Below are 118209 nucleotides of genomic sequence, written 5' to 3' on the forward strand. Positions count from 1 at the left end.
AGTATACCTACCCACGCCTCCATCTTGGCCAGAAGTCCATATACAGAGGTTTAAAAAGACAGTGTGCAGTTTAGACAAGGTGATTAATGTCAGTTTCCTATCTCTCCCTTTCTCCCCCTTCCACTGAGTCCAGTGGCTTTCATTAACACTGTCCAGCTGAGAGGCCTGGAAATTTAAGCAAATCTGACCTTGGTCTCTCCAAGATCCCATGTGAATATCTTTGCTTTCCTTGCACCATAAAGTGAATCCTCAGACAAAGGGGAATTGCCAGGTAGAATAATTTCCCCATGCAGGAGGACTGACCTGGAGAGCATTTCTGCAAAGTCAAGAGGAAAGGTGAGTCCCTTAGGCAGACTCCTCTTATATCCCCCCAACCCCCGCTTTTGATGGGCCCGAACCAGATGTTGCTACTCAAACTCTGTCACTGGCAGCTGTCTCATTGGCTTACACAATGATCACGCATCTAAAGGGTCTCAGGTCTTTTTTGCTGCACAAGCAATTCCACTAAGGACCTGCTGAGAGAGGAGGGGGAGGCCATGGCAGTCACCCAGGCTCTTGCTCTCAAAGGTGGAGAAGGGTCCTGATTCTTGTGGGCACAGGGGTGTGTGTGTGTGTTTCAAGAGGCGACTTGTGACTTCCCCTGGTGAACTGCTGCCCCAGGGACTGTCAGTTTGCAGACACTTTTTGGCCCAGGGAATAAAAGCTAAGAACACCGATTCCCTGACTTCCTCCCACAACTGCTTCCCCGATTCTCCCAGCACGTCTCCACTCATGTTACTGCGCTCCCTACTCCTGAATGAGTAATTTCAAAGCAAAACTTAAATTCAAACTTTATTACAAAATGCCTTACATTACATTCTAATACTAAACAGTTGAAATATAAATGTTAAAATCAGATACTAAGATTGATTTCCCAAACAAGATTTTACCAAAAAATTTTAGGGTTGGAATAAAAAAAAACGAATAGAATTCCAAATTATAACAATGTTCCTATGGGTAGTGAGATTGTGGGTGATTTATACTTTCTCATTTTCTGTATTATCAGCATTTACAATTAATTGACAATAAAAAACTATTAAGTGATATTAAAACCATGAAATCATATAATTGTCATTTATAAGAAAAGGCAACCCTCTATCCATTTGAAGCCTTCAGACTTCTGACTGACCTCACTCAATAATAATCCCACAACCTCTGGACACAAGACTCTCCCTGTAAGTTCACCACTCCTCTTACCCACAGAAGTTCGATCACCAAGTCTTCAGAGATGACGGTGTCCGGAAGGGAAATCAGGACATCTCAGAAGAGGAATCAAACGTTCTCTTAGGTATTAATTGTACCCTCTTGCAGATTTGTTCTCTCCTTGGTGCTCTGCCTCAGCCCTTGAAACCCCCTATATGTGCTACTCCTGTATTCTCTAGAGTTTTTTTTTATCCCTTAGTAATTAATCCCTTGCAATAGTTAATAATTCTTAATAGCACACTTTGCCTCTTCAAGTTGTGGTTTCTGTTACTGACACATTATTCATCCCCATGCCAGTGGGGCCATAATAGTAAAATAATAGAATATTGGTCTTTAAATATTATGGGTATTATTAGAGAATTTTATTAGAGACCTTAATTCTTAACCCAAAGTTAGAAATTATATTGGAATTTCGGATTCTAGGCAGAGCCAATGGAAGAATATTTTTAGTCAGGAGGGCCTTTCCACAATACTTAAAGATCACGGCAAGTGACTGTCATTAAGAAAATGAACCATGTCACAGAGGAGAGCGCTCATCTCCATCCTCATCTCCACATGGACAGCCTGGGGCTCCTGAGGCTCACCCTTGCACTGACACTGATTCTCCAAGGGCTAGAGCTGGACACTCAGAGACTTCAGTGTTCCCGTGGATGTCATTTCCTTTTAGGTCATTCCTTGGCTATGAGCTGTGTCCTAGGAATAATCAAGTACTAGCACTATGATTCAAAGGATATACAAGAGGGAAACCCCTAGAATAACAGGGCAGGGCAGCTGGAGTCAGAAACTCATTCAGATGATTAGACAGAAAACAAGAGGACTAAGAGCCCTAGAGATTTGATCCCAGGGGACAAATAATAATCCAAAAGACAAAAATTGTATAATTCTCTAATAACCAAGTCAAGGCCATTCACAGTGGCTTCCCCATTAACTTGCAACAGGTAAAACAAGCAAACAGAAACATTTTTTTACTTGTTGCCTGGGCAGCAAGTAAAATTCAGAAAGAATCTCTCAGAGGATGGATGTGGTTTCTTTAATTCTGTAGTTGTCAGGCTTCTATTCAACTCTGTTTCTGTTGGTTCTGAGCGATGGTTGTTCTATATTTTAGTTGTAATTTTGTTGCGGTTGTGCAATGAGACAAGCCATGTCTGCCAGTGCTTCCATCTTTACGGAACTCCTCATTATCAGCATTTTATTTAGCACTTACTGGATGTCAGACACTAGATGGATACTTAACATAAATCTTACATAATTTCCCTAACAATTCAGTAACGACAATTACAATTGTGACCATTTTCCAAATGAAGCTACTGAGAATCATGAGCTTACCAAAGATACACAACCAGTAAACAAAAGAACTGGGCTCTGCAACAAGAATATTTATCTCTTTCTGTTACGCCATGGTCTCTCTCCAAAGGGAATTTGCATTTAATAAACACCTATTATGTTCCAGGCATTTTACAAATGCTGTTTTATTGGGGCTATAAACAATAATACTGTACAATAGATATTACCACTCCCATTTTACAGATGAGAAAACTGAGGTTTGGTAACTTAGTAAGAAATTTGCCAAAGGCCCCAAAATGGTAAACAGCAAAGTCAAGCCATGGACCTGTAGTTGCCCAACTCTAAAGCACTTACTCTCATTATTACAGAATAGGTTAATGCAGTCATGGAGAATAGTCTGGCAGGGTGTACAAACATGGAAGAAATATTATTGACTTTAAGTCAAGGTTCTGAGCACAAAGAAAAGAGGAATGGATTCCTTCATCCATTATTTCAACAAACACTTGAGCTATGTGCTAGACAGTGTACTGACACGACTCACAGGATTAAAAGGTCTTTCCTTGCTCTGGAAGGGTGGTTCAGTTGATTGGAGCGTCATCCCATGCACCTTAAGGTTTAATCCCTGGTCAGGGCACATACCTAGGTTTCAAGTTCAATCCTCAGTCACGGCGTGTACAAGAGGCAACTGATCGTTGTTTCTCTCTCACACTGATGTCTGTCCATCTGTCTCTGTCTGTTTCTCTTTCCCCTATCGCTCTAAAAATCAATAAGCATATCCTTGGCTGAGGATAAATAAATAAAAGGTCTGTCTTAAGGGCTCCTAGATTATTTAGTATGGGAAAGCAACAGTAACGAGACAGGCAGGGAACAAAAAAAGGTAGCACAAAGATGAATGACTAAGACCTGGGAGAGGTCACTACCTGGGGAAGACACCTCAGCCGATATGAGTGAGCCAGGTGAAAATGTAGATCATTCAGGCAGAGGCGTGGGTATGAGAGGATGTAACCCATTGAGGAAACTGCACATGGTTTTGGGAGGCCAGACTACTGGTTGTCACCCCTGGCTATGGCTCAGAATCAGGCACAGAGCATGAACCCCACAACAGTTTAGTGAGTCAGATTCTCCGTGGATGGGACTTCAGTGAGTGCTACAAATGCTTCTGTTTGAACAGCCAGGCTTAAAGGAAAAAACAAACAAACAAAAACCCTGGGCCACAGCAGGGGACAGACTTAAGGAATAGTGAGAGGATGAACCTATAGAGGAAGAGCCAGGCCACCAATGGTCTGAGACACTGTAGTACAGTTTGCATTTGATCCCCAAAGCCACAGGATAGCTGGAAGGTCTGTCTACCTACACAGAGAGAGTGGTGTGGAGTACGGAGATCGGAAGCGTTCTGTAGCGACCATTTGGGCAATGAGGGCAGGAGCTATGTGAGTCAAAAGATATAAAAATGGGAGATTTGACAAGACAGGGATGCACGGGATGAAGATTTGGAAGAGAGGGGAATCAAGGACACAGGTTTCTGGCTGGCTCTGGTGGCTGAAAGGATGGTGGTATTTACTGAGCTAATGTAAAAGGAGGTATGAGACGCCTACAGAACAGCATTTCCTATACTGTGCTTTGCCCAATTTAAGAGATGCTCCATACTCACCTAAACATAGAGAAAATTGGGGCAATTTTCTTCTTACATTTTTTAGTGTAAGAAAAATACTAAATACATTTCCTTAGTTACTGTGTCACAACTGGCATTTGAGAAATCCCATGACAAGGCATCATCAGATTTGTGTATCTATGTGTATGTGGCATTTACCAAGGTTTGCGATGTGCAGAAGATAAACATTGATGAGTATCTTTTACTTAGTCATCACTGGTCTCCGTTGTGTGTCTTGCCTTTTAATTTCAATAGGTTTGTGCTACTATTAAATTTTAATTATAAATATTATGCCTCATCAACTTGTCCTTCATGGTGTGTGTGGCTGAAGGGAAGTTTTTCGTTATAAAGAATTGTCTGTTCCTTCTTCACTGGTCCACCCTCCTCCACATCAGAGTTCCACAGGTTAGTCCTAAATCCAACAGGCTTATCAAGGGGCATAAGTGGACGGCTTTGGACCAGAAGTCTGCATTTCAGTGTCTGTTCTTCTTACTGTCTAGGAACCCAGCTGCCGAACACTTTGAGGGGCTGGAAGGCACTGAGCTTGCATACAGCCTTCCTGATCAGAGCTAGCAACACAGAGAGTACCTCCAGGGCACTTTTGAACCACAACACAGCTGTCATTAAAACTGCATCAGCATTGTTTCCTTGCTTACTTGTAACAAAAAACACTAATTGAGCTTTTATTATAGAGTCAAGCACTGTCTACCTGTCTTAAGTGTCTTCATTTCATCCTCACAGTACTCTATTGTCTATCTCCAGTGTTTTACCGAAGAGAAACAGGAGTTACAGAGAAACAGGAGTTACGCAATTTGCACCAAGTCATGTGGCTTGTAGGTGATGTAGTCTGGGCTATTTTGAAACCAAAAGGTCTGATTCCAGAGTCCATACTTTTAGGTGTGCATTCTGAACTGCCTTTTCACGCCTGTCTTCCAAGGGTCACACCAAACCAAGGGTCGTTTCGAAAAGGGCCTGTTTTTCACACATTTAACAGTATTTACTGAGTGCCTGCTTTGTGCTAGACGCTGAGCAGAGCTGTAAATGAGACAGTGTCCTTGCCATTAAAGACCTTAAAAACAGTAAGGAAAGGGGGTCGTTAAAGATAAAGTACAGGTAATTACCTAATTTAATAATGATAAGAACTATGAAGCGAAAACTACGAAGTGCTCTGGGAATGATAAACCGTCCAAGCTAGACTGGGAAGTCAAGATCGAGGGCTGAGACTTGACTCAAGAGCGAGCTTCAGCCACGTGAGATGATTCCTTCGCACACAGAAAACGCTAGACGAATGCTTATATTGTCAGTGGACGCAGGAGCGGGTGGATGAGCGCACAAAGGGACAAACGCCAAGACAGAATGGACCGATGGACGGATGGGCTGGCGGGTAGCAGCGTCGAAGAGAGGCGGCCACCTGGTGCCACTGCAGGCTCTACCCGCAACAGAGGCAGCTGAGGCCAGGCGGCGGGGGACGGTGACACTACACAATGTCGGTATGGAAAGCACCTAAGACCGCACTACTAGGCAGCTTCACTCACCCTCCACTCGGCTGGATGTGGGGACCAAACACAGGGAGGGAGGAAGACGGGCCTGGTCCGCAGGCGCCGCCGGAAGTGGGTGGGCGAGCCCCTCTAGGAAGGCCGGAGGACTGCAGCTCTGTAGCTGGGCGCGTGGCGAGCTGGGAAAGAGGCACGCGGGGCTCGGGATAACCAGAGGTCTCTGGGTGGGACCGGGTGGGGGCATCTCTAAGTAAAACAGTTAATAGTCGATTGAGGAAATTTTTTAAAAGAGAGAAACAGAGCGCACTTGAGCTTGGCATAGCATCAAGGATATAAAAATAGAACCTAGGGTCTCAAATTTTAGGGAAGAGGAGGATTGATTTGATCAAAAGGAATGTTAATTTTTTATGTGGCTTCACAATTTGGATGTATGCCCCTTTTTTACCTGGAACTGGAAATTGATATTTACATTGAAATTCATTCTTTGTGAAGACTGCTTATATAATTTAAGTATCAAATGAAATTTATATCCAATACAAAATAATACATGATAAACAAAAGTTCGCACGTGGATCTTTATGTTCAACTTTCTGAGGAAAAGGCACATGGTTCTCATTATCTCAAAAAAAAATTAGGAACCACTTCCCTAGAATCCATGCCTAAATCAGACATATGTTAATTTGGCCTAGTTTTCCCCAAGAGGAAATGGAGTAGGAAAGAGAAATTAGGTAGAATATTGGTAGGTGGCCTATCTGTTTCATTCTTGAGAATCTCATATCATTTCCTGATTTCTCTGGGAACCTCGGAATTCCTTGCCTTACTGAGAGGAACCTCTTAAGTGTCAGCTGGTATGGACCACAGCTGGCTCTAGGTTTGTTTTGGCCAATCCAACCAGCTGTTCCAAACTGATGCCTAAACTCACACACAGAATGTTAGTATCTGTGGTAAAACTCTCAACAGCAACAAATCCAGCATAATCTGAAAGAATAGTTTGGTTTCCTTGGTTAAACACCCAGAAAATCTATGTTCACTTCTAGATAAAAGTCAACAAAACCCTTTACCTTTGCACATGAGAATTAGCTTTTGATTAACTTTCTCTTCCTATTTTACTGGAAACCTGTTAAAAGTGGTATGCCAGCTACGGCATTCTCATACACTGCTGGTGTGAATGCAAATGGTGCAGCCACTCTGAAAACAGTGCAGCAGTTTCTGAAAATGTTCAACCTACGCCAACCATGTAATAAAAAAAAAATGTCCATATAAAGACTTACACACGAATGTTCAAAGCAGCTTTATTTGTAATGGTAAAGAACTGAAATACATTCAATGTTCATCGGCTGGTAAATAGATGAATTGTGGTATATACACCCAATGGAAAGATGTTTGACCAAAAAAGAGTGCATTCCATATGATTCGATTTAGTTAAACCTCTAGAAAATGAAAACTAATCTATAGTAACAGAAAGCAGAACACTGGTAGGGGGCTGTGGGAGACAGGGAGGGATTACCAAGGGAAGAAGAAAACTTTCGGGGTTGCTGAATGTGTTCACTATTTTGATTATGTTAATGATTTCATGGTTGTGTGCATATGACAAAACTTACCAAATTGTATATTTTAACTATTTGCTTACATTGTATGCCTTTTATATCTCAGTGAAGCTGTTAAAAAAAAAAAAAAGTATCTGCACTCCCTACTTGTGAGGGTTGGACCCAAACAAGTTCCTTACAGATAATGTCAGGGTCTCATTCACGCATCCCAAAGATTTCATGTATTGCAAGAGGGTCTTGAGCTGGGACAGGAAACCCTCTTCCTCCGCCTTAACCATCACATCAGCCAGCTACCACTTTGTCATACTTGTACCTTTTCTTCCAAGCATCTTATCCAAAGTGGTATGTCTCACCTGTCACAATTCTTCTCCCACTTTCTGCCTTTATTTCCCAAGACATTTCCGAGAACACAGTTAATAGCCTTTCCTACGCTGGTGCTCTCCTGTCCACCCCATCTATCCCCATTTCAGGTCTCTTTTCCTATCCTGATCCTTCCGTCTAATAAGGATCGCACTGGCACGTAACCTTTTTGGAAAGAGACCCCATGTCTTTTCTAGATGGCAAAATAGATGAAAAACAACTTCCCAGCAATTCAGGGATTCATTGCTGAGAACTACTTAGTTTTACGGCAGTGGTATTCAAGCGTGTTCCCAGAATCAGCAGCAGCGGGATCACCTGAGAACCTGGGCTCCTACCCCAGACCTTCTGCTGAGTCGGTGGGACCCGGCAATGAGTATTTTGACAAGGCCTCCAGGGGATTCAAAGGCGCCCCAGTGTTCTAGGGGAAACACGGAGAGGACAGGATGTTGGAATGGAAGCACACCAGAGAATCTAATTTAGAGGTGGGGGTGGGGTCGGTTGAGGTGGAGGTAGATAAAAGAGGTAATGTAACTAAGGAAGAACGCATTCTGTAGTCAGAGGATCTACTCTGCCCCAAAGAGCTTTCCAGAAAGATGTTTTGCGACATTCACGTCAAGAATGAACAGATGGGGCAAGGGATCTGGCGCTGGCTCACGGGGTCCCTCGCTACGACTCGACTGGGGACAGGTCCGTGAATGTTCAGGCGCCGAACCTCCGCCGCTCTCCGCTCACCGCGGACCTCCCCTGAATCACCCCCCGCCGCCCCGCCCCGCCCCGCCCCCCTGTCAGCCCCGCGCTGCTGGGCGCGTGCGCGCGTGCAAGGCCCGGCTCCTTCGAGCAGAGCCATCCTCCCAGATTCCTAGAGCGGACTGGGGGTGGCGGGTTCGCCGTTTGTGAAGCTTGACAGCGGTCTGGAGAACAAGTTGAGGTATGGTTGATGCCGGCTCTGGAGAGAGGGAGGAACTCGGGTGATCTCGCCTCTCGAGCGTCCTCGCGGCGCTGCCGGGGAATCGTCTTCGGTTTCCTGAGGCCATGGAGAGGCAAGGCCATCGGGTCGTTCCTGGGCGCGGTCCCTAGGCTCGGCGAGCCGGTTCCGTTCTTGGCCCAGAGTCCTGTTAGTATCCGCTCAGCCCTGGCTGGCCCTTGGCTTCTATTGAATGAGCACCGGAAACGGGGTGGGTAGGATCAGAAGTGTAGATGCATCCACGTGAATCAGCCGACGGTGCCGGGAAAGAGCAACCTAAATGTGTGAGTGTTGGGACAAGGGAAGGAAGGAAAAACAGATCGTGATGATGGATTAGAAGTGTCATTTGGGTATAGGACGGCAAGCGAGTAATATAGTGTTAACCACTGGGGCAAAATTCTAAGATTACCTCTCCTGCCTCTTTCTAGTTATACCCTTATTTTGCTAGTATTAACCCCATTAATGATGTTTGAAGATGCTAGTATTAACCCCATTAATGATGTTTGAAGATCTCCAGACTTGGAATTGAGAATATATATCCAGGAGGGGTAATGCCTGAGGAAGATTAATAAAGTCTGAGAAAAAACCACTTGGAAATTAAATGAGATTTTGTTTTCTCTTCTTTTATACCTAGAGGATGTTTCTGGTGGTCCAGTGTCAGAAATTACATCTCCAGTCTCTGCAATGATTCCTTTCCAAGCCCAGGGGTACCCAGTTGCCTCCAGGTCTCAGATCCCTACCTGAACAAGAAAAGCTTACTGAGGAAATGGTAATTCTCCAGTTGCTCCCTGAGGTGTCAGGTGTCCAGTTGCAGCCCATGGAGATACAGTTCACTTATGAATCTCAAGACCAGCGCCTTCTATCAGGTGAGAAGCAGTGTATTATCTTTCTTGGTGGTTTTGGGGAGGGTGTTACCATTGCTCTGTTAGTGTCTTTAGGTGCTGTTGGAATTCTTCATTGCCTTCCCCTCATCCTATTGGGCAGTAACATCTCTTTAGTGCTGGAAGCACAGTCTCAAGACTTTGCTGTGAATTCTGGCAATCATTCTCAAAGAATTTCTTGTTCTTCCTTAAGTCTCCCAAATCATCCATTTTTCCTGTTATAATCACCTTATCACCAATCAGTGTTTGGTAATTCCCCGTTTAAAATCTTTTCAAATCATTCTCACTTACTGCAAGGCAGTAGTTAAAAATTTTAGGGTCTGACAACCTGGATTCAAATACTAGCTTTGTCATTTATTAGCTTCAGTAAATTACTTTTTCTTACAATTCTGTTTCCTCATTTTATAAGTGTATACTAATTCATATCTTGGGGGTTATTTTGAGGTTTGTGTCTATTGATTACTCCATAAAAAAGGACCCTAAAACTTAGCGACCTAAAACATCAGGCATTTTTAAACATGTTATTTTCTTACGGTTCTGTAGATCATCAGGTTGGACTGGGCTCCTCTGGAGAGATCTTTCCTTCTGGTCTTGCCTGGGATAATTCATGTAGTCATCTAGTGGCTCAGCTAGGGTAGGCTCTAAGCCGGTATCAATTATGTATGTCTGGCTGTGGGTGCTTTCTATGGCTTCAGGCACTTAAGTCTAGCAGACTAGCCCAGACATTTTCCACAGGGCAGCTAGTTTCTAAAATCAGACAGAGAGCAACCCCTGGGATGAAAGCACCTTTCTTTTTCTTTAATTTTTTAATTATATTTTATTGATTATGCTATTACAGTTTTCCCAATTTTTCCCCTTTGCCCCACTCCACCCAGCACCCCCTACTCCCTCAGACAATCCTCATACCATTGTTCATGTCCATGGGTAATGAATATAAGTTCTTTGACTTCTCCATTTCCTATATTGTACTTTATATGCCCATAGCTATTCTGTAACTACCAATCTGTGCTTTTTAATTCCTTCACCTTTTCACTATCCCCCCAACCCTCCCTCCCATCTGGCTGCCATCAAATTGTTCTCCATATCTATGATTTGTTTCTGTTCTGCTTGTTTGCTTTAGTTTGGTTTTTAGATTCAGTGGGTGATAGATATATATTTATTGCCATTTTATTGTTCATAATTTTGATATTCTTTTTCTTAAATAAGTCCCTTTAACATTTCATATAATCAGGCTTGATGATGATAACTCTTTTAGCTTTTTCTTGTCTGGGAAGCTCTTTATCTGCCCTTTGATCCTAAATGATAGCTTTGCTGGATAGAGTAATCTTGGTTGTAGGTCCTTGCTTTTTATCACTTTGAATATCCCTTTCCAATCCTTTCTAGCCTGCAAAGTTTCTTTTGAGAAATCATCTGACAGTTTTACGGGAACTCCCTTGTTAGGCAACTACTTGCTTTTCTCTTGCTGCTTTTAAGAATCTCTTTATCTTTAACCTCTGGCATTTTGATTATGATGTGTCTTGGTGTGGGCCTTTTTGCTTCCATCTTATTTGGGACTCTCTGTGCTTCATGAACTTACATGTCTATTTCCTTCACGAAATTAGGGAAGTTTCCTTTCATTATTTTTTCAAATAGATTTCCAATTTTTCTCTTTCTCTTCTATTTCTGGCACCCTTGTGATGCAAATGTTGGTATGCTTGAAGTTGTCCCAGAGGCTCTTTATACTATCCTCATTTTTTTAGATTCTTTTTTCTTCTTGCTGTTCTGATTGGGTTTTTTTGCTTCCTTTTGTTCCAAGTCATTGATTTGATTCTTGGCTTTATCCACTCTACTGTTGATTCCCTATAAATTGTCCTTTATTTCAATTAATGTATCCTTCATTTCTGAGTGGACCTTTTTTATGCTATTGAGGTACTTACTAAGTTCCTTGAGCATCCTTATAACCAGTGTTTTGAACTCTGCATCTGATAGATTGCTTATCTCCATTTCATTTAGTTCTTTTTCTGAAGTTTTGTTTTCTTCTTTGTTTTCTCATTTTGGCAGCCTCTCTGGGTTTGTTTCTATGTATTAGGTAGAGCTGCTTTGACTCTGGGTCTTGGTAGTATGGATCTTTTACAACCAGAAGCCATGGTGACTTATCTTCTTGGCACTGGAACCCTGGGCTGGGGGGCCTGGTGTGGGGCTGGGACCCCTCAGTCCCTAGATATCCCTCCCACTTTTTATCTGCTACACGTGGGTGTGGGACCAGCCTGTTCTCTGTTTCTGCATCTTTACCCCTCCTACCAGTCTGGATAGATGTGATTTCTTCTTTAATTCTATGGTTGCAGGACCTCCATTCAACTCGATTTCTGCCACCTCTGCATGAGGGTTCTGTAGTTTAGTCGAAATTCTGATGTGGTTGTGCAAGACCAGCTATGTTTACCTAGGCTGCCATCTTGGAGATCTCTCCCTGCAAAGCACTTTTCTAACCTGTTTATGTTACATTTGTTAATATGTCATTGACCAAAGCAAGTCACATAACCAGTTCCAGAGCCATGTGGGTGAGAATTGCACAAGGATATATAGATGTTGGGAGGTAGGATTCAATGGGGTCCATTGCTACTATAACAAACACATTAGCACTAAAAGAGATCCTGTATATAAAAAACTCTGAGAACACACCTGGCTGGTAGTAATTCTTTATAAATAGTATCCACTGTTATTTTGACCCCAGCTTTGTTGATGTTTTACAGGGTCGCACTTCTACATCATATTTTTCTGCTTTTCTATTTTGGTCCTTCCATTACTGCTATTTGTCCTGTGAAATTCAACTTCTGATATCCTTTTCTTTTACTCTAGATCTTCTGCCTCTTTTTAGTTTTGGAGCACTTTTATTTTATTTATTCTATATTTTATTTTACTATTTTTTTATTTCTCCTGTACATATTTAACATTCGCCTTTCTTTGAGAATCTGTTTGAAGGCATCTAGCTCTCATCTTTCCTGAGAACCACTGCAGAATTGGGCCTCCTTCTTTCGGTTTTGCATAACTTAACACACATATTGCACCTGTTTGTTTCTCTTAGAGTGTATATAAATAACATTTTTAATTATAGAGTAATATAATTATATTAAAGTGCATTTATAAAATGCAGAAAGGCACAAAACAGAGAGTTTAAGTAACCTGCAAATCCACCACTGGAAGATAACCATTACTAACATTTATGTATCCTTCAAATCATCTAATTAACTATTCAACAAATTCTTACTGTTTATAAATGGTTATTAGTTAATAAGATCATAGCTTAATTATTATTGACCATATAATATTTTTATTAGTTATTGAGGGTTTACTCTGTGCCAGACACTGCTCTAAGTATAGAGGATATAGCAGTGAACAGAACAGGTAAGACTTTGCCCTAAAGGAGCTTACATTCTAGCAGGGAAAAGAGAAAATAAATAAATATACAGGATAGTATCAGGTGGTAATAGTGGTTTTGGAAAAAAATATACCAGAATATATCAGTACTCTAGTAGGAGACAGTTGGCTCATTCATTTAAGGGAATTCAAAGTTTCATGAAAAAGATGGGCAGGATTACAGAAATCAACTAGGGATAGAGAACAGACTAGGGACAAACAATGATGAGGGGCAGTTACTGCCTTTAGTCCTTCAGTTACAAGGGAAGAGCTTGATTACCAGACCTTGGAGCAGGTAGCTAGCTATAGGATAGAGTCTCCCAATAGGAGATGTGGCCTTTGCTAAAAGAACTACAATTACTTCCAACTCTTGGCCCAGGAAGAGGGAAGCCAGAGTGTAGGGTAACCAACCCATCCCAGTTTGCCTGGGATTTAGCACAGAATGTCCCACACATCCCAAGAAGCCCCTCTGTTTTGGGCAAACCAGGACAGTTGGTCGCCTACAATTTTGGCCAAATCTAGTTGCAAGCTGGAGGGCATAGAACCCCAAGTGATACAGTCCAAAAACTAATATGAGCTTCCTGAGGCACCGAGCAGGGTGAACAATAGATCTATGGGAGATGAGAGGAGAATGTCCATTACAGTCCACCCTTTTTAACCTATAATATCCACTTTTGTCTTATGTTTGGATTGTTGTGTTCCCGACACAGCAGAAAAACAAAGTCTTTTAAGCTGCCATTTCATTGCAGGTTGACATATAATTAAATTATACTTCCACCTGAAACCTAAAACTTCCCTACCACCAGTGCTTTTCATCTAAGGTAATGAGGAAAGGGGAGAAAAGACATAATTAATAAAATATAGCCACTTCAGTTTTTCTATTCACAAAGCCTAAGATGATCATCGTAACTATCTTCTTCTATCACCCATTCCTTATTATTTTTACTCTCTGCCAGATTCTCAATGACACAGTTTTTTTACCTAGTTAAGTGCCATAAACCTTCTTTTCTGGAAGATCTGAGCCTTTGGGTTACTCTAGTGTACCACTGACTAGGCATATCAGACATGAGAGAACTAAGAGGCAACCCAGCGGATCCTCTGAGTTTCAGACATACTCTTCCTCACTTCTATTGTAAAGCAGCAACCAGTTCTCCATTGGTAATGCTTATCGGTCATCCTGGCCAGTAAAGTGACCCCTTCTCTGCTTGTTGGTTCAGCAGCATGAAGAGCCCAGAATGGCCAGAGGACAGTCCCAGCTTCAGATTTAACAAAATCATGACCTTATTCCATGGTAGAAGTATTTATCCTTTGAGAACCAGAACCTCAAACCCACCAAGCCCAAGATTATGGGGATAGGAAACAAAATAATGTAAGTGGATTGTTAGATATATAGTAAGAGGAGACATCCTTACTATTCCTTCACCCTTGGCTCCTAGTCCCATGTATTCTGGCTGTGGGGAAGAAAATACCATGTGTTTCCTCTGGTTTAAGGCGTATTGCATCCAGTACAATAGCACCCCAAACTTGGTTGGTGGTGTTGCCTAGCTTATACCAAAACTGAGCCTTCAGCAAATCACTTCACCATTATAGCAATCCATGTCTGGATGATGGGGCATGTTGTAAGACCCATGAATTACAGAGGTGTGAGCTCACCACTGTACTTCCTTCCCTATAAAATGACTCCTTTGGAGGCAATATTGACTAGAATACCAGGGTAATAAATATAGCCATGGAATTCTTAAATCAATGCAAACTTGTGTCTGGACTATGTATTTAGTCCTTTGAAAACAAATTTCTACCCTGGCTGGTGTGGCCCAGTTTGTTGGGCATCATCTTGCAAAGCGAAATGTTGCCAGTTCAAGTCCTGGTCAGGGCACATGCCTGGGATGCAGCTTTGGTCCTGGGTCAGGGCACATGTGGAGGCAACCCATCAATGTTTCTCTCCCTTTCTTTCTCCCTCCCTTCCCCTCTCTCTAAGAAAATAAATTAAAAGCAATTTTTTTAAAGAACATAAATTGCTGCCCTCTTAATGACAGCAGGGGTCGAGTATAATGAATCTGCCCCCAAGTGGCTGGCTACTTCCTCTCCAGGGAATGGTACCTGGTGAGAAACTTAGTGTTGGCTTTTGTAGCTGGATGCTTGGGCACATAGCAGTGGCTAGAGACTTAGTAGCCTTGATAAGCAGAGGCCCATAGTGTCGAGCCCATGCATAGCCTTCATCCCTCCTGCCATGACCACTCTGTGAGTTCACTGGGCAAGCACTGGTAAAAAGGCTGATCGACGCTCATAATGTGAATCATCATGTCCATCTTATAGGGAGGCTTTTTCATGGGGGATGCCCTTTGATGAGCATTCGCATGGAACAGAAATATATTTATTCTTTGCTTACTCTAGGTCCATCCTCATACTTTTCCTCCCGAATCCTTGTTTCTAGTCTTCCAGTCTTATTCTTTCCAGGTACCTAATTAATACGGTAACCCATTAGTCACTACTCCTGAGTCAATATAGACTAGTATTTTAGGCTATGTTGCCTTCCCTGAAAAGGGGACAACTAGGTGTGTACCTGAAGTTCTGCCGACTAGGAACATTTGCCATCACTGGTGTGTTTGAGACCACAGTAGGCATAAGTGAAAGCTATTCGCTTTCAGCTTGTGCCCACACATGGGCAGACTCATCTGTAAACCAGTTCTGGACTTTTTCAATCTTTGTTAACTGGTGTTAGCGAATTCCCATGAGGCCATGAATATAGGGTGAGGGACAGGGATAGTGGAAACAGGAACAGGCACTGTGAGAATCTGAGTCACTGACACACAGAAAAATTCACTTGTGTTCCAGACTTGCTTTCACCATGGAATGCAGGTTTGAATGTCCACTTTTATGATTTGGCGGATTAAATACCAACTGCCACACAATGGTCAGTTTGTAATAGTCATTTGGCATTCTGTGGTCAAGTATTAAGTCTCTGTTAGTGTCCAAGTGCAAACTGGAATCTGCTTTGGTATCTGTTACCTCAAAATCCAGGACTCACCAAGCATTGTGCCTCTCTGAGTTGGTAAAAAATGGTTGGAGATAATAAATGAAGTTAGAGAACAAGCCATTGACTATTTGAGAGAAGAGTGTTCCAGGCAGAGGGAATAGCAAATGCAAGAAGTTCCTAGATGTATCAGGAACAGAGTGAGCCTGGGCTAGACAGGTAATAGAGATGGTGGGATGAAATGAAGACAGATAGGGACCGGATCATAGAAGATTTCAAGCCATAGGAAGTATTTGGGAATTTATTCCCAGTTTAATGGGAAGCCATTGGAAGTCCTTACATAGGATAATAGCATGGAAACATCACTCTGACTGTTGTATGGAGAATAAGTTAAGGGTAAGTTAGCAAGAAAAAAGCATAAGTTTTAAGAGAGTAATCAACTGTGTCAAATAAATCAAGAATAAGATCAAGAGAAAATGGGGAACATCTGTAATAGTGGCAACAATACAAATTAATTAATTAATTTTTGAAAGAATAAGCCCTGACCAGTGCGGTTCAGTTGGTTGGGTGTCACTCCCTGAGGCAAAGGGTTGCTGATTCAATTCCCAGTCAGGGCACATGCCTGGGTTTCCAGTTGGGTCCTGGATCTGGGTGCGTATGAGAGGCAACTGATCCATGTCTCTCTTTCACGTCAATGTTTCTCTCCCTCTCTCCCTTCCTTCTCCTCTCTCTAAAAATTAAAAAAAAATTAAAAAGAGTAAGATCGATAATTGACCATTGGATTTGTCAAGATAGAACTTGTTAGGGACTTTAATAACTGTAGTTTCAATGTAGTTATAGAGATAGGAGCCTGATACAATACACTTTAAAAAAGAGCCTTAGTGTTAGTTAGAAAACAGAGCAATGTTAACTCTTCTCCATTCCTGATGGAAGTGTGAATTGGTTTGACTACTTTGGAAATACCTAGTTGAAGACCCACCAATTCTGATCTGAAGTTTTTATAACCTACAGAAACACCTGGATATGTGCACTGAGTTAGATGTACCAGCATAATCATATTGGCATTGTTTGTAGTAGCCAAATGTTATTGTCCATTGAAGGAAAATGGGTAAATAAATTGTGGTGTATGTCACACTGTAGTAGTGAACATGAATGTACTACAGCTAGAGACATGAATATGGATGAATCTTCCAAACATAATGTCAAGCAAAAAAAACCAAGTCACAAAATACAGGTGATATAATTCCATAAATGTATAAAATTTTAAAACATTCCGTATTTGCCTGCTAGTGCTGCCATAACAAAATGTCACAGACTGCATGGTTTAAACAACACAAATTTATTTTCTTAAGTTCTATGCATTAGTTTTAGTCATCTATGCTTTATTCTAGGAGTTTTATAGTTTTAGCTTTTATGTTTAGGTTTAGGTTATATTTCTAGTTAATTTTTGTGCATAGCACGAGGAAAGAGCTGGAGTTGATTTTGGTCATTGTAATATCCAGTTCTATGATATTTCATTGAAAAGAGACTATCCTTTCATCGACTTATCTCGCAACTGTGAAGATCAGTTGTACATATATGTTTGGATCTATTTATTTACTCTTTGTTCTATTCTGTTAATGGGCATGTCTATCCTTATGCCATTAACACACTGCCTTAATCACTGTAGATTTATATTAAAGCCTGAAATCAAATAGTGTAACTTCTCCAATTTTGTTCTTCTTCAAAATTGTTTAGGCTCTCTGTGCCTTTGTACATAAAATTTAGAGTCAGTTTGTCAATTTCTACAAAAAAAGACTGCTGAGATTTTGATTGGGGTTGCATTGAATCTATAGATCATTTTGGGGAGAGTTCTACCATCTTAACAATATTAAGTCTTTCTATTCATAAATGATGGCATTTATTTCTAGTTATTAGGTCTTTAATTTCAGCAATGTTTTATTGTTTTCATTATACAACTATCGTGTATATTTTGTAGAGTTTGTTTCTAAGTATTTTTGATACAATAAAAAATGTTTTATATTTTCATTCTAATTGTTCATTGCTAGTATACAGAAATATAATTGGTTTTTGTATATTGCTGTGATAAACTCATTTACAAGTTTTAATAGCTTTTGTGAGATACTTCAGGATTTTTTATATATGTAGTTCTTTTTTATGTAGTCTATAAGTAAAGACAGTTTGACTTTTTTCTTATTTATATGTTTCAGTTATTTTTAATGTCTCATTGTATTGCTAGGAATATTGAATGGAAGCTGTACAATGTTGAATATAAGTGGTAAGAGAGGGCATCCCTGTTTTGCTCCCTTGTTTCCAGAAGAAAAGCATTCATTATTTAACCATTAAGTATTACGTTAGCTGCTGGGTTTTCTTTGTTTTTTATTGGAGTAGTAAATTTACATAAAGCATAGCTGATGTTTGGATTTAAAAGTACCATCTCCTTATTTATTTTTATTTATCTCATGTTTTATTTCTTTTGTCTTTTTTTTAGCCTAACTTTGCATTACCAGGGGTTTTTTTCTATTAATTTATTGTTTATATATTCTTTTATTGTTATTTAATGGTTACCTTATAGCAGTCTTTCTCAGATACGATTCTGTGAGATGAGTAAGCCAAAGTCTAAGGCATCCATTGTAAATAATGTATTACTTTCTCTCCTATATATCTATTATGGTACTAGCTATGTATCATTTTTTGGGAGAATTAAGAAAATAGTCACTCAAATCATCTTCTGTTTTATTTTCTCACGGAACCTGGCTGGAAAAGGTTGCCTTAGAAATTACAACATACACATTGAATTTATTATGGCTTATCTTAATTTACTACTTCTAGGAAAATCCAAAGACCTTGTAATATTTTAGTTCTGCTTATCTCCCTTCCATTGTACTATTTTTTGCCATGTATTTTAATTCTACATATATTGTAAACTCCCTAAGACATTCATATTGCATAAATCAGTCAGCACACAATTAGATTTACCGAGACACTTGAAGGCTTGGGATTGGGACTTTTGCCTTTAAAACTTGTCTGTGTCATGGTTTCAGCTCTCTAAACCATTCGGAGTCTGACAAGTGTGTGCCTTCTATAGTAAACACCACTTAACAATGGGCCAACAATAAAAAAATTCAATGGAGCACCCTGACCTGTGTGGCATAGCTGGTTGGGCATCATACCCAAAGAGAAAGGTCGCTAGTTTGATTCCTGGTCAGGGCACATGCCTGAGTTTCAGGTTGGGTTCCTCATTGGGGTGCGTGGAAGAGGCAACCAATCAATGTTTCTCTCTCACATCGATGTTTCTCTCCCTCCCGTTCCCTCTCTCTAAAAATAAATAAAGTCAAGAAATGAAGGGAGGGAGAGAGGGAAAGGAAAAGGGAAACAGAGAAGGAAAGGGAAACGGAGAAAAGAAACTCAGTGGAGCTCTCATGCTTCCTACCACCACAGGCATCTGATATTGCTGAGCATAGGAATGGCCTTCTCAAATTCAACTCAAAGGAGATTTCTGACCCCACCTCTGTATGCTTTTCCTGATTTACACACCTCAGTAAGGAAGTTTGCTCAAAGAATTTGACTTTTTCAAAAGAACGATCATGCATTCTTGGCTACTTCCTTGGTAACAGGACAAAAAAGATGGAGGATTATCTATAGACCTAATTTTTGTTAATAATTTAGGATTCTGTCTTGACCATTCCTGGGCATACTGCTTCTTTCTTTACCTTACCCGCAGCCTCTGCCCAGCCTGGTGGTACACCCTCCCAGTGACAACCTGGGCACTGCTGCCCCCTCCCACGTCCCCTCCACCCACCCCCGACTCTCACACTGCTTACCTTACAAATGTTCATAAATTGCTTATGTATCAGCTTTGCTTTAGTCAAACTTCCCTAATCACTGTGATTAGGTTTCAGTATTCCCAGATCTCCTGTGACAAACATATACAGATTAAATCTGGTAAGACACTTCTCTAAACAGTTATTGTGAGCCATTATTTATTGATGCTTCCTAGTTTCCCTCTCAGAGGATAATTTTGTGTTTTGCAGCACTCCTATATTGAGATGATGTTTTTAAAAACATTTATTTTTAGAGAGAGGGGAAGGGAGGGGAAAGGAGAAAGAGAGGGAGTGAAGTATCAGTGTGTGAGAGAAACATCGATTGGTCACCTCTCACATGCCCCCAACCAGGGCCCTGGTCCACAACCCAGGCATGTGCCCTGACCAGTAACTAAACCAGAAACCCTTCAGTTCACAGGTTAGCTATCAGTCCACTGAGCCACACTAACCGGGGCTGTGATGACATTTTAAAGGTAAATACCAATCTGTTTTACCTGAAACTTTCTTACAGTGTGGAGAACACATTCCATTTGGATTTTGTTTATTGTTCCAGATGGTGAGATTAAGACCAAGCTTGGAGAATTGACTTCAGAGGAGGATATTACAGCAAAAACTGAACTACTAACTGAGGAGTCTGACAACCCCAAAGACAATGTTCTCCAGGAATCTGAATGCAGAGAATTTTGTGAATTTGGGGATAAATTAAATGAAAAGGATCAGAACCTCTTTAAAAGAAGACAACATAACTGTGATGAATATGGACAAAGCTTTGCTTGGAGGACAGGCCTTATTAGGCATCAGAGAACTCACTGGGAGAAACCCTATGAATGCGATAAGTGTGGAAAGGCTTTTAGTGTGAGCTCAGCCCTGGTTCTGCATCAGAGGATTCATACTGGGGAGAAACCTTATCCTTGTAATTGGTGTATTAAAAATTTCAGTCGGAGCTCAGACCTTATTAAACATCAAAGAGTCCACACTGGTGAAAAACCTTACAAATGTGATGAATGTGGGAAAGCCTTCAGCCAGAGCTCAGATCTTATTATACATCAGAGAATCCATACAGGAGAAAAACCCTATCAGTGCAATCATTGTAGTAAAAGTTTTAGCCAACGCTCAGACCTGGTTAAACATCAGAGAATCCATACTGGAGAGAAGCCTTATACATGTAACCAGTGTAACAAGCATTTTAGCCAGAGTTCTGATGTTATAAAACATCAAAGAATCCACACTGGTGAAAAACCATATAAATGTGATGTGTGTGGAAAAGCCTTCAGTCAGAGCTCAGATCTTATTCTGCATCAGAGAATCCACACTGGGGAGAAACCATATCCATGTAATCAGTGTAGCAAAAGTTTCAGTCAGAACTCAGACCTTATTAAACATCGAAGAATCCACACCGGGGAGAAACCATATAAATGTAATGAATGTGGGAAGGCTTTCAACCAGAGCTCAGTCCTTATTCTGCACCAGAGAATTCACACTGGAGAGAAACCCTATCCATGTAACCAGTGTAGCAAAACCTTCAGTAGACTTTCAGATCTTATTAATCATCAGCGAATTCACACTGGAGAGAAGCCTTACCCATGTAACCAGTGCAGTAAAATGTTTAGTCGAAGATCAGATCTTGTTAAACATCAGAGGATTCATACAGGTGAGAAACCCTATGAATGTGATGAATGTGGGAAAACCTTTAGTCAGAGCTCCAACCTTATTCTACATCAGAGAATCCACACTGGGGAGAAACCCTATCCATGTAGTGATTGTACTAAAAGTTTTAGTCGTCGTTCAGACCTTATCAAACATCAAAGAATACATACTGGAGAGAAACCATATGCATGTAATCAGTGCAATAAAAGTTTTAGTCAAAGCTCAGACCTCACTAAACATCAGAGAGTACACTCGGGAGAAAAGCCCTATCATTGCAATAGTTGTGAGAAAGCCTTCAGTCAGAGCTCGGACCTTATTCTTCATCAGAGAATTCACACTGGAGAAAAGCCATACCCATGCACACAGTGTAGCAAAAGTTTCAGCCAGAACTCAGACCTTACCAAACACCAGAGAATCCACACCAGGGAAAAGCCATATAAATGTAATGAGTGTGGGAAGGCTTTCAGTCAGTGCTCAGCTCTTATCCTACATCAGAGGATCCACCCTGGGGAGAAACCATATCCACGTGATCAATGTGGCAAAAGCTTTAGTGGGCACTCTGATCTCATTAATCTTCAAAGAATGCACACTGGGGAAAAGCCATACAAATGTGATACATGTGGGAAAGCCTTCAACACATGCACAGATCTTATGGAACATCAGAGAATCCACACTGGGGAGAAACCCCACGGGGGTATTCAGTGCAGTAGAAGTTTTACCCAAATTTCTGAACTTGCTGATCATGACATAGCCCATTCTGGCCAAGACAGTGTACATGTGATGAATGTGGGAAAACCTTTAGTGTATACACCAACTTTATTCAGTACCAGAGACACTACACCAGAAAAAAAATCTAGTGAATGCTATTGATGATTATGAAAAAGGTTTTAATCAATGCTCAACTCTTGTGCTACATTAAAAAAACAAAAACCAAAAAACACCCCACAGTGGATAGGAAACGATTCAATTTTTATAATGAAAGTTTAACTTAGACCTCAGACAGTACTGAACTTAAAAAATTCTGAGGAGGAATCTTGTTATGGGAAAATGTTCAATATGAATAAAAATTTTAGTGTATGTCAGCAACAATGGAAAGAAATTCATATTTGCTATAATGTAAGAGAAGCTCTAGTCTTATTCAACTACAATCCAGAAGAGGAGAGTTTTATCATTCTAAGAAATGTGTTAACAGTATTAAGAACCTTATCAGATATTGTAAAAATCAGTGTTGTGGGATGTGCAACCAGAACTTAGAAATATAATCATATTATGATCTCAGACATTTAGTGAGCCCAAATTACCTATTACATATCAGAGAAATTGTTAAATAATGTAGGGGAAACTTAAATACCTTCCATAATTTAATTGGCATTCACTCCGACATCACACCTATTTGCTGACAGCTGGAGAGTTCTAGCTGGTGCCAATGCTAGTTATCATTAAATCCCCCGTGTGTGAACATACTATGCTGTTCTGGTATTAAATATATTAACTACATAACTCCAGTGCCCCATTTTCTCAAAAAAAATTTTTGACCTAGTTTTGGTTCTCCTGAGTTTTTAACTTCCTGTGATGTTTACAGCAAATATGGATTTATTTTGCTCTCAATAATGAAGCCTATAAACTATAGTGGCCTGAAGTCATTTCTTCAATACTACCATTTAATCACAGCTTCTAAATATGTGGAACAATTTTTTAAAAAATTCGTATGTCTAAGTGTAAAGATTACTACCCTATTTGTCATCTAGAGATTAAACAAAATAATAGCTAAAGTAATACTCCCATGACTAATTTGTGTAGCATAATCTGCTTAAAAATAACAAGGTCTGCCCTGGCTGGTGGCTCAGTGGATAGAGTGCCTGCTTTTGGACGAAAGGGTTGCTGGTTTGATTCTGGGTCAGGGCACATGACTGAGTTGTAGGACAGGTCCCTGGTTGTGGGGTTAGGGATGTGCAAGAGGCAACCAATCAATGTTTCTCTCTTTCCTTCTCTTCCCCTCTCTCTAGAAGTAAATAAATAAAATCTTTAAAATTTGTGTTTAAAAAAATAAAAAGACCTATCTACTGATTTTTTTTAAGTGGCAACATTCATCAGACTGTTGATCTCTGATATACATATTGATTATAGGCTACATATATGCAAAGTTTTCTACTGGAAAATACAGTTTTTAAAAAATAAAAATTTCAAATTCTCTTTCTGGGACTAACCATTTGTTAAAATTCTGTTATGTACTACCATGTACTTTGAATATCTCCCGTAATTATCCAATTACTTCAATCCAACAGACCTTGTTAAATTACTATGTTCAAAGCCTTTTTTAAGGTTTTATAGTGTACACAAAGTTTACATACAAAACAGTTTGTACACTGTCCCAGCAAAGCATGAAAGCATGTATTATACAGTGATAAAGACTGATGTATACAGAAAACACATGGCTCAATTTAATCATAAAGGTAGACAAGATACTTGTAAGAGCTCAGAGGAGGTAGGGTTTAATTCTAACTAGAAGTAAAATGGTAAGCTTTGTGGAGCTGCTGAGATTTGAGTTTTGAAGGATGAGATAGGAGCATAAAGACAGGGAGGGAATAGTCAACAAAGGCACAAAAGCAAGGACGTATTAGAAATGATGCAGAGTGGGGGGCTTGGTCATTAATTCATTCAATAAATATTCAGTGTCAGAGACTGTACTAAATGCTGCTAAAGAAAAAAAAAAGTTCCTGCCCTCCAGCTTAAATGTCATGAAAATAATGACTGGAACATGTACTTAGAATTAGGTAAAAATAAAAATGAAGTAAAACACAGCTAAGGAGTATGACAGTAAAAAAAAAAAAAAAAAAAAAAGGCACCTAAACTTCCTGGGGCTTAGTGTCACCTATAAAACAGAAAAATACTAGATATGGTGCAAGCAGATATATTGCATTTTGCTGTTAAGATAATGGAAAGCCATTGGGTCTTTGAACCAGGGAAGGGCATGTTCATCTCCCTGCTTTATGAAGAGTCTAAGATTAAAAGGAGGAAAGAGACAGCAGAAAGAAAAACTATTTGGAAGTCTGGAAATAAAATTACGAGGTCCAGAAGTAGAGGAGTTTGGAGGCATTGATATGATGATATGTTGATAAGTGAGTAGGGAGAAAAGTGTACAATCAACTATTGTCTGTTCTTTGGAGAATTTAAAAAGTGAAAAAAATGAATAAAAAGGATTATCAAATTTATATCTGAAGTTTAGCCATCTCTCCAGAGAATAAATTTTCAGAGCCAACTGCTTACAATGCATTTTTTTTCCCTGAGTCCGAAAGGTAAACTCAAATTCATGAACTTAACACATATACCCATGCTATCTTCCTCAATTCTCTATCCTGGTGAATTGCTGTACTAAACATCTTGCTATCCAGATAAAATAACGTCATGATCTTACACTCCTCACTCTCTCCAGTTTTCTAAATCCAATTGCTTGCTAGGACTTGAAAATGAGTTATGAAAGTAATGCTACTTCCTCTAAAAATTAAAACAATAATGAAGTATACTGAGTGAAAAGGGAATGGGCTTGACATTTAATGCCAGTTGATCTTTCCCAAGCATTCTTCATCTGGTGAGGCCAAAGACCAAGAAATCTAGCCCAACGACACTGAAAGGGTAAGTGGAACACTCTGCCAACTCATTGTGACAGTAAAAACTGGAGCACAGAACATGCCAAGTAGGAAGTGCTCTTGTAATCACCCCACAATTCAATGTGAACATTGAAAGGCTATATTCTAGGAATAAGAAGGAAACCAGTGTGGTCCAAGTCTAAAAAAATTCTGAAACAATCTCAAGTCAGACTTTTAGTAAATTACCTGTTCCTAATTGAACTGCCTGTTAGAAGACAAGGTGAATCCTCTCTGGAGGATGACTATCCAGAGACTATAACTTTTCATGTATAATATTCTGTGTTCAATAAAAAATTATCAGAATAGTCACAGATATCAATATGAACTCTCACACACAGATGGATAGACACAGAAGCAATTATAAAATGCATATACGTGGATTAGTATGTATTTGCCTGTGTTCTGACAGGACCTAGAAGTAATGACACTCCAGTATCAATGAGTATATCCAGATCATGGTTTGTAAAATAGCATTCTGCAAATAAAAGCAATCAGGGTTCCTTTGGCTAGGGCAGGAAAAAATATAAGATGATCCTGGAGCATCTTATAGTAAGAGCTCAAAAAACAATACAATGGGGGCATGTCAAAGGAACAAAGGAGTCAACCTGAAAGAGCTTCCAACACCAAATAAATATACAAGAGTCCATACTGATGTAAATAAATATGGAAGAAGAGACCAATTCTTATGGAAGAATTACAAATAATATATACAAATTCTCCACCCTCCAAGATCTGAAGTTTAATCCCAACTTGGCAAAAATTACTTCAATCTGTGCTGGCTGGGTAGCTCTGTTGTATAGAGCATTGTCCCAATATGCCAAGGTTGTGGGTTCAGTCCCGTCAGGGCACATACAAAAAGCAACTGATGAATGCATAGATAAATTGAACTACAAATCAGTGTTTCCCTCTCATCCTCCCTCTAAAATCAATTTAAGAAAATTTTTAATAACTATAATTCTTTAAGATTTCTCAACCTCAGCACAACTGACATTTTAGGCCAGATATCTGGTTATCTTCCCAGATGTGTATATATCTATGTATCTGTAATAACACATACCACTTTTTCCTGATTTATTGAAGTTGCAGGCACAATGCCCCTTTGACATTTAAATAGAGCCAAGAAGAGGATTTTGAGCAAGAATGTTAAATAAGGTGACTTACGTGTTCTTGCTGTGTTGAGAACTGAGTGAAGCAGGGCGAACAGGAAAGCAGGGAGGCTATTGGCTTGAGCAACTCAGATGAGGACGATTCTAACAAGTTTGGGGACAAATTAAGTTCATTTTGGGGCATGGGACATGTTGGACTTGAAATGCCCGAGTCATTGTGGAGAGCTCTGTTTATAAGCCTCCTCCTATTTGCAGGGCTAGGGTTTCTGGTTTATGATACTGATGAGCCCCTAAGATTGTCTGCACCATTCGCCTTTGAGGTTGCAGGCCCACGAGGCTGTGGGTAGAGGGAGCAACTGACTCCCACCTTCCTGATCTCTGGCCTGCCACTCCTCCTGTGCTATTGGCATTTTCTTGGAGCCTGACTTCCTAGTGGTTGTTGCCGGAGAGGTGAAACGGTGCCACCTAAAAGAGTGGATGAGTGGATGCTCTGTGGTGGAAGCTGACCACAGGGAGAGGGGAGTCTGATGCCTTTTCCTTCCTCCTACCCCACAGTGAGATGAAGATGAAATAGTTCATACCATTCGCTCTCTGAAGACAGTGAGACTAAGCAAACTACTGTGCTTCTTTAGAAGCTGTAGACAGCACAGTAACAACTACTTGCATTTGTTCTCTCCTTCCTTGCTTTACCTCCTGTTTACCCTCAGTGGACCTTTCTTGGGATTACATCACCCCAATTAAATTTTAGCAGTAAGCTCTTATCTTAGGCTTTGTTTTCTTAAGAATCCAGAGTAAAGCAGGTATCAAAATGGAGATACTGGTAAGCAAAGGGATAATACAAAGCTGTACTAGAGACAAAAGGACTAGGCTGAGATGCAGATTTTGGAGTTGGAAATAGTATTCAAAGACATGGGGCCTTCTGCACAACTAAAGAAAACATCAGTAAAACAAAAAGGGAACCAACTGCTTATGGGAGACCATATTTGCCAATGATACCTCAGACAGGGGTTTGATCTCCAAAATATATATAGAACTCATATGACTCCACATCAGGAAGACAAACGATCCAATTAAAAAATGGGCAAATGATCTGAACAGACACTTCTCCAAGGAGGACATACAGAGGGCCCAGGGCATATGAAAGGATGCTCAGCATCACTAGCCATCAGAGAGATGCAAATGAAAACCACAATGACCACTTCACATGGGTCAGAATGGCCATCATTAACATATCAACAAACAAGTACTGGAGAGCTTGTGGAGAAAAGGGAACCCTGTACACTGTTGGCTAGAATGCAGACTGGTGCAGCCGCTGTGGAAAAAGTTTGGAATTTCCTCAAAAAATTAAAAATGGAACTGCCTTTTGATCCAGCGATTCCACCATTGGAATTACACCCTAAGAATCCTGAAACACCAATTCAAAAGAACCTACATACTCCAATGTTCATAGCAGCATTATTTACAATAGCCAAGTGCTAGAAATAGCTTAAGTGCCCAACAGTAAATAAGTGGATCAAAAAACTGTGGTACATTTACACAATGGAACAGTACGCAGCAGAGAGAAAGAACTCCTACCCTTTACGGCAGCATGGAAGGGACTGGAGAGCATTGTTCTCAGTGAAACAAGCCAGGTGGTGAAAGACAAATACCATATGGTCTCACCTATAATTGGAACCTAATCAACAACACAAACAAATGAACAAAAAAGAACCAGAGACATGGAAATAAAGAACAAACTGACAGTGACTGGAGGGGAGGAGGGAGAAGGGTAACGGGGGACAAAAGGGGATGATGTACAAAGGGCCCACAGACAGGACAATAGGGTGGGGATTGTCTTTGGGAGCAGGGGTTGGACAGGGCAGGGAGGAACAACAGGAGATGGGGACAACTGTAACTGAACAAAAAAATAAGTATTTTTTATTCCTACTTTTAAAATTATTTTTTAACTATTTATTCTATTACAGTTGTCTCAATTTTTCCCCCTTTGCCCTTCTCCACCCATCCCACCCCACTTCGCCCCATTCCCACAGTCAATTCCCACTCTGGTGTCCATGTCCATGGGTCATTCATACATGTTCATTGTCTAGTCCCTTCCCCTTCTTTCCACCATTGCCCTCCTTCCCCATCCCCTCTGGTCACCTTCAGTCTGCTCCATGCCTGTGGTTTGTTTTATTCATTAGTTATTTTGTTGAATAGTTTCCACTTATAGATGAGAGCATATGCTATTTGTCTTTCACCAACTGGCTTATTTCACTTAGCATAATATTCTCCAGTTCTATCTATGTTGTTGCATTTTCTTCTTTTTTAAATGCAGATTGATTTTTTTAGATGTCAAAGTCCATTATAAAATATTAAAAATTTTAAATCCATTATAGTCTCAGCAATTAAACCAACATGACACCAGCACAGAAATAATCAGGTAGATCAATGAAATAAGCATTCTAGAAACAAATGTATGTATCTAACAATATATGATCAAATTGGTATTTCAAATCCATGGGGAAAATAAGGCTTAACAAATAAATTGCATGGACCACTATTACTTGAAATAAATATATATTGAGCCCTATTTCACACATTATATAAAAAGTATTCAGGTGAGTTAAAAATCAATATGTAAAATCTAAGGAGTTTTAGAAGATACAAAATATTTTTCTTACCCTGAAGGAAAATATTCAAACCCAGAAGCTATAAAGTATAAAACAAATAAGCTAAAAAAAAATTTTTTTTTAATTAAAAAGAAAAGACATAGGGCCAGATGAGATCACCTAGGAAGTGAAACAGGCAGAAAAGAGATTTGAACACTGAGCCCTCAGGCTTTCCAATATATAGAAGTCAATAAAAATAAAGTAATACCAGCATTGAAACTGAGAAGCACCCAAGAGGTAGAAAAAACCTGTGTGTCGTTCTTGAAGCCAAATGAGAATGTCTATTATGCAAAATATTGCTGATGGCTCAAGTAATGTCAAATAAACAAGGATTGGAATCAGCAGGATGAAGATTAACAAACTTGACTAGAACTTTAAAATTTATTTATTTTTAGAAATGGGAAGGAGGGAGAGAAACATTGATGCAAGAGAGAAACATCAATCAGTTGCCTGTCACACATGCCCCAGCCAGGGACCAAACCCACAACCTAGGCATGTGCCCTTACCAGGAATTGAGCTAGTGACCTTTCACTTTGCGAGACAACACTCAACTGAGCCACACCAGTCAGGGCTTGACTAGAAATTTTACATGAGTTTCTATGATGTAATGTCGCACCTCTCATTCCTGATATAATTTTTATCTTCTATTTATTTTCCTGATCAGTCTGGCTAGAAGTTTATCAATTTGATTAATCCTTTTATTTATATGTAAACTTTCCCTATTATTACCTTCATAAATAAAGTCTGTAAAGAAATATTTGAGGCTTTAAGAAAACACGGTAGCTGGACACTATGTTCTATTCTCAGCAACTAGTCACGTTTCTTATTGAAAGTAAAAGCCATAGTCCCACCAATGGCTCACCAGGTCTTCCGTGATCTGCCCTGCCCACAACTCTCACCCCACTTTTCCCTCTGGTATTATCTACTATATTCCCCCACAATCACGCTGCTTGAGGCACACTAGCCTCCTTGTTGTTTCTTGAACAAATGAGGCATTGTTCCCACATCCAGTCCTTCCTACTTGTGTTCACATGCCTGCAACATCTTTCCTCCAGTTTCAGCTTGCTTTCTTACACGCATTCATCTTTCCCCAAACCTTTCTCAGTGAAACCTTCCCTGAACAAATTGCAGTGTCTTTCCTCCTTGATTTTTGTATCCCTTCCTTCCTGATTTTCTCCTTACTATTCACCATTACATGCATACATAATGTTTTTCCCCACCAGACCACACCAAGAAGCAATAGATGTAAACCCCAGATCTTGGGCTGGGGCCATTTCAAACCCACAGGACTGAGAAGAAAATGAGCGCCCCCGAGAACCATGGAAGGGAAGGAAGGGGGATGGCGGTCATGGGGAGGGACTCCCAAGTATCACACACAGGAGATACTTGAGGGGAAGGCACGAGCGATGGTTGGAGGTGGTGCAGCACAGACTCACAGTGTAACCGCCAGTCTCAGAGCCCTAGTAATAAAGGATAGGAAGTGCCTGAAGACATGATTACGTGAAAAGCTCTTCATCCACAGACATTCCCAACATCAATGTTCAGTTATTGTTGGTATGTACAGTATACACGCGTGGTGTGTGGTATACAGCAGCAGTCCCCGACCTTTTCGGCACCAGGCCTGGTTTCATGGAAGACAATTTTTCCACAGGGCAGGGGGCCGGGGGGAGGACAACGGAGCTCAGGTGGTCATGCCAGGGGGTGGGGAGGGGGATGAAGTTTCGCTCCAACACCCACCATCCACCCACCGCTCACCGCCTGCTGCGCAGCCCAGTTCCTAATGAGCCAGAGACCAGTGGTGGCCCCTGGTATAGAGAGCGGTGTAACAAATGGCAGAGGTTGACGGAGGCCGAATCAGGGAAGGCCATGCTAATTTTATTAACCTATATAGTGCATAAAGTGTAAGTCTAGAATTTAAAATTACAAAGGTTTCTACAAATCAATATGAAAATACAAATAACCTATATTAATCAGGACAGAAAACCAATTCAATTATCTTAAACAAGAAAGGGACTTTATTGGCTCACAAAATGTTAAAGTCCGGAGGTAGGGCAGGCTTTAGGCACAGCTGGACTAGGGCCTCCAGAAAAATGATATCAGAACTCAGTTCTCTTTGAGTTTCTCCTCAAACTCCACATGGTACAAATTCAGGCTTACACAAGTCCTTAGTTCGTGGGATCTCCGTAGAGCCTTCTTTCCGATAGTTGCTGCAGAAGTTCTGTTGAGGGCTCTCTTTAGCCTGGCGTGAGTAACATGCCTATTCTTTAATCACTGTGGCTAGGGAGCTGCAAAACTCAGGAAGGCCAGACCTGGTCAGGTACTCACCCAAGCCACAGAGAATGGGTTCCCCACAATAAATAAGGGTTGTTACCAGAAGATGGGGAAGAGATGCTGAACAACAAAAACAACATATATCCACACATAACCCAATAGGAAAGCAGGTAAAGGATATGAACAACCCATGATAAAACTATAAATGGCCAATACATATGAAAATAACCTCAACCTCACCATTAATCAGGGAATGCAATTAGGGTTCTTTTTTTTTTCCTCACCAGATAACACTAGCACGTGTAAGTAAGGCTAAATGGGGAAATGAGCTTCTCCACACAGCTGGTAAATATAATAATGAAGGCTTTTGGGAAGGCTAAGGTGGGTCTATCAGAGAGCACACCCTTTGATGCAACAATCCACTCTATACAACTCCATCCTAAAGAAATATTCACACACATGCACAAATATATATGAAAGAAAGATTTACTTTGGCAATGTAATAGCAAGAGAAAAATAAGAAAATAGTTCAATAATGGTATTTTCATAATATTAAATGCTATCCAACCATTAAAGAAATTTAAAAAACTCAGGATAGGTTTTTGAGACACACATACACACACACAAAAAGCAAGCTGCAGAACAATACATATATGATCCTATTCACATAAAAATAGCTTTTATATGTTTATGTATAGTCATGGTTATGTATGGAAAGGGGACTAGATGGATGTATACTCAACTGTGGGCAGTGGAATGTGACTGGAAATGCTACAGAAAAGGTCCTCTCTTTGTTCTTATACCTGTGTGTATCATTTACATTTTGTACAATGAGCTGGTCATCATTTATACTTTCATAATTAAAAAAATTAAAATGGGCAAGCAAAATTCACAATAGGAAATGCAAATGGCCAATAAACAAATGAGGAAATGTTCCTCCTTATTAATAATAATAAAAAAAGGAAATACTTTTTGCCTATTAGGCAAAAATATTTAGGGATACAAGATTGGTGGGAGTGTGGGCCAACAGGCATTCTTACTATTGATGGAGTTGTAAATTGCTATGATCCTTTGGGTGGCATCTCTTAAAATGCTGAATGTACACACTAAGACCCAAAAAAATCCACTTCTATTTATCCTACAGAAGTACCCACACAGGCAGCAAAATATATGTACAAGGATGTTAACTATACCTGTATCTAATAATAAAAAATTGGAAGGGACCAAATTATTCTGGGGTTGTTTAAATAAATTAGAGTATATTCATGCAATGGAATAGTATATGTAGCCATGAAAAATAATGTCTACATGAAATTGGGAAGGAAAGGAGGCAAATTTCAGTGCAGTATATGTGAAATGGGCATTGTGTACCTACCTCATATGGGTGCTGTGAGGATTAAGAGTTAATCCATGGTAAAGCACTTCAAACAGTGCCTTTATAGAAACCACAAGTGTCAGCTATTAACACATTTTTGCTTAAATTTGTGTATGTCTAGTCCTGGAAGAATAACAAACCAAGTAATTATTATTTCTTAGTAAGATTATGAGAAGGAATGTAATTTTTTCACTTTACATTCTGTACTATAGAAAATTTAAACGAGCATATTTAATAGTTTTCACATTTGTTAACTATAAAAGATAAAAGCATCTGAACCATAAAAGGTAAAACCTAAAATCAAGGTTTAACAGCCACCACTCATGGCAGTGTGGAAAAATATATGTCCGTGGAGTTCACAGAACTAGATTTGAATTTTAGCTCTACTTGGCCACATGCAAGCCTCACAATCTCTGAATCCTGCTTTTCTAGTCTACAAATCTACGTGAGATAGGTATAGTCTCTAATCCAATGCCTGGCATGCAGATTATTTCAATACATATAACCCTCCCTTCAACTTAAATTGCTAGACATACTGCTAAATGATCAAGGGCCAACTGGGTGTAAGCATAGGAAGCTTGAATGCCAAGAAAACCAGAAAAAAATTTAGTAGTAATGAGCAAATGCTCAGTGGCTACAGGGTAGGTATCAGCAGTCTGCATGCCATTACCATTGACTGCCTGTTTGCTAACCAAACAGATGCCACTGCTTGACAGCTGCCAGATCACCACTTCATCAGAGGATGGGCAGCCCCCAGAACTGCTGGTTATCTGTGTGGGCACAAATAAAGGTATAGATGAAATCATAAATCACCGAATAGTTATTTTAAATCAATTTGTCTACGGGGAACATCCCCTAATCAGAGCCAGAGAGTACACAGACCACCTCCTTTTCCTGTGTACCATCCGCCAGTTTTATGGATCCAGCCATTTTCCCCACAAAGCCTTGCATTAGCCTCAGAATCTTTTCTGAACAACCGACAGGTATCAGAGCTGGCAAGGCAAACACTTATTTGCCAACTCTAATACTACTTTTTCTAAGCTCTCACATTATACCAAACATCTTTGGCATTTAAGACAAATCTACCACATGGAAGCTTCTTTGTATACAGAAAGACATTTTTAAAAAGCATGACATTTCAGTCACTGAGAGCTTGATCCCTTCTTACCTACTCTGATATAAGAATCCTGTCATCCCAGCAGAATTCCAAATATGCCACCTCAAAGCCTACTTGGAAAGAAGTCAGTTACAAATCAATCAATAAATCAATCAAGCAAGCAATCAAGATCATTTTATCTTAGAGGAGTCTATACCTTTATTGGACATTGACTCGTTTCCTCTCAGCCACAGAGAAAAAGACCCAAACGAAAAGTCCCTACATGTTCTTGTATAACTTAAAATACATTATATCATTACTACATATTTATACTTCAATAAATCTTAATCTATAAAGCACATTTCTTATAATTAATTGTTATCAGAAAACCTATAAACAAGCTCCATCTGCCTAATTCTCCACCAGCGGGCCTTGCATTTATTACTATGTTTTTGCACAGGCTCATGCAAATTTTACTTTCCATTTTTAAAATTTGATCCAAGCACCAGTTGTAACCCAATCTCTGGAAATATGAAATATTTGTATTCACATGGATCATTTTCCACACAATGATGCCCACGATAAAAAAGCCTTTTCTCAGATTCTGTATTTTAACTTCCAGAGTTTTCTACTGAACAGTAGAACCACAGTACTTGGGATTCTCAGCCAAGGAGTATATAATCCTACTACTACTATGTATTCCTTTTATACATTTTTTAAAATGTGTTAAGACTTAAAATTTTTAAAAAATTGTTCAATCAATTCTGGTAGTTAATGAACTAGTTGTCAATAACCTATTTTTTTTTTAAACAGAACAATCCTTTCAACTTAACATGTTAAGTACAACCTCAATGCTACTAATGATTGATTAGTTTTTTTAAAAACCCACACACCTCCAAACTTGATAAATTTTGGACTCACCTCTGAAGAATGCTGGAGATGGCTAGCTTTTTGAGCTGAGTCTTCCTTTCCCCCCAAATACAACACCCTGGTAAGAGAAGTATGGCTCTGGGAATTTCAGAGGTGACCTCCCCGCAGGACTGCTCAGACGAGGGTAAGAGGCTAACTCGTAAGAAACAGCTTTGTACCAACCCCCGATAATTTACAGTGGAATAATTACCTACCTACTTATGGCAGGGTTACAGTACCTAGCACAGTGCCTTGTCGGTAGAAAATGTTTAATAATAAATGAATACATGGCTGCTTTGTTAGCCTGGAATTCAACCCCCTATTTTTTAACCAACAAAATAAAACAGCAAACCTGATACTTGTTACCCACCTGGTCAGGGATTTTTCTGTCCTTAACAAAAATGAAGGCAAAATAACAATGAATTGGATCTTCAAGTCTTTTTGTTTTCTAAAATCCAAGATAGACCATTACCCTTTTACATTTGCCTTTCAACACAGTCATTCACTGCAAATTCTCCCCTAGTGTTACTTCTACTTTCAAAGTTTACAATTATTGTTTAGATTGTCCACTTTCTAGTAATACATGGGAGAACATTACTTTCATTAGTGGGATGCCTCCAAATTACAGATAGGATGCGCCCTTTTTGAGTTTTCCTACAGGCATATAATTGCATTTTAGATAAATTCTTCAATTCTTGGATCAAAGTATTTTTGTCTTTCCCAGTTTAGGCGTCCCATCCATTTTTTTGATGTTTTATCACCATCACTTCTAATTTTACTTTGAAGCTTTTAGTCATCCTTTATCTTCTATTTTCTGAAATGCATATCCAAATTGGGTAAAAAAGAAACAGAAAAGTAAATTTTGAAAAGATGGTTTCAGTTTTCAAACTTCATAATTCCTAAGTTGTCTTTTAATGTAGAAGGGAATGTATCCTTGCAAAGAACATTTCAATAATCAACACAGATCTAATGCATCTGCCTACAAAGGAAAATTTTAAAAAGGGGACAAAAAATCAAGTAGATCATTATTTGGAAAGCAGTAAGAATATAAACATCACATGGAAGATTTAAGCATTGACACCTGAATTAAGTTTAAAATTTCACTTTCTAGGCAGGTATGACACCATTTCAAGATAAAATAATAATGGTGGGTCACCATTTCCTACATTTCCCAGTGGATTTTCTAACATTCTTTATAGGGAAAACAAACTATTATGTATCATTCCATGTTTTCGATTTTCTCTTCATTTCTGAAGAAAGACCTGAGTGCGGACTTTTTTTTTTTTTTTAATTTCTTAAACTTTCACAACATTCAGAAGTTTTTCTGCATTGTGTCTTCGCTGATGTCTAAAAAGATTTGAGCTTTGACTATAGGATTTCCCACACTGAACGCATTCATAAGGTTTCTCCCCAGTATGGATTCTCTGATGATTAATAAGCCCAGAATTCTGGCTAAAAGCTTTTCCACATTCAAGACATTTGTAAGGTTTTTCTCCAGTATGGACTCTCTGGTGTTGCACAAGGATAGAACTTCTGCTGAATGCCTTCCCACATTCAACACATCCGTAGGGTTTCTCTCCACTGTGGATTCTTTGATGAAGAATAAGTGCAGAGCCCTGACTGAAGTGTTTTCCACATTCATCACATATATGTTGTTTCTTTCTAGAAGGATTTCTCTTTCTTTCAAACCGGCCCTTAGGGAAACAAGCTTCTCCATATTTGAAAATCTGAGGAACACCTATATTGAGAGTGCCAGGAACTTCATGAGATTCTACTGCTGAAGGAATCTCCTGTTTTGGAGCTAATGCTCCATTTTCAGTCCTAGCATCATCATCTGAAATAAACAGAAAATGTAAATTATCACTCATTTTTTTATTCTGGGAGAAAGGAACCTGCAAGGAAAAAAAAAATGAATGGACTTATGAGTAAATAAATAGCTTGCATATATCTATAAACAGTACTCTGAAAGTGGTGTTAAGGTTGCCTACTCTCAAAAGAGAAAAAAGATGAAATGACTGATCATGAGGCTAATGAGGTAAATAACATAATGAGGGGTTAAACAGTTAAATCTGAATAAAAGTAGTACCATATGCTAGTGGGTTATAGATTGAAACAAGAAAACAAAGAACAGAAAGATGTGCGATTTTACGGCTGCTGGGAAGACAGTGACAGTAATGCAGCCAGGTCTGCATGGATCTTTGAAAGAAGACAAATAAAATAAGGCTGACCATTAGAAAATCATAATAGTCTTTTGCTTTGAAAAAGGGAGAAATTACATCAAAATACAATGGCGTGAAATATAAGCAGTCAGAAAGTGACTATTTCTGAAATGAGCAAGACAAAGCAGGTCAGAGCCAAGATGAGAACACAGGAGGAGGTCTGACAAGAAGGGGCTGAAGATAACCTGGGAGCATCATGTCTTAGCTCAGGCCGTGACACTTACAAATTCAACATGCCCTTAATAAATGAAAAGTTTTCCTGTAAAAGAAACTTGCCCTATTAGGTATCTCTCATGGCAACTAGATGACTCCTTACTTCTTAGTCTTAGTTAGATGTGTCTAGTGAAAGAAAAGCCTTAATTACCAGCATGAGGTACCATGACATCAGCCGACAGCCACATGAGCAAGTCTCATTTAAGACCTCCCTGAAACTTCAAGCCATGAAAAGTCAAGACAGTTAGAGTACAGGGTGAGCAGCACTCAGAAAAGTGGTAGTGAGTAGGCCTATAAAGAATGACTAAGAAAGGGATAAAGTCCGGGGGGAAGGCTGAGAAAGAGAGACTGAAGGGGTGGAGGGGACTAGTGAGATCTGGAGACTTGAAGAACAGAGGCATGTGAAGGTTAAGTGGAGACACATTGCACAGTAAGAAGTTCTCAAGCGTGGTAGAGACTAGACTGCTGAAATGAGGTACTTAAAAACAGATGAAAAGTATTCTAAAATTCAGGTAGGGGAGATGTATTCTATCCAAGAAAATGCCACCCACAAACCAAAGATAGTAGTTTGCAAACTTCACTACACAGAAGTATGTCCTATGAAACACTAAAATTGCAGATTTTCAGCAGACTTCAGCCTCCACACCAGAAGTTCCAATTTATCCACATACTGTCACCCTCAAATGGGAAGAAAATCTGCTCAGACCTCATTCTGTGACACTCCAGTGTGATCTCCAACTACCTCAAGGAATGATCCCCAAAGCAGCCTCATATAAAGTTCATTTCCATTCATATAAATATAAAAAAAGATATCCAGTAGTTTTAGGAGTAAAGTGAGTTGTATCAAAGTATACAAATAAGTATATGGCATTGATTGCCAATATATTGGGAAAGACTAGTCTAATTTTTCTGTATTTAAAGCTTATTATAGCTAGGGAGCCTATTTTTACATAAATACATAGAAAAGGTAAATAGCTTTACCCAAATACCATTTCTACAAAAGAATCTTCTTAGAAAAAGCACCTCTACATAGGATATTGAAGAGGAAAAAAAAATAGCTGAAAATTTAGAAAAACTTCAGTAATAAATAACAAATAAAACAGACGTGAATAGGCTTCAGGGAAGTTTATTATACCAGTAAGATTAGACAAGAGATTGAAAGGACATGGATCAGGTTTCCAAAATGCAATACTGCACGCAAAATACAGGGACCTGGTCTGCAGGCAGGTACTGGCTCAGTAAGGCAAATGCCAACCCACCTGAAATGGGGAGGCCTTTGAGAGAGGTGAAAGGGAAGAAAAGGCTGAAGTTAATGTCTAGGAATAACAGACATGAGGTCAGCAAACCAGTTGTTCTGAGCAAAGAATCAAGCTCCTACAATGTACCCAGTCTTAGGAAATCACTCACATACACACAAAAGAATAAGCAAAGGGTTCTGGACAAGAGGCCCACACTCTTTCACCCTGTACCCACATGAAATTCTGGTCCTCACCACAGTGCCTTAGGGAATGGAGCTCCCAGGATGCCCACTTGAGCTGGTTTTCCACAGCATCAAGCTCAGAACTTGGTAATCCCTGAGCTTCCTCTTGAGATACAATCTCCTCTACCAGCACTTCCCGTTTTCGTCGACGGAGAGAAACCTGGAAATAAAATCTGGTTCAGTTGATAGGGAATTTGATGAGAATCAGAACTAACTGCACATAAAAGAAACCAGGGAATTTGATGAGAATCAGAACTAACTGCACATAAAAGAAACCAGGGAATTTTGTGAGAATCAGAACTAACTGCACATAAAAGGAACCATATAAAACATATGCTGCAGCTGAGTGGAGTTCATTCAGCAGCTCTGCCTACTGGCAGGCCAGTGCTTCTGACCCAGGAAAAGTGACACAAGCAGGCTCACCGGCTGTCCAGGGTCATCTAGTTCACTCTCTAAATCCTCCAGCACTGTCACTGCCTCCTCTCCGTTCTCTGGATGATGCTCTCGAACCCAAGTCTGCAGCTCTTTGGGGAGGATGGCAACAAACTGCTCCAGCACTACTAGCTCCAAGATTTGTTCTTTTGTGTGTGTCTCTGGCCTGAGCCAGAGACGGCAAAGTTCTCGAAGCTGGCTCACAGCTTCACGGGGCCCAGGTGAATCCTGGTATCCAAACTGCCTGAATCGCTGTCGGAAAACCTCTGGGTCAGGAAGATGGTTCCAGGGAATACTCGATCCCTCTTCACCATCAGGATCCTCCTCCAACTTCACTCTCAAAATCTTTTCCTCTTCATCTGGAGTGGGGATGATAAGTATTGAATCTTCTTCCACTGATTGTGCAGACATCCTGATTTATAAGACTTCAAGAAAAAACAATCAAGGCAGGATACAGGCCTCAGGGAAATACCTCGTTTTCTTCACAGGCAAACCTGAGGCACAAAAAATAAAAAATATATAAATGACCAGATAGCCTAAGAAATTGGACATACATTGATGAAGGAAGTAAGAATACTTCTTTTACTGAATTAAAAACTCCCATTAATAACCTATACCAGAAGGTGGCAAACTACAGCTCACGGCCAAATCTGGCCTGTTGTCCGTTTTTGCACAACACTAGTATTAAGAACAATTTTCACATTTTTACATGGTTGAAAAAAATAAAAAGAATACTTCATGACATGTGAAAATGATATGATATTAAAATGTCTGTGTCCCTAAATTATTTTATTTGTTCACAGTTCACACTACAATGGCAGAATTGAATGGTTGCCACAGAGACTATATGGCCTGAAAACACTAATATTTGCTGTCTGGCTTTTTTTTTTTTAAAGATTTTATTTACTTTTAGAGAGGGGGGAGGGGAGGGAGAGAAACACTGATATGCCAGTGATGGGCTTCAGGCCCTGAACTGGGGACCTGGCCCGCAACCCAGGCACATGCCCTGACTGGGTATCAAACCGCTGACCTTTCATGGTGCAGGCCAGCTCTCAATCCACAGAGTCACACCAGCCAGAGCACTACCTGGCCTTTTAGAAAAAAATTTGTCCTATAAAAATCAACACACCCTATTTCAATAATCAAAAAAATCCAAGTAAGAACCAGCCCACCTCAGTGTTCTCTAAATGCATCTGATCCTGAAACATTATTTGCAATTCAAGACTAGTGTTCCCTGACACACTCAGGTCAACTCAAAAACAAGGATGCTTTTTTATTACCTGCTTGAGAAAAAAAATTTCAAGACAAAAAATTTTTTAAGTTAAAAAATATTTTTAAAATGTTTAAGAACTCCCTACACTTAAAATGTATGTAAAAAACTATTCAGTTGCTCAGAAACAGATAACGTGTTATTGAAAAAACTTAGCCTCCGGTGCCATACAATGAAAATATTATTCACTCACCACAACATAATTACATTTACATGTGACAGGCATTAATCACAGAAAAGGCTAGGAAAGGCACTCTCATAACCACCTTAACTTCCTGCAGTCACCCAGAATCTTGCCCTTGCACTTATGACTCACAGTTTTCCCAGCTTCTTCCATCAGGGAAACCTGTGCTATTTCTGATCATTTCCTTAGTATTTGCACAGTCATGCCCATACCATTGCTTACAACACGTATCAGGAGTGGATGATGCAGTTACTCAATGTATCTATTCAGGACCTAGAATCTGAAAACCAGTAATTTCAAAAAATTAAGTATAACCCTATCAAGATCAAGGCTAGGATCAGAAAAGACCTTATCAGGTAATACTCAGAAGTTTAAGTACTCTTGAGTGTGGTGGTAGTCTTATACGTAAGGTTTAGCCAACAGATTTGTTCGTTCCTATTCCTACCTTGTCAATGGTTCAAGCGTTCTATATAGAAGAAATTTCTTTTCCTTCTATGTTCTCATCCAGCACCCTGCTCGTGGGACATGAATGAGCTGCTGAGAGGGCAGGCCCGGGGTCCTGACAGTTTGCGTGGGGAGCCCTGTTTGGGTGATCTCCCTACCTCATTCCTGCAGAGTGCCGCTGCGAACCCCGCCCCCGCCCTTGCCCCGATTTCCTCCGGCCTCGCCGCACTCACAGCCACAGATTTCAGATGATCCACGGCCACTCTGGCACGTTAACATCTGGGCAACACCACTTCCCCCGCAGCCGATGGAACTACAAGTCCCAGCAGCACTAGCGCAAGGCCCGCCCTTCCCCACCTCCGCCCGAACTGAGTCCCAGAACTCTCCGCGAGACACCAGGGCCTCGGAATAGAACAAAACCGGCTGAGGGGGGAAGGGAAAGACGAGGGTCTAGGAGGACAAGGAAGAAGAAGGACCATCGGAAGGTGCCGAAAGCCCTATCAGGCTTTTCGTCTACCCCTCCGCGCGCTGCAACTGCTGAGCACGAAGTCCGTGGCCTGTCCCCTGCACCTCCCGGGGACTCGAGGAAGGTCCCCACCAAGTTTCTTCGCTAGCTCCTTCCAAGCGATCCGCAGCCCTTATCCCAGCGTACCCCGCACACCCTTTTCTCCACTCTGGCGCAAACCTCCGGCTCAGGAACCGCAGCAGCTTCGCTGTCCAGAGCAGACGCAGAAACGCCACTCACAAGCCGTTTCCCAGAAGCCCCCGGCGCGGGCTGTTTCCGGTCTGCGGGCCCCAGGAGGCGGAGGGAGGCGAAGCCCCGCGTTGCTATGGAGATGTGCTCCGCGCGGGGGAAGGGCGGCCTAATGACAATGACCGCTTTGAGACTGAGTTTGGCCTAGTGCCTCCTTCCTCGGGTAGCCCCACGTTCTGTGTTCCGCTTAAAAGATAAGTTAAAGAAAGAGACAATTCTGCCATTAAGATAGTCTTTATGGTTTCACAAACCCTTTCACATGCATTTTCTCGTGATCTTCACAGTAATCCTCTGAAAGAATAAAAACTTAGATTTATAAATGCTTACTACATTGTGCCAGGCACTGTCACCAAACTTTACATATATTGCCATTAATTTTCACAACTGTATGCTGTAGGAACTTCTATTATCCCCATTTCACTGCTAATGAATGCATAGTAAATAACCTGCCAAGAACTCATAACTAATAAGTGAGAAGTAGGATTCGAAACCAATGCATGACTCCAAACTTTGGCTCCCGCTGGCTATGCCACAGAACTTTATTTTGACCGATTTATCTATTAGGGAAACAAGATGAGACAGATTAGAGCTCTGGGAATAATCTCACATTGAATTTGTAAAATTCGTGGTCATCTGACTAATTTAGGCTGCCCATTTTATACCACAAAACAGCTGCTGAAGTGATCATTTAATAATGTAAATCAGACTACTTTATTTCCTACTTAAAGGCCTTCAAGCTCTGACCACTGTGGTACAGTTGGTCGGGAGATTTTCTGCAAAGCGGCCCGTTTCTCTCTCATATCAGGGTTTCTCTCCTCTCTCTCTCTCTTCCCTCCTCTAAAAATAAATAAATAAGTAAAATCTTTTTAAAAAATAAAATGAAGGCCTTAAATGGATTCCCACTATCTTAGGTATAACATAAAAACTTCTTACTTTGGCCTGTTCCCTATCTTCCCTGTCTGACCTCAGCTTAGGCTCAGCTTGGCCTAGGATTCTCAGCCTCACTGACCACCTTTCCTCCTGGAAGCCTTCCCACACTATGTAGCAATATTAAAATTGATTTGATTTATTCATTTCCACTTTTTGTTTTGTTTTGTTTTTAAATGCCCTAGAAGGGCAGGAAACTTCTCTGTCTTGTTCAACACAGTATCCCCACCCAAGTCATAGGATGCTGACAGCTGGGTTTATAGAGAACTTAATAAATATTTGTTGAATAAATGAATGAATTGTGCTGGCTTCATTGGTGTCTTTGCTAGGTCACATGTCAGGCATCAGAAACCACACACAAGAGTCCCGTTGTTTAAGGTCTGTGTTAGAAGTGCAAGCCCAGTCTTCCAGAAGCATTGCAAGGTCTTCAGGCTTTGGTTCTCTTCCTAATTCAGGAAAGTGCCCTCCACAAAGTGCCCTCAGCCTCTGATCAGTTTGTGAATGAGAGGGCAAGTTAACGAGCAGCTGATGGTATAGCACTACTTTGTACTGTGACCCAAACTTCATCTCCCCAGAACCCCTGCTAACTCTGATTCTCTTCTTTCTTCATTTAGGAGGATTCAGAAATCCAGCTTTTTCAGTCCCCTGCTTGGCTACTGCCACCAATCTGCTTGGCTGCTTTTATCACCTTTCCCTCTTTGGTGACCCTAAAGGCTAGCTCAGGGCCTTTTGTTTTATTTTACTTTAAGAGGTTTTATATATAATTAATGTCAGAAAACAGAAAAGATCATCAAATAAAAATACTTAAGGAAGTTAAAAATGTTGCAAAATTTTACAAAACTCTGCTGGGATTCTGTTGTATAATTCTCAATTCTTTCTAAGGGGATAAATGGAAACCACAATGAGGTTTTCCTCTTTTGAGGACACAGACTGCCACCTCTTTGAAACACCATTCTTCTGAGCCCCACTACATGGACTCTTTTCTGAACCGTGGTCATTGAAGCCAGCTTAAACATCTAGTCAAGCCCTGACCTGGTAGCTCTGTTCGTTAGAGCATCATCCCCACACACCAAGACTGCGGGTTCAGTCTCTGGTCAGGTCACATACAAGAGGCAACCAGTGAATGCATGGATGGGTAGAACAGCAAATCAGTCTCTCTCTCTTTCTCTCTCTCTCTCTCTCTCTCTCTCTCTCTCTCATACATTTAAAAAATAATAATCTAGTCAAGATAGAGCATCTTGTTCCCCTGAGCAAGCTGAGTGTAGAGAATAGCTTCATGCCAGCACTGGACAACCTTGGACATATCTACATAGGCCACAGCAGCTGATCTGAGTCTTGGCAGAACACTGTGTGACCCTCCCGGAACATGAGAGCATGAGGGGTTTGTAAATAGCTGCTACAAGGCCATTTGCCACTCAATTGCAGGTCTTCCAAGGAGGTTGTCATGAGACAATTTCTCACTGCGTCCTGGGTTGTGATTAAGGCTTTTTGCTTCCCACCACCCCCCGCACCACCCCCTTCTGTACAACTGCAGACTATGAAAAGGCTTAGATGCAGCATGGCCTTAGCCCCTCAGCACCAAGGCAGTCCACAATTCATGTTGCAGTCATCTGGTTCCTTTTGTTTCAGTGTCGTCCTTTCAGTGTGTGAGACAGAATTTCATGAGGGACTGATACTTTTAGCTAATCTTGCTTTCACTGTCTGTGTAAATAATAATCTGTCTAAATCTAAAAAGGACTCATTGTTTCTTTGCCAGCCAAAACTTTCAACTTTGCCTTAAAATGATCTCATTTATTGTATAAAAGAAAAACAGACCAAGCAAACAAAAAAACTAAAAACCAGGTATTACATAGGTTCCAGAGAACTAAAGATAACTAAAATGAAGTTATTATTTCTTTTTTAAGATTTTATTTATTTATTCTTAGAGGGGAAGGGAGGGAGAAAAGGGAGAGAGAAACATCACTGTATGGTTGCCTCTCTCATGCCTCCTCCTGGGGACCTGGCCTGCAACCCAGGCATGTGCCCTACCTAGGAATCAGACCAATGACCCTTTGGGTTACAGGCCGGACCTCAGTCCGCTGAGCCACATCAGCTAGAGTGAAGTCATGATTTCTTCTTTTAGTATCACCATCTCCTTAAGGAGATAGACAAGGAAAAACAAAAAGTATTTACAAGGCAGTGGAGAAGTGATTCAGTAAAGTAGAAGAGAGTGTGAGCAGGAAACCTAAATGAGGCAGTGTGCTGAGGAGTAAGGAGGGCACCCTGAGGTGGAGGAAGAGAAGTTTTCACTTTGGAAGAGAAGCACAGACCTTCAGGTATGGTGTTATCAGTTTCGTCCAAGAATAATCTTTTCTAGGCTTTTCTCTAACAATTATTTGGGAGCTCTCGGTCCCATCCGTCACTTCAAAAGTTTTTCCCTCCAGGAACTTTAAGTACACTGATTAAAGACTGTTTTATTGTAGCTGATAAGTACACTGTGCCAGGAATCTTTTGTTTGCAAGGGACTAAAAACCTAACTGTGGCAGACATTATTAGCTTCCTACACAAAGCACTCCCATCACTTGTAATACACCTCCAACTTTTTGGATTTGGGAGTGGGAGGCAGGCCGCCCTGCGCCCAGCCACAGGCAGTATGTTGTGACTGAGCTGAGCCATCCATGGCCATTGTTTCCCTGTGCCAGTTACTCACTTCGCCTCCCTGGCAACTGGGAATGGCTATATTATTCTGTTCTGGTCAATGAGATGTAACGGGAAATAGTTTTGTCTTTCAAGAAATGTATTTAATTTTCCCTGGTTTGGTATCTCAGTTGGTTAGAGAATTGTCCCAAAATGCCATGGTTGCTGGTTAAATCCCTGGCCAGGGCACAAACAAGAATCAACCAATGAATGCATAAATGGGTGGAGCAATAAATCAATGTTTCTCTTTCTCTCTTTTTCCATCCCCCTTCCTCTCTCTAAAATCAATTAAAAATATTTTTAAAAGAAATGCATCTAATTCATATATGTTGTCAAATTTATTGGCATGAAGTTATTCGTAGTATTTCCTGAGTATCCTTTTAATGTCTACAGGACCAGTCGTGAGGACCCTCCTTTCATTCCTGAAATTGGTAATTTGTTTTTGTTTTTTTAAATCAATTTTGCTTAAAGTTTATAAATATTATTAATCTCTCAGAGAATCAACTTCTTTATTTGCTCAAGTATTTGTTCTCTATTTCATGAAGTTCTGCTCCTTTAAAAAATTAATATATATAGTAACATTGCCTTTTTTGATATATACTGTCAGTTTTAACATATGTATAGATTTGTGAACCAAAATCACGATACAGTATAGTTCCATCATTCCATAAAATTCCCTTAGGATGTACTCATAATTTTCCTACATCTCTAACCAGTGGCAACCATTGATTTATTATCCATCAAAACAGTTTTGACTTTTCCATAAAACATCATAAATGAAATCATCAAGTGTGCAACCCTTTACATAACTTTTGCTCAGCATAATGCCTTTAACTTTTCATTCAGCATACTGACTTTAAGATTCATCTATGTTGTTGCATATCTCAGTGGTTCCTTTTATTGCTGAGTAGTATTTTACTGTAAGTGCCACAGCTTGTTTATCTATTTAGTCATCAAAGGACTTTTAGGTTGTTTCTGGATTCGGGCAATGATGAATAGAGCTACTTGAATATTTATGGACAGGGCTTTGCATGAACACAAGTTTTTATTTCTCTAGAGTAATTATCTAAAAGTAGTATTGCTGGGTCTTACAGTGTTATGGACTGTATGTTTGTGTCTCTTCCTCAAATACACATGTTGAAGCCCTAAACCCCAATGCTATGTGGGTTGAAGATAAGCCTTTTTGGAACTAATTAGGTTTAGATAAGGTCATGAAGATAGGGCTCTTATGATGAGATTAGTGCCCTTATAAGAAGAGATAACAGAGATAAGAAGCTTGCTTCTCTTTCTCTCTCCACTATATGAGGACACAGTGAGAAGGCAGCCATCTGCAAACCCAGAAGAGAGCCCTCACTTGGGAACTGAATCACTAAGCTTAGACTTCCCAACCTCCAAAACGGGGAAAAATAAATTCCTGTTATTTAAGCCATTCAGTATATGGTATTTTGTTATAGCAGGTGGAGCCAAGTAATATGTATGATTAGTATGTGCTTATTTTTATAGGAAACTGCCAAACTTTCTTAGAGTAGCTATACTATTTTACATCCCTATCAGCAATGTATGAGTGTTCCAGATACTCCACACATTCACTAGCAGTTGGCATTATCTTTTAAATTGTGTTAAATACTTTTCTGCATCATTTGATATGATCACATGTTTTTCCTTTTGAAACTACTAATCTGGTGGATTACAGTACTTTACTTTTGAACACTGAGCCAACCTAATAGCCCTGCAGTAAATTCCACTTGGTGCAGGTGTTTTATTCTGTTTATACATTGCTGGATTTGATTTGATGATATTTTTTTGAGGATATGTGTGGCTATGTTCATTAAGGATTTTGGATTATAGTTTTCTTGTGCTGTCTGCTCTTTTTTGCATTTCAAAAGTTCATTCTCTGTACTGTTTAAATTAGATAATTTCTGTTGATCTATAGCTATTTGCTTTGTCATCTGTATTCTTCCACTGAGCTCATACAATGAATATTTTATTTTGGTTGCATTTTTCAGTTCTAAAATTTTCACTTGGCTCTTATTCATTATATATTTTGTTTCTTTTCTGAGGTTTTTGTTTTTTCCATTAATTCACTCTTACTTCCTTAGCGTGGTTATTTATAATACCTCATTTAAAGTATTTTTTTCTGGGCCTAGCCAATGTGGTTGGGCATCATCCCACAAAGAGTAAGGTCATGGGTTTGATTCCCGGTCAGGCCACATTTGTGTTGTGGTTTGATCTCCATTGGGGCTCATAAAAAGGGCAACCAATCAATGTTTCTCCCCCTTGCTTTCTTCCTCCCTTCTACTCTCTCTAAATTTAAAAAATCTTTAAAGTATTTTTCTGATATTCCTAACATATCTGTTATCTAGGCATCGGCACAATTTGGTTTTGTTTTTCCTTGCAAGTTGTGATATTCTAGGCTCTTCCTATGCCTAGTAATTTTGCATTGTATCCGACGCATTTTAATTATGTTATCAGATTCTGGGTATCATCTAAACCCTAAGGAGAAAGTTGATTGGTTTGTTTTAGCAGGCAATGGCCCTAGTTAGGGTCAGTCCACAAGTTCTGGTCTGCATTGTGTGGGCTGTGGTTACAAAGTCAGTTCTGTTTTCAAACACTTCCAGTGCAATTTGGATCTGTCCTTTGTGTATGCCACCCAGTGGCCATTCTGGATGCTGGGGGACAGTCTACTCTGTAGCTCAGTTCTCTATGCCTGTTGTCTGCTGTTTAGAGTCAGATCCACACATGTGCAATTTAGAGGTGAGCAGAGTTCATTCATTCATTACTTTTGGGCATCACAGTTGGTTTCCCTCCTCTATGCAATAAACCCAACACTTTCTGGTTCCCTGAGGCATCCATTGCTAGTCATCCAGTTAGAAAGCTGGAGTTTTGTTTCCCTGCTCTGCTGTTTATTTCTCTCAACTATGTCTGCATCCTGGTCCAAGCAGTGGATGACACAGAGAGAATAAAGGCATCAGGGACCGGCCCCATGTTCTTGGGACCAGAGCTCCGATGATCAGAGCAACGGGTTCCCCTCCGAGTATAAGCAGCTTTCCCTGTGACCTCTGCCATTGCTGTGCTACTGCCACGGTACTGCCTGGGGGCTGGGTCGGCAAGGAGAGAACCCTCTTTCATTCTGAAAGGAGGGAGAGAAGAAACTGTTGACGAAGTGTACATACATTGGCAAAGTTGGTGTAAGAGTTGTAATCTTTTTTTTTCTTCCTGTATTGCAGGAGGTAAAACCATAGTCATCTGCCCATGATGAGGAAGGTGGCCAAGGAGGAAGGAGTATGGCAAACACTGTTGGTTGACCCAACATTCTTCCCAATCCACATCTGACCTGCTGCTTTCCCTCTAGAGGTTAGAAACACTTTACCAGACATATAACAAGAAAACATAACCAATCTAATTGATAAGGAGTGCGGTAGAGACTCGAGAAGGCGGGTGGGGGGCCCACGGGTGGCAGCACCAGAAGGATATTGAAATGGCTAGTTGGATCCCCCTGAGAAGAGCGGGGTCTAAACCAAAAGCGGGGATCTCTAGCCCACAGCACCAGAGCCCAAAAAGTACACAGAAAACAGCCAGCTGTGAAGAGCAGCAGGGTTGCTCTCTGCCAGAGACAGGCGACTAGAGAATTAAAGAACCATTTAAAGGGCCAATGCATAAATTTCTATTTGCAGCCACTTACCCTGGTCTCCGGCAAAGGCGGGGGCAGAGTGGGATAGAGACACCTGAGGAGAGATTGGGAAAGGAAGCTTTGGGAGAGAACTGAGAAAGTAGCCAGCGGGATCTCTGTGCTGACTCATCCCCCATGCGGCAGCGGCCATCTTGATCAGGCAGAGACCACACCCCTGGGCGGCAGCAGCGTCAAAGGACCCACTAGCCCCACCCTGAGTTGGGATTCCACCCCGCCCTGTGCTGTTTAAGCTGCCTGCTAAGTGCAGAATGGCAGCCACAGATAGTAGATCCCTGGCTAAAGGGGGTGCAGAGAGGTCTGGAGACACTTGAGGAGAGACTGGGGACTGAGGCTTTGGGGAGAGAACACAGAGAATAGCTGGCAGGATCCCAGAGCTGACTCCTCCCCCATACGTCAGCAGCGTGAGAGGACCCAATAACCACCCTGCCCCCGACCCAAGGAGGGACTCCGCCCTGCCCTGAGTTGTCTAAGGCAGCCTGCTGAGTGCAGAGTGAGTAGATTAACAGCTGAAGGAGAAAGCCACAAACAGGGGATTCCTGGAAGTCTTGAACAGACTGCCTAAGGTCAGACAGGGACGACATCTGACATCAGAGGCAGATCCAGAAACTAAAAACGGTAGTCTCCTACCATAGAAGTTCACACCACAAAGTCAGGAAATCAAGACAGATCAACTTAAGAAGCAGAAGCAAAAAAGAAGTCTCACAAATAATGGGAAGACGAAGAAATACCCCTCCCCCCTCCGCCCAACACACACACACACACGAAGGAAAGGAGGAATCCCCAGAAAGAGAACTAAATGAAATAGAGGCAAGTAAACTATCAGATATTGTTCCAAACAATGGTTCTAAGGAAGCTCAAAGAGCTCAGAGAGAATTACCAAAAACTACAGGGAAACTATGAGGAACTTACTGCAAACTATATCAGCATGAAAAAGGACATAGAAACTATCAATAAGAGACAAGAGGAAATGAAGAATACAATTTCTAAATTGAAGAACACAGTCGAAGGAATCAAAAGCTGGCTAAATGAAGCCAAGGATTGAATCAGCAAGCTGGAGGACAAGATAGAAAAAAGCTCCCAGAAACAGCAAGAAAATGAAAAAAGACTCAAAAAGAATGAAGAGGCACTGAGGGAAATTCAGGACAACCTGAAACATAATAATATTTGTATGATAGGGATACCAGAAAGAAAAGAGGAGCAAGGGATAGAGAACCTGTTTGAAAAAGTAATGATGGAAAACTTCCCTAATTGGAGAAGAGAAAAAGTCACACAAGTCCAGGAAGTACAGAGGGTCCCATTCAAGAGGAACCCAATGAAGTCCACTCCAAGACACATCATCATTAAAAAGGCAAATACCAAAGACAAACAGAGAATCCTAAAGGCAGCAAGGGAGAAACAGGTAGTAACATATAAGGGAGTCCCAATATGACTGGCAGCTGACTCCTCAACAGAAACACTGCAAGCCAGAAGGGAATGGCAAGAAATAGTCCAAGTAATGAAAAGCAAAGGCCTGCAACCAAGACTGCTCTACCCAGCAAGGCTCTCAGTTAAAATGGAAGGCGAAATAAGGAGTTTTCCAGACAAAAGAAGGGTAAAGAATACACCTCCACCAAACCAGCACTGCAAAATATGCTAAAGGGACTGCTTTACGATGAAGAAAAAGAGTCTATGAATATCCAGTTCCTTTCACAGTTCCCAATACTTGATATTACCAATATTTTTTAATACTTATTAATCTGATTGTGACAATGATGTTATTTTAATTGTTCCTTTATTATGTTGAAATGAAACCTGTTTTTGTATATTTCATGCCTATTTCTATTATTTTTAAAAAATTTTAAATGACTTTTTGGTATTTTTTAATCCATTTTTTGATTAAAGGTTTGTAGAATTTTTTCCCTAAAAAAACACAAAATAAACCATTAATCCTTTTTTAGATGTGTTGCAAATACTTTCCTATTCTATTACTTGTCCTTTAACTTTTTAATATGTATATTACTGTACAGTCTTACATGTTTAATATAGTCATATTGTCAATATTTTACTTCAGGGTAAGAAAAATATTAGTTTGTATTTTCTCCTAAAACAGCTTAGATTCTACATATTGATTTTTAACTCACCTGAATATTTTTTGTATAATGTGTGAAATAGGGGTCCATATTTGTTTTATTTCAAGTAATAGAGGTCCATGTACCTCATTTGTTGAATAATGCTTATTTTACCCATTGATTTGAAATATCAATTTAATCATATATTATAATGTTAAACAGATATACACATTTGTCTCTAGAATGCTCATTATATTTCATTGATCTACTTGATTATTTCTGTGCTGGTGTCATGTTGGTTTAATTGCTGAGACTCTATAATGGTTTTAAATTTTCTAATATTTTATAATTAACTTTGATGTTTAAAAAATAAAATCAATCTGCACTGAAAGAAAGGAAGAAAGGAAGAAAAGAAAGAAAGAGAGGAAGGAAGGAAGAGAGAAAGTGAGAGAGAGAGAGATGGAACTTCTACCTTTTGCGACAACATGGATGGAACTGGAAAATATTAGGCTAAGTGAAGTCGGCCAGTTGGTGAAAGACAAATACCATGTGATCTCACCTATAAGTGGAATCTATTCAACAGAATAAGCTAACGAACAAAATAGACCACAGGCATGGAAACATGGAGCAGACTGAAAGTGACCAGAAGGGATGGGGAAAGAGAACAATGGTGGAAAGAAGGGGAAGGGACTAGACAAGGAACATGTAAGAATGACCCATGGACATGGACAACAGAGTGGGAATTGACTGTGGGAACGGGGTGTGGGGATAGGATGGGTGGAGGGGGGGTAAAGGGGGAAAAACTGAGACAACTGTAATAGAATAAACATGATTTATAAATTGTAAAAAATATTATTAAAAAATAAATTAAAATGCATATAATAAAAACAACAATAACAACAACAACAACAACAAAGAATGGGAATGAGATAAAGAAGGAACACTGGATTACAGATATAATATTGAAGGCCCAGTTGAAGTGAAATTAATTAAAAAAATACCAATTTCACTCCATACTATTTGCTGTGAAAATAAATCAATCTAATGTGGTAATAATATCATGCTAATTTTCATCAAGATCAGCTCAAGTCATAGTAATTCTCCATTTAGATAAACTAGTATCTTCTACTTATTAGGAGACCCCTGTAAGTGCAAGACAGCTCCAAGTCCACAGCAATACCATTTAAAGATTCATCATGTACTTAGATAGTATGATTCACATCACTCTCTGGTGGAGAAGTTCAGTTTATCCACAATGAAGAGAATGCAATTTTGCCGTTGTGCGAGCACCAGGTGAACACAGACACTTCCCTCAGAATACTTGATTTAGATTGTCATTTTATTCACACAGTGCCTCAGAAACTGTCTTTCCATAACTGAGCAGTAATTCACAATATACACCTCTCTCAGGCATTTGATGTTGTAACAGATGTTTTATTCCTCTCTTTACTTAGAGAACTAGGACCAAATAAAGACTCCCAACATTTTTAATAATGGAAAATATACAAAACCCAATATATATTCATATTCCCTAGAACTATAAAATAGAATCACTATCAGAAAATTCTAGTTAAAAATTTACATTTTTTTTCTACTGCTACTAATCTTATATTTATTAATATAGTAACTAAGCAGAGCACAATAATCCCAAGATTGTTTCTGGAGTTAATCTAAACACTAGATATAGTTAGGTTTCCTGATAATGAAATGTTAATACTTCATGAGGAAACCATTTAGACAAAGAAGTTCACTATAAGCCCCCTCTTCTTTTCTCATTCCAAGGACTCTCGCTTCTCGTTTGCCTCCATGATGGGTAACTGTGGCATCATGGGAAACACAATAATGCATATATTCTTGTAATACATAGTCCTACCAAGAATCCCTAGAGAAGGGGAAATTATGTTGTATACTGTCAGTATAATTTAATAACATAAAAATCAGTCATTTTGTATTTAAACAGGGAATCTGACTGAATACGGATAACGCTTTGGTGAACTCTGAATTGTTTTTAGTGGTTTCATTAGTACAAGAACATCAAAATCCAGGGTCTCACTTTGTGACAGCTTGTCTAGAAACTCACCTTATTAAGAATGCATACGACCTGAAAAGACTGCCTTGTGATGACTGAAACATGTTCACAATTAATTTATCCCAGAAAAGGGCCAGGAAGAACCTTGAAGGATAGTCATCTACTGTTAAGGGTTTTCTTTCTGGGCAAGCTCTGGTGCACTTTGTTACACACCGCACTTGCCGACATTTGTGTTACATCAGTCAGTCTTCTTGGACAGTCTTTTCTTCATCTCCCTTTTTCCTTTATATTAAGATGATCACCAACCTTACATAAGCACTCATAGACAATGCAATACATTACCAGAACATTCCTTATGTTTAAGCCACTCCCTGAAGACATGTAGAGTCATCTTAATGTTTTTACTGAGCTATTTCCAAATTACATTGTAAAGGAGAATATTTGTTTTCCTACACAGGAAATTTCTTAAGTCTTATCAGTAATGTGTAGGCTTTTGTAAGTTTTCATAAAAAATTAAGTCCCTTCACTCGCCTACCTCCTGACAATTACCCGGAACATTTCAGCCTAGGTCTTGAGGTACATACTCTTTTGGACCTCTTCAATCCTATTTTCATATTTGGGATCTGGTAACAGAAAACAAAATGGGAAAATTTTTTTAAAGTGCTTTAATCTTTGGTCTGAGAACTCCAAAGCTCAATGGCATGAAATGGAAGAGGATGTCTATTTTTATGCTGAGTAACTCACCTTCCTTCTCAGAAGGAAAAATGTACTTGTCCAAAAAGAAACATACAGTTGTCCCTCAGTATCTGCGGAGGACTGGTTCCAGGGTGACCTACCCCATCCCTGACCCGCAGTTGATATCCAAATTTGCAGATGTTTGAGTCCCTTACATAAAATGGTGTAGAACAATGCATAAAATTGGCCCTCTGCATCCGTAGACTCCCAAATGCAGATCAAAAATACTGTTTTCAGTCTGTGGTTGGTTGAAAACCCGATACAGAGGGCCAACTGTATATTAATTTTTAAAAATCCACATATAAGCGGACCTGTGCAGTTCAAACCAGTGTTGTTCAAGGGTCAACTGTACTATTTATCACTTGTGCTAAGAGCAGTAATAGCAAAAAATGTCTGGGAATTTCTTTTTGAGGGCTACCCTAGGTATGGAAATCTCAATTAAGCTTTAGAATCTTAAACATCTGAATTGACACTGAATTGATAAGCAGAAAAGCAAACAATGCACACATAAGATAGTCTATATTGTCTCCTGTGGCTTTTATGGCCTTCGAAAGAAAACTGGTGCTCATTAAAACCACTGATCTATATTGAGAAGTTGTTTGTGCCTTTTTTCTTCTTCCTCGGTTGAAAAAGTTCTGAGTAAATGCTTTGATTCCCTCGCAATACTGATGGAACTTCTTCCTCTAGTGTGACTTTTTCTGTGTCTGAAAAGATTCGAGCTCTGACTGAAGGCTTTCCCACACTCATGACACTTGTAAGGTTTTTCCCCGGTGTGGATTCTTCGATGCTGAATCAGGACCGCACTTCGGCTAAAAGCCTTTGCGCACACATCACACACGTAAGGTTTCTCTCCGCTGTGGATTCGCTGATGTAAGATAAGGGCTGAGCTCTGACTAAAGGTTTTGCCACATTCATCACACTTGTGTTGTTTTTTTCGAGAAGGATTTCTATGTTTTCTTTCAAACATGCCATTTTGTTCGCCAGTTCCTCTAGATGTGAAACTCTGGGAAGTATTCATATGAAGCATGTTAGAAACATCGTAATGCAGTTCTATGTCCGAAGAGGTCTTTTGCTTTGAAGCTGATTTCACATTTACAGTTCTAGTGTCTTTATCTGAAATAATACACAGAAAAGCAAATGTCACTAGTCTCTGGAAAGAAAATAAAATAGAATGATCCAAATGAAATACAAATGGATCATTTATTAGCTAGCATGTTTATAAAATAACATCACAATGTGGAGGATGGAGAGAGGGTAAAACAGAAAATACTCAGATCATAAAGCAAGAGAAAAATTTACAGTCTGAGGAGGCAATCAAGTAGGAATATGAAAAGCTCTATATAAAAGATAGAATGGTGAGGAGGGGAAACGGACATGTCAGAGACTGAGGAAAGTCTAAATGAAAAGAAAGCGCTTCAATAGGAGGAATTATTGGAGAAACAGAAACAATGAAAGAGAGGACTCAAATGTGGCAGTACGTAGTAATAAACAAGAGTGCCAATCAACAAAACAAAGTTTAGTAAAGAGAAATGAACCAAAAATTAAGCAAATGAACGAGATGAAGAAAGCCAAGGGGTCAAAAAGGAATGTGGAAAATAAGGTCAGAAAATTCAAGTTAGGCAAAAAGAAAAAAAGTGTGGTGGGAGAATACAGACTAGGATAACACCTCACGAAATCCAGGGTAGCACAGAGTGCCCACCACAAGAAAACCTCTACTCTTCTATGTATTTTATAGTGCTAGTTGAGTAGCATTATTACTGCTTTAAATAGAAATAATCTATCTTATTAATTGTAAGAAACTCAAATTCCAAGGTGACCTCAATATCTAGTTACCACTATCCTGGCAACAGTTAGCGCTTGAGAGCAGGGAGACCATGATCACCTGCAGAGGCTTTGCTATGACATGATTCTGTACCACAGAAATCACACAGCAGCCGTAAGAGGTGGTTCTGTTAGCCTATCATGACTCTGGTTTTCTCTACCTTGAATTAAAAGATCCTGGGCCCTCTGCTTTTGGTTTCAAATCTCTATGCATCTTTGAGGACAGTCACAGGTAGAATGTGGTTCTTGCCAACAACAAGTGCCCAGTCCCTGGCTTTGTGGCTGATCATTTCTTTAGCCATCACCACGCACAGCTGCTGAGGCTGGGATGGTTTCGCGTCCCACCCTGACGGAGTCTGGAAAGACTCCCACTTTTCTCTTAGTTAAGCTGAGGCAGTTGCTAGACTGGAGGTGCTAAGTGCTCAGTATAAACGTCTTGGGAGTAGATATGAGAAATCTTTTCTAAACGTCTCTCTAAATTTTTATATATTTTTTGTTTTTTCCTGTAGTCTCTTATCAAAATTCCCTTGAAAAAGTGAACCTTGCTTAGCCGATCAGCCTCTCTGGGAATACAGAAGCAGTGGTAGGGGAGAGGAGATTCCCTCAAGTGGGGTTTCCCTCTTCATCTCTGGCTCCCACTTTATCGAGGATGATCACCTAGGAAGGTCTCTGCCCAAATGTCAGCTCATCAGAGAGGCCTTCTCCAGCATCGTATTTAATGAAACCCTGTCCCCATTTCATGTATCCCTCTTATTGTGCCTTGTTCGTTTCTTTTTTCCCCACGGCACTTATTTTTGTAGTATTTGCAAAGGAAGAACAGGTTGCTATGCCGGCCATTTTAGAGCACTTCTGTAAAAATGATGCAAAGAACAACAGAGGCCTGTTGAGAATGGGAAGTAGAGAAACACATTCATAGCACTAAGAGAGAGCAAAGTCATCGTACCAGCAAAATGGCAGTTTTGATACTGGATCTCACCAGTGACTAAGCAAGAAGTTAAACAAAAATAATGTAGACTAATGGTGTAGACTGTGACCTTAGGGTCAACAAGGGCTTCCGGGGGCTCCTGATGATAACAGAGGTTGGAACAAGGCCAAGTTGGTGCCCTTGTGGCCTGAGACTGTTTGCTCTTGCTCAGTCAGAGTAGCTGTGTTTTTATCTGTTTTATATATCGGAACGCCCACCATGTAAATGTCATTTGAGGAAAGGGTCACGCTGCTTTAAAAAGGTTTGAAAATCCTGATGGAGATGTTGCCAAGTATTTTAAAAATCTGCAGATTTTATAAGAATCTATGAGAAAGAAACAAGAACAAAATACTGAGAAGGTTCATTAGCATGACATAAGTGGTAGAAATTCCCGCAGTAAAGAGGAGGCCTGGGGGAAATTTGAGACCTCTGGCAGAAAACAGCTGAGAGGGGTGCAGCTGGCGGAGAGGCTGCCTTTGCCCCACACCAGGAACTAAATCCTGCCCCTCACCGTTCTGTCTTGAGGGGTGAGGCTCCTGGGATGTGCACTGCAGCTGCTTCTTCACAGGCTTGAGCTGGCCACATGGTGACTCCTGTGTGATTTCCCATGCTGCCACTTTCTCTGCAAGGGTGTCTTCATTTTGTCCAAAAACCTGGGAACAGGTTATCTGGGGCTGAAGAAGGAAATTGGGTTGAGACTTCAGGATAAAGTAAGACGGAAGAAACTATGTAGAAAATATCTTGAGGCACAGGAAAAGGGAGGGAAACAGCCATAGTCTATTTTCTGGCACAGCTGGGAGTGCATTTACCCCTATACACAACCAGTTGAATGGGAGTACAGATCAAGAGCTCTACCCCCAGCGAGTGATTCACCAGAGCTCCTGACACAGCCTGGTCACTCATCCCCACTGACGTCTTCTTACCTGCTCTGCTGGCCCATCAAGCTCTTTCTCCAGCTCCTCCAGCATAGTCACAGCTTCCTCTCCGTTCTCTGGTCGGTGCTCTTGCAGCCAGGCCTGCAGCTCCTCTGGCAGGATGGCCAGGAACTGCTCCAGCACGAGCAGCTCCAGGATCTGCTTCTTGGTGTACACGTCCGGCCTCAGCCACTGCCAGCAGAGCTCCCGGAGCCTGTTCAGAGCCTCCCGAGGCCCAGGGGATTCCTGGTAGCCAAACTGCCTGAACCGCTGGCGAAACGTCTCGGGGCTGTAGCAGCTTCTTCTGTGGAGGCTGGATTCCTGATTACTGGCCTCCTCTTTCCCTTCCATCTTCACTACCAGAATGCTATCAGGCTCTTTTGAAGTTTGTCGAGGGAATGTCGATTCAGACATTTGGACTAGGACTAGTTTAGGACTGCTAAACTTTAATTTTCAAGGAGGTGAAGCTCTCCTTATGGATAATCCTTAAATACAATTAAAGAAACAAGTAGAAACAAGACTAAGACAAATGTTTCTTAGAACAATACAACTAAGACTAGAAACAAGACTGTACAGATAGTACTGCTCTTGATCTTAACATATTACATTTTGCTGTGTATAATGCGCACCCACATTTTGTGCACCTTATACACGGATTATGCCTATGTATAATGCTCATCCTTATTTTTCCCTCAAAAATTTGGGCAAAAGTGCACATTATACATGGCAAAATACAGGTAAGTCATGCTTTCAAAGAATACTTCCTTCTTAAAGAGAATCAAAGAGCTTAAGATTCATTAATTTATATGCATGAGTAATCCCTAATTTATACTGAAAATCATGCCCACAAGGCTGTCTAAGTATCACAACAAGAGACCAGGCAGGACTGCATATGAGCTCTTAGAACACAGAAATAGGGAAGCAGGAGAAAACCTATGATTCTGGGGCGGGCTCTACGAGCCAGTTAATTTTCTCTAGCCTGCTGCAAAGAGCTCTAATAGTCTGAAAGAAGTACTTCTGTGTGTATTTTTTAAAAGTTTACTAATTTTTAAAACAATATTATTTTGACATTAAAGAAACCATTAAAAAAAGTAATTGCAAATCCCTCCATCCTAATGCATTTCCATTTTCCACACTCCTACTTCCCATCTATGACATCTATATTATTTACTTAATTGTATCTTTATTACAGAGTATTAAGCTGTTTCTAATTTTTACTATTATAAATAATGCTGGGAGGCACATTTTCATGAATATACTATTTTTCTCCTTTCAAATTTTCTTCAAGCATGTCCCAAGACCTTCCTTACTGAGGCTAAAAAAGAGTGGCAAATTCTGTCTTGCTAGGTATTATCAGATAAATTACAGAAAAGACTACCAATTTACAATGCCACCAGCAACATAATTATGGACGAGAGCAGCAACTTCAAGAATCATTAGCTTGTTCCCAGGGGTGGAAAGACACTTTTCTTAATATAACATTATACTGAGTACCATTTTACATAGTACCATTTCAACGTCATCAGTTAAATTATGACTAGTATCTGATGACTAATTAAATCTTATAGGGGCCCCTCTTTTTCCTTTATGTAGCCTGCCATTTTTATTCCTACTTCACCAAGCACTGTCCCAGGCACCGAAGATACGTTGGTGACGCGAGCAAAGCCTATGGCTTCTTAAGGCTTGTACTCTAGTAGAAGAGGCACTAACGTTACCAAATATATGATACAACTTACACAGTGATGTGATACCCTACAAATGACAGCTGACACTGGTAACAGCCAAGCCCTGTTTTGAGCACCTTAATAAACATAAGCTCATTTAAATCCTCACCAAAGCCCTGTAAGGATATTTTCATCCCCATGTTATAGATAAGAAACTTGCCACGGCAAGCTCAGGTATCGTGGGCAACAGGGCAGGCCTGGGGTCGAAACCCCGGCCATCCGCATTTATTCACTGTGCTGCGGGGTCAAGAGGCTCCGAGGAGGAGCAGTAGACCTAGATGATCCTGGGCCGGAAAAGCATCTGGAGTGGAGACCGGAGGCCAAGAATTTGGTGTCTTCTGGGGTGTTACATTGAGGGCCCCTAAGCTACCGCAGCCTCTGGAAGTCGCAGGAGAGACAGCCGCCGGCGAACCTGTGCCGTGTCCACAGCTGCGCTCAGATTTACACAAGGGACGGGGGAACCACACCCCAAGCACCGCAAGAGGCCCTGGAACGAACCCGGTCCCTGAAAGGGAGACTTCGCCCAGTGCCCGGGATCCGGGGTCTCCGCGGAAAAGACCGACTGTCACTTCCAAATCCCTCCTCCGGTGGGCCGGCTACCTAAGGACCCAAGACAGTACCTCCCTACCCCATCCCGCCCGGTCCCACAGCCCCACAGCTCCCCAACCCCGCAAGGACCAAACTCCACGAGACCGCCGGAGGCGCGGGGCACCAGGGGAGCGCGCGCTGGGGGGCCAGGATGCCTCTGGGTTCACCCGAGGGGGCAGGCGCCGCGGGCGAGGACCAGGGGAGGGGGTACGCGGACGTGCCTTGAGAGGCAGGGAGACGCAGGGACCCGGTGGGGACGGCGAGAAGTGCTGGGGGCGTGATGGGAGTGGGGGATGGGGAGGGGTATGAAAAGGCGGTGCGCGGTGGAAGGGGAGGGCTGCCCCCAAGTGGGTGACGGACGCTTCTCCTGGCGGCCTAGCGGCGGAGAGGCCTTCCCTCTCACCTCGGGCCGGGAAGGACGACCCACGACATCGGGGAGAAGCCAAGGCAGCGCGGAGCTGGAGGCTGCTTCCGGTCCTCCCAACGGATTGGGGGGGCGGGGCCGGGGATAGCGGAGCGGTTGCCGTGGAGACGAGCCCTCGACTCAGGCTTTCTGAGAGGCGATCCTGAGCTAGAAGAGGATGATAGCCCAGCTGGGGTCTGACCGGCCTGGCTCGTTCGGTTGAGCGTCCACCGGCAAAGCAAAAAGGTCGTTGGATTCCCGGTCAGGATACAAGCAGGGGTTGCGGGCCAGGTCTCAGTTGGGGCGCGTGGGAGAGGCAGCAGATCAATGTTTTTCTCCCTTACCCTCTCCCTAAAAATAAAGTCTTAAAAAAACGAAAAAACTAAACAAACAAACAAACAAACAAAACCTTCCACAGGTGGGCATCCCAGCTGCTCCGCATCTCGGTTTAAATAAACCAGCATTGTTATTTCTTAGTACTTTTACTTACATTATTAAATTTACTCTTTCAATCACCCAGTAAGGTTACTCCCAATTTTACAGGAAATGAAACCAAGGGTTCCATGGCTTGTCCATGGTCACAGACAAGGGAGACTCCTTGCACAACTTCCCCTGCAGTACCATTGCCGCTACTGAGGTAGGGTACCCTCAGAGTACTGACATTTTAAGGAACAGGTTTGACCCCCTCACCCACCCATGCTTTCTCAAGAGAATATAATGGACCTTTAAAAAGGTGAGACAGAACCTTCTCACCTTTTACGTATATATATTTGGGGACCTACATATATGTATGTATTTACTCAGAGATTCTTAAATCAGTTTAAAATTAAGTTGGAGCTAAGTGAGCTACAAGGGCACAGCCCCACATATTGGCTTCCTTCTCCACCCACCCTCCCCTAGGGACTCTTGGAAATGTATTTGAAATTTTTAATTGATTTTAGAGAGAGGGGAAAGGAAAGAGGAGAAACATCAGCCTGAGAGAGAAACATCCATTGGTTGCCTCCCATATGCACCCCGACTGGGGGATCAAACCCACAGCCTAATTACGTGCCCTGACCAGAATCAAATCCCCAACCTTTTTGAGGTGTACAAGACTACACTCCAACTAAGTGAGCCACACCTGCCACACCCAAAATGTGTTTTTAGAAGGAAGTGGGGAATTAGAAAGGGGAGGACAAAGATGCTTGAAAACCACTTGCTAATTAATAAACAACAGTGATTTAAAAAAAAACACAAACCTCTTCTGGTATGACCAAGAAAAAGGTGGATTAGTACTGAAGTTTGAAGTGATGAAAGAAAAGGCTGGTTTAGTCTTTACTGGTCTATACCAGACCGAGGAGATTAGGGGATAAATTTGCATCTTAATTAACCTACAATGACATTAAATTTGAAGACATTTTTGCTTCTACAGGGGGCTTGCACTGGATAAGATTTGTTGCTGAGGCATAAATTGTAGAAATAAAATGTATTTACATTGATGGTGGGTAAGTAAAATGACTCAAGGCAAGAAGGATTGAAAACAATTCTTCCAGGGCAACGGTGTGAAACTGAAGAAGGTAGTTTAAGGTGAAAATGGACGGCAGTCAAAAGCTGCAAGGCGAGTAAGGAACTGTGAAAAGCCATAGGATTTGGCAAGAGGTCAGGGGTGAACTAATGGTTTCTAATTCCACCAAATAGCCAGATCCAAGAATCTAAAGTTAAAACAAAACAAACAAAAAAAAGCAAATGAAAAAGATTGCTTACTTAAGTTTCACAGTAAGTGAGATAAAGGACAGGTTTTTGTTTGTTTGCTTTTTATTAATGTTTGAGGGTAGAGTGGAAAGAAGTTAGCAGGAACAAGGTCCCAGTATAGATAGCATCTACTATATACCAGATGCCTTATAAACACTGAGAATTCAAATGGAATATACAGATTCATGCTCTTTGGGACTGATTAGTTAAGGAGAAGGGAATATAAACTGAGTATTCCAAACATCTGTTCTGATGGAGTGGTCTACAGGATGCTATGATAGCCCAGAGAAAGGGAGGCATTGGGTTTAGGGGCAGATAAACTGGGATTGGAGCTGATGAGGAAAACAGTATGGATGCATTTCTGACTGAGAGGCCAGTACGGAACGTTTAGATTTGCAGGCCATGAGTACTTGAGGATGGGGATGGAGAATTAAGCAAGATTCTAGTTTTAAAAGATTTGCCCCCCTGCCCAAAAGGCTTTGAACTAAAATTTTAAGCAGGGGCTTGAGGAAGTGGCACCAAAATATCTGCAATTCAGATAGAACTCTCTGATGGCAACATGAAGGATGTATTTGATGGGACACAACATTCAAGGCAGGGTGAACAGGTCTGAAGCCATTGTAAGGATCCAGGCTGCAAGTGATGGAGTCTGAAACAGTGCAGAGCGGGTGAGGATGGAGGCAGATTCAGGGAACAGTTGGGAGGCTGGTTCTTGCTTGAATGGTAGACTGACAGTTGACTGGGTACATGGGTAGATCGTGTGTTGTTCAGAGAAGTATTAAAAAAACGCTATGAATAGATTTGACAATGGTTTATGTGGATATTTGAGGGAATTTTTGGATACACTGAATCTGAGACTGAAGAAGATACTGTAATCAATATCCTGTACATGATTGGACATTTTGTGAGATTAAGTGAAAATAAATATCAAGCGTGCTTTATATCTGAATGCTTCTCCTATGTAAGTATATTAAACTCTTTATGAATTTCATAAACCACTTATAAACACAGTGAAGGAGGAGGGCAATCACTCAATAATGGGCTTATAGAGACATTCATTAGACCTTTTCTTCTCCTTCATCACTATATTCCTTCGCCTGGTTAGGAGATTTTAGGGATGTGGACGTAGTTCTGGAGAGCAGGACATGGTCATGGGGAGGGGGGAGAAACTGCCCTTGTCCATTCTAGGTCCTTTTGACTTTTAAAATAGGCATATTATAACATCAATTATAGAGCATCAACTATAATTGCACCTCCCATTCCCCTTTAACCCTTCTATATTGATGCTTCCACTCTCAACCCTTCACTTGTCTTACCTATTGCTAAATCTAATTCACTTATTTTAGTTCTTATCTCCTCAGCATTTCACATTGTTTACTATGGTACTTCTACTTTGAACTCTGTCCTTCGTTTCTATTACTATACTATTTTCAGGTTCTTCTCCTTCTAAACACTCCTTAAAGTGGCCTCTCCTGTTCTGCAATCCCACGTATTATTAGTGTTCTCCGTTGTTCTGCCTTTGTTTCCTGTACTTTTCATGCTGTAGGCTTTCTGTGGGCTGGCTCATTTACTTTCACCTGTAAGACTTCAACTACCATATCTGACTAATAAGTTCCATCTCATATCTTGAGTCTGATCTTTTTGAGCCTCCTCATTACAGAGCCAAATGCTTACCAAACATCACTACTGGTTTATTTCACAGGCACCTTAAAGCATGAATTATTCCTCACTTCCTCTGTACTCACCTCGTTTTCTTATCTCCGGGACTAGCACCACCATCCACCCATTTCCTCCAGAAGAAACCTGAGACCTTTCAATACATTCCTGTTTCACTCTTGTTCATGTCAGGCAGGGTCTGTGTCCCATTCATCCTGTGCTCTTCGTGTCTTTGTTTCCTTTATGGTGGCTGGCACATTGATCTCTGTTTATTTCATATTTCACCAGCATATGAATGTAAAAAGAAGAGAATCAAATTGATAAAAGGGGTCAGTTTCCCACTGGCAATGAGATTATGGGAGTAGACTGGGGAAAGAAAGCATATGAAATTTTATTTATATTGGTAATAGGAGCCCAGGGTAAGGACTGAAGGGGATGAAGGATGAAGCCAAAATGTTAAATCTGAAATTTAACAAAAACTACTCAGCCAGGTTTAAAGACACAGTTACCAGAAAAGACAGGTAATCCATGAGGAGGAGAGCTGCTGTAGATAGACAGATACATTGGAATAAAAGTACAATGGCTTCATGACATTTTAAGGTGAAAAGATAAAGATAATAAATTTCATGCAGTACCGAAAATCCATGTCTGGGAAGACGGTGAAGCCTCGTGAGAGATCTATTGTCCAGTTTCAGAGTCTGCCTTAACCTCGGGGTTTCGCTGCTGCCCACATAGAGTCTTGGTTTTCACTTCTCTCCCAAGACTTGGGGCTCCTTTATTTATTTATGAGTTTGGTTCTCCACAAACATTTGGCGCTGTATTGGTTTCCTAGGACTGCCATAAAAAATTACCACAAACTTGGTGGTTTAAAACAACAGAAATGTATTATCTTCATGGTTCTGGAGGCTAGGAGTGAAATCAAGGTGTTCGCAGGGCCACGCTCCCGCTGGAGGCTCTGGAGAAGAATCCTCCCTTGCTTCTTCGTAACTTCTGATGGCTGCTGGCAATCCCGCATCACTCCAGTTTCTGATTCTGTTGTCACCTGGTCTTCTCTCTGCACCTAAATGTGGCTCTGTGCCTCATCGCCTAAAAAAACACCAGTCATTGGATTTAGGGACCACACTAATCCATTATGATCCCCTCTTAACTAATTACATTTACAAGACATGTACGTTTCTAAATAAGGTGAAATGTAAGCTCCAGGTGGACATGCATTTTAGGGGAGCACTATTCAATCCAGTATAGTGCCTTTGCCAGCTAGCAATTTATTGAAATTTACCCTTTGTTGCCGGCTCTGTAAACGTGAAATGGACTTCTTAAATATTTTTCCTTCACTGTCAAGCTCAATTATATGATTTATCAGTAGGAGGCGCTAGAGACACATGGTGAGAAAAAGGGGCTTCCCTTCCTGGTTCTGGTGTGCAGGTTCGCTAGGCAGGGCAGCAGGCTGGGCAAGCAGCTCTCCAGTGTCCTGCCGCAGCTTTCCCTGGCGGCGGTTTCCTCCTGCACCGCCAGGGCAGTTTCTAGGAGGGTGCCTCTAGTGAGATGCCTCCCAGTGAATGGTTTTCCCTTGCAATCTAGAGGGAAGATTTCCGGCAAGTTCCGTTACCACGGCACAGCAGTGACTTCTTTGCTGTCCAGTGAGCTATTACCGTGCACTGCAGAGGAGGCTCCTAGTAATCAGGTGGTCAGAATAACGTAATCAGTGAATATAAATCTGTCTTTCCCCTCTTATTCCTCTGTTTGCTCAATGGGCCATAAACAAGGTGGCAGCAGTGGCAGGGATGGAGGCTCTGCATGGGCTCAGGAACAAGGGCTTTCCCTACCCAAGGCTGACCTGGCCAACACTGCTGCTGAGTTCTTAATCTGTCGACAGCAGAGGCCAACACTAAGCCCCTCATATGGTACCACTCCCCATGGGGACTAACCAGCCACCTGGTGGCAGCTTGGTTACATTGGACCGCTTCACAGAAGAGGCAGAGATTTACCCTCACTGGAGTAGGCATGTATTCTGAATATAGATTTGCCTTCCCTAAACATAATACTTCAGCCAACCCTGCTATCTCTGTACATATGAAATGCCTTACCCATCATCATCTTGGTACTCTGCACAGCATTTCTTCTCATCAAGGAGCTCATTTCACAGCAAAAGAAATACAGCAATGGGCTTATGCCTGTGGAACCAACTGGTCCTACCACACACCCCATCACTCAGGAGCAGTCAGCCTAATTGGAAGCTGGAATGGCTTACTGAAGACTTAGTGGTAGTGCCAGTTGGGAAACAACACCCCAAAACAATGGGATTCTGTTTTAGGGGGTACAGTAGATGCTTTGAATCAGACTCTTATATATGATGTTGTTCTTAATCCCATAGCCAGAACATGTAGATCTGGCCATCAAGAGGCAGAAGCTGGAGTGAGAATTCTCACTCTTAAAATCAATAACCCATTTGAAGGATTTTTCTTCGTGCCCCAGAAACTTTGAGCAGTGCTCTTTGGAAATCATAGTCCCCAGGGGAGAAGTGCTTCCACCAGCAGATACAGTGGTTCAGTTGAATTAAAAAGGAGATTGCCTCCTGGACATTTTGGAGTAATGCTGTTAGATCAACTGGCAAAAAAAGAAAAGAAAAGAAAAGAAAAGAAAAGAAAAGAAAAGAAAAGAAAAGAAAAGAAAAGAAAAGAAAAGAAAAAGGCTATTCTAGGTGAGGTACTTGAACTTGGATTCCAACTACACAATGCGGGCAAGGAGGACTATACCTGAACCCCAGGGAGTTATCTGGGGATGCCTCTTAGCACTCCCATGCCAATTATTAAAGGTTAATGGAAAACCACAAAAACAAACAAACAAAAACAAACAGGCAGGACTGAACACTCATACCCTGTGGGAGTGAAGGTTTTGGTCGCTGCAGTAGGTAGAGAACTGACCTGCTGAATTTCGGTTGGAGGATGGGGAAAACGTGGACTGGGTACTGAAAGGAGGAAGGCACAGATATCATTGACCACCTCACAACAGGTCACAGAAAGGATGACAGTGGTAGCTCTGTATATTTTCTACCGTCAACAGGGTCTGGCACAAATAACACCCCATTTTTAATTACAAAATCTTTTATTACAAAACCATAAGCATAGAATTCTCTAACGTAACACTATCACATTCAAGCATACCATAGGACATTTTCGGTGAAATGTGCAAATTGCTGTCCATCTCATACAAGACATTCACGTACCCTACCAACCACACTCAAGCAGGCCTTACTTCTGCTGGACTCTGTTTATAGGTCAAATAATAGAGTTTCATCTTATTGGTCACATTGCATAATAAGGTTACATCTGATTGGTTAACTTTTGGTACCAGAAATCCTTAGATACAAGTATAGGCACCTGATTTTTTAAAAAGTCACTTTGGAGCAAAAAGGGTATGTAATTACTATTATTTGTGTGTGTGTGTGTTGTCAAAAAAATGCCAATTTTTTTGGTCAGATCGGCAAAGAATATATTTTTTGGTGTGTTGCAGAATTTTAGTAATTAGTTTATGTGTGCCATGAGATGAAAATGGTTGAAAATCTCTGCTTTAGGGAGCAGAACATTCAGTGGGATTCTGCCTGAATTTGATGAGTAATGAATATAACCAGTGGTAGATATAATGACTATTGGAACTGTGTACCTCTACATTTTAAGAAAGGTGAGAACTTTACCTTTAAGACAAATAAGTTGTATTTTGTTAGGGGAAAAATTGTTTTACTATGTACAGAGGTTCAAAAATGTGTAGAAGGGTGCACGTGCGAGCTGAGTAGACAAAGGGTATTTATTTGCATCGCTGTACTTTTTCTTGATCTATTCTTTAAACATTAAACATCTCTTCTTATGCTCTCAATTTTGACACAGCTTATTTCTTCATGAAATTTCCTCCATGAAGTTTCTTTCAAATACCTTTGCCTGTTCATATCGCACACATTTAGCACCTACTTATATTCTGAATGTAATTTTCCTCTAATTATTTCATGTATTATACTCCTGTCTACCAGCCCCAGCCAAGTAGATCCTAAACTCTTTTAGAACTATGTCCCATTTATTTTTGCATTTTCCATCAAAAAACACATACAGTGAGTCACTGCTCAATGAAAATCTCTTAATTAAATAGTTGTCCTTACTTACTTGCTGCACTGATTAATCTGCTTCTTGCTCCAAATTCAGTATTTCAGTTAATACAGTGTTTCTAAAAGGAATTTCACTAGAGAGCACCTTTGACATTAATATGTATCTTCTCAAAACCATTTGGGAATTAATAAAAAAAACCTCATCAATTTTTTGCTTTCCATGTATAGAGCAGTGATTTGTGTAAGATTTTAGTTTGGATTAACATATTGTACCATAAAATTCTTTAAAAATATACACAATAATATTTATAATATGACTTTTTTCCATTAAAAATAATTATGCAAGATGAATTAAAATGACACTATAGTTCCTAAAAAAAATTAAAAATAGAATTACTATATAATCCAGCAATTCCACTTCTGGGTATATACCCAAAAGAATTGAAAGCAGAATCTCAAAGAGATGTTTGTATACTAGTGTTTGCAGAAGCATTTTTCACAATAGCATAAAGATGGAAGCCACACAAGTATAAATCAACAGAGGAATGGGAAAAAATGTGGTGCATACACACACACACACACACACACTGGAATATTTTTGAGCCTTAAAAAGGAAGGCAATTCTGACTTATGCTACAACATGGATGACTCTTGAGAATATCATGCTAAATGAAATAAGCCAGTCACAAAAATTATAAATACTTATGTGAGTGAAATCAATACACTTGTTAAATTCATAGAAAGAGCAAGTAGAATGGTATTCACCAGGGACTGGGGGAGGGCGAAAGGGGAGTTGTTTAATAAGTACAGAATTTCAGTTCTGCAAGATGGAAAGAGTTCCGGAAATTGGTCTCACAACAACACGAATATACTGAATACTACTGAACTGCACACTTAAAAATGGTTAAGATGGTAAATTCTACATTATATATACTTTGCCACAATTTCTTAAAGAAGTAAGTTATATTTTTAGTTATATAGGCTTTGGCAAAAATAACTTACAGTTATGAGTATTATTCTTGTATTACTATTTATTAAATGCCAACATAAAAAACATCCAAACCTGTAAGAATTTTTATGAGTTTATATGAGCCAAACTTGATGACAATTGCTGGGAAGCAACATCTCAACGGACTGAGAAAATGCTCCAGAGAACGGCTGTTTTGCACCTTATTTTATACAATATAATCAAAGGAGGTGACATAAGGGGGTTACATGAAATCCACTGGTGTTAGGGAGGCGACAGAAAGCAAAGCGGGGAAATCTCAGAAAATGGATAAAAAGTAAAACGGGTAGGTACATACTTCTTTTCCACTGGTGGGTACAGGATAGCTAACAGTTCGTTTTCAGAGCACAGAGAGAAGGTTTGCCGGGGGACAAAGTAACAAGGCGGGGCTGTGTGGCCTCCTGCTCTGGTTGGAGATTGTGCCCTGAGGGGTCTGGAGAAAAGGGAGCTACCCTGACATTCCAAAGGTATGTTACTGTAGATGATAAATTTGACTTACTAAAATTCAGAACTTCCAATAATTTTTAAAAGTAATGTTGAAGATTCCAGATTTGTTTAACAATATTGAGAGGACCTTACAATTTCAGCAGGGATTTTAGGCATTAATTTTATTATGTACCTAGAAAACTAAGCTAATTAGAAATGAAGCAATGTAATGATTTCCCAAGAGCAAAAACACATAAGGATGTTTCCAGAAAACATCCTTATTGAAAATACAATTATACAATACTTCCTGGTTCATCTGTGAACAGTACTTACAAAATCATATATCATAATATGGTAAAAGAGATTCATTAATATTGTGTTATAACTATATTTAAATGTAACATAGTTATCTTTAAATATAGAATGATATTAAATTAAAACATAGGATAATATATTGTTAAATGTAACTATGATTTTATTGATTGATGCTGTATCATAACTCTTGAATATATTTAGAGAAGAAGGTGACAAGGAAAGAACTGAATGTTCTTTGCTCTCTTCTCCACAAGAGGGCACAAGGTGAGTAAAATTTTTATCTCGGTGGCTATTAACAACTACCAACTATTTCTGTTTTGGTTGAATTGACAAACTGCTATTGTTTCGTTTTGTGTTGTTTTGTGTTGTTTTTAAGGATGCAGTAATATTTTTAACTGTCGCTAATTCTGAACACTTAGAATAGTTATAATACCAAATACTGTGCATGAAAAGGTGACATCTAAACGACTGTCTCGTAGGTCCAGGGTGCTGTGCAAGAGGAATAGGACATGATTCAGAGCACTCACAGTCTAGTGGCGTCACACGAGGATCAAGAACGACACATCTGAAGGACATTTTAAGGGGCCCAAGGAATCCGTAGATAATGTGTTGGGGGTGTTCCTGCTGGGAGGTTGGAATGATGTGGGGGCCATCATGAGGGGGTTTGGGGGACACTGGGTGGCAGCACACCCAGCAGCAATGTCAGCGATGCATGTGGATAAGGCGGTGGGGACAGGAGAGACTGCATGCAAAGGGGGAGACGGGCTGGGGGAGCACTACCCAGGGGCCTGTGGGAATGCAGGCGAGAGCACACGTGAAGACGTGGGGACGGTGATTCTGCCTGCCAACACTGGGCAGGTTCGGGGGTCTCTCTCTTTAAGTTCCTGAACATCCTTTCAAATTTGCTCAGCATTTTGTTCTTCTCCCTGCTTCGCCCCTTGCAGCTTGCTCTGTTCCCTCAAGGCCCATGACCTTTGCCCACCTCACCCCCTGGGCGTTCTCCAGCTGCCCTCCTCACAGAAGCCAAGTGCTTTTCTAAGGTCCTTTCCTCTAAGAGACTCTTCCACCCTTTCCCCCTTATATGAGGGTTTGTTCTCAAATATCACGCCCAGGCTGCCTTCTGTCCAGGACCTCTAAACTCCTCTGGCTTCCCTCCGTGGTCTTAGCTTATCTCTTAAGCCTTCCCAGTCTCTAGGTCTCTTTTCTTCTCCTGGACTCACTCTCTCCCAAAACGGGACCGCAGTCCTTCTTCGCCAGGGTCTCACTTCTGCTGCCCTGACAGCTTGCCTCGGTCAGAGCCAGAGATGCACTGACTCTCAGAACCCACGAGGCTCTCACCAACGTGGGCTGACGCTGTTTTCACAGCTTTTGTTCTCCTGTTTATGGCCTGCGCTTCACCCTCTGTCCTTGGCATTTCAATCTAATGCCACAAGTATTTTCGAAGCAATGGCTCTGAACTTGAAAAGTGGAAAAGGTATGCACCACTCGTTCAGATCCTACACCTGGTCTTACAAGGGCATTCCTGCCTGAGCTTATCGGCTGTGCAGAGTAATGCTGTGATGGAATTCACACTGGGCCAGGGTCCGTGATGCACAGGCTGCCCCTGGCTGGGGCACTTAGGGCAGGTGAAGTTACCTCATGAGCCTCCGTTTTTCTCATCCGTAACATGAAGGTAATGGTAAAGCAGCCTCAGAGGATTGCTCTGAGAAATAAATGAGGTAATAAATGAATGAGGTCAGGTTTCCTAAGTGTCTGAGAAAATCCTTTACGTTAAAAGGAAACACTAAGAAATGAAGCTATTATTATTACTATCACTACCACTATTATTTCTCCATCTGTGAAACCCAAGTGGAGTTGCCAGGAGAGCCCTGAAGGACCTCTGGAAGCTCCCCAAGCTCTTTCCCCAGAGTTTGTCACATGTGACTTGCTCCGCATGCCAGCCATGTTTTATAAGTCAGCCCTTACAGCTTTCCTAGTCTGTTTTTCCCGTCTGGCCACCCCTACCTGACCCCAACCCTTACGACACCTTGGTAAACAGCTCTTCTCTGTTTGAAACGGCCAGTGGTTTCCGTTCTGGGGGCAGTGGCTTCACCACCTGGAGAGCAACCCCACACAAGTGGGCGCACAGGCCAAACCAGAGGAGTCATTGCCCCCCTCTGCTCACATTCAGGTTTCCAGATATGCCTATGGCTCAGAGGATGTCATTGTTGGTTGCCATGACAAACTACTTGGTGTATAAAAATATATTTATTTCTATTCTGGAGCAAAATCTCATACAGCCTGCAATAAGACCGCCTTTCTGGGCCTGAGGAGAGCATCAAAACTTCACTGATGGTGTTGAACAGATTAGGCTACCTGATCGTCTTTAGGATACCTCTGTTTCTTGGCTTTTACTTTCTTCCTCCTTTAGAACAGCAGCCATGACTAACTCTTCATTCATTGCATGTGCAACCCAGCATGGCAGGATTTGAAAATGGGGCCATAGAGGCCCCAGTTTGGGCTGCATGTCAGGGGCTGCGTTCCCAAGTGATGGTCAAGACTACCTCACAGAGGAAGTTTCCAGAACTTGTTCTGTGACCCCAGGTGACCTCTTACCTCTGGCCTAGCAAAGAGGTTTAAGAGGCGAGGGGAAAAAAGCTGGAGATGAGAAGGGATTTTGGAGAGCGCTGCTCGTGTCCTGGATCTATTCTGTGCTGTGGAGAGAGGCAGCAGGGGGCAGGGGCAGAGAGGACTCTCTCACGGTTTGCAGGGGCTGAGGGAACCTGTGTGTTCCAAGGACAAGGCTTGGGCCCCTCAAGTGAGAAAGCTGGCGTAGGGTTGTTTTATGTTCCAACCAAGAAGGCCAGCTGGCGAACAGAACCCCACAGCAGAGTAAGTTCTGAGACGCCATCACACACATTAAAGCTGAGCAACGTGTCCTGAATGACTGGCTGGAAAAAGATCCCAGAGACTAGGGGGACTCTGACCAAAGTACCTCAGGGAGGAATGTGCTTGCTTTACAGAGAAAACTGGGGTGTTGTGGAGGGAGAGGATGGTTGTTGAGATGATGAAAGACTGAGAAGCCGGAGGATGGTGGCTTATCCTCAGTACGGAAGTGACAGGAGGCAGGTGGAGAGGGCCAGGTCAGTGACATGCTAAAGTCCCTGTGGAATGAGGAGGCAAGTAGAAGTTGGTTGTAGCAGGGTCATGCCCATTCTTAGGTCACGAACTTTAAGGGAGCTCAGCTTCAGAGAGGGCTGAGGCCAGGTCATCATGGAATTCCCGACTGTGAGAACTTTCCTGCCCTGCCTTCAGCACCTCCACCCTGGGTGGGGTCAGAGACCTCGGCAAAGGGTGAAAGCAAAGTCATAGAAGAGGTTGGAGGGAAAGGGAAATATTTCAGGACTTTTGCCCCCGCAGGTGTCTTGATGGAGGAGGAGAATCCCAGCCCAAATGTGAAGTTTAAAGTATATTATTATTATGATTAATGTTAGATGCCATGGTTACCAGAAAAATTTTAGGAGTTGCCCAAGTGCTTCTCCAGGGGTCAGGAAAGAACTGGCCCCATGGTAGGGAAATAAATGATGTCCTCTGACCCCATTTCCATCAGGCTAGCAACTCGTGCCAGAATTAGGAGTTCAGTGGGGTGGCCCTGAGGGGCGAGAGCAGCTGTGTGCTGCTTCTGGTGCAGGGTCCTGAGCCCGGAAGTGTTCCTGCCCCGCCGCGAGCAGCAGAGGGCCTTCGCCTCCCCTGGAAGCGGTGGGTCTCTGCAGAGCTTGAAGTGGGATGGAGAGTCGAGGAGAAAGGGGAGACTGTGAAATTAATAGACTGTTCAGAGGGAGGGGTGTGAACTTGTCCAAGGAGTGCGGTGAGTGAGCTGGCAGGGCTGACGCTCACTTGAGATTTGTGAAAAAATCTCCCTGCCTATGATATCCCCGTTCCTTTGGCTCCTGCTCCGCACGTCTGATGGCTGGATGTCCTGGTTAACAAGTACTGGAGGTTCACCCCAGTCGAGAGAAAGGGCATCAGAAGGCAAGAGGTGATGTGCCGGGCCACTGATAGTCTCAGCTCGATGAGGAAGAAAATGAGGTGCTGGCCTTGCAGACCATGGCCTGTGGTCCAAGTGTTGGTCTGGGATTCTGTAGAGAGCGTGACCCATAGGAGATGGAGGTGCCAAGCAAGTTTTTGAAGGCAGTGCATTCATTTACAAAAGTAAGATCTAGAGTTAGACTGTGGGCGGCTGGGGTGCTTTGGAGGGAGAGGATGGGTGTGGAGATGATGAAAGACGGAGAAGCCAGAGTGTGGTGGCTCATCCTTGGTACGGACGTGACAGGAGGCGGGGGGAGAGGACCAGGTCAGTGACATGCTAAAGTCCCCGTGGAGTGAGGAGGCAAGTGGAAATTGGTTACAAGTGGGGTCATGCCCATTCTTGGGTCATGAACTTTAAGGGACCTCCACTTCAAGGGAGGAGAAATGAATTAGGAATGGATTAGAAACGGATCTGGATGGTTGGAATGACTGGAATGCTACAGTGTAATATCCAGTTATTAAGCTCTAGTCTTTTCAAAACACACACACACACACACACACACACACACACACACACACCCTGGACCAATACGCAGCCCCAGTTCAGGACAGTCTGGGCCCCACATCCCCATCATCGATGCCCTCCATGGGTTCCTGGGATGGGATGTGCTGCAGAGTGAGAGACACAGGGATGGCCTCTGGGGTATTTTCCCTCTCTCCTTTCTCCTTCATTTGGAGGAGGGAATTACTCGCCTGCTGCGGGGGCTGGCAGGGAGCCACATCAGTGCTCTCAGGTGGCTCTTTGTGGCTGATGGGGTGGCTGCGGTTGGGGTGGGCAGCCAGAGCCCTACCAGTGCCACTCTTCTGCAGGAAGCCCCGCCCTGCCGCAGGCATTTACAGACCAGGTTCAGTTCACAAACACCAAGTTCACGGCGGGTGGGGTTCTTTGCTGGATGCTTTGAGGAACACTCCTTCTCTTCAAAAAGTCTACAGACTGGCTGAAGAAAGAAGGTTTGTGTGAGCCACAGCAGAAGGAAGTATAAATAACCAGATGTTCGTGTGCAGGGGGCAAGTGCGAGGTGGCGGAAGACTTCCTGGGAAAGGCAGCTGCACGCTCCGCTGGAAAGGAGGGTCGGGTCATAGCAGGAAGGGAGCTTTCCAAGCTGAGACTGGCAATTGGACACAACCATGGTTAATAGGTTCTGGTATTTGAACCAGCAGCCATAGAAGGGCAGTGTCCTTTGTCCCATGTGTGTGTGTGTGTGTGTGTGTGTGTGTGTGTGTGTGTGTGTGTGTGTGTCTACACCCTTGTATAAAGCAAACAGGAATAAATTTATCTGAATGGTTCTTTTCCCCGGGGGAAAGTTTCAACATATAAATTGTACTCCTCATAGCCCTTTAAGACAGCAAAGCCTTGCTCCGCGTTCCAGGTTGATATATTGCTCTGTGCTTGCATGCAATATCAGATAGTATAATAATTTGTCCGTGGGAACATCTTGCCTTTATACTTTACATTTCTCCTACTCGGGATCTACAAAACTGACTCGTCAGTACTTAGGCCCCACGTATGGAAGCAGCAGGCATGTCATTAGCTTCCACACTCTCCTCCAGCTGCCTTAATTCTCCCCAGCAATCGGCTTAGGGTTTAATCCAAGGCTTGGCACACTTTCCTGACCTACACAGTCTTCTTTCTTCATCTCCAGCTCTCCCTCATCAGTGGGTTCATCAAAGCCACAGGAGTCTGTGGGTTCTCTGGGAAGAAGAGGGGGAATGGGGACAAAGCCCCAGGACCATTAATAAAACTAGGACGGGGGAAAAGGAGGGAGCAGAAAGAAAGTATAGCAGTTGCAAAGAAGTGGGGGATGAGAAGAGGGTGGCTCTGCAGTGTCAGATGCTGTCCCTGCAAGCTGGACCAGAACCGAGGGGCAATTTCCAGAACTGTTGAAAGATGCTTAGGAAGGCTGGGGGTGGGGTATAGAAACCAGATTGCAATCAGGCCAGGTGTGAAGAAATGGAAGGAGCAAGTGCTGACATTTCTCTCAAGAAGTCTGGCTGAGAAAGGGCAGGGAGAGATGAAGCAATAACTACAGGCAAGGTGTTTTTATGACGGGTTAGGTTTGGGCATGACAAAAAGCCCACTTTTTGTTTAAATGCTCCTTGGTTGTGTAGTATGTTAAAGCCAGTGTAATAACTAGTCAGTCCAGTGGGTGGGGACACTCACAGGATTTTGCTGCAGATAAGACCACGATGGCACCCGATCATATATATGTCATAGTGCCCGCCGGTGGTTCTCACCAAAGTTCCACCCAGGACAGTCTGGGTTTGGGAGTGAACAGCATCTGGATTGTTGAGAAGCACTACAAGCTGATGGCAAATATATAAATAAATAAATAAATAAAAATAATTTAAAAATTCAAGAACGAGGAAAGAGGAGACAAAAACCCAGAAAAATCTTCATGGAATTGAAAATTATTTTTTAAAATTTAGCAACATCTAAAAGTTAACTACTGCATTTTGCCATGTATAATGTGCAAACATCCTTGTGTGCATTATACACGGGATAGCCATGGTATGTAATCATTATACCCATGTATAATGCACGTCCTTATTTTTCCATCAAAAATTTGGGCAAAAAGAGCATGTCATACATGGCAAAATATGGTATGTTGGATTTTAAAACATCAAAACCTCCAGAGCTCAAAGAAGCTTAGGTAGAGCCAAGGGCTCTATGCACATTCCAAGGGGTCGGTGGATGTGATGACCCTGGTTCGATTAGAGAGGCCAGCTCTCTGCAGTCAGAGTGTATCTGAGGACTAGGGATACTTTCAGCAGTTCACAGACATGTGCTGCTCACACCAGTCCCAGCGCAAAGAGGATCTAGAGTCCGGCACTTGCTGCTTACAGGCCAAGGAGGTTAACTTGGAAGAAATGAGCATATTTTATACAATAAAGGCTTCTGGGAGAGCATTTCAGGATGGTGACTGTCTTGGTTAAAATGTGATCAAATGATACCATGCTTCCAACAAGCTAAAATTAAAATTGAATTAATTAAAATTGAATAGAATGATTTAACTGCTAAACTAAAGCACATACATTATGTTTTAAAGGAGCAGCAGAATTCTGCTCCTAGCCAAAGTGGAATAACGGACACTGTGTCTACCCTCCTACCCGAAACAACCAAGAAAAAAGGAAAGAAAAGAAAAATGGACCAAAATATATGAAATAATGGTTTTCAAGAGAAAGTGTTACTGGAAAAGGGACCAGGCCAGAGCCGGCCTGCCTAAGGCAAGGCAGAAGGGTGTGGGCCCTCGACTTCATGCAGGAAAAAACTGTACAACACAAGGTGATTTTGAGAGGACATGTATTACAGCTGGAGACAGTGAAACAACGGAGGGCCTAGGGCAGAAGAAGCAACAGGAGAGAGTCTAGGCTGGGCTGCCTTGACTCACTGAGAAGTCAGTGAAAAGAGGGCCTTGGAGACAGGTTCAGGGGGTTGGCGCCAGAAGAGCCGTCACTGCTCATTCCTCCCCTGGTAGCAAGTCTCGGGGGGTCCCTTAAGTTTAGGAGATGCACACCTTGGCGGAGCTAGCTGGGGAATGGAAAGGCACAGGTGTGCTCCAGGGAGGGGAAACCCACCCTGGGTCCTTCTTCTTGTAGGTTTTAAAGGCTGGGAGTTTAGGAGCGGTCTTAAGGGAGGATCTCAATAGCCTGTTCATCAGCTTTTCCAGGGGTGCCCTTTCAGGATTGTGGTCTCCACTGATTGGTCAGTGCTAGAGCAGGGGGTCTAAACAGCATGACCACTAATATGCCAGGGGAGGAAAGCCCACCCTGGGGGTGAGGTCCAGCATTAGTTTTGCCTGTTGCAGTTTTGCCTGGGGCCTTCTGGCCTGGTGACCTACGCATCTGTCTATAAATTACTCAGCCACTTCGTTCAGCTATCTGTCTCAGTTTCCCCATTCCACTTGATAAGGAAGTTTCCTAGCTTCTGATTACCCTGCCTCAAAAAGACCGGGTATCAGGCAACAAGCGGGACAGTAATCCTCAAGATAAGGAAAACAAATAATTGTCCCAGCTTATAGCTTTGAGGGTTTCCAGGTGACAGTACAGGGAGCGGGATCAAACAGAGCGAGACCCAACTCCATGCTGCCTACTCATTTAACATAAACCCATTTAAGTATTAGGATGGAATAGAGACCTTCAAAAGCAAATTGGTAGTTGCCAGGAACGGGGGAAGAGGAAATGGGAAGTGACTGCTTGATGAAAACAAGGTTTTCTTTTGGGGCGATAAAGACACTTTGGAACTAAATAGATGTAGTGATTGCACAGCATTGTGAATGTACAAAATGCCACTGAATCATACACTTTCAATGGGTCATTTTCATGTTACATGAATTTCACCTAAAAGAAAAATACCAACCTAGCCTACTAGGGAACAAAACAATGTAAATAACAACCAGAAGAAAAAAGAGACCCAGAGGAGATCTAGAGAATGAAGTCATAAAACTCAGATTTTAAAATAATTATCCTTGCTGTCTTCACTGAGAGATGAAAGATAAGACTGAACATTTTGACAGAGAAATAGAAACTATAAAAAAGGGAAACTCTAAAACTGTCAGTACAACAATCAAAATTAGAAACTCAGCGATGGGTTTAATAGCAGAATAGATAGCTGAAGAGAGAATTAATGGATTTTTGATGGATTAAAGACAATATCCAGAATATCGTATTGAGAGATGAAAAGATAAAAAGAGAAAACCAGAAGTGAAGGTAATAGAAAAAGAAGTTACAGAAGGAAGTCCCACAAGGAGAGGAGATGATGCGTGGGATAGAAGCAGTATTTGAAGAGTTAATAGTTCAGAATTTTTAAACGTTGATTAAAGATATTAAGCCATACATTTATAGCTGACTTCTAAGCAGAAACAATGGAATCTGAAAGAAAATGGAATGATACCTTCAAAATGCTAAAAGAAAATAACTCTCAGCCAATGGATGGCAGGCAACAAGTGCTCTAGCCATTCATAAGTGGGACATTTACATAGGGTCATAGCAGATGGGTAAGGATTGAGCAGCCCACTAAAGAGGGATTATCAAGGGATGTTTCCCAGGCAGGTGGTCAGGAAATCCTAAGATCTACTTGTGGAACAATGAGTCAGTCAGTCTGGATAAAGCCAAGCAACTTTATTAAGGATGGGATGGAAACGGTGGCTAGAAAGTGTCAGTAGGAGCAAGACGGTGAATGATCTCATCTTACAGGTGATGGGAAATAATGAAGGTGTTTTTGTAGCATCCTTGACTTGTTCATCGGTAGGATACTACTACTAAAAGTCTTTATCATCGTCAGATATAAGTATAAATCATGCTGTCTCTTGCTACTTTACTGTGAGTGAAATGAAATTTAGATAAGTGCCAGCTTCAGCAGGCACTGTGCTTTCAATCCCCTGAGAGGAAACATTATTGTATTACCATTTTTTAAAGAACCCTGTTGCAAGAATCTTATTTCCTTGTTGATTTATTTCTCTGGAGCCATAGTGAGCCAGTAAATTAGGAAGGGAAGGGAAAATAAAGAAGTTCCCTTTCAAAGTATTTTCCCCATGGATGACCTTTTCAATTATTTTCTCCCTTTCTAAGCACCAACTTCCTGAAGTGTTGTCATTCCATCCTTGTGCATTTATGCAGTTCTTTCTGTATTTCATGTTTCCCAGCTTTATGGAAATAAAATTGTCACAGGAGAGGCTGCAAACATTTAAAGCGTACACACTGGCAGCTGTGACATATGGAGGAAACTATGAAACCATCACCAATGTCCAAGAGCGAACAAATTTGTCGCCCCCCCTCATTTCCTTGTGCCCCTTTGTAGTCCTTTCCTCCTACCCTTTTCTCCACCTTTCCCTTCATGCAATCTGATTGCTTTTCATCACTGTAGATAAGTTTGTTCGTATTTTCGAAAATTTTAAAAATTCTTTTGTTGTTGTTCAATTGCAGTCGTCCTCATTTCCCATTACTCTCCCCTGCCCTGCCCACCCCCTTCCATCGTCAATCCTCGCCCCACCCCGTTGTTTTGCCCATGAGTCCTTTATACGTGCTCCTTGAGTTGACCCTTCCCCTTCTTTCCCCTGCTATCCTCCTCCCCTCTCCCCTCTGCATTTTCTAAAATTTTTAATAAATGGAAATATAATAAAAAGTATGTATTTTTGTTAGGAGGGGTCTGGCTTCTTTCACTTAATATGCGAATTTTGAGATTCACCCATCTTGTAGCATGAATTAACAGTTTATTCCTTTTTATTGCTGAGTAGTATTCCACCCTATGGATATACCATAATTTGTTTATCCATTCACCTGTTGGTGAACAATTTGGTTGTTTCCAGTTTGGCGTTATTATAATTAAAGCTGCCATAAACTTTGTTGAAAACCATTTTGTGCACATATATTTTCTTTACCATTGGGTAAATACATAGTAGTGAAATGGTTGGGTCATATGGTAGGTAGGTATGTTTAAATTTTTAAGAAAATGATGAACTGTTTTCCAAAATGCTTGTATCATTTTACATTCCCAAAAGAGTTCCAGTTTCTCCACATTCTCATCAAGAGTTGGTATGGTCAGTCTCTCTAATTTTACCCATTCTTATTGGTGTGTAGAGGTATCTCATGATTTTAATTTGCATTTCCCTAATTAATTTGCCAAAAGTGTTGGGCATCTTTTCATGCACTTATTTGCCAATTTTCAAATATTCAGTTTTTCAAATATTTAGGGTTTTCCAGAGATCCTTCTGTTATTGAGTTCTACTATAATTCCATTTCTGATTTGCGATATGTAGTTGGGTATTGCTTATTTTTTACAACCTGGCAGTCTGGACATTTACATGCAATGTGATTATTGGTTGGTTATATTTAAATCTTATCTTGGTATTTCTTTCCCATTTGTCCCATTTGTTATTTGTTCCTTTCACCTCTCTCTTTTTCTGCCTTCTTTAGAGTTGAGTAATTTTTATGATTCCATCTTATCTCATTTGCTGCCTTAGTAACTATAACTCCCTGTTACATTATTTTAGTGCTTGTTTTAGGGTTTATAGTATATATCTTTAATGTATCAAATGATATTATACTACTTCATATATATTATAAGGATCTCACAACAGTACAGTTCCATCTCTCCCCTCCAGGTCTTTGTGCTATTGTCGTAGGTTTTGCTTTTAAACCTCACAATATATGGTTATTATTTTTTGCTTAAGGAGTCAATTATCTTGTAATGTGATTTAAAGGATTAAAAAGTTCTTTATATTTATCCTTGTAATTACTGCTTTTGATGTTCTTCATTCCTTCGAGTAAATCCAGTTTTCCGTCTGTTGTTATTGTCTTTATTTTTGAAGGGCTTCCTTAAACATTTTTTTTAGTATGGGTCACTAGTGATGGATTCTTTCAGCTTTTGTTTGTTTGGCAAAGGCTTTATTTTGCTTTCTTTTTTGAAAGGTATTTTTGTTGAGTAAAGAAATTTAGGTTGACAGAGGTTTCCCCCAATACTTTAAAGATGTTACTATACTGTCTTCTAGCTTGAATTTTTTCCAGCGAAAAATCTATCATTTTTTTTTGTCTTAAGTAATGTCTTTTTTTCTTACAGCTACTTTTAAGATTTTGTCTTAATCACTGGTGTTAAGAAATTTGATTATGATGTGCCTTGGTGTAATTTCTTTTTTCTTTTGTGCTTGGGTTTTATTGTTATTAGATTTGTGGGTCTGTAATTTGTATCAAATTCAGAAAAGTTATTTTCACAGATTTTTCTCTGCCCATTTCCTCTGTCCCCTCTTTTTCAGGGGCTCAAATTGTGCGTATATTTGACCACATGAAGTTATCCCACAGTTTGCTGATGCTCTGTTCTTTTATTTCAGTCTTTTTCCTCTCTGTTTTATTTTGCATAGTTTCTATTGTTGTGTCTTCAAGTTCCTGAACTTTTTAAAATGTATTATCTAGTTGTTGCATTAGGGTTTACATTATACATCTTTAACTTATTACAATCCACCATCAAGTGATATATTACTTTACATGTAAGAACCTCACAAATCTTTACTTCCATTTCTCCCCTCCTAGCAGTATAAAACACCTGTTTTATACACTTTTTTTAATAAATCACACAATACATTATTATTACTTTTGTTAAATCATCAGTTATTTTAAAAAGAGATGTAAATACTAATACATACATACATACTAAAATCCTTTTGTACCAGTCTCGGCCTACGGACAGTGATGCTAACAGCTACAAGTGCCTGGGGACGCTCACCTGGGCCCACAGTGACCTCCCCGCGCACATCTGCCTTTCTGGAACCAATGTTGTGGCTGGGCTGGCCCTGCGGTTCTTATTATGACTGCAGGATGCTCTCGTCGATAATCACCAGGAAATTTTGAAAGACACGTTTATTACTCGCAAGTCCTGGAGGGTGCCACAGCGCACCGGGGGCCACACAGCGATGCCACAGGCAGAGAGAGACAGAGAGAACATTGGCCTTGGGTTCTGCTCTTCCCGGCGCCAAATGTAGGGGGCCTAGGGATTCCAAGGGTTCACTCTTTATTGGTAAATTTAAAACATAAAAGTGGAAATTTAAAGTGCAGGAAATGAAAAACAAGCAGCCAAACGATCAGTTGTCTACATCAACCAGGCCTCTAAAATGAAGAGAACTTGGGATGCTGCAGGCTGGCTACTTATCTAGTCCTGTGGTTGGCAATGTGTTTATTCATGATAACTATGAAGTAGATGTTCCAGCAATCAAGAGCTTAATTCAGGCACTTACATTGCAATTAAAAAAAAATTGTCAGGCCCTTACACTACACTCATATATTTACCTATGCAGTTAAAATTTGTGGTGCTTTTTATTCCTTTGTTATAGACCCAGATTTACCTCTGACATCATTTTCTTTCTTCCTGAAGGATGCCCTTTAACATTTTTTACAGTGCAGGTCCGATGATGCATCTTGATTTTCCCCTCATTTTTTGAGAGATATTTTCACTGGGTACAGAAGGTTGAAAGTTTCTTTTTTCAGCACTTTAAAGATGCACCATGTCTTCTTGCTTATGTTGTTTCCATGAGAAACCTACTGTTTTCACCATTGTTTGCCTGTGTATAACATCCTTCTACCGCCTGCCCCAGCTGCCTTTAAGATTTTCTCATCACTGTTTTTTTGATGTTTCTTTTATGTTTCTTATGCATGGGAGTCATTGAGTTCCTTGGATCATAGATTTATAGTTTGCAAAAAAAAATTAGGAAAAATATCAGCCATGATTTATTCAAATATTTTCTTGACCTTCCATTCTCCTCTTTCATGTGAAGAGTCCATTCATATGTTAGGCTGCTTAAAGTTTTTTCACAGTTCACTGAGGCTCTTTTTCTCTGCCAAATCTAATCTGCCATTAATACAATCCAGTGCATTTTTCATTTCAGATATTGTAGTTTGCATTTCTAGAAGTTTGACTCAGGTCTTTTAAAAAATGTTTGTCTCGCCCTGATCAGTATAGTTCGGTTGATTGGTCGCTGATTTGATCCTCGGTGAGGGCACATGCTGAGGTGTGGGTTTGGTCCCTGGTTGGGGAACATACAAGAGGCAACTGATAGATGTTTCTCTCCCTCCCTCTCTTTCTAAAACTGAAGTCTTAAAAAAAAAATGAATATTTATCTCTATTTAATGATTTGAACATATAGAATATAGTTATAACAATTGTCTTAATATCTTCACTTATTCTAACAGCTGTGTTCTTCTGGATCAGTTTCAACTGATTGATTATCATTCTTATTGTGAATTGTATCTTCCTGATTCTTTCAATGCCTGACCATTGTTTTCATGCCGGACATTGTAAATTTTACCTTGTGGGTGCTGCATATTTTTTTGTTCTGAGAGTATTCTTGAGGTTTATTCTGGGATGCAGCCAAGTTTCTTAGAAAAAGATTGATCCTTTCATGTCTTACTTCTATGATTCTAGTAAGTCCAGAGTAGTGCTTTATCTATGGCTAATTATTCCTCACTGCTGAGGCAAGGCCTTCCTGAGTATTCTACTCAATGCCCTGTGAATTATGAGCTTTACCAGTCTGGCTGGTAGGAATGGCACTGCTCCCAGCTTCGTGCCAGGGCCACACTGCTCTCCAATGTTTTCAGGTCGCTTTCCCCCCTAGCCTTGGGCAGTGTCTTCCCACTCCTGTGCTGATCACCCTCTGCAGACCTCTGGGCTTCTCTCTCTGTCCTAGACACTTTAGCCACCTTGATGTCCCTTTGACTCTCAGTTTTGACTCCTCTACTTAAGGAAGCTGCTACACTCTGCCAGGGTTCTCTCTCCCTGAATTGCAGCCTGGAAACTCTCTCAAGGCAGTAAGCCGGGCAAGCACAGGGCTCACCTCGTTTGTTTCTTGTCTCTCAGGATTAACGTGCATCTTTGGCTGATGTCCAATGTCTTTAAACCTGTTGTTTCGTATACAGCAGGTCCTCGAATAACATCATTTTGTTTGACATTCTTTGTTACAACCTTGATGAGGTACTGCAGGAACTTAACTTTGTTTATCTCAATTAGCTATGGTAAAACTGTTTTTTCGCTTAAGGTTGCAGAACCTATTGAAGACGTTAAGTGAGGATGTGCTATGTTGTGTCTTGGTTTGTTTATTTGTGTATTTGAGGCAGGAGTGTAAAACTTGGTCCCTGCTAATCCATCTTGAGTGTAAGCAAATGTATCTTCCTTTATTTTCTCAATTTGAGATTTTACATAATCTCCATAAACATCTTGGATATTCTTGTACTATGTCTTCAAGAGTTTTCTTCTGTTTTCTCTTTCCAAAGCTTTTGTTATTTGGATGTTAGATCTCCTGGACTAATCCCCTAATTTAATTCTTTTTTTCCTCTTGTTTCTCTCTGTCATCTATCTTTCTGTCTATGTATCTATTTTTTTATTTTACTTTCTTGGAAACTTCATTAACTTTATCTTTTCAATATTCTGCTGAATTTTTATTTTCTTAAAAAAATTATTTAATTTTTGATAGAGGAGAAGGGAGGGAGAAAGAGAGGAAGAGAAACATCAATTGGTTGCCTCCTGCACACCCCCAATCCAGGATTAGGCCTGCAACCGAGGTATGTGCTCTGACTGGGAATTGAACAGGCAACCTTTCAGTTTGTGGCAGGGACACCCAACCAGCTGAGCCACACCAATCAGGGCTCTGCTGAATTTTTAATTTCTGCTATCGTATTTTAAATTGCAAAGAAATCTCTCATATTTTTGAATGCTTCCTTTTTTATAGTCTCCTATTCTTATCTAATGAATGTGATATCTCATTTATCCAGAGCATTAATTCTATTTTTTAACATATTATTCTGCCCTCTGCGTTGTTTTTGTTTCCAAATTTCATTTTTCTATTTGTTCATTTGATTCCCAGACTTAATGTGAAAGTCTTTCTTCTTTTGTCAGGCAATTCCTGGTTTCTCATTCATATTTATTTTTTTTAAAGATTTTATTTATTTATTTTTAGAGAGAGGGGAAGGAAGGGAGAGAAACATTGATGTCTGAGAGATACATTGTTGCCTCTCATAAGCCCCTAACCAGGACCTAGTTTGTAACCCAGACATATGCCCTGATGCAGAATCAGACCAGTGACCTTTAAGTTCACAGGCTAGTGCCCAATCCACTGAGCCACACCAGCCAGGGCATCAGATTTAAAAGGAGACACTTAAAAGAAAATCGGAAGTTCTTGCCTATTTACACAACAGTGAACACATTTACACAACAGTAAACTTTACAAATTATGTACTTGCCTTTATATTCCTTATTCCAAAGTATCTTCCCATATTTATTTCTCTTTTTGCTAGAATTCTTCCTCCAAGATTTCCCTCAAAAAGGCTTTGTTTGTTTGTTTGTTTGTCTACTGAAACTCTATGAGACTCTGTATACCTGGGGATATCTTTATTTGATCTTCACATTTAAATAGTAATATAGCTGGATATAAAATTTTAGTTTAAAGCCTTTTTCTGCAACATTTTCAAACCATAATTCCACAATCCCCTTACATTAATAGTTGCTGCTGACAAGCTTGATGTCCATCTGGTTTTAGGATGCCTGTAGGTTCTTTGTCTCACATGAAGTGCCATCATTTTCTCTTTTCCAAATACCCTTAGTGAAGCCAGGATACCAGATGCCTCCCTAGAGAAGGCTGGTGACCCCGTGTGATTAAACGCTGCCTGTATCTGGGGCTGTAATTCCCATCACAAGATCTGTGGGGCCACCCACTGACCACTCCACACAATAGACTCTGCCGCTAAGGGAAACATCCAACCACAAAATCATGGAAATGTCAACATCCTTTATCAGTTTGTCCTCAAAGAACTTACTGTCAAGTATTAAATTCCCAGTGGCAAGTCCAGTGAGGGGTGGGCATGGAGCCAGGCACCCTCTGGGTTCTGGGTAGAGCTGGGTTCTGTCTGGTAAAAATGGAGACTCCTGCCTTCGTATTTCTCCCCAAGGCTCTCACTCATCCGTTTGCAGAGATGTTCGGCTCGACCCAGCTGGGTGTCAGGAGTGAGACAATGTGCTTACAGCATCTATGGAACACAATGATGCTGGCAGGAGAGGGGGGTCTTTGAGAAAGAAGTGATGAAAGAACACCATATGGGACAGTGTATTTGTGTGTGTGTATACAAGCTCATTTTTAAGATAAAAAGATATGGTTCAGCCAAAGTTTCTCTCTTTGCTGAAGTAAACTTGAGGAATTTTGCTCATTCTTACTCTCATCAAGCTCAGATAGGTACAAGAGGACCTACAAAATTTCTGTTCTTCACGAGGAAATTCACCATCTGTTGCTATCCCCAGTACACCTGCTCATGTGTCCTTCTAGCCAAAGTTTTTTCCAAAAATGGAGTATTCATATGGTTTGAGTTCAGTTTTTCCCATCTGAGGGAAAGCTTTTTGCTGTTTAAGGTATTGGGATTAGTTGTCTTAATAGGCAAGGTACTGTGTTAGGGAGGCTGTGTGAGAAGAATTCAACCTACTATTGCTGACTTTGAAGGGGGCCCTGAGGGAAGGAAAGCAGTAGCCCATAGAAGGTGACAACAATCCTCAGCTTAGAGCCAGCAAGAAATGGGGACCCTGGTCCTACAATCACAAGGAACTGAATTCTGCCGACAACCCAAGTGAGCAGGAAATGGATTCTTCCTTAGTACCTCCAAAAAGCAATGCAGCCTGTGCACACCTTGATTTAGCCCAGTAAGACCCATATATAAGACTCTGGCCTCCAAAACCATAAGATTATATATTCATATTGTTTTAAGCTAAGAAGTTTGTGGTTCTTTGTTACAGCAGCAGCACAAAACTACCACAGATCCTGACAAAAATGTCAAAGAACAGCCAACAAATGGAGACGACTGTAAATCTCACAGGAAGGTGATTCTGATGCCCACAATTCCCAGCTACTGATCCCACGGAGCAGGAACATATATATATATATATACACCATAGATTGTAAGATGCAGCCCTACTTTATAGACATTAAAGTGTAAACAAAAATATTGATTTTAGAACTCTTTAAATCAGAATCGATTACATTTAGTTGATTAGAATTGATTAAATACTGTGCAAGCTTAAGAGCCAAACGAAGACCTGAAGAAGGGAGGCAGAAGGACGCAGGGTGACTTGCACAGTGCTAGGCATTAAGGATGGCAGGTCTACCTGCTCCCCACCCTTATAGCGACCTTCGCCCTGCTCTCCCAGCTCTGACTATCAGAGTCCCCAACACCTTTCCATCCAGAGGAGGAAGGCAGTAATACTGCACCTATTGTTTGCATTAGATTTAATATCATCTCTTCTTGCTCAGGAAGGTCAAAATCAAGAGCCTAGGGCAGTGGCCAGCCTCTCTAGCACAGGTGAAGTTAATAATAAAAGAGTCTCATGTACTAAACCGTACAGTTGAAAAACTCTTTAGTTTACATAGAATAAAATATCTACCTATGAAGATGGGCATTTTAAATTTTGTTCCATCTACATATTTTTAAAAACTTTGCATTATAGAACTATTCAAACGTGCACAAAAAGTAGAGAGAGTAACATAATGAGCTTCCCATGTACCCATCATTCAGCTTCAACAATTATGAACAATAATCTAGTTTCGTCTCTCTCCTCACAACTTGGTTTTTGCTTGGGAATATTTTAAAGCAAATCCCAGCATTTTGGTGCATATCCATCAGAGGAGGATTTTATTTTTTACAAAAAAAATATTCCTATGGCACTATCACACCTAACAAAATCAATGATAATTTGACATAGGCCATTAGGCATGAGGCTGCTACAAGGTGGAATTAGAGGAAAATCGCTAGCAGTACAGTGTTCAAGTCGGTATTAGTTTTCTACTGTTGCTATAACAAATAACCACAAATTTAGGGGTATAAAAAAACCCACAAATCTAATTTCTTATCTTGCAGTTTTGGATGTCAGAAGTCCCACATTATTGGCTAAAATAAAGGAATGGGTGAATGTCATTCCTTTCTCGAAGCTTTAGGCAAAAATCTGTTTCCTTGTGCAGTTTCTAGAGTCGGCCCACTTTCCTTGGCTCATGGCTCCATCTTCAAAGCCAGAAATATTGCATTGCTCTGGCCACTTTTTTTCCTTCTTCTTCCTTTTTTTGGGTATGGGTTGGAGGTGATTATATCTCCTTTTCTGATTCGTTGACCTGCCTCTCTTGTCTACTTTTAAGGACCCTTGAGATTACATCAGGCCCACCTGGATAATCCAGGATAATCTTGTTTTAAGGTCAGCTGACTAGCAACCTTAATTTTACCTGTAACCTGAATTCTGCTTTGCATAACATAGTCACAGATCCCAGGGATTAGGATCTGGACATCTTTGGGGAGCCATTATTTGGCCTGCCATGAGCTAGCCCCCCCCTCAATTACTTACTGATGGGCCTTAAATATTGATATATGTTTGGGGCCAGGAGCCAGGGGAAGCAAAACTGTGAGAGGAAGGATTCCAGTGTTTTTTAAGGAGCTTCAGGGGAAAGGCTTCCAGTATCCCTATCATGAGGAAATAAAATACAGACATCTCAGAAACTGAGAAATTCCTTCGCATAATTTGCCAGCCTAGGCTGTATTTAGTATTTGTTTGGAGAAGCTCTCTCAACAGGAATTCAGTCGTGATAGGAAAAGTCATTGTGGAACTTGCTGAATTATATCATAGTGAATTTGAGTAAGATATTTGAGCACAGGGCAAATTAGAGCAAGCAAAATATTGGGGCACACTCACAGCTGTTTTTATCTGAATTTCAGTTGAAAACAAAATTGTGACTACAACATGGATTGTGCTACTTATATTTATTTGCTCAGTTTCAAAAGAAAGATGGGTCCTGCCTTGTTGCTGTGCAGACTACGTTCAACAAGCCGTCAGCCAGCCGGGACTGGCACAGGAACCTCAGATTCCCACCAGCCCCCTCTCCTAGGGACTTGGGAGTGGGACCCTGTTGGAGGCTGCATGGGCACCTGGTACCCTGCCCTCATCACTTACTTTGTGCTCAGGAGTGACCTATCCAGGGTTCCTTCCAATTCTGCCAAGAATGTCTTTCATGGAGAGACAGTGAGTGGAAACAGCTCAAATGAGGGTTAACCCCAGGGGTTTTACAATGTTGGTGTGCTCTTTGACTTTATAAGAGCATGTCTTTGAATTTCAAGCACTTTTCAGGGCAATTCCCGAATCAGAGACTCCAGAGAGGTTGGAGAGGTGGAAGACAAAAGGAAGCCCTTTGTCAGCCTGCGCTCTGTTGTCATTCATCACAAAAGCCTTCCTTCTTGCCCTGACCAGTGTGGCTCGGTTGGGCATTGTCCCACAAAGCAAAAGGTCACTGGTTTAACTCCCAGTCAGGGCACATGTCTGGATTGCGGGTCGGTCCCTGGTTGGGGAGCTTACGGGAGGCAACCAATCAATGTCTGTCTCTCACATCGGTGTTTCTCTCCCTCTCTTTCTCCCTCCCATCCTCTCTTCCTAAAAATAAATAAATAAAATCTTTTGAAAAAAAATCTTCCTTTTCTGTGTTTTTAGGGGAAGGAGGTGACAAAATGTTAAAGATCTCTCTCCTTGCTTCAAAAGGAAAAATAGAAAAGAAAGAGAAGGAATTAGTTCATCTTTGGGGAGAACTTTAGGTCTGTAACAACAACAAAAATCAATTGTGGTGGGTGGCCTCAGCCTTCCTGAAGGAAATCCAGGCCACATTAAAATCCAGGGAATTTGCAATGGCGGCATTTGTGGTGACTTGCAGATTTCCACTGGTGATTTCTTTAATGCCAAAGAATTATAATTAAAATAAAAATGGATCCAATTATATCTGCCTCCTGTCTGAAAGGATGTAGCTGGTAATGAGAATCACATGTCTTAACTGCAGATCCTTCTATTTCCAAGCACGTTGTCCCATGAGGGAAATTCCTTCTTTTCAGCAAAGCTCAGTAAACCACATTTCTCCTTCCTCCTTAGCTACTGTGGTTTTTCACTGATTTTTAATAGTCTCAGCAATGTAGCTCAGTCATTGTAAATGCTCTTATTTCTCTCTCCTTACTTCTCTCTTTTTAAAAAGATTTTATTAATTTATTTTTAGAGGAGAAGGGAGAGAGAAAGAAGGGGAGAGAAACATCAAGGTGTGGTTGTCTCTTGCAGACCCCCGACTGGGGGCATGGTCTGCAACCCAGGCATGCGCCCTGACTGGGAATTCAACTGGTGACCCTTTGTTTTGCAGGCCAGCGCTCAACCCACTGAGTCACACCAGCCAGAGCGCCTTACTTCTCTTTGTAAGACAGGTCAGGGTGACACAATATATCTTTTTTGCTTCAAAAAGACAGAGATCAGAAGAGTAGGAGTGCTCAGTCTTAGCCAGCCCAGATGCACCCTACAAGATGAGGTTGCTCAGGCCATTCCACCTGGAATATTGTTAGGCTATAAAGAGAGGGCCTAGGTGATCCAGGGGAGAAAAGGAGGTTTCTAGGTGGTCAGGGGAAACCGGTTTTGGGGAGAATTTTGCCCACTGAATGAGTGAGGTTCAGATAACGTGGTGGCCACCCGTGTACCTTGAAAACAGCAGAGGCTGTCATTGGAGCAGAGTACGATAGTTGCCAGGAATAGATTACATGATAGTGTTGTTCTTATCGTCATTACTTGAGCTACTCACAATAGCTTTGGTCTGTGTAGTGCAGATCCGTTCAAGCACAGCAGGGCTTTCCAACAGCCTTCCACAGAGTCCTAGAAGCAAGGACAGGCGCTGAGCCAGCCCCCGGTGCCCAACTGTTATAAACATTTACAGACAAGTCTTTGTGTAGACCTATGTTTTTGTACCCTTGTTAGTAACTTAAAATATCATCTTGGTGAATTAGTTATTAAAATCTTTTGCCATGTTTCATTGTAATTTATTATTGAATTGTAGGAGTTCTTTATATATTCTAGATACAAACTCTTTTTCAGACAGAGATTTACAAATATTTTCTCATAGACTGTGGTTCACCTTTTTAATTTTTAATGATATCTTTTGAAGAACAAAAGCTTTTAATTTTGATGTAGTCAAATTTATTAATTACTTTCTTTGGTATCATACTGTGCTTATGTTCTGTATCTAACAATTCTTTATATAACCTAAGGCCACAGATTGTCTACAGTGTTTTCTTCCAGAAGTTTTATAGTTTTTGCTCTTACTTTTAAGTCTATGATTCATTTTGGGTTAACTTTTGTGTATGTTTTGAAGTAAGGGTCTAAGTTCATTTTTCTGCATATGGATATCCAACTATTCCAGCAACATTTGTTGAAGACCATTATTTTTCAACTGAATTGGTATCTTTGCTAAAAATCAATTTACTGTAAATATAAGGGTTTATTTCTGAACTCTCAATTCTTCTCCATTAATCTATATGTCTGCTCATATGCCAGTGCCATATTGTCTTCATTACTGTGGATCTGTAGTAAGTTTTAAAAGTGTGAGTCCTTCAAATTCGTTCTTTTAAAAAATCGTTTTGGCTATTCTAGATCTTTCATACTTTCATATACATTTTAGGCTTGTCTTGTCAACTATCACAAGAAATTTGGTTGGGATTTTGATAGGGATTCTGTTGATCAATTTGATCATCTTAATAACATTGTTTCTTTTAACCCATAAAGATAGAACACATCTAAATTTATTTAGATCTTTAATTTCTCTCATAATGTTTATACTTCTTAATGTACAAGGCTTGCATTTAAATTAAATTTACTTCTGAGTATTTTATTCTTTTGGACTCTATTAATTGAGTTTTAGACTGTATGGTACAATTACAAAAGAAAAATTGATATTTTGTTTATTGAGATTTTATTCTGAGATTTTCTACATCTTGGATCATGTTCTCTGTGATTGAAAAGTTTTACTTTTTATTTTCTAATTTGCATATAACACACTTGGTTGACCCCTCTTATTTTACTGTACTGGCTAGAATCTCCAGTGTTTTGCTGAATGAGAGTGGTGAGAGTAGATCTCATTTTGCTTTCAACCTACTGTGTCTTTGAATTGAAAGTGTGTGTCTTGCAGACAATGTAGTTGGGTTTGTTTTTTTACCCAAAACTTTTGACTTTAGTATTTATTCCATTCACATTTAATGTAATTATTAATATGGTTGGATTTATATGTGTCATTTTGCCATGTGTTTTTTATTTGCCTAATGTATTTTTGTTCTTATTTTATTCCCTTTTTCAAAAATGTTAAACAAATAATTTTGTATAGCATTTTAATTCCTTGGTTTATTTTTAAACTATATTTTTGAGCTACTTGCTCTAGAAATCATAGCAGGCATTTTAACATATCACAGCCTGCCTTGGGTTAATACTAACTTAATCCAGTTACATACAGTGACTTTGTGCCAACATTACTTCATTTTCTCCCTACCCCACCCTCACTTTTGTGCTGTAGTGTCATATATGTTAATACATATATACATTATAAGCCCCCAAATACACTTGTTTTATATAAACTTATGCCATTTAAAGAAATAATAGAAGATAAAATGTATAGTGTCATTGTCTTTTATAATTACCCACATTTTAACCATTTCTTCTTTTTCCTGCAGTTTTTATTTTTATTTATTTTAAACTTATTTTTAATAATTTTTAACTTATTTATAATTGACTTTTCTTTTAAATTTATTCTTAATTTTCTACACTTAAATTTCACTATTAAATACTATTGACTGTGAGTCTAGAGTTTTGAAGTGTAGGGGTGGACTAATGGTTTTAAGGGTTTGATATATTAGGCATTGAAGACTTACACAAGAGGCTCTAGAGGATGGTACAATTCATTTAGCGGCACAACTAAACTAGGGACAAAACAAATAAAACTTCCAGTTGAAATTGCAGGAAAAACATATTCAGGACTGAATTAAGGTCCCTGATTGCGGTCACAATCTCCCCTTGACTTCAGACTTAAGTCTTTGTGAGTATACAAAACCACTTAATTCTATAAAATCCCTATTAATCAGGAGAAACAGTAGCAACAGGATGGACTGGACAGTGGGGGCTGGCCAGCCTGTAGCAAGCGGGTGTGGCTAGAGCGTGCGAAAATGACGTATGGCTGCACCTCAAGGTCAGGATCTAAGGGGAGAACAGTGAGTTGCAAAAGTCTAGAGTCAGGATGGTTGGTGCACTCCTCAAAAAACTTTGTTTTCCAAACCAGTTTCTAGGATGCTTTCTCAAACCGGGACATTTTAACCATTTTTAGTCTTCATTTCTTCTTGTGGATTCAAGTTACCAATTGGAGCGATTTTCTTCCAACCTGAAGGATGTCCTTCAGTATTTTTTTGTAAGGCATGTCTGCTAGCATCACATTATGTCAGTCTTTGTTTATCTGAGAATCTTTACTTCACTTTCATTTTTGAAGGATCATCTTGCTGGGTATAGAGTTCTTGGCTCACAACTGTTTCTTTCAGTGTTTCTTTGAATATGACATTCCACTGCTTTCTGGCCTCCATTGTTTCTGAGGAGATTGAGCCATTGTTTGTACTGTTGTTTTCTATGTGTGATTAGTTTTCCTCTTGCTGCTTTCAAGACTTCCTCTTTGTTTTTGCCATTAAGAGTTTGATGTGACTGAGTGAAGATATCTGTGTTCTTTCTACTTGGGATTCATGAATTTATAGATTGATGCTTTCATCATATTTGAGAGGTTTTCAGATATATCTTTAAAAAATTTTTCTTGCCTTTTCTCTGTCCTCTAACACTGGGACTCCCATTATGTAGTTGGTACGCTTAATGTTGTTCCACAGGTCTCTGAAAATTGGTTCATTTTCCTTTGATCTTTTTTTCTTTATTCTTCAAGTTGGATAACAATCTATTAATCCATCTTCAAAATCATGATTCCTTCTGATATCTCAAATTTATTATATCTTCCAGATCTAGAATTTCCATTTGGTACTTTTTTAAAAATTCTATTATTTTTATTGATATTCTTACTTGTTGAGTCATTTTCATAATATTTTCCTCAAATTATTTAAGCATGGTCTCCTTTAATTTCTGAAAATACTTAAAATAGCAGCTTTGAAGTTTTTTTCTGTTAAATCCAACATCTTGATTACTCAAAGAGAGTTTCCATTGACTTCTCTTCTCCCAACTGTGGATCACACTTTCTTGGGTTTTTCTTTTGCATGACTCATAAATTTTTGTTGAAAATTGGATATCTTAGACACTTAGTTCTGTTCTGATAGTGCAGGCTGACTAGGCAGGGATGGGGAGGGTGGAGTCAGCCCCAGTTAAGAACACCGCGTATCCACACTGTTTTTCCTGGAATCTTCACTGTGTGTGTGTGTGTGTGTGTGTGTGTGTGTGTGTGTGTGTGTGTGTATGTGATTGATTAAGTGTTTCTCAATTTGTTGTTTATCTGTAATCAATGTCCAAAGCCCTAAAATGTTAGATTTTTACAATTATATCCAGTTTTACATTTAAGGGAGAGGATTTGTTCACCTCTTCACTCATTCATAACTGGAAGTTCCACCTACAAACAATATATGTCTAAAGAAATGCATTTTGCTATTTTTAAGTATGATATTTTATCATTTTGGCTATGAATGAGTACTAATAAATAAAGTAAAATTTCAAAAAAAATGAATTGCTACTTGGTCTTTTGGCTATGATCAAGGGTAGGAAAACTACAGTTCGTGATAATATGACTTTGACTTTTTATGATCAGAAACAGAAAATGTTTTCAAAAAGCATTTTGAAATAACTCCTAAGATTTCAAAATCTATTCATCTGAAGAGCAAAGGTCTCAGATAATTATTTCAAGCTTTTAATTGACCTAAAGTGAATGACCTAGAGTCTAAATGAAAGACTTCCAAGTTTATTCCTGATCTTGGTTGTTATTGAGGCATAATATAATTATTTCCATGGTGTCCTGTGAGGAGCTGAGGGAATTTGGGGGCCATGATTTATATATTTGTCCTCCTCTTTTAAGTGGATTCGGCTGTCATGCTATGGCACTGGGAGAACATGGAAGTCTGCCCATGGACCAGGTCTGCGGCCATTCCAGGCCAGCCAGGCCACCTCATCAGGCCCTTTCTAGCCTGCTTCTCTTTTTCAGCCTATTCCTTTGCCCCTGGCTCTGGTGAAGATATAAGGGAAAAGGGTTATAGAATCTTGAGGACATTTAGCCTTAGTATCAGAGACCCCATGGTCACCTGGAGAGACTATGACATCCAGGACCCTAGAAGCCATTCTAGAGGAGGGTGAGGGGACATACAGAGAGGAAGACCTTCATACCAGAACCACCACAGACTTTTCTCTGAAGTTTGAAGCCACTGACATCCCCTTCTACCTAAAGCTTGCCTCCTCTGTTTTTCCTGCAAGCTTTTATTGACCACTGACCAACCTGCTGTTCCTTAGGTCTCACTCTCTCTTAAAAAGGAACTCCAAGGTTCATCTTTGTCTCCCCAAGGCTGATAGCATCAGATAATCTGTTTATACCCTTATCTTGATGATTCCCAATTCTTGACCCTCTCACCTCTACTTCAATTCAGACGCCTTCTGCCCTGCCCAGACTTGGGAGACTGTGTTTCCCACATCACTTGCCTGCCTGGGAGTGGATGGCTACATACTGCCTACCCAAGCCAGTCCAGGTCCCGCTGGCTCCTTGGTCTTCCATGACCTGGCATGACCTTACCTATGTTACTTCCAAACTGGAAAGCACAATGGGTATGGGACGAGGGACGGGAAGAAGACCGGTCATTCAGGGCTGCACAACCATAAATGACTGCACCATTAACAAAGATGTCCTATAGACTTAGGAGCACAGCAATACTTTTTATATGAAATCAGTAACAAGTAGAAGCACTCAGAATAAAGCATGTTTTAAATGGTATTAATGGGAGTGATTCAGAGTTAGCAGATCCAGGATTTGGGCTTGACAGAAAGCTTTCTCTTGCACAAGATCTGAGACTCAACTCCACAGCTGCCCAGTCCTTTCCAACCACTATTTCTTTCCTGTCATTTGCATTATGGGTTGAGTTGTGTTCCCCCAAAACATATATTGAAATCATAGCCCTAAGTACCTCAGAATGTGACCTTATTTGGAAATAGGGTCACTGCAGATATAATTAGTTAGGATGAGGTCATGATGGTGGGTCCTAATCCAATAGGTCTGGCATCCCTACAAGAAGAGGGAAGACAATGTGAAGAAAGACACAGGAAGAGCACCATACAGAGACACAGGGGCATGCAGAGGCAGAGGGAAGGCAGCCATATGTAGATGGAGGCAGAGGTTGGGGTGATGCTGCCATAAGCCAAGGAATGCCTGGGGCCATCAGGATCTGGGAGAAGCAGGGAAGGATCAACCCCTAGGGACTTTGAAGAGAACAGGTCCCTGCTGACACCTTGATTCCAGACTTCTGGGCTCTAGAACGCTGATAAAATCCATTTCTGTTGTTTTAGGCCGCCCAGTTTGTGGTACTTTGTTACAGTAGCCCTAGGACACTAATAAACATGGTATGCATGTTTTGTTGGAGTTGGTTCACTTCATCATCATGGTTCCCATGCCTGTTTCCAGCCTGGGAGAATGGCCTGGCTGCTATGTCCTCTTCTGGGCTACACGGTCACACCATGTGTGGGTCAGCAGCTTGGGAAGCAGGCACATTTTATAGACTTGGATTCAAATAGACAGTCTTTTTATATTTCCCACAATTTCTCATAGTTAAGAGCATCTGGTATGTTACAGAGGAAAATATGTGAAATCACCACTATTTCTTGGGCACTATTGAAGAACTAGCCAAGCTGGCTCTATGACTCTCTGAATTCAAGAAATCGCAGGAGTGTGCCGCTGGTGCCCTGGGTACAAAGCGCTGCCCTTGGAAGAAGCCAAGTGGGGAGCAGGATGAGGGGTGTGATGGGGGCCTGTGCCTGGAGTCTGGATCCTGTCCCATCTCCTCCCCAGTTCAGGGCCTTTGCACAGGCTGTTTCCTCTACTCACCCCAGCTCCTCCCACTGGATGTCTCAACTTAAGTGTCATCTTACCTAAAGGAGCACTGCTGGCCCCTCCTCCTACACACCCTCCTGGTGCATTCTTTCCTTGCTTCATAACCTTCATTATTTGCCACTATTTTATTTATTTATCTGCTCACTTGTTTTTTTGCCATGGTGAGCCCCTTGAGTGTAGAAACTACGCCAGCTTTATCCCCCATGTACCGCTGACACTAGGCACTACACCTAACCAAATGCTCTGAACCTCCTGCAGAATGCATTGCTGCTTGGAAGCCTCAGTGACATACATGCAAACACCCTGGACACCATCACGGTCATTTTCATCTTTACAGTACTCATCCACTAGCTTCCAGACCGGCCTCCCACCGGTCCCAAGGCTTAATAAGTAAGTTGCAGCCCAAGGTCCCTATTGTTGGGCAGCTCCTCATCTTTGCCTTCCTGGCCCTCATCCTCAATTGTGTTACATGCTCTCTGTGGGTCTCCAGTGTAGATTCAGGGCTCAGGAACCAGTGCTTCTTTGAGAAGTTCCTGCACACGTTACCAAAGATCCTAGTGCACACACACCTAGGACAGTCACAGACTCTGTTAAAACAGAAGTTGGCCCGTGTCATCCTGCTGCTCCGAGCTATCCCCTGGCCGCTTGCCTGACCACCAACAGTGGAAGCCCCGGTCCTCATTGTGACCACCGGGGCCTTGGGGTCTGGCTCCAGCTACCCCTCTGACTCATCTCCGATGCCCTCCTCACTCACACCGCCCATTGCTACCCCTCGCGCATGCCACATGCTCTTCTGAAGTAGGGCCTCTGCCAGGGACCCGGTCTACCCACATAAATGCATGTCTGTCCCCTCTACCTCTTTCTAGTCTGAATTCAAATGTCACCTCGTTGGGCCCACCTGGGCCACCCTACTTTTTCATTGGACTTCTTACTGTGACACACATGTAAATTCATACATAGTTCCAATAAAGAATACAGAAGATCTCCTTGGCCTTTACCCTGTTGCCTCAGTGGTAACAGCTTGCAAACCTATAGTACGATAGCACAACCACCCCATCAGCATTGCTAACGGTCAAGATACAGAACGTTTCCATCCCCACAAGGATCGCTCATACTGCCCTTTTAGAGCCACACCCACTTCCCTATGGTCCCAATCCCTCTTTAACCCCAGCAACCACGCACTCATCTGTTGTCTATTTCTATAATTTTGACATTTCAATAATGTTAAATAAATGGAATCATATACAATGTAACTTTTTGGGGACTGACATTTTTTTCACTCAGAATAATTCTCTGCAGATTCCTCCAGGTTGTTAGGCATATTAGTAGTTCATTCTTTTTCATTGCAGAGTAGTAGTCCACGGTGAGGAAGTGCCAACTTGTTTGATCATTTGCCCAAAGAAAGGATGGGCTGTTTTCAGTTTGGGGCTATTACAAATAGAGGTGCTATGGAAATCCGTGCACAGGTGTTTGTGTGAACACAGTTTTCATTTCTCTAAGATAAGCACCTGAGAGTACAATCACTAGGTCACATGTTAATTGCATGTTTAATTTTTAAAGAAACTCTGGCCATTCCATTTTGAATGTAAACTCCCCCACATGCCCAGAAACATCCAACACTTCCAACACTTCCAACACTTTTCCCCCTGCTCTACTTTGATATTTTTTCCACAGCATTTCACCTTCTAGTATATTGTATAATGGGTTTACTTGCATATTAGGTGTATTGTGTTTGACCTGCCTTCCACATCGGGCCTAAGCAGGCATAAGAAGCGCCAAAGCAGGCTCCAGACCTGAAGTCAGACCTCTGACCACCATCCGCCATCAGGGGAAAGCTTGCCGGGATCATGAGATCACACAAAGGCCAACATGCCAACGCACTGCGTAATGTGGTTCTGGTGACGAGACAGAGCCTGTGCAGAATTCCCCAGATGAGGTTGTCTGCTACGTTTATAAGCAAACCGCACTGAGCTCGAAAACCAAATTAATGCTATCCTTAAATAAAACTTACAGTGCAGGAACGTTTTAACCTAGAAACTCTATTGACTTACAACCTAACCAAGCAGAGCTGCAGTCCACAAAGACTTACCCCAAACCCCTGCTGCTGGGCAGAGCTTCCAGACACCCACCAGTCCCAGGGGAAGGAGTGTTTTTGCAAATGAGCTGAAAGGGTTCTAGTTAGAAACATTCAGAGAGCCCCAGAGGCAGGAGACTCAAGACAAAACTGTATTTCATGACGAAAAGTGAAAACCAAATAAACAAAACGGCCTGTGTGGGCACGTTGCCAACTCAGCTGTGTAAGTGAACAGCACAACATTCCTCAGCTCTGCGGAAGCCCCTGGAAGAAATCCAGAACCTTGTGTACTTAGTCTGACTGGGGGGAGGGGCATTGTTATTATTATCATTACCATAAAGTCATTTATTTCTTAATACATTGGTCTCTTTCATTTTGAACGTTTGTTTGACATTTGCACTGATTAGGTGAATGCTGGAAGAAATGATGAAATAATATTGTAAAATAATGTTTTGGCCGACTCAACATGGAAATGTTTATAGCATTCCCATTAACGCCAGATGATGTCAGCCTGACTATTGTGCTGCTTTTTCAAAAACACACGGGGCTGAATAACCTTCACAAACAATCCAAAGTGAGTCAAGGTTCTAAAAGGCTTTTTCTCCATAAACACCCTCCTCTGTGATTTGATCCCAACAGCAAAACCCATGAGGATGTCGGGAGAGCGGTGGTTCTGAATGCTGAGAATTCACGTGTCCCATCATCTGAAGTATCACCCAGAGAGATGACTCAGGGGACACTGTGTACAAGTGCCATCTAGGTCCCCTCCCAGCCCGGCTCTGTGGGGTCTGGTGTCTCTATGCTTTGTTTCCTGCAACTCCTCTTCCCTACTTTTCTTCCTGACCCTATTTTCTCCTCCACTCTACCCTTCCAAATTTCTCTCTTCATCCCCCACCCTAAGCTACACCAGCTAAATCAACTAGGCCTCAGCATCCATAATGGAAATTACAGTTTCAGACTTGGTGCCATAAACCATCATCCTCAGCCAGGAACCGCAACTCCCAGCCCCGGCCCTGGGCATCGAGGAGCCAGCAGAGGGGGTGAGCTGTGCCAGGGGGCCGTCCTCAGTGTTCCTCTGCTGCTCCTCTCCAAGCAGAGCCCAACCACACCCCTGCCCAGACTCATTCCATACAAGCTCCACGTAGGCTTTGTTCTGGCTTCCCTGGGCCTCCTCAGTGTGGCAGAGGACCACAGGAACCACGGGACACAATCACCATGGTGCCCTACAGAGTCCTGGGGTAGAGGACGGGGGCCTGAGGACAGCAGTTTCATTGCAGACTTCAGTGCAGTCTCTGGGGAAGATTACCAGCTTGTGGGGAAAAAAGCAGACCCTATTTTCAGAAGATCTTCAAAAACCAAGCTATAAATGCTCAGTGAGTATTGCAGATTGCGAAGGGGAAGAGAGGCAGGTACCTGTGCAGCCCTGGGTTAAGGAACCAGAGTAGGGACGATTGTCCTCAGAATCAGAGGCCCTGCAGCCTGAATCCATGAGCCACACCGTATTGTCCAAGTTCATGGTGACTCTTGGCTGCCATAACAGAAAACCATAGATGGGGTGGCTTAAACAATAGAAATTTATTTTCTCAGAGATGGGGAGGCTGGAAGTCCAAGATCAAGGTTCAGCAGGGTAGGTTTCTGGTAAGAACTCTCTTCCTGGCTTGCAGACAGCTACCTTCCTTCTCACCGTGTCCTCACACAGGCCTTCCACATTGCATGCAGAGAGAGAGAGAGAGAGAGAGAGAGAGAGAGAGAGAGAACACCCATGCTTTCTGGGGTCTCTTCGTATAAGAACTTTAATCCTATGGGATCAGGGTCCCACCCTTATGACTTCATGTAACCTTGATTACCTCCTTATAGGCTCCATCCCCAAATAGAGTTCGATGGGGGTTAGGTCTTCAACATATAAATCTGGAGTAGGGGAACACAGTGCAGTCCATAGCAGCTCCCCAGGAGCTGGTGTTCCACTTGCCTATTTAGGAAAATGTCCAGGAATTCCCAGCATCATTTTGGTTCTAGTCTGATGTCTACTGCTCTGGGTGGCACAGGGGCCATAAAAGGGTCAGAGCGCACTTGGTGACCCTGCCCTGGCAGGAGCTCAGCTGAGAATGGGGAACATTATGATATACAAGTTCTTTCCAAATCGAGTTGATGTGCCAATGCAGGAGCTGTGTGTTGGCCCTCTATCTCAACAGCCGGTCAAGAGGGAAGGAAGGATAGGCCATGGTGCACTGTAGACAACCCACTGGCCTGCACATGAGAAAGCCAGGCATTCTCTCCCCACTTCCTTCACCTGGGCAGAAGAGGTAACACAGCGAACACTGTGCATGTGTGGGGTTGTGTGGCACTTGCATGAGCCCTGAGGAGCAGCAGGAGGAGCTCAGGAGGCAGAGGCAGGTGATTAGTGTCCTCACTTTTCATGGTTCCGCAGGAAGTAGCTGTTGAATTTTCTTCAAGATTAGGATGAAGAAGAAAGAAAAAGGTCTTCACTACCACAGTAACAACAAGATAAGCCTAGATGAACTAAGAGTCATACTTTTCTATTTGGTGAATGAGTTGTACATGCAAGGAAGCCCTGATTAGCTGAATTTCAGGTAGGGATGAGCCCTTGATAGTTGAACCAAAAGTCCCAGTAGGCAGGTAGAAGAGCAGGCTTCTACAGAGAAAGACAGGGTGGGTAGGCAGCAACCAAGCTTTCAATGATGGGTTATGAATAAACAAAAAACAAAGGCAAACCCACAAGCCCAAGATGCTGACCAAGTCACAAATAGAATTAATATAAAGAAAATCACACTCAGTCACTTTGTAGTCAAAATGGTGACAACAAAGTTGTAGAAATAATTTTTCAAAGGAGCCAGAGGAAAAACAAGTTATATATATACAAAATTTCATCTCATCAGGAACAATGAAAGACAGAGGACAATGCAACAATATCTTTTAAGTGTTGGAAAAAAAGGAATCTATAGACTACAAAAATATCTTACAAAAATTAGGGCAAAATAAAGACATTTTTGAATAAACAAAAGCTGGGAGTCATCTCTAGCAAATTCACACTAAAAGAAGTGCTAAAAAAAACAAAGGTTCTAAATGCTGATAGAAAATGCCATGAGATTAAGTTAACAAGAGAGAAAACAAAGTCAAACATCAGGAGTAAAAGGAGAATCATTAATACTAATCCAGAAGACATAAAAGACTAATAAAGGTTAATAAAGCACTTTTGAACAATTTTATGCTAAAATATTAAAAGTTGGGTAAAAGACAAATTCCTTGAAAAACAACAACTTACCAAAACTGACAGAGGAAGATATAGAAAATCTGAAGATTCCCATGTTGATTTTAAAAATTGAATGTGCAATTAAAAACCTTTGCAAAGAAAACTTCAGTCACAGATGGTTTTACTGGTAAATTATATCAAACTTGCAAGGAAAAATTATATCAATTATACACAAACTATTTCAAAGAATAGAGGAGGAAACCATTTCCCGATTTTTTAAATTTTTGGCCAGTCCAATCCTAATACCAAAACCAAAGATCTTATGAGAAGAGAAAACCACAGACCAATATCCCTTATGAACCTAGACACAAACATCCTTAACAAAATATTAACAAGTTGAACTCAGCATTTTTTTTTAAAAAAGAATAATACAGCATGACCAAATCCTGTAAATTTTTTTCAGGAATGTAAGTTTGTTTTATTTTTTTTAAAAATATCAATGAATATAATTCATCACATTATCAGAATAAAAGAGAAAAATCATATCACCATCTCGACAGATACACTTCACAGAATTCAACATTTCACGATAAAACTTTTAGCACACTAGAAAGGAAAAGAAACTTTCCCAACCTGATAGAGGGCATTTAGACAAAACAAACTGTACAACTAACATCTAACCCGACAACTAACATCATACCTAATGATGCAGTATAGAAGTTTTATCTAGGAGGGAGACCAAGGCAAGTCTGCCCATTCTCACCATTTCTGTTCAACATGTGCTGGAGATCACTATTTACTTGGACCATAGGGCAAAAAAGAGATAATAGGTATTAAGACTGGAAAGGAAGAATTAAAACAGTTTAGAACTAATAAGTGAATTCGGCAAGTTCTCAAAATACAAGGTCAGTATACAATTATAAATTGTATTTCTATATACTAGCAGCAAACAATTGAAAAATTAAATTTAAAAAATACTATTTGACAGAAAGATCAGATTGGCCAAATAGTTTGGGATGTAAGAATCATGTTTATGATGGTGGTAATGGACAATTTGAAATAAAATTAAGAAAGCAAATCTATTATAATAGCACAAAAAAATAACATACTTAGAGATAAATTTAACCAAAGAGGCAAAAGACTTGTACACTGAAAACTACAAAACACTGCTGAGAGAAATTAAAGGAGAACTAAATAAGTGGAGAGATATGCCATTTTTGTGGATTGAAAGACTTAATATTGTTATGATAACAATACTACCCAAAAGCAATATACAGATTTAATGCAATCCTTATCAAATTTCCAGTGGCATTTTTTGTTTCTACAGAAGTAAAAGAACACATACTAAAATTAAGATGGAACCTTAAGGGATTCCAAAACACCAAAATAATCTTGAAAAGAAGAAAGTTGGATGACTCACACTTCCTGATTTCAAAACTTACTGAAAAGCTACTGTATTCAAAACAGTGTGGTACTGGCATGAGAACAGATACATAGACGAATGGAATAGAATTAAGAGCCCATAAATAAAGTCTCACATAGACACTGGTTGATTTTCAACAACAGCCAAGACCACTTAATGTTGAAAGGATAGGCTTTTCAACAAATGATGTAGTAAAAACATTCCATGTGCAAAGGAATGAATTTGGGCTCTTACCTTATACCATAAACAAAAAAATGAAATAAAAATGGACTTAAGACCTAAAAGTAAGAGCTTAAACTATAAAACTCTTAGAAGAAAATATATATGAAAAACTTCATGGCATTAAATTTGGCAATGCTTTCTTGGATATAACACCTAAAGCACAAGCAACAACAACCAAAAAATAGATAACTTGAACTCTGTCAAAATTTTAAAAATTTTGTGCACCAAAGAACACTGTCAAGCAAGAAAAGATGGCTTACAGAATGGGAGAAAATTTTGCAAATCATATATATGATAAAGGTCTAGCATCAAGAACATCTAAAGAACTTTATAACAATAACAAAAAGGGAATGGACCCAATTTAAAAATGGGCCAAGTACTTGAACGGACATTTCTCCAACAAAGTTAGACAAATGGCCAACAAGCACATGAAAAAAAATGCTCAACATCATTAATCATCAGAGAAATGCAAATCAAAACCTCAATGAGATATTACTTCATACTTATTAGAATGGCTATAATAATTTTTTTAAAAACAGAAAATAAGTGTTGAAGAAGATATGGCAAAGTTGGAACCCTCGTACTTACTTGTGGGAATATAAATTGTGCAGCCACTGTGAAAAACAGTTTGATGTTTCCAGGAAAAGTTAAATTACCAAATGATTCAGCAATTTTACACATAGATTTATACCCAAAAGAATTGAAAACAAGTATTCAAACAAAAACTTGCACATCAGTGTTCAAAGCAGCACTATTCACAATAGCCAAAAGGCGAAACAAATCAAATGTTTATCAACTGATAAATGGATAAGCAAAATGTGATTTATCCATACAATGGAATATAATTCACCCATAAAAATGATGGAAATATCTACTGATAGCTGGTACGGCATGGATGAATAATATGCTAAGTGAAAGAAGCCAGATGGAAAAGGTCACATATTACATAATTCCATTTATATAAAATATGCAGAATAGGTAAATCCATAGAGACAGAAAGCGGAAGAGTGGTTGCCAGGGCCTGGGTAACAGGAACCAGACAGCTAATGGATACAGGTTTCTTTGGGAGGAGCAGTGACGGAAATACTCTGTTAAAACTAGATAGTGGTGATGATTGTACAACCTTCTCAGTGTACTGAAAACACTGAATCGTACAGTATAAAAAGGTTTTTAATGTATGTAAATTATTCCTTGACTAAAAAAAATCCCATGCAACATAGAACTGTACACCAAAAATGTGACTATTCCCACTATGTACCTATTAAAATCACCAAAATCCAGAATACTGACAACACCAAATGTTTCCATGTTCCTGATGAGGAGCAACAGGAATTCTCATTCATTGTTGGTGGGAATGCAAAAGATACAGCCACTTTGCTGTGTTCTTACAAAATTAAATATAGTCTTACCATAATGTCCAGAAATCACACCACTTGATGTTTACCTAAAGGAGCGGAAAACTTTTGTTCACATAAAAAACCTGCACACATATGTTTACATTAGTTTTATTCATAATTGTGAAAACTTGGAAGCTGCCAAGATGTCCTTTAATAGGTGAATGTATGGATACATTGTGGTACATCAGACAATGGAGTATTATGCAGCATTAAAAAGAAATGAACTATCAACTCATGAAAAGATATGGAGGAACTGTAAATGCACATTACTAAGTGAAAGAAGTCAATCTTAAAAGGCTATATAATGTGTATGATTCCAACTATATGACATGCTAGAAAAGGTAAAATTATGGAGATAGTTCAAAGACCAGGGGTTGGGAGGAAAAGAAGGATAAATGGGCAGAGCACAAAGGATTTTTAGGGTATTGAAAATATTCTGTATGATACCATGATGATGAATGTAGGTCATTATACCTTTATCCAAATCCCAACATCATACTCAAAATATGCAAAACATACAAACCTAAACAGAAAAAGGAAATTACAATGCTTCTAGAAGAGAGCATATTTTCATGACCTTAAGGTAGGCAAAGCTTTCTTAAAACAAAACAAAACAAAAAAAACACAACACTAACTGTACAAGAAAAATAGTGATAAAAAGGGCATCAAAATTCAAACACAGCTATCAAAATATACGATTTAGAGAATGAAAAGAATGACCAGCCCTGATGACTACCACAGCCTGATTAATAGCCTCAGACCCCAGCATCTTGTATGGACTTCCCATTCTCCTGCTGCAAAGGTTCAGGCTGTTTAAAGGACCTGATCAATTCCTACCCATCTTTTCTCTTGCTTAGAATGGTAGATGGACAGGTTGCAAAGGATGGGTCAGGCCCTGACCAGTTGAAGAGCTTTCCTGTCTATCAACAAAGCTTACACCTCTAGTAACATTTCTGCAAATACCAATTGGCCATAGGTTTTCTCAACCTTCTTTTTAATATTCAATTGGTAGCCAAGTTTCAGGCATAAAAGGCCTTAAGAATCACATTGCGAATAGGGCAATGAAATTGACAATTCTGAAACTGCCTTCATAGGACCTCAGCTTCCTCAAAAAGCATCTTCTGCAATATTTTATAATCTGGTTCCTAAGGCACTTTGTGGCTGTATCATCTCACAAAGCATATTTACATGAAATTTCACATTAAGTTACACATCACAAGGTTATTATTGCCTTCATTTTTAGATGAGCACATCAAAATTTCTGGGTATTCTTGTAACCTACCCTCTACCTGTCTGATAAGTAAAGGTCTAGAGCTCAAACCCAGATCCTCAGACTCCAGATCCAGGATTGCCCACTTCATTGTCAGGTCTGGCTGCGAGATGATGGTGGAAATAGCATCAGTCACTGACTTTGCTTCATCAGCACGGGGGTGAGTCCGTGTGCAAACAATATGTAATAGATTTTATAGAACGGTGATGGGACCAATCATTTTTCCTAACCCAGCATGACTTTGGGTAGTGAAAGCAGCCAACATGAGGCCACCAAAGGCTCCTGGAAACCTAAGGTTTTGCCTCATGGGAGTGAGCAGCACGGGGGCCTCCAAGTATGAGCAGAGCCAGATTTTGCTCACATTAGGGATCCTTTGATTACTAGCTACCAGCAGAGAGGAAGTGAGCAAACTGCCCCCAAAAGACGAATCTCATTGGCCATTCCTCTGAAATGATCTTACAGATGTGGAAGTCACCCAGGTGCTCTGCAGGTGTTTGATTAGCTGCTTGTTTTATGAGACTTCTGATCTTGTTTCATTTTGAGATGCCAAAGCCATTGCTAACTGAGACATAATGTGAGGAGCACTTGACAATGTGCCAGTCTCCTGTCCTGGCCTTTATTTCTGTCCTGATTCATGCAGGGACGAAGGGTATGTGTTGGACAGGGAAGAACATGAAACCAGGAAGAAGGTGGCAGAGTGTGGATAACGGAGTCAGGACTGTGGTGTGAAGAAGCACAAGAGACAAGAAAGCCGGAGAGGTGGCAGGTAAGACAAACAGCGAGATGTTAAGGTTGCAGGGCGGGGAGCGGCTGGGGGGAAGTTCCACATGACAGGGTTCATGGTGCATATTTCAGTTTTCAAAGGCATTGAAAAACTCATTTTATTTTTTTAAGAAAAGGTATTTATTGACTTTAGAGAGAAAGAGGAACAGAGAAAGAGAGAAACATCGATTCCCACCCCTCCCCCACTATTTATGCATTCTTTGGTTGAGTCTTGTATTGTGTCCTGACTGGGGATTGAACCCACAACTTTGGCATATCAGGACGATGCCCTAACCAACTGAGCTACCCAGCCAGGGCCCAGCTTGCTTATTTTATATTCAACAGGAAATCTTTTATAACTTAATTCCATTATGGTATCGTCATATGCTACATGCCACGAATAGGCAAATCAAGGCACTAACATTACATTTGAGATATTTCTACTGAGAACAAGAAAAGCTTCTCCCTGGATTTCTCTTTGATAACATCTCTCCCTTCTCAAATTTTTCCATTTCCCCTAAAACAGCCCCATAAGAAACACATGATGGATGAAATCAGAATAAAATATATTTATAGCCTCACAAATTACTCCAAGGAAAAAGATTGGCCAGACATTGCATATGCACAATAAGATATGGAATCTACTTGTTTTGGATTTGTTGCGCCTAGATATTATGGGAAATTACTGCTTCATTATCACAATTTCTACAAGGTAGAATGTGGTGGAGTCAATGAGCATTCTGAGTCATTTCCAAAAATGCTTTTAAGGGAAGTTCTGCAAATAATATTCTTTCTTAAGGGAGAAACAAGTTTAACAACCATTTCTTCTTTTCAAGTCATAACAAGTAACATACTACTTTTTGAATCACAAATAAGTCAAATCAGAATGTTTAAAGTACATGTTAATAGTATTCTTGTGGATGGTATAAATAGATATTTAAAGTTGCAGTAAAGAAAGCTAAAGTGAGTGTTTTCACTTAGTAACTAGTTGATCAGGCCTAAAATTTGAAAGGCAGCATTTAGAACCTGTGAGTAAGATTTTCTTCAATCATATGTGATCTAGCAGCTGCTGTCCCTTTGGGGGTTGCAGGGTGACTTTAAAAAAAAAGTATTTATATTTTTAATGAACTTGTCATCTTAGAACAATTTTAGGCTGTAGAAAGAGGATCCTGAGCTCCAGACTCCATCACATTAAAAAAAAAAGGAAGACAAGGCAGGGACCTGTGCTTCCTGGACACCACAGTGATTCTCACTGTTGAGTGACGAGCATGCTTCCAAGGGGGAGGAAGGTACCTCGTGCCCAGTCCCACCAGTGCCTGGTGAGTAGATGCTCAAGAAAGGGGTTTGAGTAAGCTGCAAGGAAGCCCAGGGGTCCTGAGGGGGTGTTGTTGGTTCAGGTGGGAGTAATTTATGAACGCTGCTATTTGCTTAGTGGCACAGGCTATTTTTAAAATGTGAGCCTGTTTAAGGGAGCCTCCTAAATAAATGAAGGCACAAACCAGGCTGGTAGGAGAAATGTGCCTGAGGTTTGAATCTGTGAGTTAGAAACTACAGAGCATGAGGACACCTCGGCATACTCTGCAAAGGGTTTGGCACAATTCATGGGCCTCCGGAAGGCAAGGGCCGGCTGTGTCCATACTGAAGCTGTCTGTCCAGCGCGCTGGACCTCAGCTATGTGTCCTCCCCAATCTTCCCTGCACCTTGATGATGGAGAGTTAGCAATTCCAGTCTTCTCTCCTTGCTTACACTCGAGAACTCTGTCTGGCAGGCAGGCCAGGATTCTCTTGGGCTATGGCTTTCCATATATGACCCTACATGGAAAGTCCCCAGCTGATTCAGGATGTCCTCAGCAGTGCCCCATCATGTCCTTGTCACAGCTGCAGGCAGCCTGAGCCACATTCCTCCCACCTGAATCACTGCCCCAGACCACTGGCTGCCTTTCCCCCAGCTTGGCCCGGGACCGGCCACTGTCCATTCCATCTCGTAGCATGTCTCTTGTCTCTTTATTTTTCAAAAATACTACAGATTTATTTTTATTCCTTACTTGGAGTGGCTATTTATTATTCAAAGAAAATTTTCCACGTTTTAGTTAGCCTCTTTCCTTTTCTGAGTTCTTCTCAAGATCTAGCCTGTCCTATCCCTGCTGGGCCCCAACTCCTAATTACATTATTTGATTACTTCTTTTTAACCTAGTTTTCCTAAACTATTACAACACTATTTTGATAAAAGTCAACTGTCCTTTTGGGTTTGGCCCCTATACTCCCCGTCCACCAATCTTTATACTTCTGAGCTTCCTTTTCCTGCTTATTGATTATCTTACTAACCCTACTCTAAGTTGTCACCTTGCTAACTTTTCTATGGCGGGAGACCTCCATTTCCCACATGCATGGATGAATAAATGCAAAACGAACAAATAGGATAATACCAAGTATTTAAACCCAGCAATTTTGAATTTGTTGAATTGATGGGAAATTCTGAGACCAACCAGGTGGATCTTATTTATCTTAAATGATTGGCAGAGCCCTGGAATCATGTCATATTGAATTTCAAGTTTAAAATACCTATAATACATAATATGGGGCTAAATTTTGTACTAATTACTAGAGTCTAGATAAGCAACAAATAATGCCAATGGTTTAGGGAAAACTGTGGGAGGAAAAACTGAAAATGAAAAACATTTTCTTCAGGACCATCAACACTTTTACCCAGAAATGACAGTGACACTAACTTGTACCCACCAAGCGTAACCCGGGTAAGAGGGTATTTATTCTGAACACAGCCATCTCACCTTTAAGTGTTATTCTGTAAACATTGGAGATCCACTATGCATCAGACAAGATGATTAGAAATTTCCAGTCATTTTCCTTTATGCAAAGAATATTCCCTAGTTTACTCACTTCTCCTATCTCCATGGTTTAGTCAACAAGTTCAGTAAGTTTACCAAGCTCTCCCATGTGCCAGACCCCGCTCGGTGTCAGGCTCCCTGCCCGTGAGGATCTCAGCCTGGTAGCCATGCAAGGCAACAGATCTGGAGCCTGCAGGCTGCCAGGGCTCCCATGGGAGCACTTGGGAGAACTTGGGGGCAGGGAAGGGATGGAGAAGCTTTCTAGAGGAGGTAACACTAAGCTAAGTGCTGGGGAACAAGGGAGCTCTCCAAGTGATAGGGGACAGAGAATGAGCTTACTGAATTGTGGGAATGAAATGTTGCATTAGACACAAGCTATCTGAAAGGACATATGGGGCCAGAAATTTAAATGGGAATTAACAAGCAGTATTTCATATCCAGGATGTAGCCCTGAGGACATGAAGCCAGGATGCAAAGTCTCAATCTCTTCATCAGTCTCTGCTTTTCAAGAAGTGATGAGACTTGATGAATGGATATTCCAGAGAAACACAGGCACATCTTCCCACACAGCTTTCTCTTCCCCAGCAGCCCCATGACCAGCTCAGACCATAACTCCTGGGCAGCCCTGGACAGAATGCCCAACATCCCTGAGCCTCAGTTTCCTTCATGGTTAAAATGGAAACAATGATGCTCCCTGTTGGGAGCTGTTTCTTTGGGTTCTCCCTCTGCAAATACTGCTAGGCAGAGCACCTAAACGCATTCATGCTGGTCTCAGCATCAGGGACATGGTAACAAGGGAGTATTTGTTCATGGTGAGGAGGGGTGCGGGCAGAGTGAGATTGAGCCCCTCCTTACAGAAGGGATCAGCACAGCGAGAGGTCCAGGGAACCTGGGGTGGGTGTGAGAAGCCACAGTGCTGGCCTGGGAGCTCTTATTCTGGCTTTGCCAGTGCCCATTTACTCTGATTTTAAAAAATGGAACAAAACCTCCCATTTCTAGAGTGATGATAGGTAGCAGAATCTTCAGAAATGAAAGATACTTCACCATTCATAGCTCCTACCCTCCCTCCACTGATTTAATCAAGGCAATTTCTGTTCCTTTCCATTAGAGTTAATGACTCATAAGGGAACAGAACAATAGTTTAAATAAATACCACATCTGGCAAAGCCATCGAGCATTTTTAGTCTAGCTATTGATTTTCATTCAAATATTTATGAAGCATGTAAGATGTGCAAGCCTCACTGCTAGGTGTGGAAATGTCAGGAAAGATAGTTGAAAATAAATGTGTTCATCCAATCTTCTCTTTTAGAGACAGTGTATTCATCAGGGTTCTCCAGGGACATAGAACCAATAGAATGCACAGATAGATAGATGATAGATAGATAGATAGATAGATAGATAGATAGATAGATAGATAGATAGATTTATCTTAAGGAATTGGTGCACATGGCTGTGGGGCTGGCAGGTCTGAAATCTGAAGGGCCAGCCAACAGGCTGGAGATCCAGAGAAGAGCTGATGTTGCAGCTTGAGTCCAAAGGCAGTCTGGAGGTAGAATTCCCTCCTCTTTGCAGACCTCAGTCATTTTCTCTTAAGGCCTTCAATTGATGAGACAAGCACTCATGCCATGCTAATCTGCTTTATTCAAAGAGTAGATTGAATTGGGACTTCCCAGTCAAGTATTGGAAGTATTGGGACTTCCAGTCAAGATGTCAGGGTAGGTAGATATGGCTCACCTCTTCACACAACCACATCAAAAATACAACTAAAATATAGAACAACCATCACTCAGGAACATCAGAAATCAAGTTGAATAGAAGTCTGACAACTACTGAATTGAAGAAACCACATCCATCCAGACTGGAGGAGGGGTGCAGACGCAGAACAGGCTGGTCCCACACCCACCAAATGTGGTGGATAAAAATTCGGGAGGGATATCTCGGGAGCAAGGAGTGTCAGACCCACACTAGGCCCCCCAGCCCAAGATTCCAGTGCCAGGAAGATAAGTCCCAACTTCTGCCTGCAAAAACCAGTGGGGACTGAGTTGGTGGAAGAAACTTTTGGAGCCCCAAGCAGTTCCTCTTAAAGAACCCACACACGGACTAACCTATTCAGACTCGCTCCCTCTGAGCTCCAGCGCCAAGGTAGCAGCTTGAAAGGCACCAGTAGTATACATGGAGAAACTGATGTGTCTGGCATCAAGGCGAGCAGAGACCGTTTTCCTTTTGCTAACCCCTCCCCCCACAGAGCTGGTAAACTTGTGCCATATCTGAGACCCCATCAACCTGGCTAACACCGTTTGACCCCCTTTTGAAATACCCAGAGGCTCTGCCCCACCCAATTTACAGGCCTACTTAAGCTGCTTTTCCATATGAATGGCTGGTCTTGGCTCCTAAATCCTGTCGAACAAGCAACAGCTAACTTCAGGGAACCTTATCGGCAGCCAAATTAGATTCACAGCTTGCCTTCACCTGGGAATCTCCAAGCCAAGCACAAGTAGCAGCCATCTTGAATTGATTTAGGGCTCAGGCAGGGTGCCCTAGGCAAAACACAGGTCAGGGCTGACCTTGGCCTGCACCACCCAGGAAACCCCAAGACTGGCGTACCCAGTGGACAGCTACAGACCTCGTTGGAGCACCACCACCCTGCCCCCACACAGCTGATCCTCCACAGGGGGTGGAGATTGGTGGTCAGTAGTCACAGCCAATCCTTGCAGCTCATAGGCATGGGTAAAGCCTTCTATTGATCTGCCAACAACAAGCAAGGCTCAACTACAAAAGGAGGCTGTGTTCAGCCCACAAAAAGGGAGCATTTCGAGTACCCAGCTTGGGTGATAGGGGAAGCTGTGTCACTGGACCCTCAAGACACCTACTACATTGGGCCACACTACCAAGACACAGAGTCAAGGCAGCTCTACCTAATACATGGAAACAAACACAGGGAGGCTGCCAAAATGAGGAGACAAAGAAACATGGTCCAAATGACAAAACAGATCAAAACTCCAGAAAAAGAGCTGAATGAAATGGAGATAAACAATCTATCAGATGCAGAGTTCAAAGTTTACTGGTATAAATATTAATCTCACCTCAGCAACATCCAGGCTGGTATTTGACTAAAAATCTGGGTTCTGTGGTCTAGCCAGCTGCACACAGAGTTAACTGTTGCAGATCGCTCTATGGGAATATACAATTGCATGGTAATTTTAGCGTTCTCACATTACCTCCAGGCAGCGTCCCTGTGCTCCTTCTCACCTTCCTCAGGTAGCTCCAAGCCAACCTTTTCCTGCCAAAGGAAGCAAGGGCTGAAAGGAACCCTGTGTGTGGATGCAGGGGGCCTGGCTCACTGCCCTCCTTGCCTTCGAGTCGCTGTGCAGATTCACCCCTTGAACTTCAGGTTCCTCAGGTGTGAAATGGACACGTTGCTACACCTACCTCACAGGATTGTAGTGAGAATTAAGTGGAAAGAATGTGGAGGCATGGGGAGCAGTGCTTCACATGCCATGAGGTGCAGGCATTGCACTGTGAGGAAGCGCTAGCACACCTGACACAGAGTGGGGCAGAGAGGGCCCCACGTCCTGATGGGTGGGGCGGGGCGGTGGGGCTTTCCTTATGGACTGAGTAGCCCAGGGACAAGGCTTGAACCTCAAGGACAAGCCTGAGTTCTAGAGGAAAGAAAAGACTCTCAAACCAAGGCTTCTAAATTGAGATTTTTGCTCTCTTAAAATTTCTGTGTGCTCTTTCCAAATATTGCAGATTTCAGAATAAAAAGTATAAGTTCTCTTCTTCATCACTCCTACCCCAAATCCAGTTTCTTCTCCAAAGGAAACAACTATTAACTCTTTAAAATGAACCAGTCACATCTTTCTTACTGACTTTTTTTGTTACTACAAAAAATGGTGTTCATCTATGGTCCTATGGGGTTTTTATCCACTTAGCAATATACCATATGTGTTTTTTCATGTTTAAATCTGACCTTTCTGTTTAGTGTTTTTTTCCTTACTTACTTAAATTAGAGAAAGAAGCTAAACAAGGAAAACAAATAAAAGGCTTCTTACAAATGAAAGATGAACCTCACGGTAGGTCTAGGAAGTTGGCTTTCTGAGGGAGTGTTCACACAGGTCAGCCCCCTTTCCTCTGGGAGGGGCCCTCTCCCAGGCCGTGCTAACACGAGGCCTTGCCTTTGCTCTGCCAGACTCACTGTGCACCTGGAAGTCCCCACCTACACATTCCATTCCTAGGGTGTTTGGTCTGGCCTTTCTCCTTCACTCCTGTAGCCATGTTTGCCTCTGAGGCTAAGACAAAAGTGACTGGCCCTCTGCCACCCCATAAGCAAAGAAGAGACAGTGTTGAATTTCAGAGAAAATGGTAATGAGTGGGCACAAATACTTAGGAAATTGTTTCTTTACAAAACCTTCCAGACAGGCAAGCAAGAAGTTTGGGGGAATTGCACTAATGTGTACTTTTGAAACACCTCATTTTCAAGGTCTGGCATTGTCTCTGAAGGGACTTTTTCTTTGAAAAGGCCAGAAACTCTCATCTTTATCTCTAGTTAGCAGTTTCCTCTCCAGTTGTTATGAGGGGAGATATCAGTCACCAACACCTCAGATCCCTGAAAAAAGCCCTTGCATTATTCCACATTGCAAAACCCCAGGCCATGCCCTTTTGCATTCATGTTGGAAAGATCCAAGGAGGATCCGAGTCAGGCTGGTGGAGGTGACTCATCTTCCTGACCCTGAGTAGAGGACAGTGGCGTGTTAGGTGCATACTGTGTGCTTGTCAGCAGTCAGCATCCTGTTGGCCAGGAAAACACTGCCTCTTCCCAGGGAGGGCTTTGTCTGCAGCTGGGACAGAAGCGCCAGTGGACAGAAGCCACTGAGTCATGGAAGAAAACCAGGATGAACCCAAAGGTTCTGTGTTTGCAATGGGAAGAAAGTGCCCCATTTTCACACCCAACCCTGTCACCAAAACAAATAAACAACTTGTTCCCCCCCCTTTTTTTTTACATGTTTTGTGGCCCATTTTTATAGGAAAACAAACAATGGTAGCAGACATGATGAGTACTAAGGAAGGCATAAAGCAATAATGATTTTGAAGAGGTACAGTGGGTGGTTTCTATCAGCCACTCCTCTCCCTCTTATTCTGAAGTTTATTCATTCCTCAGAGTCCTCTACTCTCCACCTCATGACTCCTTTCTTCCCTTGGCCTTAGTCACAGATTGCTTATTTATTTAGCTGGTTATTTACTCCTCCCATTGCTCCATAAAACCATTGAGCCAGCTTATAAAACTACATGGAATAAAAGATGGAACAAATGGCCAAGATAAGCAATGAAGATGACAGAGCCAGCCATGAGAGGAACACAAAGATATGTCGGTTATACGTTGTTTAATTGCTTCAAGTGGGCTGCAGATTTGGATCCAAGAGCCCTAACAGCCACAAGAGAAAAACTAATCCGACAGAAAGCACACATCTACCTGTGAGTCAGGAAAAGAGACCAGAGGAAGGTGAGTGATCACAATTCTCACTTGCTGGGCATGTGGGCCAGGGATTGAATTAAATGCTCTTCTGTCATTTTCTCATGTGATCCTGGTGATCATGTAGGGTGGATACTATTATGATGTTCACTCTACAGATAAGGAATCTGAGAATTTGAGAGAAAGTTAGTAGTTTTCCCAAAACCAAACAATTAGTTGTAGAAAGAAGATTCAAACCCAGGCTATCAGGCTCCATGTCTCAGTGCCAAACCGAGAAACTCTCCCTGCTGGGCAGTGGGGGCATCCTATGGGGGTGTTTCTGCAACACATGCAGTTGGAATTGTTGTAGGGCTGTGCCACCTCTGCTCTTTCAATGCAATGCTGTAATATAGGCACAAAAGCATAAACACAGTTGAAATTCAGTGAAAGCAATTCCTTGAACTAAAAGTTTGTCCATGTGTTAAGTTCTTTGATGATCTAAGTTCTTTCTCTGTGTAGATGTATAAATATTGCAAATTCTACCAGGAAGTAGATCAACAGGTATTTTCTCAAACCACAGTGACTTGTTCTACTGCATCCCAAACCCACTCTAATACAACTTTTTAATACCCCAGGAGAAATTAAAAGTTGATGTCTTTGGTCTCTCCACTCCCATGCCAATGTCTACACAGGAAATACAGCCAATAGAACATGCAATGAAGACCTCGGCTAAAATATCTAGAGGACAACTTCACCTGCTTTGTGGTTCTTTTCTTCCAGGCTACTCTTTGTGAAACGCTTTAGGAATTGGGTATTCTCCCTATTTAAGACCTCATGCCATGCAGGCAACATTTCTCAAACTCTGAGCATCCATAAGCCACTGGAAGCTAATGCAGGCCACCAACATTAGGTACAAATTCATCAAAATTTTTAGGAAGAAAAACATCATATGCTTTTAAAAACTTTTTATTATGGAGAAATTCAAATATATGAAAGTAGAAAGTATAATGAACTTCTATGTACCCATCACTCAGTTTCAACAATGATTGACTCATGGCCAATCTATTTCAACACTACTCCCATCCACTTCCTCTCTCTCGTATTATCCTGAAGCAAATCCCAGATATCATATCATTCCATCCATAAATATTTCAGTATGTGCCTCGTAAAGATATGAATCTTTTCTTTTAACATTACAAAACCAGTATCACAGCTAAAAGTATTCATAGGAGTTCCTAAATATCATCAAGTATCAAATTTCCAATTGTCTCAAAGATGTTTTTTTTTTTAAAAAAATCAGAATCCAAATAGGGCCCACACATTCCTATCAGAGAGAATATTATTTTAAATAATGATAATCATTTCATGCCTTTGTAAGAGGACATCATTTTCAATCTCTTCCCAAGATATCTGTCCTATTTGTTCTGTCCTGTTTGGTCAGGTTTCTTTACTTCATACTCCATTAGTTCCTTTCCTTACCCTTTATACCTGCTAAGTTAGGCACGCCAACTCACTGTTCTAGGTCACTGGAAACAGCATCCAGTGTCTAATGTCTCCTTCCAGCGACTAGGGATTCAGCAATGAGAGATTCCTCATTGAAAACACTTTTGGCCCAGTTACAGAATATATTTAAGTCCAGGTGGATACATGCTTTAACTTGGGAAATGGGAGCAAAATGGGTCCGCCTCATCCACATGGACTGCTCCCAACTCTGGAGAGCACTTGTCCAAACTTACAGGCAGTTCTAAACTATGCCCAATGACACACTGCTCTCCTCCTCTTAAAGTGAAGACAAGTATCAGGTAATGGGGAAGTCCAGCTCCACTCTGAGAAGATAGGACCTCGTTTTGGTCTTGAAACAATCTGATTTCTCAGCTAATTGTTCTCTCTTTTAAGAGGCTGCATTTGGCCTTCGTATCCTATAGGCCAATGCCAGAATTAACAAGGTCTCTGAGACAAATCACCAGTGGACGTGCCATGACGGGCAAAGACAAGTTCTCATCCAAAACTGCGGAAAGGCCCTCTGATGGCAGAGGGGAAAGTGGAGGGGTGGGGGTCAGACTGGCAGAAAGAGCAGGTACAAAGACACTGAAATGTCCAGGCCGGAAGTGATGTGCTCCTGATGTGGAGTAGGAAGAGGGCAGATGGAAGAGGAAATGTGGGGACTGATTGCATGTGTGTGTGTGGCAGGGGATTTAGATGGAAGGGGGAGGAATCTTTAGTGACATTCATGTTTCCAACTCCAGTTCTGGGAGGCTGTGTGAAAAGGAACCCTCAATACACACACACACATGCACACACACACAACCCTTTTCCAAATTGCCCACGGCCCTGGGATGGCAACAGCCAGCCGAACTGTGAAGAAAACATACCCTGTGTGAATTACTCACTTCATAGTTACAGCAAGGATTCCCGACACCGGCTGCGCATGAGAATCATCTGGGGAGTTTAAAAAATACTGCGTCCAGGCCCCAGCTCAGGCGAGCTGAATCAGAATCCCTGGGTATTTTTGTGTCTCCCTTCGCCGTCCCCTCAACACAGGTGATGCTAATGGGCAGCCGGGGCTGAGAGTCACCGGCCCTGGCATGGACAGCAAGGGCTATTGGCACCAGACTACCCGCCCGCTCCAAACCCTGTGGGAGGGCGCATTGTTGGAACTGTTCACAGCTTGAAGCTTAGTTTGGCTCAGCTTGGCCCCCTGTTGCTTGGGGTGACAGAAATGACCTGGTCTTTGGAACTCGGCTCTCTGGCAAAAGGAGGCTGGCAAGGACACCCTGGCAGGGGCATCCTGGCAGGGACACCCTGGCAGGGGAACAGGAAAGGAGGGAGGCAGGTGTCCGGCACACGTGTTTCCCCTCTGCCTGCGGAAGGCAGCGGTTCTCACACTCCTGTGCATCACATTCAAGCTGGGATGCGTGTTAGATGCAGGCGCCTGGGCCTCACTCTCTGCAGCGGTCAGGTCCAGGGTGTCCGTCCCAGGGTCTTGGGTGACTCTGTCAGAGGGTTCATGGCACAGACCCCCGGAAGC

General features: G+C 41.2%; 3 protein-coding genes across 6 annotated transcripts; 1 reads left to right on the plus strand and 2 right to left on the minus strand.

Moving 5' to 3' along the window:
• Positions 1-20117: 20117 nt before the first annotated feature.
• LOC129078826 (zinc finger protein 271) lies at positions 20118-22133 on the plus strand (the record flags this gene model as incomplete). The annotated part of the gene is made up of 1 exon (XM_054583815.1): positions 20118-22133. A coding segment is annotated over one exon (2016 nt), but the record flags the coding sequence as incomplete, so codon positions are not given.
• An 8539-nt stretch (positions 22134-30672) lies between these two features.
• On the minus strand, positions 30673-41339 carry ZNF24 (zinc finger protein 24). Of its 4 annotated transcripts, XR_008529993.1 has the most exons (5): positions 41210-41339; positions 38651-39153; positions 38240-38387; positions 34686-36149; positions 30673-33080 (listed from the first exon to the last, which is right to left on the minus strand). XR_008529993.1 is itself a non-coding variant. In XM_054583527.1 (4 exons), the coding sequence occupies exons 2-4, from the start codon at positions 39068-39070 to the stop codon at positions 35611-35613; spliced, it is 1107 nt and encodes a 368-aa protein (XP_054439502.1). In that variant the 5' UTR covers positions 39071-39153; positions 41243-41339; the 3' UTR covers positions 30673-35610. The 4 variants fall into 4 exon arrangements, 3 of the variants coding, with proteins under 3 accessions (XP_054439502.1, XP_054439501.1, XP_054439503.1); XM_054583527.1 differs by having other exon boundaries at positions 30673-36149; positions 41243-41339; XM_054583526.1 differs by having other exon boundaries at positions 30673-36149.
• An 11875-nt stretch (positions 41340-53214) lies between these two features.
• LOC129078674 (zinc finger protein 396-like) lies at positions 53215-57467 on the minus strand. The gene is made up of 4 exons (XM_054583529.1): positions 57126-57467; positions 56714-56855; positions 54189-54530; positions 53215-53308 (listed from the first exon to the last, which is right to left on the minus strand). The coding sequence occupies exons 1-4, from the start codon at positions 57465-57467 to the stop codon at positions 53247-53249; spliced, it is 888 nt and encodes a 295-aa protein (XP_054439504.1). The 3' UTR covers positions 53215-53246.
• Positions 57468-118209: the final 60742 nt, after the last annotated feature.

This window comes from Pteronotus mesoamericanus, unplaced genomic scaffold (genome assembly GCF_021234165.1).
Source record: "Pteronotus mesoamericanus isolate MK-2021 breed Mesoamerican mustached bat unplaced genomic scaffold, CSHL_Meso_final contig_74, whole genome shotgun sequence".
In the NCBI taxonomy this organism is placed as follows: domain Eukaryota; kingdom Metazoa; phylum Chordata; class Mammalia; order Chiroptera; family Mormoopidae; genus Pteronotus; species Pteronotus mesoamericanus.

Coding starts and splice junctions, on each gene's coding strand:
- ZNF24 (XM_054583527.1), bottom strand. CDS start 39,070: ATGTCTGCACAATCAGTGGAAGAAGATTCAATACTTATCATCCCCACT. Junction 38,388..38,650: donor TAGATGACCCTGGACAGCCG/GTGAGCCTGCTT, acceptor TTTTATTTCCAG/GTTTCTCTCCGTCGACGAAA. Junction 36,150..38,239: donor CCATTCCCTAAGGCACTGTG/GTGAGGACCAGA, acceptor TGTTTATTTCAG/ATGATGATGCTAGGACTGAA.
- LOC129078674 (XM_054583529.1), bottom strand. CDS start 57,467: ATGGAAGGGAAAGAGGAGGCCAGTAATCAGGAATCCAGCCTCCACAGA. Junction 56,856..57,125: donor TTGATGGGCCAGCAGAGCAG/GTAAGAAGACGT, acceptor ACCTGTTCCCAG/GTTTTTGGACAAAATGAAGA. Junction 53,309..54,188: donor TCAGCATCGAAGAATCCACA/CCGGGGAAAAAC, acceptor GTTTTCTGTTAC/CAGATCCCAAATATGAAAAT.